This window comes from Atractosteus spatula, chromosome 2, assembly GCF_055471065.1.
Source record: "Atractosteus spatula isolate fAtrSpa1 chromosome 2, fAtrSpa1.hap1, whole genome shotgun sequence".
In the NCBI taxonomy this organism is placed as follows: Eukaryota; Metazoa; Chordata; class Actinopteri; order Semionotiformes; family Lepisosteidae; genus Atractosteus; species Atractosteus spatula.
This window is the reverse complement of record NC_142707.1, coordinates 41,453,426-41,597,604: the sequence shown is the minus strand read 5'-3', so window position 1 is coordinate 41,597,604 and position 144,179 is coordinate 41,453,426. Positions and strand designations below refer to the sequence as shown.

The 144,179-nt window shown below is 36.4% G+C and overlaps 1 protein-coding gene across 1 annotated transcript; it reads right to left on the bottom strand.

The window, feature by feature from the left end:
- Window positions 1-43,237: 43,237 nt before the first annotated feature.
- On the bottom strand, window positions 43,238-134,312 carry cd2ap (CD2 associated protein). Its single transcript, XM_088905539.1, has 19 exons — window positions 134,065-134,312; window positions 122,275-122,435; window positions 101,617-101,773; window positions 98,979-99,079; window positions 97,635-97,755; window positions 92,135-92,328; window positions 89,930-90,017; window positions 88,811-88,899; window positions 86,280-86,378; window positions 85,504-85,554; window positions 72,269-72,305; window positions 71,355-71,417; window positions 64,084-64,243; window positions 60,201-60,310; window positions 56,875-56,990; window positions 55,886-55,969; window positions 49,311-49,489; window positions 48,536-48,599; window positions 43,238-46,084 (listed from the first exon to the last, which is right to left on the bottom strand). Exons 1-19 carry the CDS (start codon window positions 134,066-134,068, stop codon window positions 46,043-46,045), a joined length of 1,920 nt encoding a protein of 639 aa, XP_088761665.1. The 5' UTR covers window positions 134,069-134,312; the 3' UTR covers window positions 43,238-46,042.
- Window positions 134,313-144,179: the final 9,867 nt, after the last annotated feature.

Genomic DNA, 144,179 nt, shown 5'->3' with positions numbered 1-144,179 from the left:
AACCATCTCCTTTTCTCGCCCTGCCTCCTGGTAAAACGACCATCTGCGATCTATAAAGGCAGCCTCCCGCAAACTTGAGCGTAGGTGGCGTCTTTCTGGCCTAAATGTACATTATCAGACTTGGAGAGATTACTTGTCTGAATATAAGGTTACAATAGAGTCTGCTAGATCCACCTACTTCTCTACTCTCACATCATTGAAAATCACCATAACAACCCCAGACATCTTTTCTCCACCATCAACAGCTTATTAAAGCCAAACTGCCCCACCACATTACCTGCCTCATCTCAACTTTGCAACACATTCTTAGATTTCTTTAGCTCCACGATCAACAACATCCGGCATCACATTCTCTCCACTATGCATATCATTTCCAATTTCATTTAATGATGGTGTAACAGCGAGCCAATGTTATTGCCTCTAGTGGGATCTGATACTTTGGTAGTACTTTTTTTAGGCTGCAGTGGTTAAAGTCCCCGGTCACAATAGAAACAGCTTCCGGATGTGTGTTTTCAAATTTTCCAATGATGCTGTACAACTCTCTGAGTACCGACTCAGCATTAGCATGTGGGTGAATGTACCCATGGTCATAGTAACAGCCGTAAATTCCCTCGGTAGGTTAAAAGGACGACATTTAACAGTGAGGTATTCCTGATTAGATAAGGAAGATATGTAGAGAATTTCTACATAAGTGCACCAAAGGTTATTAATCATAAACCATATTCCACTTCCTCTCTTCTTGCAGGTAGAATCAGTTGTGCAGTCTGTTCTATAAAATGAAAATCAAGCGGGTTGTACAGCATCATCAGGAACGTTGAGTTTAAGCCCAGTTTCAATGAAACAGAAGTCACAGCAGTCTCTCAAGTCATGCTGAGTATTAATGCAACAGTGTAGTTTGTCGATCTCACTGTCCAACAATTGCACATTTGCAAGCAAGATGCTGGGGAGCAGGGGGTGACAGGCATGCTGCCAGAGCTACACTAACACGCCACTTCTCTTACCCCTCTTCCTCTTGGGTTTGTGTCCCTGTTTACTCTGTGCTTGAGAAGCAAAGCCATGTACTTTCAATTTACCGAAGTCAGATGCTTGTAATTGGTGGGTGTCACACATATTTGTTGCACAAAAAGAGATACAACACGAACATAAACAACATAAACGAGAGAGCTACATTTGGAATGTCGCCATCTTGTGTATGTGTATGTGTGTATGAGAAGGACTGCATTATGCATGAGAAGCTTGGAAGCATAGTTAAACAGAGGCATGGAGTACACAGGATCGTCAATATCTTACTGGTGGTAGATAACTTTTGAACAGAACTGATCCAATGAGATTGGAATGGGAAAAGAATACATTTTCTGTTGCATCATTCAACCTGCTTGGCAGATTAGGCTCCAGATCCCCCATGACCATGTATTGTATAAAGCAGTTTTGGATATCTATTGGATAAAGCAGAAAATGGATGGAAAGATAATTTCTATTGACTGTACATACATATTTGTACAGCCTATTGCAGTAATTTTACTATTGGGACTGGAAATCTAAAAATGTACTTTAAGGACACATTTATAAGATAAGATCACTTTTTTTTCTTGCATTAGGAATTTATCTTTTTACATACCACAGCTTGCTCTCCATGAGACACACAGGCACACAGACAGGGAGAGAGAAGCTTGGGGTCAGAGCGCAGGGTTTGCCATTATACAGCACCCCTAGAGCAGTTGGGGTTAAGGGCCTTGCTCAGGGGCCCAATGGAGTAGGATTTCTCTGCTGGCCATGGTCTTTGAACTGGCAACCTTCCAGCCACAGGCACAGATCCTTAGCCACAGTGCCACCACTCTGCCCAATAATGTTATTATGAACATACCATAAGAGGGGTATTTTGTAGAGGACCATTAAATGAATAATTTAAAGCAGGAGAGAGAACTTTTTTTTCTGCTATAGGTGATCATAGAATGCATTAATTGCAGTTTTGAAATAACTCTGATTCACTAAAACACACTAGAGACTAAACAAAGTAAAAGAAAAAAATGTTTATATAATAACAGTACTGTAGCACATTTATTTGTAAAATAGGACATATTTCTCCAGGCTTCATTTAGCTCATTTCAAAACATATTATGTGTGCTTGTACTGACTGTCTATACTATTTTTCTATAAATTTTTCCAAAAATTTGCCCAAAGCAATATGGAGAAATGGAGAGAGGAAGAACATGATTTTTTAAATACATTCAGAATGCTTTAATAATTGATGTCAGAAAACTGCATCATAATCAAACACCCTCAGAGTCAGCATAATTAAGTCTTTTCATAACATTATTCCAGTCCATGTACTGTAGCTTTGTAAAACCTTTGTATTACCCCTGCTGCATAAAAAAGATCAAAGCTTAGAAAAAAAATCCAATGGATGCCAGTCCATTGCGGGGCTACAAAGGAACAGACAAGTTAGAGTAGCCAATCAATTCCAGACAACATGTATTTGAGAAGTGAGATGAAACTAGAGCACCCAGCAAAAATTGATGCAAAACAAGGGAAGTAAAATCCTCACAAACAGTTTGTGGTAAGCAGGGGTAAATTAACAGGTATGTGCTTCCTCATTCTGTCTGCCACTGGATCCATGATTTCTTAACCAGCGGGAAACGGCAGAGTGGGTGATCACATTTCGAACCCCGTCCTTCTGAATACTGGCGCTCCACAGAGCTGGTTGCTTTCTACTAAGCTCTACTCACTTTGCACCAATAACTGTCTATCTAACAGCTAATCTGTCAAACTTTTGCAGATGACACTACCCTGGTTGGTCTCATCTCAAATGGTGATGAATCTATAAACCGGAAGGAAATAAGCTGCCCGGTGTCATGGAGTGAAGTTAACAACCTGGAGTTGAACAAAACAAAAAACTGTGGAGATGGTTATTGATTTCAGGAAGAAGCCCGCTCCTCTCCTTCCCTTGGAAGTACATGGCTTCATAGTCAGCAGATTTGTTCAACAATCACTCACCGGGACCTTAAATGGGACAGGAACATTACCACAATTATCAAGAAGGTCCAACAGTGCATGTGCTTTTTGAGACTGCTTAAGAAATTTGGGCTGTCACAAGCGCTGCTGGCCCAATTCTATATAGCCATAATAGAATCAATCATCACATCTTCTATTTCTGTCTGGTTTGGCTCTGCATCATCACACTCAAAGTGGAAATTACAGAGCATTGTGTGATGTGCAGAAAAAAGCATCGGCTTCCAGCTCCCCCCCCCCCTCACAGATTTATATATCCCACTAGGATGAGAAAGAGGACGGGGAAAATTATGGCTGACCCCTCACACCCCGGCCACACTCTCTTCCAATGTTTTCCTTCTCAGTGGGAGACCAACAGTGAGAGCCCTAAAAACTGGGACTAACCAACAACCTGTACAGCCTCTTTCCCCAGGCTATAACTCTCATAAACAAGGACACTTCCTATATTACTTCTCTGTGACTAGTTGTATATTTTTATTTAACAGCACATGCCACTGATATTTTTTGTAAATATATGCAGTATATATATACAGGAAAATTATTTTCTAAAGTGAACCATTAATTTTGTGATGCCACAAGGGGCTGTGTCCTCAAAGGGCATTACTTTCTAAAATGACTCTTCTAAGCTTTCCTCCTATCTAACATTGTGGGCTGGATGCTGGCAATCACGAGAGTAGAATACCGTGCTCCAGGTCATATAAATAGAGCACCAAACCAAGAAGGATTAGAGATGGTTGGGAGAAGAAGTTAATTTCTAAAATGAACCATTAATTTTGTGATGATTCAGACACAACAAAACACAAGACCTGCTGTACACATCAGCCTCTGCCTCTGCACAGGTCAGAACATTGCTGAGTCAGCATCCAGGCTGAAGACTCAAGTTTTGACCATTACAGAATATTCCTCTGGGCTAAAAAGAGGCTTTGCTGCTGACACATCAATAACCTTAACACAGCACAAAGTCTGTTTTACCACTACAGTTCTTTTTTCTTATGGGAGCTTTACAAGTCTACAGGCAGAAGAAAGGCCTTACTGCTGCCACAACAGCCACTTTGAATAACAACTGTTCTGCCACTGCATGAGCCACTCTAAAGCAGCTTGAGGCTGCAGATTCCACAATAAAGTCACTAGGCTGAAAGTTCCAGACCCTCTGCGGTTTCACAAACCTCTGGGATGAAGACTGGTATGGTGCAGACCGCTGGCTTACCAACACAGCCAGAGAGACTTAGACTGCCGTCTCGGGGCAACCAACTCATGCCTCTGCTACTCTCTTGGCCACCTCAGACAAGATATCAACCATCCCTGTTCCTGTGTTGGGCCATATTATACAAAATTCCTGTCAAGCTGTTTAAAGTCAAGACTTATGTATGGGGTATGTATATTATCAGGGCCCCCATGTCCCTGTTGTGAGCTACCCCATGTCGCATCACATTTTGCTTTATGTTTCTTAACTGGATCTAGTAAATAATCTAAATGGGACATTAGTCAGACCAGCAGAACTTACGTAAATATAATAAGAAATTATATATGACTTTTTCTTTAAGAGAACCCATATACTGTAATTCATGATGCATATAATGTGTAAAAAAACATTGAAACAATCAGACTTCTGTTACACTTCAGTGAGAAGCTGCAGAAGACATTTTTTTTCCCACAGACTAATAATAATCAGTATATTTTTAAATTTAATACCTTAAGTGCTAGTATAGGTGCTGATTTATTTTTTAAAATGTCCGTTATCCACTCAAAGCATTCAAGAACATTTAATTTACAAAAAACCTAGAGCTGAGTCAGTTTTATTTATTTTAAAATAAATAAATATGGAAAACAACAGCACTTTACAATTTTACAAATTTTACATAGCAAAAATAATTTTTCCCTACAATTATTTTGTGCTATAGGCACAATCTAGTATTTATAAAAATGCAATGATTTATATTTTATGGCATGTTGATATATGAAGACACTGCAGTTACAACTGTATTGCCCCTATAGGCTGACTAAAGGCCACTGTTTGCTATAAACAGCCACACCAGGTGCACATTTAATTAGTAAATTATGTGATTATTTGTGATGGATGGAGAAATGAACACTCACATGAGAGCAATTAATAAATACTGTGTATAGATCCATGAGACCGTTCACGGTAATGTCTCAATGTGTGGCTTGTATCTAACTTTTTCCTTCCTTTACACACTTGTTCTCTGCATTATTCTTTTCTGGAACAAGTAATAGGTTTATTCCATGCTGAAAAAGAAGAAATTGTTTTGGCTTCTTTCACCCGAAGAAGGCTCCATAGCCAAAACATTGTGTTTGCTTTCTTCTCTTTTCAGCATGAAATAAACCTATTACTTGTTCCTTTGCAGCCTACGCATGCTGACGCATGTTTTGAATTAAATTTGTCTGAAATATTTTATCCCTTTCAATGCACATTTATTTTTGCTTGCTAAATGATTAATTGACAGGTGTTTAAGCAAAGTACATATGACAAAAAACAAATTTCATTGGTACGAAGATTGAAGTTAGTATTGTAACATTTTCAAGTGTTCATAAGGTGTAAAAGATTGTCTGACATCAGAGCAATTTGAAGGCAGAGACACAGAATGGCAGAACTAGTTCACTGACTTGCTTTAGTGCAACTTATTTTCAATTGTATAATATTGTTGCATTTGGAGAGTTTTCTTTCATGGGAATGCCCCAGTTATTACTAAATCTAAATGGCTAAAACAAATTCTATCACTCCAGTTTATCTGATCAGTTGCAATCAGTGTAAAGAATGTTGTTAACCGCATGCAATATTTACACTTTCTTTTTTTAGCCAGGTTCAAATTCAGTTTCACAGGCACCGGAAAACCATACAGTATTTATCAGCACTGGTATTAACAATTGCTATGCCACTATCCTTGTTGCATCAAACATTCAACGCAGCCTCTTCATTGTGTTGGGGAACTCTTTACTGCAACAAGAATAACAAAGGTGTCAAGATCGCAAACCCCTCCTCTTAAGGGCCCTTCCTTGTTTTCTCCCATCACCTGCACCTGTTTCCTATTTCCGTACCCCCTTAAAAGCCAGACGCAGACTTCATTCCTGGTTCCTCATTGAATACTGCTTCATGAGAGCCCAGGGTCCTGCTGTGTCTGGCTCCGTTATGCTTTTAACCTTCGGTTCCTGATTCCCAGCCCCGCTGGTTCCGACCCGGTTTATGGTTTTAATTCCCTGGATGGATACCCTGGCCTTGGACTCTACCTTCTGTCTTGGATACCCGTTTGGATTTACTCATGGATTGTTTGCCCCGGATTCACTCTCCCTGGACACCTGCACCCCTTGGACACGCCCCCTGTCTCCATACCCTCTCCTGCATTACTTTTTCCCCGGTGTTTCTTCACTCCCTTCCGGATCGTGTCGTCTGCATAGGGCCCGGAAAGAACTGTTCTTGACAAAAGGTAGACAAGGTTTTCTCTGATGTAACATTTTCTGTTCACAGACATTAGTGGTTGCTTGTGTTATAGAAGACATTCTTTGGATAGGAAATTTCATTATTTTGCAGGGTGCTTTCTGAAGGGAACATTAAGTATATAGGGTTGTCATAGACAGGATTATGATAGAGGCATCACACTATATTGATGATATTCTGTCATCTGAAGTTATGCTTTTTGTTGTTCAATATCGTCTTGTTTTCCACCATCATGCTAGAGAGCACACACTGGAAAGCTCACCACAGCAATTCTGACACAGACCAATATTCAAAGAATGGAGTGACCCACCTTAAGCCCATATCTAAATCGATTGGAAATTTGTGACAATAAATTGGTTGACAGGGGTACAATACAACCAGTAACCAGAGATCAGTCACATCAATCTGTATTGAACAGTTTCAGCAATGTAAAATGGTCCTTTACACTGTTGTAACAGTATGTCTGTGTGCAGCAGTCCTGGCCTATAGTGGAAGACACGCCAATTATTAATCCATTTTTCAATCTTTGATAACAGAAGTTGGACAGCAGAGGCGCACAGAAGTTTACATTGTTGCCTATCAGTGCTGGGGCCCTGGGTTCAATTGGGAGCCTGGGATGTTGTTGGAGTAGGGTTTGTATATTGTCCTCAACTTCACATGGATATCATTCAGGAGCTTTATTGTCTGCCCACAATCCACATACAAACGGGTAGGTTAATTGGCTCTAGGTGTGAGTCTGTGTGTCTATGTGGGAACAAGTAATAGGTTTATTCCATGCTGAAAAAGAAGAAAGAGAACACAATGTTTCAGCCGTGAGGCCTTCTTCAGGTGTGAGAGAGACAGGGCAGTAGGCAAAGGTAAAGTAGCGGGAGAACAAAGGTTGGGAGGGAGGAGGAGTGAGGGGCGGGAGCAGGGGACAGAAAGAGAGGCCAATCAAGAGGTGTGAAGTCAGAATGGGTGCAGAGAGGTGTGAAATGAAACTTCCAATGAATGGAGAAAATTTAAAAGAACAGTAGTCTGTCGTTATAAGAGAAGGGAGAATGTGTGATCCTAGCTGCAGAATAATTTTAGTTTCGGTGGTCTTTCTGATGTATGAGTTCAGAAAACCGTCTTTGAGAACACAGACGGAGAGATTAGAGTGGTCGTGGCTGTCACAGGTGAAATGAGAAACAATGGGCTTGGAGAGATCTTTAATCTTCACAGCCCTGACGTGTTCTCTGAAGCGGTCTCCGAGTCTCCTTCCTGTTTCTCCAATGTAGATGGCTGGGCATTTACTGCAAGAGATACAGTAAATAAGGTTGCTGGAGGTACAAGATGCTGTCTGGGTGATCCGGAATTGTCCTGAGGGGCCTTGAATGAGTGTGGTGGTGGATGTGTACTTGCAGGTGATACAGCGAGCTCTGTTGCAAGGGAAAGTGCCTGGTGTGGATGGTTGTTGAGGGCGGTCAAGGGAGCTGTGAACAAGGAGGTTACGCAGATTAGGTGGTCAGCGATATGAGATGATAGGGCGATCAGAAAAGAGGGCCCCAATGGAGGGATCATCATGTAGGATGGAAAAGTTGTGGTTAATGGTCCTGGGGATAGGAAGTGTGTTAGGGTGGTAAGGAAGCACCAAAGGAATGCGGTTGTTACGGCGGGAGTTCCTGATCGGGTTGATGGTCCGGGGGGTGTTTTTGGCTCGGGCAAGGGCCCTGTCAATCACACTGCTGGGGTATCCTCTGTTGATGAAAAAGGAGTACATTTCGAGGGCTTGGTTCTCGAAGTCGATGTTGTCGCTGCATAATCGTCGTAGCCTAAGGAACTGTGAAAAAGGAAGAGAGTTTTTAGTGTGGTTGGGGTGAAATGAGCTGTACAGGAGGTAGCTGTGTGAATTCGTGGGTTTGTAATAAACTGAAGTGGACAGTCGGGGGTAGTTGATAGAGAAGTTGATGTCTAGAAACGGAAGAGTAGTGGAAGATATGTTAACCGTATATTTGAGGGACGGGTGGAAGTTGTTGAAATGGTGCAGGAAGAACTCAAGCTGATCGTTGGAGCATGTGGCGGCACCGACGCAGTCATCAATATATCGTTTGTAGAGGTCAGGGACATAGCCAGTGTAGGAAGCGAAGAAGCGTTCTTCTACCCAGCTGACAAAAATATGACATAATATCATCCCTAAAGGATTTCGCCTTAAATTTAATACCTTTTCTTTTGACTCTGATACCACCCAGAGTAACACTCAGAGACTTCTAAAACTATTTTCTAGGAAACTAATGATCTCTACCATTTTCTCCCTCAAAAAACAGATTATCCTTTCTGACAACAACATCAAAGAGGCTAAGGAATTTCTACGGCTGACAGCTCCACATCATCTTCCCTTCATAACTAACCTCATTAGATCTCTCAACTCTAAACTCTACCAGTTTCTCACTACAGAGAAGGACAAAAAACTCAGTCACCTTCTACAGAAGAAAACCATCAACACCCCGAACACCCTCACCAACCCTAACCTTGTTGTCACCATACCTTCTGACCTTTCTCTTTCACAGGATGAGCGATCCCTCCTTAGCAAAGGGCTCAGTTTTGTACCAGTTCCCAGGAAGCTGGACATCCCCCAGACCAATGTCGACCTTAACCGCTTTTACCGCAGGATCCGTCTCAGAGCACATTTTGCTGACAATTCCTCTTCACAGGCAGCTGATAACAACCCGGTTATTGATGTCATTAACAACATTAATCCCAAACAGAGCCGTTGGACTCCCCCCTCTGGCCGTTTTCCATCAGTGGATTATTTCATCAACCAATGCACTAATCAAGCTCCCAAGGCACTCTCTATACCCAGTAAACATAGGTCTAGATAGATAGATAGATAGATAGATAGATAGATAGATAGATACTTTATTGATCCCGTGAGGGAAATTGCAGTGCAACAGCAGCTTAACACACACAACACAGCCACAGTGTAACGAATTATATAATAATAGTACAATACATACAATACAATACAAGAGTTACTCACAGTCCGGACGCACAAGAACAAACTAGAACAGAACAGTACACAGAAAATCGTATCACACTCATATCACACATATGAATATAAATATAGATGTAACTATAGATATAAATATAAATGTATTGCACAGGTCCCTGGCATATATTGCACAAAAAGTGGTTGTAAACGGGAAAAAGAAAAAGAAAAAGAAAGAGAACAGATGTAGCAGTAGATGTGTAGATGCGTTTAGTCCAGAAACAGGTCACTGTCGATGTTGCCTCTGCCAAGACGCAAGGTGGATGCGTTGTACAGTCTTATGGCAGATGGCAAGAATGACCTCCTGTAGCGCTCCCTGTCGCACCGTGGATGAATCAGTCTATTGCTGAACGTGCTCTTCATTCCTGCCAGCCTGTCAAAGAGGGGATGGGAGAAGTTGTCCATGATGGCCTCTAGTTTGGACCTCATTCTCCTCTCAGCCACTACCTCCAAGGAGTCCAGGTCAAACCCAATGACAGAGCTTGCTCTCCTGATGAGCTTGTTCAGCCTTTTGGAATCTACTGCTCTAATCCCAGAGCCCCAGCACACCACTGCGTAGAAAATGGCACTCGCTACCACCGACTGATAGAACATGTGTAGCATCTTACTACACACATTGAAGGACCTGAGCCTCCTCAAGAAGTAGAGTCGGCTCTGTCCCTTCTTATAGATGGCCTCGATGTTCTTAGACCATTCCAGTCTATCGTCGATGTGCACTCTCAGGTACTTGTACGAGTCCACCATCTCCACGCCACTCCCATGGATGTAGACAGGAGTAGGTTTGACCTTTTTCCTCCTGAAATCTACCACCATTTCCTTTGTCTTCGTCACATTCAGTTCCAAGTGGTTCACCCCACACCACTCCACAAAGCTGCTGACCAGTCCTCTGTACTCCTCCTCCTGCTCACCCTTGATACATCCCACAATTGCAGAGTCATCTGAGAACTTCTGCAGGTGGCATGACTTTGAGTTGTACTTAAAGTCCGAAGTATAGAGGGTGAAGAGGAATGGAGAAAGAACTGTCCCTTGAGGTGCCCCTGTGTTACTCACTACCTGTTCAGACACACAGTTCTGAAGTCTCACAGACTGTGGTCTGCCTGTCAGGTAGTCAGTGATCCACGAGGTCGTGGAGGCATCGACTTGCATCTCCTCCAGCTTCCTCCTTAGAAGTAAGGGCTGGATGGTATTGAAGGCACTGGAGAAGTCGAAAAACATGATCCTTACAGTGTTGCCAGCCCTGTCCAGGTGTGAGTAGGCCCTTTGCAGCATGTAGATGATCGCATCCTCCACACCAACACTGGGCTGGTAGGCAAACTGTAGGGTGTCCAGTGATGAGCTGACCAGGGGTCTCAGGTGGGATAAGACCAGCCTCTCCAGTGTCTTCATGATGTGAGAAGTCAGTGCAACTGGTCTGTAGTCGTTGGGGACAGAGGGGCGCCCTTTCTTTGGTTTCTTTGGTCTAACCTCACCCAAGGAGAAAATCAGGCGCTCCAGTCTCTCCGCAACAGGGATGATATCGTCATCAAACCAGCGGACAAAGGAGGCACTGTTGTGGTGTGGCGTAAGGATCTATATATCTTTGAAGCCTCTAGACAACTAACTGACACTTCTGCCTACCTCCCTCTCCAACAGGACCCTACCACTGACTACCAAAAGGAAGTGGTATCCACCATTTCTCTTCTTATCAGCAGTAATGAGCTCCCCCAGGAGGCAAACCGGCTCATCATGGAACATCCGCAAGTATCTCAATTTTACCTCCTCCCCAAAATCCACAAACCCGACACCCCTGGACGCCCCATTGTATCAGCATGTAACTGTCCAACTACTTACATCTCAGCCTTTCTCGACAGCCTCATGAGACCGCTGGTTGAAGATCTTCCCTCATACATCAAAGACACCAACCACGCGCTCCAACTTTTTAATGATTTCCAATTTCAGGGTACCGAATGCTATATTTTTACCATGGACATCACATCTCTGTACACCGTCATTCCCCATAATGACGGCCTTACAGCCCTCAAGCACACGCTGGACAAACGCACAGTGCTTGATCCACCCACCCACACCCTGGTACGCCTTGCAGAATTGGTCCTCACACTGAACGCATTCTCTTTCAATAATCTTTTTTACCAACAGGTCAGTGGAGTTGCCATGGGCACCAGAATGGGACCCAGCTATGCCAATATTTTTGTTGGCTGGGTAGAAGAACGCTTCTTCGCTTCCTACACTGGCTATGTCCCTGACCTCTACAAACGATATATTGATGACTGTGTCGGTGCCGCCACATGCTCCAACGATCAGCTTGAGTTCTTCCTGCACCATTTCAACAACTTCCACCCGTCCCTCAAATATACGGTTAACATATCTTCCACTACTCTTCCGTTTCTAGACATCAACTTCTCTATCAACTACCCCCGACTGTCCACTTCAGTTTATTACAAACCCACGAATTCACACAGCTACCTCCTGTACAGCTCATTTCACCCCAACCACACTAAAAACTCTCTTCCTTTTTCACAGTTCCTTAGGCTACGACGATTATGCAGCGACAACATCGACTTCGAGAACCAAGCCCTCGAAATGTACTCCTTTTTCATCAACAGAGGATACCCCAGCAGTGTGATTGACAGGGCCCTTGCCCGAGCCAAAAACACCCCCCGGACCATCAACCCGATCAGGAACTCCCGCCGTAACAACCGCATTCCTTTGGTGCTTCCTTACCACCCTAACACACTTCCTATCCCCAGGACCATTAACCACAACTTTTCCATCCTACATGATGATCCCTCCATTGGGGCCCTCTTTTCTGATCGCCCTATCATCTCATATCGCTGACCACCTAATCTGCGTAACCTCCTTGTTCACAGCTCCCTTGACCGCCCTCAACAACCATCCACACCAGGCACTTTCCCTTGCAACAGAGCTCGCTGTATCACCTGCAAGTACACATCCACCACCACACTCATTCAAGGCCCCTCAGGACAATTCCGGATCACCCAAACAGCATCTTGTACCTCCAGCAACCTTATTTACTGTATCTCTTGCAGTAAATGCCCAGCCATCTACATTGGAGAAACAGGAAGGAGACTCGGAGACCGCTTCAGAGAACACGTCAGGGCTGTGAAGATTAAAGATCTCTCCAAGCCCATTGTTTCTCATTTCACCTGTGACAGCCACGACCACTCTAATCTCTCCGTCTGTGTTCTCAAAGACGGTTTTCTGAACTCATAAATCAGAAAGACCACCGAAACTAAAATTATTCTGCAGCTAGGATCACACATTCTCCCTTCTCTTATAACGACAGACTACTGTTCTTTTAAATTTTCTCCATTCATTGGAAGTTTCATTTCACACCTCTCTGCACCCATTCTGACTTCACACCTCTTGATTGGCCTCTCTTTCTGTCCCCTGCTCCCGCCTCTCACTCCTCCTCCCTCCCAACCTTTGTTCTCCCGCTACTTTACCTTTGCCTACTGCCCTGTCTCTCTCACACCTGAAGAAGGCCTCACGGCCGAAACATTGTGTTCTCTTTCTTCTTTTTCAGCATGGAATAAACCTATTACTTGTTCCTTTGCAGCCTACGCATGCTGACGCAGCTACCCACCTGAGCTACTGTCTGCCCTGCAATGGACTAGCGTCCTGTCCAGGCTGTACCCTGTCTTGTCCCTGTGGTTTGCCGGGATAGGATGTGGCTCCCAACGACCTTTTAAAAAAGAGTTTAGAAAATGGATGGATATCTATTCAATAAAATGTCATTAAATTTGTTAGAAAGAAAAGACTGTCAATTTCATGATAAGAAATTTTTAAATTTGTTGCAGTTATAAGTGATAGGTTTCCTTACATGCTTAGTATATGCACAGATCCTGATTACTTGGTTTTTAAACATTCCATGGCGCTGTTTGTAAGACCTTAGGTGTTAATCCTGATGTCTGGGCTAAATCCTACTTTGATTTTATTAATTCAATTGGTGATGAAATTTCTCACTTCTCTACCTGGTCTTCTGTGTACTGGAGGGCAGCTGTGTTTCACCCATATGGGTGCTGCATTTCAGTGGTGAAGTGGGTCCGCTTCCATATGGACAGTGGTTTGTAATCTTTTGAGATTAAAATAACTTTATAAATCCAATTGATTATGGTTTCAAGTTCAACTTTATTTGTCATTCCAGCCATATACAAGTATACAGTGGAACAAAATATTGTTCTTCCTGGTCCACGGTGCAAATACAGGAAAGACAGGACACTGACAGACATTGTAGACAGGATACACATAGTGCAAAGTGCAGATAGTGCAAATTAGTAGGGAAATAATACAATATACACAAAACACTGGGGGGATTTAAACCCTGTTTCTGGAATTGGGGCGAGAGCAAGTAGATTCCAGGGTGTTGAGAAGCCTGACAGCCAGTGGGAAGAAGCTGTTACAGAGTCTGGCTGAGCTAGCCCGAACACTGCGATATATTTTCCCAGATGGTAGGAGGGCAAAGAGTTTGTGGGAGGGGTCATCTTCTATACTGGACGCCCTGTGTAAGCAGCGTTTGTGATAGGTGACAGAAATGGAAGGGAGGCAGGCTTCAATGATCTTTTTAACGTTTCCACAATTCGTTGCAGGGTCTTGCGGTCCGAAGCATTGCAATTCCCAAACCAAACAGTGATCCAGCTGGTCAAGGTGCTCTCAATGGTGCTTTTGTAGAAAGTGGTAAGAATGGGCAGGGGAAGGTTTGCCCTCCTCAGTTAATGAAAGAAATAGAGACGCTGCTGTATTTTCTTGGCTAGGGAGGTGGTAGTGAGGGACCAAGTGAGGTCATCTGCAGTGTGTACACCAAGAAACTTGGTGCTTCTAACTGTCTCCACAGGGGAACCATTGATGTACAGTGGGGAAGTAAAAACGTTAAGTAAAGTTTAAATAAAAACCCAATTAAATACTAATATAGTCAACTCCAATAAAATAAGGAAACGTTCAAGTTCACGGTGAATATGAATTCATGTGTATATTGTTTAATACTATATACCGTATATAAAGTGAATTTACAGTTATTGTCTGTGAATTCCTAATTTTCACAGCCATGTGATTGTGTGTTCTTCTGAAGTACAACTGATTCAAACTCATGTGACATCAAATAAAGCCTGAAGTATTTTTAGAAGGAAATTGAATTACTATTATAGAAAAGGCTTAGTTAGATTAAGCCTTTAGGGAAGGAATGTGGCATGAATGTGCCTCTTCTTTGGAGTTTGTAGACTAAATCAGCAAAGGAGCCTATGCTAAAAACAAAATTTTATGCAAAAAAACAAAAGTGTCAGCAGAAAAGTTTCAGGACTTTTTTTGGCCAAACTTGTAGCATCTTGAAAGCCATCAATGTACCCCACAACAGTTAAATAAATATTGCATTCCTTATTTCTGGCAACATGTTACCAAAGAAATATAGAAATATTTAACATTCCAGTTGAGGTAAGAAGCCAAAAATTTTTTTTGTAAAAATACAAAATCACATGTTATAGGACAATTATTTCTTTACTACTAAAACTCAGGATATACAGTAACATTGTTGCATTTGGTTCTTTCTGAGACTTGTTGCTGAAATATTATAAATACACAGAGAACAGAAACCACTTAAGGATTTAATCTTAAACTCTACACCTATAATAATAATTGCTTACATTTATATAGCGCTTTTTCTGGACACTCCACTCAAAGAGCTTTACAGGTAATGGGGACTCTCCTCCACCACCACCAATGTGCAGCATCCACCTGGATGATGCGACGGCAGCCATAGTGCGCCAGAACGTTCACCACACATCAGCTCTCAGTGGGGATGAGAGCAGAGTAATGTAGCCAATTCATAGAGGGGGATTATTAGGAGGCCATGATTGGTAAGGACGCCAGGGTTACACCCCTACACCTGCTACTACCCCTACACCTACACTTGTTGACACCTGTCAACAAGTGTGGACACTGGAGAAAGATCAAGGCCATTGTTTGATAAAAAAAGTTTAAAAAGATATATTGTGTTGGGTAAAAGTGTGATTTAGACTTTTTGTTCTTTTGCTATCATTTTCTAAAAGAGGTGTGTTTAATGGAAAACAAATAACAATATTGATTGATTGTGGCAGTAAATACACATTTACTGTAGGTAACCTCATACAAATTCTATAAAACAACCCTGTTATTTTATTTGGATCAACTGCCATCTGGCTAACTCCAAGTGAACTCCAAGTGAAGAATTGCTGGATTGTTTTTGAAAAACATACTAAAAATTGTTACAAATGAAAGCATTTTCACCACACAGTTAAATACACAGATTTGTTTTAGATGTTTTTATTTTCACATTTTACTAAACATGATTATTGAGCTGTGCTTATTAGTGCTATCTTTGTAATGTGTCACCACTGTTGATAACCTATCACTGCTTATTTTTAGTGAAATAAACCCAAGAGCAGGTGGGTAACATGGGCAAGCAAGTAGTGGTGTGAGCACACAGGCTGTCTCAGTGAAGGCGAGCAAAGGCCAGCTTGGTCCAGGCGCACACAGCCCAGAGCTGTAAACAAGGACAAGTAAAATTCAAAACCAAAAGACACAGTACAAATAATAATAAATAATATTATAATAATAATTACATAATAAATTCTTGATGATACCCCCTAAACTATTTTCACCAATCAGTAATAAGAAATACAGCATAAGAAAACTGAATACAACTAAGTCCTTTTATCAATAAAAAAATAGGAAAAATAGCAGTATGCTTAAGCAACTTTTACTTACAACTTTTGGTGAAGTAAAACAAATTGAATATATGGAACAAGTAATAGGTTTATTCCATGCTGAAAAAAAGAAGAGAGAAAAAACACAACGTTTCGGCCGTGGAGCCTTCTTCAGGTGTGGCACCTGAAGAAGGCTCCACGGCCGAAACGTTGTGTTTTTTCTCTCTTCTTTTTTCAGCATGGAATAAACCTATTACTTGTTCCTTTGCAGCCTACGCATGCTGACGCAGCTACCCATATATACAGTATATTTAGGTCAAATCCATTTTTAATCTTCAATATTGGCAACATTTTGACATTTACAATTTCTACCGTTACTACTTTAAAAATAGGGATTCTATCTCTCAGCTGGCTTGGGAGCACCTGGTTATCCCCAGGAGATGCTGGAATCTGTTGCTGGGGACAGGGAAGTCTGGGCTGATCTACTCGGCTTGCTGCAACCGCGACCCACAGCAGGAAAAGCGGACTGAAAACGGATGGATGGACATCATTAAAAGAAATCAAACAATTCCTGGGATAATTTTTATAACAAAGGGCAATACAGTAAGTGATGTATTACTCAATAATTACATTAGTTTTAAGTGTCACTCTGATTCTCAGCCTCTTCTTTGTCAATGACAAATATTAAAACAGGATTCCCTCACATGACTTTCATAGCAAAGTAACAATTATTCTTAGCATTTCCAAATTAACACCAATTTGATGCAACTGAATTAACCAAAACATGAGATGCTGCAGTTCCTCCTTGGGGAGATGTCAGAATAGAAAATCCATAAACAACTAACACAGATTCAGAGCTCGTAAAATTGATTCATTATGAAATGTGAGATTAGATACAGACCTTACAGAATGAGATTGAGATGTTCAAATTGAAAATATGAATCGTAAAAAAAATGATTAATCAGAACTAAAGTAAATATAAACGGAAAAATAAACAGAAAAATTGCAATAAATCTTTTATGAATGGCCTTGAACGTCTAAGAAAAAAAATAAGATTAATAATAATAATTAATAATTCCTTACACTTATATAACATTTTTCTGGACATGCCACAAAGCACTTTTACAGGTAATGGGGACTTCCCTTCACCACCAGCAATGTGTAGCCCCCACCTAGATGATGCGACGACAGCCATAGTGCGCACAGTACGTTAACCACACCTCAGCTATCAGTGGGGAGAACAGAGTGATGAAGCCAATTCATAGATGGGTATTATTATGAGTCCATGATTGGTAAAGGCCAGTAGGACATTTGGTCAGGAAGCCAGGGTAACACCACTACTCTTTTCGAGAAACATCCTTGGATGTTTAATGACCACAAAGAGTAAGGACCTTGGTTTTATGTCTCATCCGAAGGACGGCGCCTTTTTACAGTATAGTGTCACCATCACTGTACTGGGGTATTAGGACCCACACAGACCACAGGGTGAGCGCCCGTTACTGGCCTTTCTAATACCTCTTTCGGTAGCAACCTTAATTTTTCCCAGGAGGTCTCTCATCCAGGTACTGACCAGGCTCACACCCGCTTAGCTTCAGTGGGCTGCCAGTTGTGAGTTGCAGGGTGATATGGCTGCTAGCTTGAATATCAGAACTGGAACCCCCCCCCCCTTCTTCAACTAAACTATTGTCTTGTACTGTACATGCAATGAAATATGTTTTTTTTATTAGACCAAGAAAAAATGAATTCACCAGATGTGAAGAAAATAAACAAGATCTGAGCAGGATATGATATGATAATGGTTGGATAGGAATAAGCTAGAAATGGTATCCTTGTCTTGTGCACATTAGCCTACCCATTTTCCTTAGCCCATTGTGAGTTAGCACTGATATATACTGATAAAAAAAAGAAATGCAACACCTCCTCCTCCACACTCTGGCCCTCCCGTCTGCATGGAACAGGCTGAAGAGTGACTCATCCATGAAGAGGACCTGATGCCACTGCTGACGAGTCCATCGCAGCCTCTGTTTGGCCCAAGCCAGTCGGGTGTGACATCTAGGAGGTCTGAGCAGAGGGTCTCTGACAGTTTGCCTTGCTCTAAGACCAGCAGCATGGAGCCTCACTGTCCTGTCACTGTTGTGGGCATTGTATCTGCCCGCAGTTTCAGCAGCAGTACGGGTGGCAGATCTGAAACGATCTCTTAGATGGATCAGTCTGATGTGTCGGTCCTACTCTGGTGTGGTCACTCGAGGGCAACCAGATCTTGGACAGTCATATGTCCTGCCAATCTGCTGAAACCTTCTCTGTAGTCGGGACACAGTGGAGCAGCATACTCCATAGTGTCTGGCAACACTGGCACATGACATACCTGCCTGAAACATGCCAATGGCCCTCTCCCTTGCTTCTGGTGACATTCCAGGCATTATGGAATGCACAGAAAATGCACAAGTTTGGCCTTTTTCTTGCAGTGACCTAAGCTTTAAATTAAGGCCTTTTAAAAGGTGACCTGATCAGACATTGTTCCACCTGGACCTCATTGGGTAAAAGTGCACCTAACGAGCTTTTGTGTGATTGGCAAGTTGCAATGCCTCACTGCACAAGCTGTACTGCTGGTCAGAAGGCTTAAAACAAATTGACATTAAAATTTCCATCAATATATATATATAGAACAATTGAAACAATACAATTTTTTACAATGGAAGTCTTTTTAAATGTAATTTAAAACATAATATTGTATATATTTAGATTAATAAATGCCCTACATATTTGGATTTTACAATTATACCTATGTAAAATAAATATTCTCCCTTTATTTTACTTACACTCCCAACTCTGTTTTTACTGGTCCTTTGTTCTGAGAAGAACCTGTAAATGCTACAATATTGTTGTGTGGGACCCAATAAAAAATTGAATATTAATGCCTTTAACTATTTACTTAAGGTTATGACCAAATGAATTAAAGATCTTGCTGACAGGTGTACACTACACCATAGCTTGAAGAGTCTTGGCTCAAATGCTCATCCACTAGCTATGCAAATGCACTATGGGGCTAAAGGGGAAATGTCCAGATGCCATCACCTACTTTCTGGATCTTAAAACAGATCTTCTTTGACTTCTCACTGAGCCACCCTGTCACAGTCCTATCAACATCTTTCGTGTCATTGATTGTTAGATTTTAATAGTCATTGTTTTTACTTTGATGATGTAAACAGTATAGCAAAAAAATGCTCAAACTGCTTTATTGTACTGTTGATGCTCTGCTGGATGTTGCGTCTTGCTCAATACCAGACACTTTATATGACAGTCTTTTACAGCCTAGGCAAAAGTCTTTGCAAAAAAATGTTCTACATAACAGTCCTTATGCTTTTCTGATTTCATTAGCTAGAGGTTTATGGAATGTAATCCATGTTTTGCTTAAGACAGATCAGGCAGTATAGTTACAGTGAGTATCAGTAATCCAGATTACAATCAATTTCTTAATAATAAAATTTCATTAGAACAATGTGTTGCAATTAAAATAATGAAGGGCTTCAGGTATAATTGATCTCACATTTCTAGCCATATGAAATATTCAACAACCACATTTTACACAAAAATGTATTCTTTTTATTTTATTTATTATTAATAATTACAATTATTTTAATTATTCATTCAGAACAAAAACAACAGTAAAATAATAAATGCTTATTTTACATAATACCTTTCCTTTATTTAATACTGTATGTTATGAACCAATTATTTAAATTATGCTTAAATCTTGAAAGCATTAATATTGAATTTAGTGTTAATATGTAGTCTTTTCTTATTCTGGAACTTAATATTTTGATTATTCTCCATAACTACCACAAATAGCACAATATTGTCTATAACTATACAATGGTTTTCTTGTAGAACCCTTCGGGTAAATGTTTTATTGCTTAAAATTGTATTTATACATGTGGAAATTATGTATTTATTGAGATAATAATACATACTACATTCAATACATTATTTATTTTTAACAAAATTGCTCCTCCCAATAAAAGTGTAAATATATTTTATTATGGTGAATATTTAGAAGTAGTAAATGTTTGTTACATCTCTGATAAAAATGTGATTGTCTCTCCTATATATACTTAATTTAAAATAGATTTAATTCTTAAATTGGTCAAGGTTATGTCATAATCACCTTGTTGCTAAAAGCCCTCATTTCTTTCAGAAAAAAATTTATTGCTGTAATACTGCCATTTTTAACTCTTGGAGTAAAGAAAATCTAGTAACAACATAGGTAGATGTAAATGACATGGACATATTTTTCTGATATTTATGAACATATAAATGTGATCTGATGTATGATAAAGCTCTGATGTACCTCCAACATTGTCAAAACTGTTCTGCTAAATGGAATTTATAGTTAAGTTAAATTATATAATGAGCACCATTGTGCCAGGGCTTGAAATAAAAGGTTTAACATAAATTATTGCTATTCTGAAACCAGTACAAGAGGGCCAGGGACAGTTCAATGACCCTTGAATGATTCCTAATGTTTGACAATGTGAGTTAGTGTTAATCAGAAGAGTCATGCAACTCTTGCTGATTATACTACAATGTCACAGATGCCTTGCAAGTCACAGTGCTGCTGTTGAGTAGTGAGTCAAGGATACCCTTACTAACTCATGCTCACCCATGCCACGGGGGACATGCCAGATCCCATATCTCCTTTTATGTTGAGTTACTGACCCTGACTCACCTTTGTTTTAAATATCTTATTTGTACATCAAGAGGAACCAGAGTTGTTCTACATGTTGTATGTTCTATGTACTAAGTGTCCTATGATGTGTTTGTATTGTAAATGTCTGTAGATGTTGTAGTGATTGTATATGTTTTGGCAACCCTATAATATATCGGTCATGCCGATAAAGCTGTCTGAATCTGAGTTTGATTAGGACATGTAAATGCATAGTATAGCAGTCAGTCCGTCTTTGTCTGATTAGTGTACCCTGGTCTGTGTGCTGTTTCACACATTAGGCCTGTCTTTTAAACCTTTTAATGGGGAATGTTCTGGAAAAGTGTAGTATTGGTACTTTTTGGCATATATTTTGTCTTCTTTCATAATCACAAGAACAATAATTGGAAACTTGTTTTGTATTTTATTTTTGTGTCACGTCTACATTTTATGACTCTGCAACCGTCCTTGGACTTATTAACAGGTCATATTGTAATAGGCTCACAGAGTGTATCAAACACTAATGCCTGTGACATAGGTGTTCAACATTCATTGTGAACATCTACTTGATTGTCAGGTTGTAGCGTTGGTACAGGTTAGTGATGATGAAAGGAAGGACCTTAAAATCAAACAAAAAATAACATAGTGTAAATGTAAAATATCTGTACTAAATAAATCTGCATTGTATAATTTAGAATTGGGAGAAAATGCAGTTTTCTTAAGTTTCCAAGTTTTCAAGTGAAAGGAAGAACAGACAAACTCTACCTCATTTAGCAATAGAGATGTATTGCCGGCAGTACAGTTTTTTAGTTTTTTTAGTGTTGAGAAAAACAAGTATTTTTGTACTGGCTTTGCCGGAATTGTAAGCGCTATTTGGAGTTCTTCAAAGGCAATGGAAGCACCACTTTTAAAGATAATGCAAGAAAATCCCGATTAATTTTACAGATGGAGGATGAAAATAATCATTATTTAGCCTTTCATATACACTTGCCTCAAGGCTTTCTATGACTCCCAGTCTCTGTTTCACCCTTGAAATCTAACAACAGTGGATCTTACTTCCACATTCCTGTTCCTTAAAGAGCCGTCTGTTCTAACTACACAGTTATAATTTTGAATTGTTATGGATTTAAAAAATGATGAATACCACTTCTTATATGAAAGATTATTTAGGAAAAAATAATATTTCATTTCTACAGTTTAACCCATGATGGGATTTACAGTATGCATTATTTCATTAACAATACACTTAATGATGCAGACATTTTGATTGTTTGCTATTTAAAATGTTATTTTCTCCACTGAAACATAACTAGGCCCTTGTTCATTTGTTTCTGTTGAACATCTCTAAATAGCTGCAGCTTGAATATCAAATGAAAAAGATTTAAAACTCTAATGAAAATGTGACACATTATACTTAGAACTACTAGTCATTATGGCCCTCACAATAATAGAAATGCATTTGGATTTGCAAGAATGAATCTGATAAGAACATGCCAGTGTTACATTAGGAGACATTTTTTGGGCTGTTGGGGTTTATACTCAATTTTTGCATTTCAACTATAAAACACCTTAGTCTATGCATTGTGAAATGTACTGCTTAATGTGAACAAAACAGGCCAAAACTACATATGAATGTTAAGTAAGCCTCACAGTTACAAATATAGTCCATTTTTAATTATGGAACAAGTAAAGGTTTATTCCACACTGAAAAGAGAAAAAAAGAAACATCATTTCAGCTGCTGAGCCTTCTTCGGGTGTGGCTGTACAGCGGTTGTTGTTCTTCTGTTTTCAGCATAGAATGAACCTGCAGCCTATGCATGCTGACGCAACTAACTAATTGAACCACTTTTTAATTATTCCCATGTGACAATGTGACACTTTTAGCCCTCTAGTAATTAATTACACACTGCACCTCAGGTGAACAGATACACAAACAATAGAACAGCATTAACAGCCTCAAAATGGAGAAATAATGGTGCCCCACGGTCATCTCAGTAGTGGCTCATGTAGCCTCTTTCCTCAGAAACATCATACAGGAAGCTGGTGCACAGCCTAAGAAGGAAGCTAAGGTGCAGCCGTGATGATAGATGACAGCAAGGTGTAGAACTGGCAAAGCTGCAAGTTTTTGAATGCACCTTCAAGCTAAAGGAGCAGTGTGGGGTCCTGCAGGCTACAGAACAAGAAAGGAAGATATTAGAGTCCAAGGTCAAATCAGATAAATCAAATCCAAATCAGCCAACTGCAGTCCAGTAGTACTGAGAGTGATGAAACCCATGAGAAACAGTTAAAAGAGATGAGCAATGTGCTGGAAAAATCATAGAAATGCAATTACAATTACAGTCTTCAAGCAGAGAAAGCCTGCAGCAAGAGTGCACAAAGCTGTCCTGTAGCCAGAGGGGAAAGAGGGAGTTTCAGCTGGCTAGTAAAAAGATCAAAAGGATTCTAAACTCAAAGTCAAAGATGCAGTTTACTCAGCCTGAGAGAAAATGCTCAAAATTAATTGAAGGAGATGGGTGGTGAGCAAAGTCTGAGAGCAGTGACTGTATTTTCCCAGTAGAGATGGAAAAGGCTATGCCAGAGATTGTCACCCTATCTGAGCTCTGATCCAAGATGGCCAGTGTAGAGGTGTAAATAGAAGGACTGGGGTGTCCAGATGAATTTTCTGCAATTCTAGCTAGATTAGACTCAAAACAAGTTGGAGAGGGTTCACTCGACAGGAGCCCTGCTGTAAAATACAGACTAAAACTGAAGTTGGAGAGAGATACTCCAACCAAAAGAGGAAGTTGAACAATAAGAGATAACCATGACTAAGAGGCTGCCACAAGTACATTTATCAAGTCATGGAAATCCTTACTGCCTTTCCAATGGGTAACATTGCAGAAGGACAACACATCCTCATGCTGCTCGTGTAACAACAGTTTTCTAATGAACAACAGTACATTCTAATGAATGTAACAGATGTGCTGTGGATTCCCTGCACATACAGTAGTACTTTATCCCCTTTGAGAATTTAGAGATGGCGTTGTTCTTGTTTTTTTACACAAATCAAGTGTTATTTTCATCAAGGAAAATAATGTAATTTGACACAATCCAACCAGCAATAATAATATGCATCTTTCTGGAAAGGAAAACAATAATTAGTATTTTAGCTGGAGAATGTGGTCAAAGCTTTAACTCTTCTAATTGATTTCCCCTTGACCACCCTCAGCAACCATCCACACCAGGCACTTTCCCTTGCAACAGAGCTCGCTGTATCACCTGCAAGTACACATCTAACACTACACTCTTTCAAGGCCCCTTAGGACAATTCCGGATCACCCAGATGACATCATGTACCTCCAACAACCTTATTTACTGTACCTCTTGCAGTAAATGCCCAGCCATCTACTGTACATTGGAGAAACAGGAAGGAAACTCGGAGACCGCTTCAGAGAACTTGTTAGGGCTGTGAAGATTAAAGATCTCTCTAAGCCCATTGTTTCCCATTTCACCTCTGACAGCCATGACTACTCTAATCTCTCCGTCTGTGTTCTCAAAGATGGTTTTCCGAACTCATACATCAGAAAGACTACAGAAACTAAAATTATCTTGCAGCTAGGATCACACCTTCCCCCTTCTCTTAATGACAGACTACTTTTCTTCTAAATTCTCTCTATTCATTGTAGGTTTCATTTAACACCTCTTGATTGACCTCTCTTTCTGTCCCCTGCTCCTCCTCTCTCCCAGCTTTTGTTCTCCTGCTACATTACCTTTGCTTACTGCCCTGTCTTTCTCACACCTAAAGAAGGCTCCATGGCCGAAACATTGTGTTTTCTTTCTTCTTTTTTTCAGCATGGAATAAACCTATTACTTGTTCCTTTGCAGCCTACGCATGCTGGCGCAGCTACCCACCTGACCCTTCCTATTAGGTAGTCTAATAACCAAATCTTAAATAATTCAGTTGCATATGCTGTAGGTCAATCGGCTCAATAAAGAATACTGACGGGTCTTGGACTCACTGCCACACAGCAGCTCTGTCCCTATGGCATTTCTTCCTCATGTATAATACATCTCCTCCTCGTTATTTTTTTAAAACAGTCATGTTCTTTAAAATAAAAAAAAACTCAGCAAATTATATGGGTGTGAGTATAGAAATATTTTGATTAATTTTACGACTCTTGTACACCACAGTAAATTCGTGTACCATGCAATTATACTTCTTCATCAAGGATTTATGTGGTTTATATTATGCTTTACTTTTAATCCTGTTTTACCACAATTTCAATGTTTTATTATACTCTGCTGTTCTCTTACCAAAATAAGAACTTGCCACCGAGGACTTTACAAATTTTTAAAGCAGTTATATGATCATAACAGTTAATGTTTGGGCACGGGAGAGAGGTGAACAAGAACTCCCAGTGGGAGAAAAACAAACCTTTGGAGGTCTCATCCCCACTACTTGCCACTCACTTTCAGGCAATGGGTTTGTGAAACATTTATTGTATTGAATTGTGAGCAGTTTCTCTTGGCAGATCTCTTGATTTCCTTGGTCTGATGTGGTGCTTTTCTGAGTGAACCATCTGTGGTTTCCTGGGTCTGGTATTCCAGGCATAGGACATGCATGCTCAGTCTCAGATCTCAGCACTGGGATCAAATCCAGATAGCAAGAATATAAAAGATGAGAAAGTGTGTCACGTTAACTGGATGAAAGGTCATGATTTAAGGTGAATTACATTAATTTACAGACTCTGACCATTGTAAGCTCAGTTATAATCATAAGGTAGGAAAAACAGACTAAAAGAATAGGTTTTGATCCTTAATTCTTCAAGGGTAAGACAATTGGGGCATATCTTACGTGTTTTATGAGGTTACTTCACAAATTAGGAGCCCTGTAAATAAAGTCTCTGCTGACAACAGTAATTTTGGAGATTCTTGGGACTACTAAGTAACCATTGTCCTTGGACCGGAGTGCTGTCTGTGGTGTGTATGTTGTTTAATTTTTTCATTTAAATATGAGGAGATTTATAGGTCTGAAGGAGTACTTTAAAATATGTCCTATAACAAACTAGATGCCAGTGAAAATATAATGTACTTTAAAATTGCTAAAGTTTCAATATGATTGTGTTTGTTTTTGTTAAAAAAATTAACAGCATTTTGTATGAACTGAAACATGTAAATATTGCAGCTGGATGCTGCAGTCCATTACAATAGTTTCATCTGGATGTACGAAATGAGTGTATCAGTTCTTCTGTGCCTTGCACTGAAAGAAATTGCTTTATCTTGGAAATTTGAGGTGGAGAAAATGTACCCTAGAAATGTTTTTTTTCATATGAATCAAACAAGAAGAGTTCTTATTCAAGCAGTACACCTCAATTTCTATTTCTAATAGACATATCATAAGCAGGATTATGACAACATTTGAGGCCGAGGTGATGAGAAGCTTGAAGTTATGCCAAAAGCTAATCCTGCATGCACTGCATTGTCCTGGACTCAAAATATTTTTTTATTGTATTTTCTTTACAAACCCCAAACAAAACTATGAGATACCCACATCCTCTAATTCCTTTCCTTCCATGTGGCATTTATCTTCCAGAGTCACTATCACCTTGCCCACCTTTGATTAATTCAGATTGAGGTTAATGAGCATGAAACTACTGGCAATAATAATGTCTATCCATAAATCTTATCATATATTAAAATTTACAATAAAGATGTGCCTGTACATTGCATTTAATTTGTTTAAATATAAATACAAAATGCCCCAAGCTCAAATTCTGATCAAAACATCAAGTTACCGTGTCTCAGATATAACATTTTGGTATGTTTGTAAACAATTATTATGAAATTATGATACATTGGTGTTTGATTGTAATATATTTTTTGTTTTTTTATGTTTTTTTTAACATATAATATGTTTTCCACTATTATAAAAACACAGTAGTTCAGGTGGGTAGCTGCGTCAGCATGCGTAGGCTGCAAAGGAACAAGTAATAGGTTTATTCCATGCTGAAAAAAAGAAGAAAGAGAACACAACGTTTCGGCCGTGGAGCCTTCTTCAGGTGTGAGAGAGACAGGGCAGTAGGCAAAGGTAAAGAAGCGGGAGAACAAAGGTTGGGAGGGAAAAACACTGTATATATACTCAAAATCTTCCTATGAATGTTGCTCTTCTAAAGCTATCACTTAATAGTCTAAAATGTACAAAATATTTGAAAAAGATAAAACTGTTGGTATAGGGCAGGGATAAATACATTGATATTTGTTTCTTGATGTGGTTTATCCATCTAAGACGGATAACCTAAGGTTATTTCACCAAATAGACATGGTTTGTTAACCAGAGATCTAATGACGCAAACATTGATGCACATTAATTTGTTGCTTACATTTCTTCAGAAAGAGCTAATTTATCTTTGAGGGAACAAAAGCTATTTACAAGTGTCTTTTCTGGATAGACTGGAAAAAATAATAAAACAAAGAATGCATTATTCAGGGCTTTTCTCAAATGCAAATACTAGTACTTTGTAGCTACAGAGTTCAAATAGCTTATAATTATATACTTAAACTTAGATACAGCACTACTGTATTCTAAAACTATGAACATAAAATGCATCTAAGGCATTGAAAAAGCTAATAGTGAAACACAAACCAGCAGATATAAGGATATAAATAACTACTGTATATTGAAAATGCTGCATTTCTGTATAGTCATACCTTTAAAAAATAGTATCTAAGTATCTAACTTACTGTATATAGAATTACTTACTTTTCAAATACAATATGATGACGGTTGTACGTTGTGCAGCTCATTTGTTTGGGAAATGAACTGCATGAAGAAACCTGTGCAGGGGAATTTTGAAGTGGGAAAGCCGTACTGGGGCAGTCCCACTCTCTCGCCCTCAGAAGCCTGGAACCAGTAGTACAAGTAGTCGTCACAACTGGAGACTTCCTTGTTTACAGAGGATGGCCATGATGCCTGTCTGTACCTTGTCATGCCCCATCACTATACTGGGACATTAGGACCCACACAAATTCACCCTAGAGTGCCTAGATCACACTGTCCCTACAAACTGAGCAGCCAGGCAAGGAGGAATCTGTTTATGAGTGCGACCGTGAGGCCAATTGCAACTAAGGCTCGTGATTTTCAGTGGCTGAGATGGGGAAAAAATGTCCATGGGTCAACAATATCCCAGTCTCTCCACAAAGAGGGCCTGTGCAGAACTAAAAAACATTTTAAATCTCACTTGAAGTTTGCAACAATGCACCTCATTGACACTTCTAACATGTGGCGAAATGTTTTGTGGTCAGACAAGACAAAATGGGACGTTTTTAGCCTAAATGCAAGGTCCCACATCTGACTCTAACACAGCATAGTGCATAACTCAATCAACACTATCCCTAGTGTTTGTGGTGGCAACATCATTATAGCTTTTCTTCACCATAGAGTGGAAAGTTTCTCAAGAATAATAGGGACAAAGCACTGGCAAATTGTAGAGAAAAACCTGCTTCATACCTAAAACTTGGGCAAAAAAAAAATGAGGACAATGATCCAAAGACCAAACCAAAAGCAACAGCGGAGTGTATTGAGAATTAAACTTCAATGTCCTTCAGTGTCCTGTCAAAGTCCTGACTTGCAATCAGAACCAGTACAAAAATTTGAAAACTGTTGACCAATGGTGATTTCCAGGGAATTTGAGGGAGCTTGAGCAAATCTGCAAAGAATAATGGGCACAAATTGCACAAGGCCTCTCTGCAAACTTTGTAGAGACCTCTCCAGTAAGACATGCTGCTGCAATTGCCGCCAAAGGATGATTCTACCAAATGTTGAATTCATTCAAATGTTTGAATGTTTATACAACTAATATAATTTAGTTTTTGCCGACATTTAATGAAACTTATCTTGCCTACCTTGTGTTCAGTGCTTCAGTGTGAACATCCAGGTCTTAAAAAATGTGTATACATCATTTTTTAATTTTACAAAATGAGACACCATGGGAAGTGTATGAATATTTCAGAAAAGCACACTGCATATGAGACAGACTGTAACCTAAGCACAGCATGCCTTTCAGTCATAAATAGGAAAATAAATAAGAGTTTAATTTGATCCTTCTGACTTACCAAGCTATTTGTAATGAAGTTAGTATAGAATAGTTTCTTGCAAATAAAATGTTTCTTGTACATTTGTAGTGAATCACAAACCACAATGTGGCTTGGTGAATGTCCTTTATACATCAACATCTCTTTGTGAACCAAAGTGCATCAGGAATAAAACAAATTTCTTGCAGTGTTTCTAAGTCTCCTAAAGTTTTAACTATCAATTTTCAGATTGCTGCTAAAAATTATTGACATGAAGTTTTTCATGCATAAGAAACAGGGATTTCAAAGGAATGAATGTGAAAAGCAAACTAAAAGTACCTTTGGGATAACTTAATGATCTTATGACACAAATGACGTCATGACCACTGCTTGTTTTTCACATGATTCGGGGCACTTTACCAGCTGATATCGTGCCAGTTTCTGTCTGTTTAATATTGTTTATTAGTCTCTTTACAAAATGAACTTGTTTTAGATAATGATATAAAACTGATTTTGCCTTGAATATACCTGCAAAACCTTTGGTACATTTGCTGTTTTTAGGCTTTTTTCTGTACTATATATATAAAACATTTTCTTTTTAACTCTGCAAATCATCTCATATTACAACCGTTTCTTAGACTGGAGTTGGGATCATATTGAACCATGTTTTTGCACACGGAAGATAGAAAATGATTAATCATTGAAAGAAAAGGTTGCACAAAACATTTATATTTTTATAATATTGAGAACCTGATTAACATAATGTAAAAAAAGATATGTTGTAAGGTTTTTGTTTTGAAACTGGCAAAATGCTGGGTTCCAATAAAGTATTTTTTATTTATACTGTAATCTCTTAATCAGAGAAGGGCTTAAGTCACAGAGTGAAAAAAATGGTTGTGGGGAAAACAGGTGACAAGCTATATGTCGACTTGAAAATTGCATAGAATGGCCATGAAAGTGGTACATTCATCTTTCCTTGCTCTGGGATTTCCCATTGACCAAAGGTCATTGTGCAGACACTCATTCATTACTATAAAGTTTAGAGGTGATGTGGGAATGCAAAGCAGAACTAACCATACAGTACCTCAGACTGAGGTGGGTTGAGAACAGGGTTTGAATACTCAATACATAATTACACCTGGCCATCTGTATACAGCCAGTTTATCAAGGAGCCCCAGGCCGTTAGCTCTGCTCACACCCAAGAGATCAAAGGAACACCCACCCCAAGAACAAGCCCTGAGCCATGGTTAGGGGCCTTCAAAACCCTCCATGGAAAGAAAGCAGCATAGAGGCACAAAAATAACTGGAGGAAACGCAGTTTGCACCATAGCACCCCACCCAGGTGAGGACTTACAGTAGACATCAGGAACTCTACATGCAACCAAGGAAGGCTCCAGCATCATATTCCTCCTCCTTCTACTCAAAAACTGGACTCACAGACAAACAGGGAAGAGGGTGCATAAGGAACCACACTGTTCAGGATGGCCAGAACTAATTGGGTGCCTAAGACTACATCCCTTCCTAATGTGTGGTTGAAAAGGGCACACCAGGTTACTGATCAGAGCTGGATTTGGGAGAATATTGCTCATGAGGGACTGATTTCTGGTAACTAGGGTCCATGGGGTTCTTATGTGGTCTGTGAGTAAGTGCCTCTTGGGGATAAATTAGGTTATGTGTTCTGTGTTGAATTTTGCCATTGCTTGATAATAAAAAGGGCAATTATGTACAGTGGGTTAAGTATCTGGTCTGTGTGTGCACTTCATAAGTAAGGGAGAGAGAAAGGTTACAGGGATACTGTATATAGCACAAGAAAACAAAGGACAGAGCAAGTGAGAAAAAGTGTATAAATCAAGGGAGATCTGGAGGAAAGGTGTGAAAAGCTGAAATCTGTTAATGAATTCAGAGGTCCTTTAAATAAAAGTCAATGAGTGAAACAAGGGGAAAGTGCAATCCATGTTTAAGAAAAATCTTGGTTCCTGATTCCTTTCTGAAGTAGGAGTATGAGATGACAGGTGAATCAAGGAAAAAAGTTCCAGTTTCCGGATTATCCTCTAAAAAGAATAAATTTTCTTTGATGATTTCAGAATCTGATAGTCCTGGGTAGTTGAAAAGATTATGTTTGAAATTTTAAGAGATTTAAAATGGAAGAGTGTACTAATAGATTTCTGTGTTCACATAGTTACTGTAACTACAGTACATCTCTGTCCAATCCAAACACACTAAAATCTTTTTCCATCAGACTAAGTCTGGATATACAAACTCAGATTCCATAACCAAGCCCTTAAAATGTGTTCATTTTACCACACATTTTTAAGTTGGAGGGAAATACATTTCAAAGAGGTAGTTTCAATATATTAGATAGTTAACATAAATAAACAATTTAAGAGAAAAACCTTTAGACCTCTTTTTTCTTGATTTCTACAAATATCAAGACAAAATCTGAATATACAGTATATATGATATACAATTATAATAGAAACCTATATTTTCAAGACTTTGCTACTAACTTATTAAATGTCCTTCACAATATTTCTGACATCATTCCTCCCCTTTGATTCATTGCTGAGGTTTATTTAATATTTTATTAATAATAGTTTGAAGTGACTTATATATGGAAAAGCCTATACTATATCCAATTATTAGAAGCACAATTAAATTATGAATATCAATTGACTGTAAGTGTAGAATTTTATATACATTGTCTAACCACTTTTTCATATACAGGGTCACAGGGGAATCAGAACCTATCCTGGCGAGCACTGGGCACAAGGCAGGATACACCCTGAATGGGATGTCAGTCCATCGCAGGGCAGAGACTTTTAAGTTATGTAAATTTATTCTAATAGTATTAATACAAATTAATTTAATACTTTTCTAATTGATGCTACTAGTCATGAAAATAGCCAAATAAAAATAATGTTAAGCTTAATAAAAAGAACTCAGATTTTACATAACAAAACCCCATGATGGAAAAAAAAATATTCTGGAATCAAACTGTAGCAGAACAATAAAGACTACAAATGTTTTCAAAATATCAATTTTCTACACTTACTGTAACTATTCAATTTTCTACAATTGCCTAACTAAAATGTGATGTGCAGATACTGCATGGAGATACTGCAACTTTAGAGTCATTCTGTATTATGAATGTTCTAGCTTGTAATGCTCTTACACTAAATAAACAATTTTAGTAGCTGACGATATCCATCAGAAAGACAGTTCTATTACATCCAAATCACTGCAGGTTCATATATCTGCAACAGAGCAAGACATACTGTACATGCATGTCTATAAAGTTAGCTAGGCTATTCAGATGACAACTTCGTGTCATGTGTGCTCTGTTAGAGTAACAGAACTTACATACAAATAGGACCATGGGGAAAACATCTGTGGACAATGACAGCACTCATTGAGTCACTAAATGACTCTATCACCTTGAGTGTCCACCAGGGAGAAAGATGCATTCCTAGGATATATTATATAGCGGACAGTAGCAATAACATCATCCTAGTAATATGCTTCTCTGGTCATATTTGTATATGAGACACATTTCATTCACAACAATACATTACATTTACAGTATATTGTGATTTACATATACTGTCAGGATACTCTTCATCAACCACTAAAGTGCAGTAACCAATAATCATTATGCACCAGCAAACCCACTTCACACCACATAAGGTAGAGAAGTGAGAAATTGCTTAATTAATTGAGTGAAGGGTGACCTTTCGTTGGGCCAAATTGTGCAAGCACAGAATGAAACTAAACCAGGACCCCAGTGTAATAACCAGAATCCTATGGACAGTGCCATGAGATTTTAAATGCCAAAGCGGTTAATCTCATATGGCACCTCCTAAAGCACAGTGTCCCCAGTCACCATACTGGGGCATTAGTATAAAACTTAAAGTGAAAAGAATACCACCCACTTGTCCACAAACACCAGTTACAGCAGCAACCTGGTTTTCTTCTGAGGTCTCCTATCCCAATACCATAGGGCCCAGACTTGGTTAGCTTCTGAGATCTCATTATATTAGGTTGGAGGGTGGTAACATGCTGTATTCAGAGTTGTTTGAATTAAACAGCTAACTTCATAAACAGCATATATAACCTAAAAAGTGCTCTTAAAGCACATCAACATACAAGCATACACACAGAGGCAAATTAATCTGAATTAGTGAGTTGTTGCTGATAAACCACAGGCTAATGTATAGCAGCTCACAATAAACATCTGTGTGCAAACAACAGTGCAAACACTCCCATCTAAAAGCCAAAGGTTTCTGTAAGCATTGCAAAAGCAATCATAAAAAATATGACAAAAAATCCTTTTGACACTTTCCACTTCACACCCAGGGAGTGCTGTTGATGTTGATGAAAATGTTGCACTTTCTGATACACTTCTGGTTTGTATCAAAAGTAGAACCATTGAAAAAACAAGTGATCACCTCTTTTACCACCAGTAGTTTTAGTCTCTAGCCACCACTTATGTCTTGTAATGCATGAAGCAATTATGTAAAAGAATAAATTGGATTTATAGCCTCATACACATTATTTACAGTACTCTCTGTCCTTGACTGATTGTAAATACCTTCCTTCTACAAAAGACTTCTGGCACAAAAAAACCTATAACATGTGAAGGAAGACAATTTGCTGTTGTATTTTATTATGTAAAAATGTGCCTTCCAAGACAGATTAGCATCTATATATATATTACCAGATATTTATAGAATATAAATTGCTTAATGGGGTCATCATAAATTATTTCTGGGGAAGGATATTCATCCTGTTTAAGACTAAGACTGTTGAAAATTTCTTTCATTTTATAATCATTCTGGTCAAACCATGCAACTAAACTATATACACTGTTCTGATATAGGTTGGGTCCATCATTATCATTTATCAGAGAAACCAAGGTGGAATCATCAGAACATTTAATTAGGAATTGGTTTGGATCACTGAAAGCACAATCTTTTGTATAGAGTGAAGAGCAGTCCTGAACTCATGCACCCCTGAGGCACTCCACAGTTATCACCCAAAAAAGAAGTTATAATTTTTCACAATCATTTACATACATTTTCTGAAATTATACTCAGAACTATAAACACAAAAGACAAACCTCACACCCATCTGGGCAAACTGCATAATTCTCAAACAAATGAAAATGAAAAATGAAACATTCTATTCAAAAACATGTTATCTTCCATCTAAGCTTTGTTTTCAAATGGTATACACAAACCATCAAATAAATAGACCCTACAGAGTAATTACTAAATTCTAGCAAGATCAATGAAAACCATCAAAATTAGCTTTTCCAGTATTACCTCTACATATCTTGCTGTTGCAATAGTGCGATACCATATTGATACTCTTGGACAAGCCAGAGGTATTTGTCAACATAACAGGCTATGATTTCCCTTGCCAGGCAGCGAGGGAAATAAACCCTGTTGTGTCTCATCCAGCCCTCCTCCATGGCCTGTAGAAGATATACCTTCCACTGCCATGCCAAGAAAAAAAAAATCCTCTACGGGGTTTTACTAAGGGGGAATATGGGGAAGGAAAAGATTAAAAAACTGGGTTATCAAGAAGCATTTGCGGACAGAAGCAACAAAGTGAAAACTGAAATTGTCCCAGATGACAACATGCATGAGCTGCTCTGGCCTACCTGGATGTTGGAGTTGAGTGTTCCAGAGATTGTCAAGAAAGGCAATTAGATGGGCAGTGTTGTAGGAGCCTAGGGTGGCATGACGTCAGAGGACCCCATGTTGGCCGATTGCTGCACACAGTGTGAAATTTCCCCCATACTGACGAGGAACTTCCACAATGGTGTTCTGGCTTTGTGGAAGTCATAACGCCATGCTTCGAGCATACTGTACATCACCTCCTCACTGCCTGACACCCTAGAACCACTACAATTTGCGTATCACCAGAACAGGTCAACAGAAGATGCTATTGCCACTGCCCTCCATACTGCCCTCTCACACCTGAATAAGAAAGGAACATGTGAGAATGTTGTTTGTTGATTACAGCTCAGCATTTAATACCATAGTGCCCTCAAAGCTTGTCATCAAGCTCCAGGACCTGGGACTGAACACCTCCCTTTTGTGTCGATTGGCGATTGTGTCACCAGGCATAACTCAAACTCCATCATTAAGTTTGCGGATGATACAACAGTCATCGGCCTGATCACAGATGGTGAAGAGTCTGTGTACAGGGAGGGGGCTGAAACCCTGGCAGCATGGTGCCAGGAGAACAACCTCTTTCTGAACATCAGTAAGACTAAGGAGATGATTGTGGATTATAGAAACACCAGGGAGGAGATCACACACCTATTTACATCAATGGGACTGCAGTGGAGAGGGTCTGCAGTCTTAAGTTCCTCGGAGTTAACATCACAGAGTACTTAACCTGGACCCACCACACCAACACGTGGTCAAAACAGCACGGCAGCACCTATTCTTTCTCCACAGGCTAAAGAAGTTTGACATGCCATCACATATCCAGGCCAGCTTCTACAAGTGCACTATTGAGAGTATCCTGACTGGTTGCATCACTGTCTGGTAAGGGATATGCTCTGCCTGGGATCGCAAAGTACTGCAGAGGGTGGTGAAGTCAGCGCAGCTCATTACCAGCTGTGAGCTACAAACATCCAGGATATCTACTCAGCTAGATGTCTTAAGAAGTCCAGGTCCATTCTCAAGGACCCCAGTCATCCCAGTCACAAACTGTTTTCTCTCCTAACGTCTGGTATATGGTATCGAAACATTCAGTCAAAGACTAATAGATTATGGAACAGTTTCTACCTCCAGGCAATAAGACTGCTAAATAGCCAACCTGCAGCTCCTAAGGAAATCACCCATAATGGCTACATGGACATACAGTTTTCATTGTATTCAGCATACTGCACGACTTGGACATAATGTACTGCATACACCCTGGACACATCGCAGCTCTATTTACATTGAGCTCTGTCTGAGTTCACTTTAATCAATTTCTATTGCACTATTATGTATTATTATGTAACCTTATTTTGTAACTTTAATTCGTCATTTTTACCCCCCGGTGAGCGCAGAAAAAAGAAAAGGCTTTTCATTGCCAACAACTACTGCTGCATGCTGTATTGTTGTGCATTTGATAAATAAACTTTGATTGATTGACTTTTCTTCCTCCTCTCCGCCACTTTGTCAAAGGAAGGGTTACAGAAGACTAAAGTGGTAATACAATGCTACTGTATTAAAAAAATACAGTACCATACATGACAGTAAAATAACTTCCAAGGTCATGTGATATATGTACTGTTACACATTGATACTGTAATGCACAGTGTTCCACAATACACTACTTTAATCACTACGTATAGTATTAATATTTTAAGGAGTTTGATTAAGTTTAAATGGGTCACGATCAAGCAATCTAAATATGACTGATATTGATATGGTATGAAAATATGAAAGGGACTGCCTTTTAGTCCTTGAGAAAATTGATCTTGGAGGGGAGGGTTTTAGTTTTGAAGCAAGTGATTGTGTCAATGATACTGTACTTTTATGGGATTTTTCCTCCTGAATGAGTTGTATTATCAAGGATTCAAAGACTTGTTTTTTTCATATATGTTCTTCTTTGCGTTGTTAGGTAAAGCCATTTCTGCTTTACAATTAATTTGAACATTTTACACCTCTGAGTACTGAAGCAACTCTGCACAAGAAGTTTTCCATTTCACCTATGCAGGGAAGACGTTTGAAGTAGGAACGGGAGGAACAACACATTTAGATAAGATCAATAATTATGTCTTGAATTAAATAGGGTTTAAACACATTTCTATATTTTTTTTGCATTTTAATTTTTATACCCAATTTAATCTGGAAATATGTTCACTTTATAAAAAGCTAATATAATGAAAAAATCTACTAAGCATTCATAATTTAAAAAAAATACAAATCCTACTTAAAGCACTTTAATCAACAGCTTAAAGCAGAATTTTAAAACCTCTCAGTCCCTAGACAACACGTACCAACATTAAAGGATGAAAAGCTCAAAAAACAATCTGTTCTGAATCACTCCTATGATCCTTATTCTCATAGATGTAGGGAAGCTTAAAGAGGGGTTTTAAAATGTCATATTTAGATTGTTTTTAATTTGATTTTTTTTTCCAATTTCACACAAAAGGCTTAGAAAAAACCCATTATAATAATTAAAGTGTCAACTAATTGCATTCATTATTAATTACAAATTAAATTCTGCTTTATTCCAATTTTCAGCAACAGAAATGTGATAACATTTCTCCCTTCTTAAACAAAGTATGTGTTAAAAACACAAAGAGATGAAAAGCTCAATAAACAATTTCCATAGAATTGGCCATAATTCTCAGACTTAAACTAAAAGTTGTGGTGCCGATATTTTAAATAATAAAATCAAACGTAAACAAACTTTGAAAAAAATTAACACTTACGAAAAGTGATGAGAGAGCTGTGCAAATGAACTTTCAAGCACAAAGAAATAATAACAACTGAGGCAACATCGTTATCTGATTCTGTGTACTTTGTTAAGTGCTTTAACGGACAATATCCTAATGTTCCGATGTTGGTAAAGTTTTACTAATAAGTACGAGACTGTGAAACTCAGAAATGAGAAAATCATTGCACAGGAAGAAACTGTCAGATTGGTAAAAGCATTTATAAATCAATTGGTAAATTCATTTATAAATCAATTGGTAAAATCAATCACAGCAAACTTGAGCAAACATATTCAAGAATTATGTTACCCTTCCTCTACACTTTTGGAAAATCAAGTCCTAAATGTACATTCTGAAAAGTGAAAATTTACACTATTGATACACTTGATGCTTTGGAATTCTTTCACAAATATGAAAGGAAACAAGGAAATTTCAATATCATGATCATAATTTAGACAATTAAATGCAAATATTATTGCATTGTCTTCTCAAGAATTTAAGAACACATAACCATAATCTTAATTCCAGAATTATTGATTTACAAAGAGTCATTATCCTTTCTAAAGCTACTGTACATATTTTTGCTAACTTTAATAAACATTTAACACTGTCTGACAAACCCATGCAGACGCTGTCCTTTAAAGACTCACAGCACCACTGGACAGGTGTACAGAGTAGTGGATTCCTGTATTAGATTATTCATAAAAAATAAAAACACTGTGACGCAGTGCTTGCTCTCCATCATACTGCGGTGTCTATTGCTATATACCCACTGACACCTCACACATTCTGGATGGCTGCATCTGTAGACAGCTTAGATGGTTACCTTACACAGTTAGGGTAAGACTTTCAGAATAAAACGTTAACCCATTGTTAATTTGGCATAATTAATTATGTACGTCATGTTTGTTCAATAAAACTTTGTGAATTAATTGTATTTGATTGTGTGGCTATTGATGCACATTATATTGTTCCCAGACCCCACAAACATGGCATTGCTCTCAGATTGCTTTACAATTTCGGGAAGGAAGATTATGAAGGAATTATGCATTTTAAGCATTATTAATCCTTAAATAATTGTGTAAATTAAAGACTAGAAAAGTGGCTTTCCCAAAGATTTTAATAAATCAGTTATGAAAAACATTAAATAAAAAAGAAAGCACCCAATAAAAAAGAATGAATTGCATGCAGAGGTGACAAGGATTTTAGTGAAAAACATTGAAATTGAGATTAATAGATTTTTACAGGTTTACAATGGCAAATAATACAAGAGTGATGTGAGGGTTTTAATTTACTGTAACAATCAGAAATTGAAACAGTAAAATGCAGCAGTACTTGACAACTTTCAGAAAATAAACAATAAACAGTCACACACAGATTCCTAAATTTGCATTTAATTGATATAACCAAAAACATACATAACAACAACAAATGTAATAGAATATTTTGTGCAACGATCTGCTGTGATATGAAAAGATGATCATTCATTCAGCATTTACAGAGGGAAGAGTTAACTGTAGAGTTAAAATATTTAGACTATAACATGTTATGGTCTACCTCATAGGTTTTATCAGTCTCATAAGATTACATTACATTCATATTCTCAGATATGCATTTACTATTGTCAACCAAACATTGAGTACTTTTTACTGACTCACTTTCTTGGCCTGGTGTTGTGAAATGGCCAAGTTAAGTGACTTGGACTGCTTGCAGTCACGTGGCTGGAAAAGTCAGATTGCTCATTAAGTCAGAGAGGGAAGGAGTCAGTGAGTTAACCAGCCTAATTGACTTGGGTGCTAGCTTTTAAGGCACGAAATCACAGCTGGTGATTGGTCAGGATGCCATCGTGTATAGTACCCGTATCCACCCTATAGATCCCCAAACTGGTGAATCATCCTTTGGGTGATGAACAGTGACCTTGGACTGGTAGTCTTGGGAGGAAACAGATGAGTTGATGGAACCTACAGTATCTACGCTATATTTCATTATGTGTTTCAGCGATGGTCATAGCTTTATGATGTCTCTTATCGGAGGGGCCAATTAGCCACATTCCTCTTCACTTACAGAGAAGTACCAAGCTGCTTGCTTGGTCAAGGCAACACCAATAGTATTAGAAAATTTTAATAACACTAAGTGTAATAATAGACCTTGCCGCTACAGGAGGATATCAAGTTTCTCTGAGATAAGTTACCATAATTATCTAAAATTAAATGATGAAAGAGAAATGGCTAATATGTTACAAGTAATATTTCATTTAGCTATTTACCATGTACAAAAAGACAATATATTATACATCAGAGTGAGTAAAAATGTTCAACTAAAATAGAACTAATCTAGACATGTTAAAGATAATAGAGACACTTCACATAAACATGTCATGAACGCTATTCTAAGAATTGCACTTTTTATTCTTTTACTTAGTCAGAAAACTTACGTTGAAAACCTGGAGCTCTACACTTTATACCATAGCACACTGACAGAAGAATTAAGAGTAAAGTACATATCCATGTGTAAAATACCAGCATCCCACCTGTGAGTCCATATCCCTCCCTTTGGAAGTACAGTACCCTAATTGCTCCATGCTGCTGTCATTCAGTGAAAAAATGTTTTCTGAAGACTGTTAAGTAGACAAGATAGGGATAATACACATTGATTAGTCTAATTTTTCATCAGAACTAATAATGTATACGGTAACAAAATGGTAACAAATGGATGTAGAAAAGGCAAGTCATACTTTACTAAGCTGTAAACAGTTGTTAGCATAAAGTATACAAGCAGATAAGAATGTATGAGATAGATTTTCAGACTGTGCTTGATAAGGCTCTGCACGCAAGATTTTTAAATTTTAGGTTTTCATGGATATGCTTACATGCTGATTGAGAAGGGGTTAGTGGATAGAAAAGAGTCAAGTATGAGGTGAAACATACAGTGGTGTGGAAAAGTGTTTGCCCCCTTCCTGATTTCTTATTTTTTTGCATGTTTGTCACACTGAAATGTTTCAGATCATCAAACAAATTGAAATATTAGACAAAGATAACACACGTAAACACAAAATGCAGTTTTAAAATGAAGGTTTTTATTATTAAGGGAAAAAAAAAATCCAAACCTACATGGCCCTGTGTGAAAAAGTGATTGCCCCCCCCTGTTAAAACATAAATCAACTGTGGTTTATCACATCTTTGGAAAGCTGAGTTCAATTTCTCTAGCCACACCCAAGCATGATTACTGCCACACCTGTTCTCAATCAAGAAATCACTTAAATAGGACCTGCCTGACAAAGTGAAGTAGACCAAAAGATCCTCAAAAGCTAGACATCATGCTGCGATCCAAAGAAATTCAGGAACAAATGAGAAACAGAGTAATTGAGATTTATCAGTCTGGAAAAGGTTATAAAGCCATTTCTAAAGCTTTGGGACTCCAGCAAACCACAGTGAGAGCCATTATCCACAAATGGCAAAAACATGGAACAGTGGTGAACCTTCCCAGGAGTGGCCGGCCGACCAAAATTACCCCAAGAGCGCAGCGACGACTCATCCAAGAGGTCACAAAAAACCCCACAACAACATCCAAAGAACTGCAGGCTTCACTTGCCTCAGTTAAGGTCAGTGTTCATGACTCCACCATAAGAAAGAGACTGGGCAAAAATGGCCTGCATGGCAGAGTTCCAAGACGAAAACCACTGCTGAACAAAAGGAACATAAAGGCTCGTCTCAGTTTTGCCAGAAAGCATCTTGATGATCCCCAAGACTTTTGGGAAAATACTCTGTGGACTGACGAGACAAAAGTTGAACTTTTTGGAAGGTGTGTGTCCCATTACATCTGGCGTAAAAGTAACACAGCATTTCAGAAAAGGAACATCATACCAACAGTAAAATATGGTGGTGGTAGTGTGATGGTCTGGGGCTGTTTTGCTGCTTCAGGACCTGGAAGACTTGCTGTGGTAAATGGAACCATGAATTCTGCTGTCTACCAAAAAATCCTGAAGGAGAATGTCCGGCCATCTGTTCGTGACCTCAAGCTGAAGCGCACTTGGGTTCTGCAGCAGGACAATGATCCAAAACACACCAGCAAGTCCACCTCTGAATGGCTTAAGAAAAACAAAATGAAGACTTTGGAGTGGCCTAGTCAAAGTCCTGACCTGAATCCGATTGAGATGTTGTGGCATGACCTTAAAAAAGCGGTTAAGGCTCGAAAACCCTCCAATGTGGCTGAATTACAACACTTCTGCAAAGATGAGTGGGCCAAAATTCCTCCACAGAGCTGTAAAAGACTCATTGCCAGTTATTGCAAACACTTGATTGCAGTTGTTGCTGCTAAGGGTGGCCCAACCAGTTATTAGGTTTAGGGGGCAATCACTTTTTCACACAGGGCCATGTAGGTTTGGATTTTTTTTTTTCCCTTAATAATAAAAACCTTTATTTAAAAACTGCATTTTGTGTTTACTTGTGTTATCTTTGTCTAATATTTCAATTTGTTTGATGATCTGAAACATTTCAGTGTGACAAACATGCAAAAAAATAAGAAATCAGGAAGGGGGCAAACACTTTTTCACACCACTGTATTTTCTCATTTAATCCAGGAAAAAAAAGCTTTAGCCTTCGAATTGAAAAAGTCTAATTGCAGTGAACTTTTCTTTACTACCTCTGTCTGACACCTCTTGTTTCTATACCCAGCAGTAGAGTCTGTCACCATGAGCTCCTCTTTTCCTGGAAAAGGACCACAAGTACTCTTCTTATAATTTCACAATATTAATAGTTTTAATTTCATGGAATACTAAATTTACTGTTTGATTTTAATGACTCTTTAGAAAATCATTAACTAAGACACAGGTTTCTTACAATATTTTTTGAATGACTGAATGTTTTTAGTGCTGAACAGAGAAGACTACCAGGTGAACTAATTTAAGTACAACCATACCTCTTCTGACGAATGTAATCTGTTCCCAGATACCTGCTTATCTAGCGAAAATTCACAAAAAGAAAAATCTCTTTATGGTGAAAAATAACAATCCATTCCAGACCCCAAATTGTTTTAGTTATAAAAAACATTGCCTGCCTAGTTAGACATCATTCATCATACCCAAGTACAGTACTGTACAGTAACATCTTCATTTGCTTTTTGTGTGATTACACACACACTCCCCAATTTTCATTTTCTTAACACCTTTATGGTCCATTATAAAGTCTAAATCACAAATTTTCTTACACGAGAAGTAAGGGTGCATACAATAGTAAACAACAAATGAAGCAAGACATGGTGAACTATGTGACATCTCTCCAGCCACTCTTACCAATATCTAGTTAGCGGAATATGATGCGTACATTTGATATGAAACAAGCCTTATAACGCCTTCCTCTTTACTCTCTACATTTGCTAGAGGTTTTGAACTTTTTTTGGCATCACTTCTTCATAGTTTCGAAGTTGGCTTTCGTTATTTCAAATGTGGGTAACAATTCACATGCTTTGTAGTACTGAATTTTCATAAAAAGATCATTTGTAAAAAGAGGTATTTCAAGACCTCAAATGTACCAATAATCATTCAAGTATTTTAGAGCATTGAAAGTTAACCAAATAATTATTCAGAATTTACACTGAAACAGAAACTATAGGACACAAGTGAAATATGTGAAGTGCAGAAACAACAAAAATACGGAGGCATTTTTTCACACAAAAGTTGTGGGAATCTGGAACATGTTTCCTTGCCATGATACTGAAGCTCAAAATCTGAAGAGATTCTTAGATTTCGCTACTAGCAAGCATGCATATTGGATGACATGAATGTCCTCTTGGGGTTTGGAGCCTTTACTATGTTTTAAGTTTCACAAATATTCAAAATAAAAAAGGGCACTCTAGATTCAACAGAAATATTCAAGACTTAGAAAGCTATATTTATTTTGTGTTTGAAAACAATCTCAGTAATTCATGCAATTTTATAACATTTAACAATCATTGGGAATGGACAATACACATAATGAGTAAGTTCTGCCACTTCTCTTTTAAATGGAATGTTTCCAGCCCATCATTTAAAAAAAAAAGAGCTATTAGAGAAATATGTTAATTTTACATGATATGTGGGCAAAACATTTGCTGAAGCTGAAATGTGAGCACTTCACATTATGATTAGGCAACTGGTATAGCATCCAACTGTTGCCAACAAAAGGCTAGATAGCTTTGAACTTTATGTACTTCTAACTTCTGCAAGGCAGCATTTCACTTACTCAAAACCACTTGAGCATTTAAAAAAAGTATACATTTTTGAAGACTGATAAATGCAGTATGAGACAAAAAAATTGGATTCATTCTATAAAACAGCATATTTTATAATTTCACATTTCTACATACTGTATTTAGAATGAGTTATTATTCGATAATACAATAAAACACATTCTATATTGAAGCAGTTTGCTTCTCCTCGCATTGCATGAAGAAAATGTAATTTAAGTAGAGTGACTGAGGGGTGATTAAGTAGGAAGGGTAAGACAGCGGAAATCTTAGATGGGAATCTTCAGTTAAGCAGAGAGCCAAGTGAGTGTAGATCTGTAGGAACGTAAGGTCTGTGTGTGAACAGGTTTGCTGGAGAAGAAAAGACTGCATGGGGAACTTAGCCTGTGTTTTTTAGTGTATACCACTCTTGCCAGAAGTCATCATTTGTAGTGCTGTTAATGTTTGTTTTGCAGTATGAGGTTTCTAGTTAGGTTTAAAAAGAAAAAATGAAGTATTGCAAATAAGTCATTAAATTTTTATGTTCATATGAACTCAGATACTCCTAAACCTTTATGTTGTTTCAGCTTCTCCACAAGGTTTTGAATCAAGCAGAAACCTTTTGATAAAGGGATAATTATAATCAAATGGGAGGTGCCTTTTCGATCTCAGAAAAAAAAAGATCCTTGTGCACTATTTTGAGATCAAAAGTTCAAAAGCATTTCTAATACACCCAGAGAATAGAGGCTTACAATCAGCACTTTGCATGCTTTCCAGAAAAAAAAATCCCTGGTCATCAGAATAAAAGAGCTCTCGATGGGGGTTAATTTACTGTTTCTTTCCTTGATCGATTTTGCCTTAAAGGTGGAATCTGGCATTTCAAAAAAGAAATTATAGAAAAAAAACAATTTGTGATATTTAGAAAACACATGTTTAAAAATGAAAAGGGCAAGGGCATACAATAAGCTGTGGAGTGAAGTTTTAAGCAAAAGAAGAAACACTTCTATCTAGAACATGAGTATATTTTGAATGTAGAGATTCAGCATCTAATTGCACCAAAATGTAACAATCAGCAAATTTGCTTGAAATCTTATACCAGTGATTAGTCAAATCACAGCATTATTAAGTCATTTATTTTAAACAATTTCTTTGAGCAATCATTCTAAGGACTTTAAGACTTCCCTTTTATGACATTTTCCTGATAATACTAGCCATTACAACTCAAAATTGCACAGAAAAATATTTTTCCTTGTGGTTATCTACACTGTTACCTGCTTTAGCACAAGCTACTAAAATCCATTTTTCAGTCTCATTCATAGAATAACCACTGACAAGGATCATCTTAATAGTAACTGAGGCTTACATTTCCTTTAAATTAAATGAATTTCCAAAAATTATATAAAGATGGGTATTTCCTTAGGCTTTTGTAAATGTTGCATTTTTTCCCAATATCATAATAAATTTCAGTTTCTTTATAAAAATTATCTTCAAATACACAATAATCCTCTTAAAAGCTACATTCTAAATGAGCCAACAGAACAGCCACTGATCAGTTTAAGAAAAAGGATGCTTCATTCTTCAGAGAACATTATATTTGAAGTAACTGAGATGCACAAGGCATATCAGAACTGCTATCACAGTTATTGTACTGAAACGCTAACTGAGGAAAAACTGTTTCTTCAAAGCAGCTATTCTTCAATGAAACTCAAGTGTGTACAAACCATTTTTGGTGTTGGCTGTATATATATACATATCCTGGACAGAACAGAATATTTTCTTCTTTTACATGAAAGAACTATATAAAATTGAGGGAAAAAAGTATTTCTTTTATTTCTACTAATAAGAATATCAGTAGATAATAAAAAATACCTGAAGCTTTCATTCGAAATCTTTCTGATATATGCCCATGCTAACCTATACTACATGATTTATACAGGCACAATAGTGTTACCCTGGACAGGAATGTTAGAATACAAAATTATACTTCCCTTTAGACAGAGCAATTGATTCGTCACTGATACAGCTACAAGGGTATATTACCTTCTTTTAATATATTTTTATAAGCTAACATACTTTATAACTGCAATTATAGCACATATGCATTTTAAAATCTACTGACAGCATTTCATAATAATAAAAAACTAAGAACCCCTATCCCTTTATACAGATTCAGTAGTATTGAAAGCAAACCTCATCCATCAATCAATGAATGTGAAGATTGCAAGTCCAGCACAGTAGCTAGTAAGGCCTCAATTAATATTATGGCAAAAAAAGAACATTTACATCCACAACTGAACTGCATTTTTCTATAACTAGAAAATCGCTATTATGTGCAAAAAAATGACATTTTCTTAGAAGTGTAGAGTACGGTAATGATTATTAAAAGAATTAGGCAAATATTTTCTTCCTAGTTGTAATTAGTGCCTTCCTCTGTTGTCACAGTGGCATTGTTTTTAACGGCGGCTTATTGTGTCAGTCCTCATGTTGATTGAACCATCTTCTTTAATCTTTCTATCTCCATCTGTAAGGGAGGTAAGGAAGGAAGAAAAAAAAATCTGATTTATAATAATAATAATAATAATAATTGCTTACACTTATATAGCGCTTTTTCTGGACACTCCACTCAAAGCGCTTTACAGGTAATGGGGACTCCCCTCCACCACCACCAATGTGCAGCATCCACCTGGATGATGCGACGGCAGCCATAGTGCGCCAGAACGCTCACCACACACCAGCTATCAGTGGGGAGGAGAGCAGAGTAATGAAACCAATTTATAGATAGGGATTATTAGGAGGCCATGATTGGTAAGGGCGAATGGGAAATTTGGCCAGGACGCCGGGGTTACACCCCTACTCTTTTCGAGAAACGCCCTGGGATTATTAATGACCACAGATAGTCAGGACCTCGGTTTTACGTCTCATCCGGAGGACGGCGCCTGTTTACAGTATAGTGTCCCCGTCACTATACTAGGGCATTAGGACTCACATGGACCGCAGGGTGAGCACCCCCTGCTGGCCCCACTAACACCTCTTCTAGCAGCAACCTTAGTTTTTCACAGGAGGTCTCCCATCCAGGTACTGAACAGGCTCACACCTGCTTAACTTCAGTGGGCTGTCAGTTGTGAGTTGCAGGATGATATGGCTGCTGGCCTATTATTTCCATAATAAAACCCTAATAGTATATTGAGTTCCGCATTTATTAAACAAAGTACTGTAGAGATTAATAACTTTTAAAGAAGGCTGCCTACATTATTCAGATATATTAATGAATTATTTATGCATCTTTATGAAACTGAAAACACAATACATTGTTTTTATTAAAAGGGTGACCTTGTAACGGTTTGCAACACACATAAAGGACAACTGTGTTCAATCAAAGGAAAATCAATACCAAAATATAAGAAGTGTTTAGCTCCCACTGTCTGATATGAAACATTTTCCTGCACATGCACCATGTTTCATAACCTTATTTATTGGGAGTGGTGTGTGTAGCAAGATCATGAGCAAACCATCCTAAATTTCACTGACACTGCTTAGGTAAGATTTTATTTTGACAGGGACACTTATCAGATCAACAAGTTCCACAATTTTAGATATTTGTTTTAATTTCAGAAATGTATTGGATACAAATATACATTTTGCATTAGACCTTGCAATGATTTGAAAAACATTTTCATTTTTTTTCCATTTAATCTCAGGCCTAAATAACGTAAACCAATTGAACTGAACAAATTAAGTGGATAACTCAAACTAGCTGTTTTTCCATGTCTTTATCTGGTGCATTTAAAATTCCAGACACCAAGCAATCAAGGACCATTGCTGCCCAATCCAGATTTTTGTGAACAGAATTCTGAAAAATATTTAATGGGACTACTCTCGGGTGGGAGGAGAGGTTGTGTGAGAGATTTCACATTTCCTCTGCTTTTTCTGAAGAAAAAAAGTTTACTACATTTTAATACTACTGCCTAAGAAAGAGATCGGGAGAGGAAGTTGGATTTTGAACAAAATTAAAAACAAAACTTACTGGGATTTAGTTTTAGTGATAAAAAGTTGTCATTGCACTGCAATATTAAGACATTATTTTGCCAAAATGATATGTGGACAAAAAAGGGTTCAAAAGTAAAAGCTTGATTAGATATGCTCCTATATCCCATAATTAGTTTTCTTTTTAAGAAGACTAATATAGAGACTTACATACAGTGCAGTCCATAAGTAGACAACAGCGACAGACTCCCGATGCAAATGCAAATGCCACATCTAGAATCAACTCTAGACTTTTTGTTTGCTCTCTTGTGCATGAACTAATGATGAAACAACACACAGCTGGCCAAGACACAACTGAGCAGCCAATTGTCCAATTACTTTTGGGGGGACTATGTATAAAAAGGGCTGTGATTCCTATATGGTTAACCCAATATAGACGTAAATACCCTCGAATTAAAGCTGACATTCTGCACTTTAACCTCATAGCCATTGTTTTTTTTTCAAATCCAATGTGCTGGAGTACAGAGCCAAAACAGCAGGAATTGTGTCACTGTCCAAATACTTATGGACTGCACTGTATATTAGTATTTATATACCTAATCTATTTTTCACTTAAGAGCTGAAGGCAATGTGGAAAACATATAATTAGCAGATTTAAAATTCATAGACCCTATGTGTCTCTATAGATTTAATACACCCAAACAAAATGTTCAACCACAAAAGGAGAACAGGATTACATTTAGCTGACCTCTGTGTGGGAGGCAAAAAAAATTCTGTCTTGGTTTTCCATTTCAATCCCAGAGAGAGCGCTGTACATGTAAGTGCTCGTTGCGGGCCTTTCAGTCAAAACTAGCAGCTCAGTTGGGGAGTGAAAACCCCTGAACAAAACTGCCTTTGCTGTGCTTTTGTCACTTCTTAATCTTCTGATCAATATGACAAACTTAGTGTGACATGGAACTTCCAGACTATCAAAATCAGCATTTTTTACCTGTAAGGCCTTTCGTTTGGACTTTTCTTCATCCAAATCATTTCTCAGGTCAGCAATTTCTTTCCTGAAGTCAAAAGAGCATTTTTTTTCTTTACAACTTGGTAGAGAATTCATGATCGACAATTAAAATGGTCCCAAAGTAAAACAATAAAAGACAGTCAGGTATTGCCAAATCACTTTTTTAAAATTTGGAACTTTTTTGACAAATCTGTTTCCTACCACTGAATAAACAATGTAGTCCTGCTTTACTTTGGAATAAAACATGATTTAGGTGAAAAAAGAAGATATAAAACTATACATTATACATAAATGTAAAATGTAACTAGACCTTCAGTATAAAAGTCTAGCTACTTACACATGGAAATTTGAAATGAATTTCACATTGACAGTTTAAGAGTAGAAAGTGAGGGATTGAGTAATACAATAATCTTAAATCCTAACAACTAATCAAAGCTAATCACAGCAAATCAAAGTACTTATAATTTGCAAAAAAATACCTAAGAAACATGACTTTGAACACCTTCAAGGGATTCAGCAACTATCAATGACATTTGGTTACTGTCTTCAGTATTTTCAGACAAATTACTATATTATTTGTCATTGAAAATTCCAAAGATTATTTTTTGAGCATGTTGTTAGTTTTAACAACATAAGAAAAGTTGCAAACGAGGAGGCCATTCAGTCTATCTGGTCTATTTGGTAGCAGGTTTAGTGATTGAGCTTTAATTAAATTTGAAGAAGGTGAACAGCTAAGTATTTGAAAGATCACACTTACATCTGTTGCTCTTTGAGCAATTCTACTGTGTGAAGTAGCTCCATTATTTGTGCTTTGAGGTCTTCTACTTCAGATTTACTCTCTTCTTCCACCTCCGCTTTGGGTTTGGGGTTTACCGTGGTAACAACAGCAGAGGCTGGTTTTGAGGGCAAGGCAGCAGTTGGATTCAACAGTGATGGCTGAATGGAGAAAAACAGCACACATATGACATTATAATGGGATCACTTACTCCCCCCCCCCACCACAAATGCAAATTAAAGGTCCATTAGTTATATATTTCAATATGGATTTGGCCTCTAAAATGTACTTTAAGATATTCACTTATGCAATCTTTCTTTAATATTTGGTCCAGTATATATCTAGGCTACTGTGCTGCTCAAAGCAATTCTGACGTTATTGCCTTTGTGTTTAAAAGGCACTACTTTATTACTACAGACAACTCAAACGTTGAAGTCACCCAAAGTTCACATCCCCTGTTGCCAGATGCATAATGAAAATTAATATTGCAATTACAAATGTCTTTACCCTCAGCAATAAAGGATGAAATGATGCACAAATATGTATATGTTCATCCATCTTCTAACCACTTTATCTAATCCATGGTCACTGGGGAGCCAAAGGCTATCCTGGCAAGCAACAGGCTCAAGGCAGAATACACCCTGGATGGGATGCCAGTCCATCACAGGGCAGACAGACACAAACATACAATGGTGTGAAAAAGTACACCCCATGAAAAGGTTTGTCTTTTTTACATTTTTGGACAAAAGGATATTTGATCGTCATTTCAACACCGTTAGATAAAGGTGATCTAATTTTAAAAAATAACATTGAAAAATCACATTTTGCACTCATTTGTACTATTTAAATCAACAGAAATGCAATTTCCTTGTGTGGAAAAAGTTAGTACACCCCTACCTTTATTATTGCATCAAATGCCTAAAATTAGATTGAGGTTAGATTAGAATTAGAACACCAAAACAGGTGCAAATGATTAGAACATCATTAGAGAGTAACTTGGAGGGCATTGCCTTATATAAACACCAGAAACCTGTGGTCTGGTTTGGTCTAATTGATGTGCGTGGCTTCATCATGCCAAGATCAAAAGAGCTCTCGGAAATCCTCAGAAGAACAATTGTTGATGCCTATGTGTCTGCAAAGGGTTTTAAAGCCATTTCTAAGTAATTTGTAGTCAATCACTCCACTGTTCTAAAGATCATCTACAAAAGGAGAATATTTCAAACCACTTGCAATCTATCTAGACGAGGTCTTCCCACCAAATTCTGCCCAAGAGCTGATCGAAAGATGTTGCAGGAAGTCTCCAAGAATCCCAGGATAACAACAAGTGATTTACAGGCAAGTCTTGCCTTAGTCAGTGTCAAAGCGCATGAGCCAACCATCCGAAAGAGACTGCACAACTTTGCCCTACATGCAAGGTCAGCAAGGAAGAAGCCTCTGCTCTGAAAGAAGAATATAGATGCACGACTGAAGTTGTTGGAACAATGTGCTCTGGACGGATGAGACAAAGGTAGAGCTGTTTGGCCACAATGCCAGACACCATGTATGGCGAAAAACAAAAATTTCCTTTGACCAAAAGAACCTCATGCCAACTGTAAAGCATGGTGGTAGAAGCAATATGGTTTGGGGCTGCTTTTCTGCCTCAGGGCCTGGCCAGCTTGCCATCAGAGTCAACCATGAGTTCTACATTGTATCAGAGAGTACTTGAGGAGAATGTGAGAACATCTGTCAGAATTGCAGGGAATGCATCAGCCTGAACCAAAGAGGGTTTCCATGACTGGCAATGTAACGGCAATGCCTCTGGTCTGCCAAGACACTGTGTGCCTGCATCAAGAATTACATTGAGAACATTGAGAAGTAGTTGCTAAATGCTGGAAGACACTGCAGAACTGTGTAATATGTTAAAAAGTCGATCGGTCAAAACTGTGACCTCCACATCAATGCATATGGCGACAAATTCAATTTCAGTTCCAAAATTTAGACATAAAATTCAAATATAAACCTGGCAAGTTACATGAAAGGAGAAGCATGAAGTCAACTTCCCTTAAAAGTAAAGGTCTAAAATGTGGGAAGATCACCACATTATCCATATGTATATAGTGCCTTCTTAGGAACTGTATGGCATAAGAACAAAAGAACATAAGATAGCCAGCTCTGTTGAGATTATGGTGATGTTTCAGTTATCCTCTAGTTTGAAATAGAAGACGAAACCAGATTTTCTTTATTTTTTATTGTAAAGATATGCACATTAACACTTGAAAAAAATGCTACAGCCCTATGCTGTTTTTGCAATATTATCTTCTTCCATACTTTCCATATTGCATTATAATTTAAGAAAATAACATTGGTTGGATTTATACATTTACTATGCTCAAATCTAACTGATGGACAAAATCAATATTCAAAAATAGGAAATAAGTGCTGCCACTGATTGTTACCTCCTAAATTCACAGAATACAGAGAAAGACACATCACAGAATGGTTACATTTGGAAAGATATTTACAGGTCAGTGAGTAATCAGAACCCCCCTTCTACATAGAAATCCCAGAATACTATCCTTATAACCAGACCCTAAAAACTTTTTTCAAGACAAAGAGAACTTGTTTCATAATAAAAAAAACATGGATCTAAGCAGGATGAATTTGACTCTACAAATGAATGATCAAAAATGAATGAAAATCAGTTTCTCTGTTCTAATTAATCATTACTCAGGAGAGATGATTTAGCCTATGGATTCTACAACACAAGAAATCAGAATTTCCTAATAAACTCTTTAAAGATTTTTTATTTAATAAACGTCAGAGTCCAGTGCTCTTTTGGTGTTCATATTCCCAGGACACAATCTAGTTACAACTTTGATTCAAAGAAGTACTTCTCCTTTTGATGATTGTTTTTTTTCCTGTCTCAGACTATAGGAATGCTTTGACTGGGTGATGCTGTGTTTTGCACCAGCTATCATCTTCTGCAGTTACGCCAAAAATGTCAAGTTTTACCATGTTTTACCACAACTCCATGTGGGATTTGAGATGGATTTGCAAATCAGCATAACCGGGATATTTTTGAATCAGGGACATTTTCAGTCATCTCAGCCATTGTTTTTCACCTGTTTCTTCTTTGCTTGACTGCTCAGTTGGGAGCGATAGCCTGATCTAGACATCATCAGGGTTGTATGAAGCACCTTCAATTTCTTGATGATTGAGTAGATTGTGTATACAGAGATTAGGACCACTATTATTGCACACAACGGCCAGTCAATTAATTGTACAGCTCGCTAAGGTAGTTTAGTACACCAAAATTAATTTATGAGTTTGAATACTTACACAATTATAATTAATTTACTTCTATTTTTATTTTCCTTGACTGTGTGGAATATTTTCTATATATAACATTAATTGCTATTGTGAACTTTGAGCTAACAAAATGTGAAAACTGCACAAGGCTCTTCATATTTTTGCAAGGAACTGTATTCATGCAAGCTACTTAGAATTCAGTTTAGTATTTTCCATTTACATAGCTGTACTACATAGCATATCTTAGCTACTGTATATTATGTAATTGGTTTTCGTAGGATTTCTATGCTCCTTCACTTCAACTTTATTATAACTATCTTTAAAGAATGATAAATGCAGATTAACAGAAGTCGCTGACTTTGCAACAAAGCATATCAATATTGGTGGTCCGTGGTAGCCTTCCTTTTCATCCTCATAAAACACTAAATGTTTTTTTTTTAAACTACAGTAATAGTATCTTTAACTAAATATCTGAAACAATGCCTGCCCCTGAAAACCATCTCTTAGCCCACTGAGCATTACCCTGGTACAATTTGATAATATTTCTAGTGTTGAAGCTTAAGAGTGGATCATCTTGCCTGTTGCCCATGCTGACCAGGGGTCAAATGGGACAAATTCCTAACAGTTAGCTAGGGGAAACTCCAAGCAGGACAGCTGAAGTAATTGATCAGACTGATTTAATCTCTGTAGTCATTTGGGCCACACTTTTATTCATCTCCACTTTCAGATGAGTGCTATGGAAAGATTCTGTTGTCTTGACAGGAAGCCTTTAAATGTGCTAATGCCTTCAGTTCTCTTGGGTCAGCTATTGCAAACGTGTATGAGCTGGAACATGGCTGAAGGTCCAATTCTACAATGTTATTTTTTAAAGAAAAATGATAATTCCCTTTTTAAAAAAAAAGAAAATCTGTATTTCTATAGCAGCATAATGTTTATAGAACATTATATATTATAATATTTACAAGGATTTTAGGACATATGTGAATATATTTGTTTTCAAATTAAAATTGGAAAACAAAGAACAGTAATGTTTTCTTTAGTCAAAAGAAATACCTGAGAAATACAGAAATTTGTAATTGTAAAAACGTATAAAAATGACAGATTTTCTTTAACAAGGAATATAATTTTAATTAAATTCCATGTTCATACTTTGAAGCCAGTTCTGGTATAGTGTGTGAAACAACTGCTGTTGATGAAAGAAAAACCCCAGTGTTAAATTACCATTAACTCTCCTAAATTATAATGAAATTTCATGTTCTGCTTATGATCATTACATAAAACCAATAATAAAATGAAAAAGTTATAACCCCCATTTCCCAATTAGGATACAAATTTTAAAAGCTAACAAGACTAAAAAACAGAGGTGCATACAAATTAGTCCCTTAACCAAGCAAAAATAAAAATACTGTGAAAGGTTTCAGATGGTTTCAAGAAATTTTGTACGAGGTTTCATAGCTGTGCACACGTCTACTTGGAGACGTCTAGATAAACAAATATTTTACAGACAGGTATAGACAGAAAGATGAATAGGAGATAGATACAGGCAGACAAAGTCTGAAAGACAATGTAACTTTCACAACAACTTAAAATGAAAATTTAGGCCAACTGAGTCAGCAATGTTTCAATTATGTCATGATTGAAGGAAGGCCACAGGAATACTGTATGTGGCTCCTGGTGACCACAGCAGGACTACATTGCTTTCATGATGCATAAATCTGTTCCTGTCTCATGTCAACCCAGCACAGGGTGTGAAAGCACTGGGGCCTTTCAAAGGTGTTAGTAATAACACAGATAAGTGTTTGTCTTTATTTTTAGGTGCAGAAGTGGTAATCGCAGCAACTCATAGAAAATGGACTGCTATTTCCAGCAAGCAAAATCACAGTAAGGTCCAAATTTACAAATATGTTGTTGCAAAATATTGTTTGTAATGCTTCATATAACATTTAAAGTGCTCACAGATGTACATAATCCTTTATTATTTGAGATCCATCAAGCTTTAGGAAAGCCTTATCATGTCAAGGCTGAATCAGAGGTATTAACAGTATTAATAATAACATTACATAACCCTGTGGGTGTAAATGAGATTCTTTTTTAGATCCACTAGTTCCTGTAATAATATTTCCTTGCTTAGCTTAAAGTTAAAGAATAAAAAAGGCTAGGGTGAAACTCAAAAGAAGTTTGTACCACAAAACAGAAAATGTTCTCCAGATGGATTTAATATATTTAAATAATAGTCAAAAACTGTTGAGGATATCCGAGGAAAAAGAAGAAAAAGGACTAAATACTGATTTTACCCCATTTAACATTAACCAAGACCATTTTATAAATGGCAACATGATACTGAAATGTTCAGAAAAGGAGGTCATTCAACACTACTTCAAATGCTGCAATTGCTCAACCAAAATCTATTAGTTGTAGAATTTATTTCTGTAAGATTTCATCTGGTCAGTGTAAGTAATCTTTATTCAAGATCATTCAAGATTTTATCATCCTACACTATTTTGCATTTTTACTTTGGTGCCGTCTCCCTTTCCCCTGAAACATTTAATCCTACATTGTCCACTCCCTTGCTGACCACATCATAGAAATGCATATTAATATAACTGATATGAAAAGCAAAGAACCCTTTTCCATTTAACATTCAGTAGTTGTTTTCTTCAAATTTCTCACATTGTACATGCTATCACGCTACTTTTGTGATTTTCTGATGTTGACCTTTAAACCTAATTTGCTATGTAACCTGTTACAGTAAAAACACATTTAGGTAATCAGAGCATTCTGAGGAATTTATGTATATATTTACATAAATCTATAAGGCCAATGAAAAATGTTGTGATTGATCAAAGAAAACTGTCATATAAATAAGCATTGCCCATGAACAAATTCAACTGTTTCACATTCACAATTGCAGAAAAATCAAATGCTCAAAGTAAAAAAAAATACTGCACATTGAATGTTCTCAGGAATTTAGCTATACTTTAAAATGTGCACATTCCACATTCCAATTATCTCTGAAGTGTTTTTGTTCACATTTAAGAGCATTTCATAGTATTTTCTTTTAGTCTATGAAGAAAATCAGTTTTACATAATGCAATACAATAACCACTAAACTATGATTTGTTGTCTGTAATGAAATGCATACTTGTTTTCACTATTAGATCTAACTTCAGTTCTCCTCCCTCATTTTCTATTGATATGTCTTAAAATACTGTCCATCCACTGTGAATAAAAGCCTTATATAATTTGGTATCAACAGTGCTAGAATCTACCTTTTTGAAGTCTGATAACTTTGGCTTGGTCATTTCTTCTTCTTCCATCTTCTGATTTTTTTCTGCAATAATCTCTTTATTTGTCTGAAAACAGAAAAAAAAATTGACCTAAACATTGAAAGTTATAGTGATAGCTGTAATAGTAACAAAGAAAAAGGTGGAACAAAATTTCACATATTAAGTTTGAGCTATAGGCCATTGTAACTAGCTGAAACACGCAAGATCAGAAGAACTAGATTATGAAACTGTCTCGGGTTGCTTTACAGGTAAAAAAGTGTATAGAATTTGAGATGACAGCATCTGCTTCAGTATCCTTGAGTCAATCATCTTATTCTCTGTACAGCTCTATCTTTAGTTAAAAACGTGTGTCCTTTACATTTTTAGCATCTTGTTCTAGATTTGCAGTATAGTTTGGGGGGGCGCTGAAGCCCATGAAATTAAGAAGAGTTCACTGTACACTATGACATTGACTTAGTTGGAAAGGGAGTGCATCATCGCCAAATTGCTTTTAGAAGTTTAGACTGGCTCCTATCTTAATCTTGAATAAGGCTTAGGCTAAGAGGAATGCACCTTTGATTGTGATTCTCTACTCATGTGACAAATTTTCCATTTAATTTTCTCAATAGCACAACTTCTTTTTTTTTCAGCAAACCATGGAATTACAGAGCAGAAGTTGCACGTTCATGTAAACAAAATCATGCAAACACTGAAAAAGTGACTCACTGTAGTCAGCAGTCTTAAACCTCATTACTCAGCTACACTAATGAGTGAGCATCAGTTCATTGTCTTATATTTTGAGCTTGTTCATCCATTCCACCATGTGGAATTCTTAGTATTTCTTACAGGAACCAATTGGTATGCTCTTTGTATGTATGGATCTCAATCCTTTGTACCTCAATGACAGAGTAAAATACTACAAAAAATATTACAGGTAAACAACACAGAACTTTCTTTTGCTGTGTAGTTGTCAGACACAGAAAGACACTCACTGAATGGCCCCCTGCAAACTGTGTGGGCAGCCTCCTTCCAGGCATTTTTGGTCTACTTGTTGTCGGGTGGGAGAGCTTTCCTGAGGTAGAATTGAGCTCATCAAAACTTATAAGATCTGTAGAAATAAAAGAACACATTTGCAAAAACACAGCATTCTTTACGTGTATTGTAACTACAAATGTTTTCATTCAAACCTAATATGCACAAAAACCAAATTAAAGAATAGATTTGAACACTAGGTCCTGTTTTTTTCCCTAACAACTCAAACATGCATGCTATAACAACTAAATATTGTCTTCAGCACAAGGAAACCCCATTCATTCCATATGCATTCATAACTTCACCACTACAGTGAACAATAATAAGCTTTTCTGCTTTTAGCTGCACTTTTATGGCACTTGGATTCAGGTCAGGTTATTTATAAGCAGAAGCATGCACTATAAATGCACAAAGGGGACTGCAGCACATAAATCTGCAAAACCTTAGAATAACTGTCACTTCCTTGCAATTTTATCAAAGATGGTTACAATAACTTTCTCAGCATATTAGGTAAACATATTCAAGAAGTAATGCAACATCATACACTGTATAAAGGAAAGGCTATCTCCTATTATTATGGAATATACATGGCCCTTCTATGCATTTAAATAAGTGCTCTAATAGTTATATACATTTTCCCAGACTACATTTTGACAACATCTTCAAAACTGAAATTGTACAGTTTGAAGTTTGGAATTACACTCCTTTAATGTACAGGATAGATTTATCTACTGAATGAGAAAAACAATATTCATAAAAACAAATGCTACAACTGATTCATAATTTGAAATGCACTGTTAACGAAACAATAAATATGCAATTGTTACACATATCACTGGCAAACAGAACTCAGGGTCAAATGAACTACAGCTTACTAAGAAAACACTCAACATGGCAAATACCCAAACACTAGCAAGGATAATACCTTTCGACATTCCTCAACCTTAATACTACGAAATGTTAAAAAATAATAAAACTTTATCACTAAGTTGACTGAGGTTAAAAAATAAAGACTCTTATGAAAAATGTTTCAGAGAAGTGATTCATTGGGGGCATGAACTCTTTCTTGGAAAATGGAAACCTTTTAGTGGCTCTTTGATGTAGCATGGCTTTTAGCAAAACGTTAATGCTACCTCAAAAGACAATTGAAAAAAAAATCTAGATACTTCAGTTTCACAAAATGCCCCTTAGAGATCAAGTTCACAAAACATTTCTTAGATTATTAACACATCTTCACAGTACACCATTCTTCCATTTCCTCATTGTATCATTGGTCTTGATAAGAAATAAAAGGCAATACAAACAGGTTTCACAGAATTTCAAAATATATACTTAAACCATCTGCAGGAAGACAAAAAGTCTCATATTTTTAAAAATAAATTAATAATGAAGGGGTTAGAGTGTAAGAAGTAATAATAATACAATTCAAACTAATTTGTCTGATCATTTGCATGACAAATAGAACTATTTTCCAGTTTTCTGGTGAACCTGCACGTGGACCATTTTTGAAGCATTTTTACACATCTGATATTTTTTGCTGGTTATGTACAAAGAATACAATACAAGCTAAATAACAGAAATAATAAAATTACTTGGGTGCATCACCGACATGATTGTTCAGTGAGTTTGTCACAATTTCCCAACGAAAAAGCACCAAATGAGATGCAGGGGATGCCACAAATGCATGAAAAGAAAAGTGAGATTAAGTGCAAAATGGAGCCCTAGAGAAAGCTGATATGTTTAACAATATGCGCTAGTTATCCACGGAAGGAACTTGCTCTTTTAGCATATAAAGGAAACTATTTTAACTGAGGAGAAAGTGGAATGCGTAGCAGATATTTATCATACCTTCTCAATACAGTGTACTGATGGCTCAGCCCTCCAAAACAAAATCATAGGATACTTGCAGGGTGCTGGCCTGATGCCCACAGTTTCTCGAACTTTGTCAAGCAAAATGGAGGAGTAGAAGTAAACAAAAGTTTGGTTCAAGTTTCAATCCAGAGATGAATGGTGTAAAATGTACTGTGGAGGTGGGAAAATAGCTTTATGACCACACCAGTCCCTAATGTGGTGTATCATTTATTCTAGCATTACAGGAGAACAGTGTGAGCATTTAATAAATGTCATGACGGCAAATCAATAAAATTAAAACTTCATTCATTAAATGATATAATTTGTTATTCATATTTACTGAATATGTTGTTTGGTTATACAGGTTTGTCAGTGATGGTGGTATGTTACTATATTACTAGTATTATTTCACAACAGAAAGAAGATAAATTGGGTAAATCACCAGCTGCTTGAAAACATTAAAAAAGCACAACGGACATAAGTTGGAAGCTTAGTAGATTCAGTTTAGGGTATTGCCTTCCTAGTGTGTCATCAGTTTTTTTTAAATTACATGTAAAATAAAGAGAAAATACTGACCACAACCATTCTTCTGTATTGGAGACATTTTCATTTATACACTTTAAGGGGCTACATTTTCTATTAAGGGTGACAACAAATTGTAACTGAATCCTCTGAACCACACAGCATGACGTATATTATTGATCCAAACTGTATAAAAAGTACTCAAGAATCATCTCTTAATTTACATCTCTAAGCTTCTTGTAAGAAATTGAGAAATCACAGCTCCTGTTAGGTAAAGACTGCCAGGCAAAAATAATACAAATAACTGATCACAAAGGACAACGTTATAGAAATTAATCTTAAGAAAACCTGTGAGGCTTTAATTGTTTCTATTTCTGCATCTAGTTTTCATTTCTTGCTCTAATTATTGTGATTGTGTTTTTTTTTGTACCGACAATGAGGCAATGTTTAAAGAGGCCTGGGACTTCAAGATGATCAAGGGTCACACAGCACTGGCAAAGATAGCTCTTAAGAAATACAAAAGTAGTGGTTCTAAAAGTGTTACTCACAATATTAACCCCTGACCTTCAGATCTCTATGTTGTATTTCTCATAAAGTACTGTATGTTACTTTAAAAAAAGTATTTTGTATATTTTTTTCCAAAAATAAAAAATTGGTTGAAAATCTCTTTTGATGTTCAACTAATTATGCAGTATTTTCCCTGTGCAGATTTCTAGTTATGTTATGAAGTCAATATTAATCTATTCTCATTTAAGTGTCACATTAGCAACAATCAGCTATATTGTCATTGCCAAAAACACAGAAAACAGTTATAAAAAGCAGCCACAAAGGTTACATAATAGAAATTAGACAACAAAATCTTGATCTGAAATCAAAAGATCTTACGATTTTCACCCTTTAATTTGTCACATACCTATTTCAACTGCTTTATCACCCCAGTCACCAGACAATGTCTTTGGTTTGCTAGGAGGTGTTGGTTCAAATTCAGACTTTGGCCGTATAGAAGGCACCTCTCCATTTGGCCTACAAAACAGAAAAAAACACTTTAAGCGACTACTTTTGAAAAACAGAAGCACAACGGATGTTTATATTTAAAAACAAGTCATTTATTATACCACCGACCAGGCTACTGTTACAATGCATATGATTGTCACCTACTGACTGCAGTTCATGTTTCATTTACTCCAAAGCTTTACAGTTAATTCAAATTACTTGCCTAACACAAGAAAAGGATACATAAAGGAAAAAAATAAAAAGCCAAAAGGTTTTAGAAAAAGATTAAGTAGAAGTGCTGTTCTTTAAGAGAACAAACTAGACTAAAAGAATGGAGGGACCACAGACAAGGTTTCTGAAATGGTTACTCTGCTTTGTAGTATCTGTGTTGAATTTTCTTCTCTCCGAAAGTTGGTTTAATCATACTTTAATTAAAAGCACATTGTATCATCGAGAACGTAAGATGTTTCTTATAGAAACAGGAAACAAAAGACCAAGGTGGATAAGGAATAACATATTGATAAAAAACACCGTATTAGCAATACAACAATCAAAGCCATAATAACAAATACCTTTGCTGGGGGTACTACAAATAATGGCATTATGTAACATTTCCCCTAAAATGAAATTATTGGAAATTATTACCTTTTAATTTCTAATTTTTACATGCATATATGTTTGATATACAGTACATAGCTGCAATTGAAACAAATGTGATTTATCACTATCAAAAAAGTACCAATGCATTTATTATTGAATATATTTGTCCCTCTATGATAACATATAGACCCAATGCATTCATATAACCTTAATAACATTTGAAAATAAAGTGTTGGCAGTTAAATGTTTACAATTATAAAACACATGACATTTAAATAATTGTGGTGCAATGGGGAGCACAGCTGCTTTGCAGCACTGGGGCCTTGGGTTCATTTGCTGCGCTGCTATCTGCATGGAGTTTTTAACCGAATGTCCTCTCCACAATGAACAAAACCTTTATTTTAAATTCAACTGTTTAAACTCATTTATTTTTTAACTGTAATGTAATTTGTTTTATGTAAATATGCAATAAAACTGCAGACAAATTAGAAAAAAGTCACACCAATTTAGAAAAAAAGACTAGGAGACTACAATGCCTCTAACGTCTACAGCTATTGCACCTACAGTACTTCAAAAATCAGTATTTCAAAAATCTTAGCAAGTCTTAATTATGATGTATATATACCAAAAGTTGTTCTGCACTTTGTAGTTCAACAAGGAAATTTAAAATGGTGTTGATTTTGCTCTACTGTGAGAGAGTGAAGCCTTGGTTATGTTCTTGCCACAACTATGGGAACTTTTCCCTAATAAAAAGTACCAACAGCAACAGGAGAATGACCCAAAGCACACGGCAAAAACTATCAAGGAATAGCTTGTAAAAAAGAAGGTTAGTATTCTGCAATGGCCCAGCCAGAGCCCAGACTTGAATGCAATTGAAAATCTGTAGTATGACCTGAAAACTGCTGTTGGAGTAAATTTGCATTGAAGAATGGACAAAAATTCCACAATCTAAATGTGCAAAGTTCATACAGACATACCCAAGAAAACGCACGGCTGTAATTGCTGCTAAGAGGAATGGGTACTAAGTTTTGATTCGGGGAGCGGATGGTGAATATTTTTGTAAATGAGAAATATAAATCTTTTATTTTGGAGAAACAAATGTTCTTAAATAAAATTTTTGATTCATAAATGAGTTGATTTTTTTGTGTTATTGAAAGGAGAAAAAATTATTCCAATGTTATAAAATTTGGAGGTGATACAGGAACAAAAAGCAAAAAAAAATCAAGGGGGTGAATACCTTCTGAGGCTCTGTAGCCGTATCTTTTGAACTGAGAGTTCAACCAGCATTCTTCTGCTCATGTAGCTCAATAACCAGACCAAAAATATCAGCAAAAGTCCTATAATACTTGTATAACCACTGCATGAAACAATGTTTTCATTTCAAAGTGACAATGTTCAAGAGACTTAAATAATGTATCTATCACTTTTGGTATTTTATAATTTATATTCAACATTATACAAAAGAATCACAACAGATTTTGTAAGCATCTGGTTTCTTCCATTATCTAACTCTTAGTTGCACTGGGCTAAAGGTAAGGTGTTAGTTATTTTTTTGTGATTTTGGAATACTTTCAATCAATACCTTCCATTTTCTTAAAGCACCTAGATTCACAGCATACACACCTAGTATTCCCTTTTATGCTGCTATAAAACACAATAGCTATTTAAAATCCTGTAAATCAGCGAAGGTAACAGATTTAGCCAATTTTGTAAAACTAATTTTATTACTGCAATTTCAGTGCTCGCTAAGGTATTATTTACTATGGATTTACAAATGCACAAGCTTTAATTATATTGTTATGATGAAATCTAGTTAGCAATTAATGTAGAAGAAATAGAGGACTTTGGCTGAATACTTACGGAGCAAGCAATCATTACTGTATAATTGACACTGAAAGATGAAGTGCAATTTTCTCTCTCCGTGTATAACGAAATGCTGTGCTTGGTGCAGTTTTACAAATGAACTTGAATTCCTAGGAGCTTAATATAAAACTGCAGTTTTCAGCTGTTGTTCAGGTCAACAGCTGCCTTCACAAAGGAAACTGAAGAAAACAGTCAATTTTGGTGTGATTAAAGATACGGAGGCCCTTCTTAATGCATAATGTTTCCGAAATCTGCTTAGGAAATTCCTAAACTTTGAAAATTAAAGTTTACAAATAGGCGTTCTCAAAATTTGGATAAAGTCATGTCTGAACCACATACATAAAAAAGATAATTAAAACATGTTTTGGCATGTCAACATAACTGTTGTGCTAGTGCATTGCTCCCCAGGAGAGTCACTGTAAACAGAATATACAAAACTCCATTCATGACAACATCTTATTTACACTACAGTAGCTTCATCACCCTGCAGCACATAACTGGCAACCCACTGAAGTTCAGCAAGTGTGAGCCTGGTCAGTACCTGGATGGGAGACCTCTTGGGGAAAAATTAAGGTTGCCGCTGGAAGTGGTGTTAGTGGGGCCAGCAGGGGGCGCTCACCCTGCAGTCTGTGTGGATCCTTATGCCTCAGTAAAGTGATGGGGACACTATACTGTAAAAACAGGTGCCGTCTTTCGGATGAGACATAAAACAGAGGTCCTGACTCTCTGTGGTCATTAAAAATCCCAGGGTGTTTCTCGAAAACAGTAGGGGTGTTACTTCGGTGTCCTGGCCAAACGTCCCATCAGCCCTTACCAATCATGGCCTCCTAATAATCCCCATCTATGAATTGGCTTCATCACTCTGTTCTCCTCCCCACTGATAGCTGATGTGTGGTGAGCATACTGATGCACTATGGCTGCCATTGCATCATCCAGGTGGATACTGCACATTGGTGGTAATGGATAGGAGTCCCCATTACCAGTAAAGTGTTTTGAGCGGAGTGTCCAGAAAAGCACTATATAAGTGTAAGCAGTTATTAATTATTATTATTAATAGTTTCACTGTCATTGTTATATGGATTTTTAGAGGATGAACTACTGAGGAACGGTCTTCACTGCAGTTTTAGCAAAATGGTGATGATTGTGCCATTTTTTATGGAATTTTAAAGGAATTTAAAAGTTGTTTAATTAAAAAACTGGTTCAAAAAACACTGAAAATAATAAATAAGAACGGCTTATTCTTCCAAGGACTAAGGCCTGAGTAAAGCACAGTACCTCTTAGACAGCACGTTACACTTAGAATTGACTAAGTGATTGAGAAGGAACAGGAAGTCACTCACTTGGGTCCAGGTGGAGGTAACTGTGGCTTGTCAGGCCGTTTAGGAGGTACAGTTCCAGTTCTAAGCAGAACGCTTCCCTTTCCTGGAGGGACAGCTGGCTTTTTGGGTGGAACTATAGGAGCAGCCGGTTTTGCAGGTTTGTCTGGCACTGGTTTGTCTCCTGTGAAGTTAAAAAAATCAGACATTAGCATGCTTTCAGTTTTACATTGAACATCCCTCTGATTATTCTATTTTCCTGTTTTAGTTTGCATTTGTTTTGAGTTTGTAACTGTTTACTCCACTGGTACAAAGCAAATTAAATCAGAAAATAAAATAAGTACTGTATAAAGATTCTTTGTCACATGTGTTACCATGCAGGTAATCCTGAGGGTTTAAAAAATATTAAACTTATTTAAAAAGTCTAGCTATATCCTATATCTGAAATGATACACCTTTTACAATCATGAGTATAAACTTTTTCTACATACCCAGTTTAACTAAAACCTACATGTAGGGGTCAAAAACAAATGATCAAACCCTGTTGATTGATTTTTCTGCATTTTGATGCAGATGATGGTAGTGATGTCATATCTTATTCTTAAGCAACTTCATATCAAAGACTGAGAAGAAGCCCATAATTCTAATATATAACCTCTAAAATATTTTGAAAGATTTATTTTTCAAATATTCTACCTAATTCTACCTAAATATAATATATTGCATATGTATAATTATTTTACTACTTCGAAGGATTAGTGAAAAACTCATTTTAAAAAAATGATCAGGTTCAGGTGCAATACAGTTCAGGTGCAATACAGTTCAGGTGCAATACAGTTCTTCCATGCTTAATAAATCTAATAAATCTAGATACTAAACATGTGTGCAAGAGTCAGTTCACCTTCAAAAGTGCACCTGAAAACATTTTTCATCACCAAATTCTGTCTTTCTGTGTAACTAGAGGAAAATAATGAATTGGAACGCTCAAGTTATTTGCATAATACCCAATGATTTGCTTTTAAGATTGAATTCCATTTTTATGACAACACTTCATTTAAAACCCTCCAAGAGAATACAAACATTAATTTAAGTTAATTTAATTAATTTCAGTTAATTAATTAATCTGCAAAAATTCTGTGCATAAAGACCTTTTCCCATTCCGTTTGGGGCTAGTTGACATTTCTAATTATGATATCGTTATGACTGGGGGGTTTCACAATGTGTACCAACATTACATTATTCAGAATGTTTGGAACAATGGTTAATGGTTTGGCAGTATTTACCTGTCCTGGGATTAGGAAGCAAGTCAACAAAGGGGAAAACATGATCAAAGGGTGTTCACTGTACTGTATGTCATTAGGACTTGCATTAAAGAATAAACATTCAACAATAACAGACCATTCCAAGGAAAGTCATTAAGACAACCTCCAATGGAATGGACCACAGCATAAAAACAGGAACAGAGGAAGGGAAGAACACAGAAAACAGAAAAGAAGAGAAAGGGAGAACAGAGAGCATCGTTATTAAAATTCATCATCTCCAGAACTGTGACTGGGAAAGCTCCTTTTTCTAACCAGCCCTGGAACCAGATTATGTTTAGGTAATTAACTGTTTTTAGAAGAGAGCTTGTTGTCTTATTTATTTCAGGAAAATCTGATTTTCTATATTGTGGGATAAAATGTTCTCTATTATTTTAGTGACACTTTTTTTAGAATAAGGAAACCTTTCCATTCACCTGTGGGCATCTGTGTGTTAGAGATGACATTTAGTCCTGGGGAAGATACATTTTTCTTAGATTTTCTTTATTCTGCATTTTATGCATTTTGTAGTGTTTAGATTACAGGGACAGAATTCAATAATTCTTTACATCTGTAGAGTAGGAACACATTCGTTTCACATATTTGTCTATAGTATGTCATATAGTTGTGTTATTATTAATATTTATTTTCTCCAAATTTGAACTTAATTATTTACTCCATTAAAACTGTTCTGGAGACTAAAGGAACACAGTGTAACTATTGGTTATTTCCTGCCCCCTATTTTGTTATAATATTCAAACTATCAAACTGCTAATTTCCCAACAAATGCCATTTTAAAATCTCTTACTGTTAACCTTTGAAAAAAGAAAATAGCTTTTTATAAGACCTCATAATTCTGCAGATCACAGAAAGAAAAACGTGCTAGCAATTATACTTACAATAAATACCTTAAAAAGATTAATCATTTCAGAGATTTCTGCTACTACCAGGAAAGGCACAGGAAGGTTAGTTAAAAATAATAGCAGTCACCAAATTGTGGAGAATGAAAGAAGAGTATTTTGATAAAATCTAAATCTTATATTCCAAGACTGGCTACATTTAAGCTAAAGTAAAACATTTTCCACAGAAACTACTAAATATTTATTAAATTAAATTATTTTAAAAAATAGAACAATGTCATTCCTTCTTATGTAAAACAGAGAAGCTTTGTGCAAGACAAATATACATGGACATGACTATTAAGAGAATATGTCTGTGTGTCTGGTTGAATACTAGGAGATTGTTCCGATTAACTGAAAGCTCTCAAAAGTGAAAAGGTCAAATGCTAAAAGTGATAGAAGCCTAGAGGTTTAATCAGCAAAGGTTTCTGCATTATTTCACTTGTCACATTAGCTGAGAATTGAAAAAATGAACAGACAGCTTGAGTCAAGTCAGACTGAAACAGTTATGAAGACAGAATTTCACACTTCTGCAGGACTGTCTTTTCCAAGTATAATTTCTGTGCACCATTCTTTTGTTCTCATTTCCAGCAACAGCAAAATGGAAATGTAAAATATTGCATTTCACTTTAAATGTATATCACATATTCCAGACCATCCTGGTAAGGAACAGTGTGAGCATGTGTGTGAGCACACAGATAAATATAATATATTGCATATGTATAATTATTTTACTACTTCGAAGGATTAGTGAAAAACTCATTTTAAAAAAATCCAATAACTAATGGTTAGAACAGATAATTTGGGGATGATAAGCCCTTTGTGTTTCGGCTGGATCAGAGTTCACTTTCTGGCTTACAATGCCACAGAATTCAAAGCATCATGCTAACACTTGCATATTCACGTAGTGGTTTTTGCAGTAACATGCTATGCACTTCAATGCTGATTGCGTGGGTACAAAAGAACAAATAGGCCTGCAAGTTATGAACGTAGGTACTTTTTCTGTGGTGATCAAACAACAGCTAAGTGAAAACAAAAGGTGGCAAGATATTGAAATAATAAAGGAAAGGACATGTTTATAAACGCACAACTGAAAAAGGTTCAAGTCCAAGTCACAGTTATTTGCTCTTTGTAATCTCACTCAGATTCACCAGAAAATCTGCTGACTAAAGGAAATCCCCAACAAACTGAGGTCTCTTGGTCAGCAGAGTGCCTCAGATAGGCGCCAGCTCAGTGAATACATTTTGAGTTTCGGCACCTTCAAAATATAAATGATCAGATGAATAATTTAAGTAGGGAAACATATTCTGAATTTAGACAGAATAGCTTAGTATAGTATTAATAGTAGAGCAACAGAGAAAGTTTCTGATTGCATAAAGGAAAAGATTGCATGCCCATAGAGGTGTTATGGTAATTGTCTAGAATGAAAATGAATCTGAAAATACTTTCTTAAACTTCTACATTACTTATTACTTACAGTATTACATTTTATAGGATTATTTATTTACAATATAAAAATGTTTCTTAAACGCAAACATAAGTAAACATAAAACAGTAAAGGTTTGTGTGATCATGTGTGCAGTTTGTGAAACAATGACCCATTAGCCACTATGAATACAAAAAGTAGACAAATGTAACTGCCAAAATGTTTAACTGCTTCAAAACTAAACCCGTAGGGGGTCTGAGTAGGCACTGTCAATAGCTGACTAAGACAGAGATTTTCCAAGCTGCACAGAACAACTGTGCCAAGAACTACAGGGGGGCAAGTGTGGGAGTCATGGTATGCCATGCCAAAGCAGTCACTGAAACTTACAGGGTGCACATGAGTTTTCAGTGTTATCAGTGATAGCTTCATTACTTCTCCAATCAATATCAAATGTCCCGATTGTAGGATCACTAAAAGAGAGCTTGTAAGCACCAAAACATTTCAAATTTCTAATAAAAAAAGCAATGATACAAGTAATGCACCCTACAGAGAATTACAAATTACGAAGAATTACAAAACTTACATTTTACATATTTCTAGCACAAGATGATCACAAAACCATGAAAAAAATGAGGTCATATCAGTGTTAAAATTGTATTAAATATACAATTGCAGTACACATAACAGACTGCTAAGAAGAACACAGTACAAAGTCAGCATTTTCAGTTATCCAAGCAAGATACATTATATGTATATGTGCAATTACAAAATATAAAATGATAGGAATTAAAAACCCAACAAATGAACTGGTTCATTGTTGCATTCTATTGACTCTCAGTATGTAGACTTCTGTATACAAAGAAAAGTAGTAATTCACATTCTTACATAAATTAAGTTTATTCCTAATATTTGTACAGAATCACATAAAAGTGATGCATGTTTTAATGAACCTTTGAAAGCAGGCAGACATCAATAAATTGACCTGAAGCAAGTTTTAGATGAAGTTAATAATAAATTCTTGTTGATTCGTCTTACAGGAAATAAACATGCAAGTACCAGGTACACAGTGATTAGCATTGTTGCCTCTCAACGCTGGCCCTGTGCTCAATACTGGATCTCTGGTGCTATCTGCGTGGAGCTTGCTCCGATTGCTCGGTTTCCTCCCACAGTGCCAAAACATACTGGTAGATTAACTAGCTTCTGGAAGAAATTGGCCCTGGTGTGAGTGTGTGCATGTGCTGCGATAGATTGACCAGTAAAGAACGTCCAGGATATACCCAGCCTTGCACACATTGTTTGCTGGGGTAGGCTCCAGCTCCCCTGTGACCCTGAAGTTGATGAAGCACTTTGAAGATGAACAGATGGATGGTTTGTGTGTAGCAAAACAAAGTATCAAGAAAGGAATCCTGTGCCCCCTCCCCTCTCTTTAAATTAGTAAAGGGCATCACTTGTTATACTGATAACTACTTATCAGGAAAGTTGCTTTTTTCAGTGATAACTCTGATGGGACACCAGAGGCCTACAAAGAATATAGAAAAGGCAGTTAAGCCTAGTCATTCTGTCTTAGGGAGCAGAAGGAAACTTGAGCACCAGAAGAAAACCCATTTACACTATAAACAGATACCTGAGGCAGAAATCGAACCCAGATCTACAAACCCGTGAGGCAGCACAGCTAACTCCACTGTTACTGTGTTGCCCATTACAGGAAAAAAATATTTTGCATTCTTATCTGTTCCTGCCTAAGGAAATTAATTCGCCCCCTGTGAGCAAGAAACTCCAAGGCACAGCAGAACATATTATGCGGAAGTGATCACCGTAATGCTCCACACAATAGTCAGGTATATAAAACTATCACGAAACAGAGTCCAGCCAATATCCAATTTGTTTTTATGTACACCTCTTTTTCAGAATACACATTTTGGGTGATTACGATGACAGAAAAGGCTGAGGACAGGCAACATCCCATTGGGTATGATGGAAATTTTGCACATCATTTCAAATTTCAAGCAATTCCTTTTCTTTTAACTGCAAAAGACTGTGCTATATTTCTAAAGCTACTATGTGCATTTTATAATCCAAAAACATGTATCCAGATTGTAATTGTGGCACTAAATCTGGAAAGGCAGTCCACCCTTCAAATGCCACCAATGTGGACTGTGTAGCAGAGCTAGTCTGCCTTCACCGACCAGATCTACCAGTGTGTAGATTTTAAGACCTTCCAGGTTAGTTTGAGCTGCAGTGGCGGATAAAGAAGCTACAAGTGCAAACTGGGTCACTACTGAGTGAAAAAACTGTAGGTTTTCTAAAGTAAACTGTATAGTGGGAATGGATATGAACTTTATGAAACAATACAGCAGTATCTTCAGGTTTATAAGTAAAAAACAAAAGCAGTCTTTATACTCAATGGTCAGATAATGAGGACGCTATACAAGAAGCATACAAAATAATGCATTGTTACTAGAAAAATAGGTCAACACAAACCCTTACAGGATGCTCGAGAAACGCTAACCCTTTCCTGTGCCTCCATAAAAAAAAACCCACTTCAATACACAGATTACATAATTTCTTAAACTAATTTCTTCAATATTTTAATTAAAATTTTCCAGCTTCTCCAGGTGAAATATACCTGGTTTATATATTTTTTCTTATAGTTTTTAAATTTAAAGTCAAAAAGAGAGATGAAACTAATCGAAATCTTCACAACATTTTCACATTTCTTTGTGCCCTCCCACAAATCATCAGCTTCTTCCCTGAAGTCATCCACACCGTTAGTACATTTTCATCCCCCACCCCCCCCAAGTCCACCCAATTATCCACCTTAAAACTAAAATGCAGCTATTACCGATGAAATAGCACATTTAAAAACATCTGCTAGCAGAATGTGGTTTTCCAAATAAGTTTCTTAGTGCAGGTAACACGAAGACCTGTTTTCCTGCAACTCTAAACAGAGCTTGTCCAAGCACACCTTTAATGCAGAGACCTCAATGCAAGGTGAGGTGAGTGGGTAAAATGAGCTTGTTGCTCAAAAAATACAAGGGGGTAGTAAAATAACTGATCGCAGTTTGCCAGGAGAATATTTCAGTATAGGTGTGATGAAATAGAACTACTTTTTCTGAAAGAGAAGTTAGTGCAGCCCTTCATATTTTTGATTCATTAAATGGATTTGATACAAGACACAGTGTAAAAGGCACTTCACTATTTTGCCTACATAGGTTGTAATTCACAAAAACAAAAATCAAGATGCTTAAAAGAAAGATGAACCTCACACCCAACTTGTATTACTCAGGTCTAATGCTCAGTTGTTCTCATTACATACATTTTTGACATCTGAAGATGGATTGTCTGGAATCTCATGTTTAGGGCCACTGTAATGATTGCGATTTTTTTGTCAATATCACTAAAGCTTTTTGTAGCAGCTCTTAGCACCTTAACTTTTCAGACAAAAACTGGTGTCCTCAAAAAAATATTTTTGTTTTTAAATATAAATACATTCATCCCATTGAACATATTTGATCTGACTTTGCATTTTTAGGTAATCTTTCCTTAAAAGCAGCAGCTTCCAAGTTTAGCCCTCTAAAATGTGATGACGGCTTAGTACATCCCAGATATTTTCTAGTTTCATTACCATTCACAGATTTGTACATCTAATAAAACTGGCAAAACAGTCTTTACCTTTTTCCTCAAGCTTGGCTTGAAGAGGCTTCTTGTCAACACTTGGAACTTCAGGCTTTGGAGCTGAAAATCGAAACATTCCCTTAATTATGTTGTTTTTTCTCACCCCTTGATTCCTGTCAGAGCTGCAACACGCAACTCAAGCAAAAGTAATTAACGTTTATCTGTGAATCTTAAGTGTGGTATGTAAGCTCCTGTGCTTACTTCCTGTGTGAGCATAAAAGAAAGAAAAGGTACAGACACTACTCGACAAACTCAGTCAATTATTTGATGAGTAAAAAACATTGAAGTGTAGGTATAAACTAAAATTAAATGACACTAAACAGGAAAGGGGGATTTTTCTACAGGACATAGAAGGCAACCCACAAAAATGGCATTTAATTGAAGTAATTAAAAAAGACAACTGATTTGTACTGTAAGCATTGGTAAACTGCTAGAGCAGAAGAAGAAACCATGCAATGGGGATCTAGATTTCAAAATGTTGACACTCCCTTCATTATGTAGGGAGACATCTGATTACATTCTTTACATACTGGTAGTTCCAACAGCAAACAAAACAATAACAGAAAAAAAAAGTTATTGACTATAAACACGAGTTGTAAATTCCAAATCCAGTATAAATGCAATACTTGAGCAAAGAAGGGTTTTCCAAGACAGGCGAGATATTTTTAATGAATAATGACAATACATTTGGAATCTGTAATTCATAAGCAGGTTAAAATTTAATTTATTCTGGACCTTCTTGTGTTTATTTAGGCAGTTTCAAGTCAAAGGGACATATTTACAGCATGCATAAGAACTAATCTTTTTATTGGATTAACATAAGAAGTGCAAAATATATAACTTTGAGAAAATATGTTGTAATTACAATTTGTTTTCCATCTGTGTAGATCAAGGCTTATAATCTGATTTACCTGAGCTTTTTGCTGGTGGAGGTGGCTTTTTTGGTTTCTGAAAAACAAAAAGAGGGCAACATCATAAGCACAACAAACACCACTACATCAGGACAGTGCATAGCAATGAATTCTATACAGAAGTGTTGCTCTTTAGTTACAGATTTCAAAATGTCTTATGAATACCAACATTTTTTGGATCAGGTAAACTTTAAGGCACAGCAACCAAAGTACAGTAACCTGCAGGTTTGGAAAATAGCTTGAAGAAAACTTTTATATTCTAGCAAAGTACAGGGTAAGTCCAGTTTGTATATCTGGATTTCTGAAGATGGATCTTCAAATAAATTACTTAGAAAGGCGAATAATAATACCCTCTGTTACAAAATGATTTTCAAAATAAAAAAGTAAAAAAAAATCAGAAACATTTATGAAGAAAAAAAGTTTAAGCAAAGTAACAGAAATATAGCAGAAAGATCATAGAGCAATGCTGTAGGGAATCTACCATTACACTTCAAAGCACAAGGGATCAAAAATAATAATTCTACAAAGTACCTTTCTTTAATTAAAGGATTTAAGATACTTCTACAATTTTGTTGTCATCAAACATGTACACATGCAACACTGCTGCTGTTCAGCACAAAGACAGAACACTACAAGTCCCCCAAAACTCCTTTCTTCAACTTGAGAACTGGCAAGGGCATCCAGGGTGACGTGTGGCAATCTAACAGACTATAAATTCATGAACCAGTGGAGCTTTTCTTTAGACCAGCAGTTGCTATCCAGGGACTCCCCCAACCTCAGAATATTCAAGGGATCTTTAGAAACAAATGGGAATTTCTTATTCAAAATGTAGCCTTTATTTACATTTACTATCCCATAAGCCACCAAAATGAATTGCCACATTTCTGAAAATAAACTTTTTAGTATACTTAAGTACAGTAACATTTTGGCATTTTAAGATTTGGCTATGTATCTCAACAACTCACTTGCTTGATGTATAATACTAGCATGTTAAGTGGAACTGTTCTGCAAGAAGCCTGAAGTGCTCCAGTTCAAACTGCATTTAATACGTTAACCAAACCTGGGAATTAAAATGTGAAAAGTCTAAGCATAAATTGTGCACTGAATGAGGTAGATCACATTTTATTAGTTATAAAGTTAATAGAAAACACTACATGGGGCCTGATATACATCTTTAACAAATTTGCTGTTTACATTACGTTTCATCAATGTTGTAAGTGATCATCATGAGTCATATAATCATGAAAAATGCCTTATTTGTTGTATTTCTCCTGTTGGTAATAAAAAAAAGTGTGTGTGGAACTCTCTAGGAATACAGGCTCAACTCAGACTGCAAGACGCAACATCAAAAATGACTAAAGTAATAATATCCCTGCTAGTTTTTACTTTAAATATCTAGTAATCAAGTAATTGAGCTTCTTAAAATTTCCCCTCTTTTGTATTTGTTTTCTTCACACAGCAATAAAGAGGACCTCAAATGACCTTTCATCATTTTACATAAGTTTACAGTCAGAAAGTAGCAGGCGCAGCAAAACAAGACCTTGCATGTGCTTGTTTGTAAAAACCTTTCGTAATTGTATGCAGTTGGTATCCTGAATAGGAAAGTGTTACATAAAACTAAAGTCAGTCAGCTTGTCAACAACAAAGTCTTCTTTGTATTCTTAAACTTGAAAGAAAATAAATTGAAGATGATAATTCTTCTAATGAAAGTTAAGTTCCATCTGTATAAGCAATCATAAAGGTAGCCATCGACAACAAAAAGGATGATTTTCAAAATGTAAAAAAAATGCGAGATTGAAATAGTTTGAATGGAAATTGCTGAGGATTTGAAAGAAAGCAATAAATATAGCTAGTCAATTGTACAGTCATCAAGACTTTTAAGTGGTTTTACTTAAAGCTGTGCTTTTCTATTGAATATTGAATATTTTTTAACTTTGAAACAACATAATCAGAGTTCTTATACTCTTCAAAACATTTATTGAGCCCCTTTAACGGGTTGATTTGTTGATATTTTGTTTGGGTTTTTAAACTACACAAATGTAATCTAGTTATGTTCCTTTTCCCTATTTCTACAGTTGCCATCACAGGCAAGCAACCAGGCAGTGCCAGCAGTCGCAGAACTCATCACTATAGACACATCGCTATGGTGGAGACAAATTTCTCTATATCAGAATCCAAGTAGCCCTATATATCCCTGAACCACCTGAAGCAGGCAAGCTAGTATATTGCCTCCAGGTAATCCAGGTCTCCTATGGATTGGTGTCCATGGCAACCAGCACCAAGTGACAGGTGTGACCACCTGCCACGCCAGGGCAAGACTAACACAAATTTGTGAAACATCAGGATACACCTCGGTACCCAAGTAAAGAAAAACTTGAAGAGCACAGCTATATACAAAGATCAGGTGGAAGAGAAGTTGCTGTAAGAGTCAAGTGCCCTGTATGAGCTGGGATATCACTGACCCAGTTTGTACATATGGAGTTCTATTATTACATAGAGAGCAGATTATAATGATAAAGAGCCAAAACAAATATGTTGTAGAATATTCCATAGATAGTTTTATTTAAGGTGTTAAAACGTCTTTTTTGCCCCCCTCAAGTGACAACTCACCACCAATAAACGATGAACATTGATTTCAAGACTACTGTTGAAGTCTATAGAAATGCAATACCATTTCTGAAAGCTTTTCAAAAAATGAAATGAAAAAGCACAGTAAATCAAGACAACTAGGAGAAGAATAATAAAACCTAAAGTAATAAGGTCATTTTGTAAGTTAACAGTTGTTTAATCTCTAATAGATTTGTGCAATGGGTGCCACAGAAATGATACTTACCCACTGTGTGGAACTGGGTCTTCAGCCAAGTAAGAAGGCATGAATCAACAATTTCTAAAATTAAATTTTAATTTTCTAAAATTACTTATGCAATAAGGCCGATTACCCTGAGTTACCCATTCAGCACCTTATACATGAGCTGGAAAAACTTAAACTCCACTAGTAATTAAGACATTACAGCATTCTGATCTTAATGCAGAAAGGCACGTATTCTTATTTCAACATAAGGCGAAGTAAGGTCTTAAACCAAGTACTTAATGTTACACAGAATAATAATCCCACATTGACTTTTTTAATAAGATCTTGAAATTACACCAGTACATCTAATATTAACCAAACATAAACTAAACCAAATAAAGAAAATACCACTAATCCCTAGATAATTTTCTATGCACTCTAGTTCATTGCCATGATTTACTAGCACGTAAGACTAGAAGGGCAAAAAAATTGAATAACTCAGACTCAGAAGCCTGTCAAGTACTTTCAATTCCCAGGGCAGTTTAACATGGGTGTCATAGCAGTAGTCTAAGGTACAAGACCAGATTTCAGGACTCATGAGCAACAAATGGACAATGAGCAGAGAATTTAGATTTTAGCAGGGGAATGTGAATAGAATCCAACATATAGTCAGTAAATCTAATTTACACAAGGACCTCCACCAGTAGTAAAATGCCTCAAACCTGCAAAAGCAAGCATAACTGTACTTGTCATGAGAGATCAGCAACTGGATATTATAGTAAAACCTCAATATTTCCATGTTCTATTTTTGCAGTTTCATGTATTTGTACAAAATTTTAGTGACCTCTTTTTCCAGATGCTCAGACCAAATTTGCCTTTTTGTAGACAATGTTTTGACACTTCAATTATAATTACAAATTATGCCCGAACATCTTTCCACCACACAATACACTGCTTATCCAACCAATGGATTAAGGTTTGATCGTTAGTTTAAAATGCATGAACTGTGTGTGCAAATAAATTGTAACCTGAAGCAACAAATGACTTTGTTGGTTTTGGCGAGACTGCAATTCGAAAGGAGCTGGTAATGCTATTTAGCTTTACTGTTTCTTATGGATTATTGCTACATTAATTGAAAAAACCCTTGTCTGAACTGTATGTTGGGAAAACATTTCAAGCTAATTACATTATTCCTTATGGCTATTAACTCCCCCAAGATACTAAGCTGTAAATTGCACTATTTAGGAACGTAACCTGGACTTATAACGGGGCCCTCTTACTATATTTAGATAGCACCAAGTGAAACACCGTCACATTTACGGTCCCAAACGCCAGTTTGTACTTTTTTTTTTACTGGTAAAGTAGTTTTTCACTGTTACTAATAAAATAAGTTTTAATTTTCACATGCAGGAGTATGCATTTTTCCCCATAAAAAATTGACAAAATTCTAACAAGACTGATCATGCTCTTTAATAAACGTATATGTGGTACCAAGTACGTGCAGTAGTAGCACAACGTGTAAATGTGTCAGTATGACTATGACTGCAACAAAAATATCCAAAATGACCACTAATTCTTCACCAAATAAAAAATTGTCTTGCAAGAGATTCTTAGCTAAAAACATTTTACAGTCTGTGACCCACATAGCTTATGTTTAAATTGCACCAAAATTTACCAGTACAGACTGTACCTTTACTAATGAAAAAACAAACACCATGTAAAAATGGCTTTCTAAAAAAATAATATTATGCAACACATTACATAAGCATTGTGATGATCTTTTGATTTTTGCTTAATGTTTAAATTAATAATAAATGCAAGACTTCCAAATGCCAAACCAAAAGACTAAATTGTACACTAAGAAACCAGGACTATGAAAAAATATCAGAAAAGGTACATTTAATTTCGGTAATACTAAATGCTAAAACCTAGCAGATATTTGTTGAGAGTAAAGTTCTTATGTATTCATGGCTGCCCTCTGCTGGAGACACTGCAAATGAGTTTTTTTTTTCCAAATGTCTGATCAAAATCTAAATGGTGTAACAAAGGAATTGCTTTATCACATTTTCTATGATTTATCAAAATAAAAAAAAATAGGTTTTGTTTAAAAAACTTGAATCTTACTACTGTACACACTACATGAAGCTCTTTTTCAACATGCCTACAAAAAATATAATCTTTCCTTTAGAACACAGACATAACACTGTTTTGTAAGACCTATAAAGATTTAAAGGAACAAGTAATAGGTTTATTCCATGCAGGTTTATTCCACGTTTTGGCTGTGTTCTTTGAACGGAAGAACCCACCTGAACTACTTATAAAGATTTATAGTTATATAAAGCATTTACTGTCCTAGTGTGAATTTAAAATATTTGTGGCTTATGTTGGTCTATTATAATGGTGTCTCATAAGAAAACGTGGTAATGTTTTACATGTTTGAGGTTTAACATCATCACTATCCATTCATAAACACTAAATATGCATAATCATTTGACACTATTCTTGCAAATTATATTGCAGGCACACAATTATTCATTATAACCTCATACCAAAAACGTATTTACATATTTACTGTCAAAACATTAAAAAAATTACTTTCTGAGACAAGGCAAATAATTCACAATAGCCTTGCCTCCGACAAATTCTTAGTATCACCAATTGTTAAACTGTCATTAATTCAGACACTGTAACATTTATGAATGTGAATGTTCAACTTTAGGTGCATTAACGAACTGCAGTTAACACTCACAGACAAGGCATCTGCTACATTAGAAGGTACAAACATATTTAGACCTGTTCTACCTTCACAGGCTCACAAGGTGGGGGTAATGTACTTAATACTCAATACAAATTAAGAGATTCCTGAAGTTTTAGAAAATCAGTGGATCTTAACCTCTCAATTTCATGAGATTTCATTTAATCTGTAGTTCCTGCCTGGGTTATGTCAATAACTATCTGTGACAGAAAGTGAGCCAAAGCAACGGTGCAAATTTGTCAGAGTGCTCTGTAAGTCATACTTTCTGTTACTGTGGTATGTGTTGTAGTAGAAAGTCATATTATTATACTTAGAATTCAGTGAAATTAAAGATGTCTTATAATCTTTCTGTTGCCTTGACAAAGCAGTTTCGGCCTCTATGTAACAACAGTGGAAAGCAGCTACAAGAGTCCCATCTAAAAAACATCTTCCAAGGTTGGAACACAGACCAGGTAATTGTAACCCCATGTCCCTTCTGAAACACTACAACGATACATAGTGTAGTCTGGTTCCCCTCACTCATATATTCCCCTTCTGGTCAGAACAATGTTTCAGAGGTCACTGTCCATCACCCAAAGGATGATTATCCAATGAGGGATATATAGGTCGGATACCAGGACTATACCTGATAACATCCTAACCAATCATCAACTGTGATTTCATACCATAAATGTCTGCAAAAACTCATTTTCTTGGTTAACTCACTGGCTCCTCTTCTTTATCCAACTACCTTGGCACTCTGACAATAACTTTCCAAACTATTGTGATTGCAAGTAGTCTAAGTTGGAACTTAAATGTGATTTAGAAAAACAGAATTTTGCTCAATATCTTTTCTTCAACAGAAGAAATCTTGTGTTTCACAAACCAATTGTTATTTTCGCCTGATGAAGGAAACTAAGGCTAGATTATTTTTGTCAACATTCTGCATATTCAAGAATATTAAGTAAATATAGCCGGAATTAACCAAGTTTCTCCCACACATCTTACTTGTAGCCAGACCCAAGAAGATGACATTGTGCTCAGTTTTTAAAGACTAATGTTCAGATCTTTCTGATCTTTGTTGATCTATTCTCAGTAAAGATCTCTTCTCTCTGCAGCAGGATAATCCCAGCACTGAGTTAGCAGCTGACAAGTCGGACCATGGACCAACTGAGCCCAGTTCCGTTCAAAAGTTTAAACTCATCAAGAAATGCATGTCTGACAGATCTTTGAATACAAAACTTCTTTATTCATAATTCTTGAATAATAATTCTTCTACGATAGTTAATGCATATTTACTTTTATGTGAGAATATAAATGTGATTAAACTACATGAGACTAATATTACCTAAGAGGTCGACAATAACATGTTATAGATAGCATATTTTAGCTTTAATGTTATTACCTCTTATCTCTTAACACAATGTACCTTAAGTGAATAAAGAGCCTTTCGTATCATAGCAGATAAGATTCACAACTATATTCTATTGGTTTTGTTGTTATACATGTTTTGATGTTCTATCAATAAGCTGTAGTTTGTACTGTTAGGTATCAAACATAATAATTTACTGTTATCAAACCATCTCATAATTCACCGTTCCAATTTCTAATTGTTACAGGTAATTAAAAACTCGCACATAGCTACTGCGTAGTCATTTCTTGCTAACAAACCGGTCTGCATACTTCCCCAACTTAGGAGATATCCCTGAATAATGGGGGATCCGCTCTCCCTGTGGTTCCAAGATTCTATGGAGTATGAGCATTCCTCTCCAGAAAAGATAAAGAGTTCTTTATAAAACCACTCTGCCATGTAGGAATGTGAATTAAGCATGGCAATTCTCAGGACAGGGAGAAGAGAATCTCTGCTCCACAGACAGGATCATAAAATTGGGGGTGTAAAATTGATAAACTAATAGAATTCAAACCAGATAGATCTTAGAATACAGAGTGATCCCTTTAGTGGTAAGATGAGAAACACCTCCTACTAACTTGAATAGCAAATTAGAATTTAGAACCAATAAAAAAGCATCCGTCATTCTTCATTGGTAAACGACTGCAAGAAGTACTGGATGTGTGGCAATGTGGCAATGTCACTTATTTGAGTCCCTTAAAAAAGGGAAAACTCAAAATATTAAAATATCATACCTATTCAAGGACAAACTGCTATGCCTGTTGAGGGTCAAAAGGGAAACGAGGAAAACACAAGAAGTTCAGAAATTAAAATATCAAACCTGTGAGAATCACACAGGAAAAAACAGAAGTTTTAAAGAAATCCAGAACATTTTGCCAAGATCTTCTGAAGGAGGAAATAAAAAAAATGATAAAAATGAGAAATATGCATATCTCAAATCTGAATTGTCCAACCAGAATCCTGACGTATGCTGGGCATACATTCGAGGTCAAATTCTTCCACGAGGGTGGGTACCTTCAAAGCGGAGGTGATGGCACCGAAAATTTTTGGCGCGCCCTCTCTTTTAAAGCCCTGGCCAAATACGAAGACAGTATTTACAGTTATAATTCAAACTGAATTAAAAACTACACATCCCAGTTAACATGGCGGTGCTTGTGATCCTTAAGTTTAACCAATGAAAAAGGGTGAAAAATCAGTCACATGACTTCCGGGGTGAGTTGGGCTACCTCAAACTGTCAGTTACACAACTGTGTATGACGCTGAAGCCACTCATATTTGGCTTTTTAGTTATGGAGGTGGGAAGATGACCCCCCTCCATCTGGGTGCCCAACTTGTCGCCATCTTTAACCGTTCTGTGTCTGAATCGCAGTAGGGAGAGACACGTACCAAAAAAAGTTAATCGCAGCTACAATACAAATATATTTTGGTGGTAAGGGAGAGCAAAACATCAGTATTCACTGCTAGTAATCAGTGTAAGATTTATAGTTGTAATCTGAGCCCAAATCTAAAGTTAAAATCTCAACAAACAAAGTAATGTAGGAAATGCGCATTTTTTTCTGCAACAGAAATAAACATAGAAAATAAATCCTTTCTGACATCTCAAATCAGTTTCGATCAAGGTCTCCAAAATGAAAAAGAAAAAGAGCAATTACGTTGTGTTTATGTAGAATAAGTGATTAGATTTATGAGCAATCTAATTTCTTATTCCTTTAAACTGACATTTCAGCTGCAAAAGATCACACCAGAGACAGCACTATCTCTGCATGTCATAGACGTTCAGGAAAGGGTGAAATAAAGAAGTCATGTCAAGTGCAATAATTTGGTGATCAATAATAACAGTTTAATAGCAGTTGTAGGAAAAGAAACAAAAGATAGAGAAAACAAGGTTTTTATGGCTAAAACTAAAATTCAGTCTGCAAATGAAAATTAAGGACGTTAAAGTGCTAGAGACGAAAATAAATGTAAAAATACAAAAATGCACATGAGCAAAAAGTTTTAGAAATGGAGAAGGTGTTACTTTGAAATTAGCAAACAGAAAAAAGCCATGACCAGACAGTGCAGAAGAGGGATGCAGGAACACTTGCAAAAGCTTAAATATACAAAAAAAATCACAGAAAGTTACAAAAGAACAAGCAAACATTAAATAGATTTGGCTTGAATAATCAGGTGCATTTCTGGCAGGGAGAATATGAAGGTTTGATGGGACAGAGAGTCAGAAAATTCGCACAAATAAAAAACAGCAATTCTGTCAGAGAGCCTTATATGAATTAATAATAATTAATAATAATAATTGCTTACACTTATATAGCGCTTTTCTGGACACTCCACTCAAAGCGCTTTACAGGTAATGGGGACTCCCCTCCACCACCACCAATGTGCAGCATCCACCTGGATGATGCGACAGCAGCCATAGTATGCCAGAATGCTCACCACACACCAGCTATCAGTGGGGAGGAGAGCAGAGTAATGAAGCCAATTCATAGATGGGGATTATTAGGAGGCCATGATTGGTAAGGGCCAATGGGAAATTTGGCCAGGACACCAGGGTTACACCCCTACTCTTTTCGAGAAACACCCTGGGATTTTTAATGACCACAGAGAGTCAGGACCTCGGTTTTACGTCTCATCTGAAGGACCGAAATAGCAAACATGGTTTCAGGGAGGGCTTCTAAAACAGTTGGACATTCAGGTAGATTGCCAGGTGAAAGGATTTGTAAATATATTTTGTTAAAGCAAGTCAGTTTTTTACACCACATAAAAGACATTTTTCCAAGAAAGTAATTTAGCCTTTCTCACTAATGAAACCACTAAATAAAGACATAAATATAGAAATCTAAAGATTTTTTAATTCACTGTTGGTAGCAGGATGAACTGTCAGGTTGAGCTAAGTGTATATTTTGTGGCAGAGTTGCTGCAAGAAGTTTAACAGTGAAAACAGGTTTTTAGAAATGAGTCATTTCAAGACTATTTTCAGAAAACTTATAAATCTAGCAGGATAGAGAAAGCACAGAAATAGGCAGTTTGATTAGTATGCAAAGCCATTTAGCAAAGAGGGTGTGAGAAGAGTCACAAACTAGTATACTTCAGATATGTTTTTCTGAACTAGGGAAAATCTGATCAAGTTTCTCTATAACAATAATATAAAACTTTAGCAAAAGTAGCAAGTAGTAGGACCACAGACTATAAAGTAAATACATACTGTATAAGAAAGACAAGCAGTTAGAAGTGCTACCGAAATAAGAAAATGAAGCAGATACAGACACTAAATAAGTTTTCTGAAAAGAAAGGTTTTGAGGTTAGATTTAAAGGCACTCAGGGTAGGTGGCTCTGATATCACTGGAGATACAAATCCAGAGCTCTGCGGTGCAGCTAGAGAAGGTCCTGTCACCCACAGAATGTAGATGTTCTTGAGGACAGCTTGAAGACCAGAGTCAGGTGGCCACAGGTTGCAAAGTGGGGAGTAGACAGATAGGTACTGAATGAGGATGAGGATTTTGAAGTTGACTCGAAAACTGATAGGAAGCCAGTGCAAGAACTTGAAGACAGGCGTAATGCAACCCGGTCATTCTGGTTGTCAAATTCTGAACATATTGGAGATTGCTCAGTGTGGATTTAATTTCCCCAGTGAACAGGATGTGCATTTATTAATTCTAGAAAAAAAGCCTTTCTTGATTTCTCTAGTTCCCTTTAAAAGAAACTAGTACTACAGAGTACTACATTGCCAGAATTTACATATGATATTTGTGACTAAAGCAAATTAACATAAGCAGTTTTTGAGGATTTAAGTTTTGGCTGAGTTATTGCAGGGTGTAAGACTATAGATGTAGGTAGGAAAAAGATAATTTTGGGAAAGTTAAGGAATACACTGATAACAAGAACACTTCCTAAAAGGGTTAGGCATACTTTTGACAAAATGACAGGAGACGTTATAGACTGCAGAGGAAGATGATGAAGTTAACAGACTACATGTTTACATTGATACTGAAATGAGGATTGTATTTTAGACTTTGTGTAGTTGCTAGCATTGAACTGTGTGTTGGATGCACATAAATTGAAGGATTGGGCAAACATAGCTGATGCTGATTTTATATTAAGATTATTGATTGCTTAATATTATTAATTATTAACATTATTGATTTTAAATGTAATATTATTGATTACTAATAGTTTATGCTAAGACCCAACGTATTTAGATGTATTTAAAACAATGAACTAATTTTGACATAACAATTCAGAAATACAATCAAGAATAGTTTTGTGGTGTTTTTATAGATGAAATCTTTCTAAAATGTATAACAAAATTAAAGAAGATTAAAATCTGTAATCTTTCCACGTGTAATGTCATTAGAAAGTACAATAAGTTCCTGCTTTGTCTAACGATGGTATCAAAAAATAATCTAAGTGGTGAGAAAGCTGTGCTTAATGATAATTAAGGGACTTAGAAGTCAAAGAAAATGATTTACGTTGTTTAATTTTAAACACTAAGTTATTGCAGACGCAATTGGTGCCATTCGCACCCCGCTCTATGGAATGCTCATTGTGCAATACTGAGCTCCATGCCTCCTCCCTGTCTCGATGCCGCCTCCCCCTCTGACAGAGCGCAGTGGGCGGTATGCTATTTTCAGAGCCTCTGATTGGGGGGGAAAAAAGACCTGCTGATCTGTCCTACATAACAGGACGTTTAATTAAACATTTAATTAAGAAGTAAAAATCTTACAGTGTACACAAAGATTCTTAGCTGATCACGAGGAAGAAAAATCACCCGTTTTTCTAATAACCACATAAAAAGTGGTTATTAACTATTTCAACCTGTTTTTTATAGCTTTTTATAGTCATGCGATGTCTAAGTTAAGCAGGAATACATCATTGCTTCTTGTTGTAGATTTCTTTTTTAAAATTTAAAAAAATCGTTTGCCAAGCCTCCATGACAGATGTGAATAATTTCAGGTTCAGAAGTCAGATCGCAGGAACTCAGAAACAGGGGAAGTCAGTATGCCCGGAAGGAGAAGTAGTGGCAAAAACCTCCATTGTAACGGAATCAAAGTTTGAAACGCTGCCCGACCTCTCCTGTCTGCAACAGATCTACTTGTGGGACACAGCGCTGCCAGATCAGCTCCAAAGCCAGGTCACATTGCACCATTCATTGAAGAATTCTTAAGGATGCCTACTTCCCCACCATCAAGTGATAGGAACACACCAAGCCTCTCTAATTAGCACTCTTCCCAAGGGAGTAATTCATTTTTGTGCTTGGATTTTATGCGAGATAGCGACATCTTAATTTTTTCATATTAAGTAATATAGTATCACCTCAATTTAAAATTATTTTTAAACATTTATCTGTTCTATATCTGAGGTTAGAAAAGTGAAAGTTACTTTCTTTTTCAACCATTACCTCAATTTGTGCCACATGTCTTTTGTTTGTATTATTTTTATTCATAGCGAGATAATCTATTTTAATAACATTTTAATAAAATAATAAAATAAAGCAGTTCTGAACTTAAATCATGGAGATTAACCTCACTACTTTCTCGAATTCAGGTTGTTAGGCACTGTGTCTATTATCACATTAACCTGATTTGCAGAGATCATATAAAGGTTGGTTTGGTAATTATCTCTAAATCACAAGACCTGTCTCTCTGTCTACCTCTGTTTCAATAACATCTAGGACACACAGTATAGGTCTTGCATCAGAAAGTGCTTGCAACGGGGTCCAAGGTTTAGTCACAAGTGCTGTTCTCCTAGAATACATACACGATTGACTGGAGGTTCAAACAACACTCCTAAAACCATCTGATCCTCATCCCTTCCAAGGCAGAGCTCAAATTAACTGCTTAGGTATCTCTCGGCTTTCCAGCTAACAGCAACTCCTGTGACTTGCAGCACATTTGCATGATTGTAGTAATTTCAACAAGACACACACTGCTCCTCCAGTCAGTGCTAAATGTTCTGTGAGGGACAACTTGTCAAAAGACAATCTGCAGGTGAGCAAATAGGAGGAACACATCTACATGTCTCATTTTCTTTCAAGGAGATACAGGAATCACCATCACAGAACTGAAGCTTAAACAAACAACTGGTAATTCTAAATTGCATGACTATAGAGTAAAAAAAATCCACATTTTTAGAAGGTTTTCCATTATACAGGTTTTGAATCTGTATACAAAAAACAAAACACCTTCTGATCAGCTCTGCATAAAATGTTTGTCCAAAGAGGGAAAAAAAAGACCTTAAATGCAAACGTTTTTAATGTTCTGTCTCATACAGAGTAAAATTTAAAAGGAAGATTAAAAAGTACATACATCGTCATCTTGACTGGGGGATAATTTGGAAGGAACTTTTGATGTTGCTGCCTGAAAAAATAAATAAAACATCAATTTAGACATTAGAAGTTCAAGAAGAACAAACCAAATGGCAAACGACAACAAAAGATATAAAAGACTAAGTAAGTTACACACCCATGTAAACAAGTGCATAAAATAAGCCCATACAGAAAAAAAACAGTGACATCCACAGAGAGAATAAAGCAATTGAGTAAACAGAATTTGGTTGCCTGTAGTTGTGTAACATATACTGTTATGTAAAGTAAACTAAACAATAATAAATAAACTTGCATTCTGTTGGATTATATACAGTGACTATAGAATATCTACACAATATACTGTAGATAGAATACCAAAAAGATTTTGTGGCCTAAGAGCCTTAAATCAAGACACAATAAATCAGAATTCGTTTTACGTTTATTTAAACATTGTAACATAAAAGATATGTCACATAAGTGAAAAGCATTAACCCAGACATTCCGAAAAAAAATTACAATTGAAAACCTAGAAAAAATGGTTTGGGTAAGAGTGGAGAGGGTGTATTGATAAAGCCCAAAAAAATATCCTTGTTTCTATGTACTGGGGAGACAGATTCTTACAAAGAGGCATACAACAAAACCAGAACTTTATCTTAAATTAATATTTTCCTGAAACACTCCTATCTGTTTCTGTGGGTCTCGTTGTATAGCTGGGTCATTTTTTTCAGATGCATGAATGAACTGTAAGAACAAAGAACAAGATACGTGTAGTCTTACATCTTTTTCAGCCTCTGAAATCACAGCCACAAAGTTGTCAGGGAAGACACCCTCTCTACCATGGAGCTCTCCTTTCCACCAACCTGGCTCTCCTGTGCTCTAGAAAAACAAAAAACGACCAAAACAAACATTCAGGTTACAAATTGGGAGAAAATCACTTAAAGTGAAAAATCACTTAAAACCAAAGTTCTCTGATTTGTTTGACAGATGATCTTGAAGAAGCTCATTCGGTTGGCATTATCAATACAGTACCTTTAAACATTTTGAATAACTGAATCAGGTTCCCTTAATTGTCCCTTTTCAAAAATTCAAAAAACTCCTCTGCAAAAATCCCATTAAGTATATGATGCTCCTTTAAGCAATTCAATTTTCAAAATTATATTAACCGTTGATACAAATACATTTGAACAAATGCCACTCTGTTGATTTGTAAATATTTGTGACATTGCAAAAAAATAAAATATTCCACAATGGGTGTGTTGCAGAAATCTGCAAAGTTTGTGTATCTCATGCTATAAGTGGAGTTATATTCCAGAGATATGACATGGGGGGCCATATTTAGTCTGGAAAGCATTGATGAGAACTACGTCACGTTTTCTTGCTAATATGGAAATATTATGTGTAGTGCAAATAGAATGAAAATGTTGGGAAATACAAGATAATTTTTGCTAGCCAAATGCTAAACTTGTAATTTACAATTTATGCTGAATGTCAAAGCAAAATAGCAACTGCAACTGTACCATGGGATAAAAGAGTTCCTTTAAACTACACAAAAACATGTTTTAGAAGATACGGTTCAGCTATTATTCTGAAATAAACATTTAATCAACCCAGAGGGATGGCAACTGATATCAAAGGGAACTAAGAATGTTTTAAACAAATATGTAGTCTAAAATAGAATCTTAAGAAGAATAATGATTTTGTTCAATAAATCTGCTCCTAGATTTATTTAGATTACATGCATTTATGTAAATAACAGTCCTTGGTCAAACAGCTCAGGCATAATAGATAACATAAAATAGTTATTTTATTATATCAGTTGAACTGTGCAGCAATGTTGAAAGTCACTTTTAAAATGCATCAATTAGAAGCTTCACCATGGATTGTTACTCTTGGTAACTATTTCATCAGAAAACAAGAAATAACCTAAAAAGTCCACAAGGACAGGAGTTTCACTTTACTGTCAACTAATAATAGTTGGTATTTTTGTCTGAGGTTAAAAAGTTGTTTTCTGCATTGCTGTACAAAAGTATCTAGTTCTAAATACTTTATGTATGATTGTAATCTTTAACAGTGATTTGTGTTCGTCAAAAGTATTCCTGTGAAAACTACTGCAACAAACTAAGATCAATGGTGTGAGAACTGCACAACACAATGCCCAGCTACACAAAGTAGAAAAACAATCACAACAGGGATTAGCAGGAAGGTACTAAACAATAAGCAAATCATGTCAACAGGAAGCATCCACAGGTGAAAGTTATTTACAGGAAACTTTGCTGTAAGAAACCTAAGCAGAAATGGATTGAGATTTGATAGTTTGTGCTACAATAGAAGATGTATACAAAGTTCATCATGCAAAGATGATTTAAAAATTATACATTTCCAAACTGTATTAAATCTCAATGGATATATATATTTGGCAATGAAGTGAACCAAAACAACCTGCGACAGTCAAAGGCCAGACAAAAGTGCACAGTTCATATTCAGTACTTCAGACAAGTCACTGAGCAGATGTACTACCGATCTGATTTTAACAGCCTGTTGAATCTCATGAACATAATTCTGTAATTACCTGGCTTGTAACGAAATATGATGGATAACCATTAAGATTAAAAAACTAACTTGACAAAAATGTTACAATATGCTGTGTATGATTATCACAATACTTATCAGAGCAGATAACAGCGCAGCTACAGAAAATACAGCTTATTGTTTTAATAATGATCCAATCGAAGAATTTGATGCTAAAGATTCAGTAGGTAGGTTTTTTACTTATGACTGAAGAATAAAGTGGTTCAAGATGATTAATATGTTTGAAGTGCACCACTACTTACTCTCTATGTGAAACATACATTAGGGAACAACATTCAACTGGCTATTCAAAACCTATGTGAAAGTACATAATACTGGAACCCAGGTGAAACTATCTTTTTAATGTTTAACATTTTTGTTCATTTCATTGTGGTATGTGTTGATATTTTAGCACCCATTTTGCTACAGAATCTGTAGAATAGCTGATGAAGACAGATTACTGTATCACTTCTTCAAAGGAGAAACTAAAAATAATCTAACCCAAAAAGCATTTAGGTTATTTTTTGTGTAATAGCCACATAGCATTTCACGGAAATGTTAGGTAAAATACGACGTACATAATTCAAAATAACATGTTCCTGTTCACTTTCGAGACTCTTATCAAGGTAGCTGATGCTCAATTTCTAGAACAAGACAAAGCACTGAAATTTCAGAAACCAGACATTCATGAGTAAATGTGGTACTCTGCAAAAACATAATAACGAGGTGCGTGGCCTTACCTTGTTCAGTATCAGTATAATGTCACCCTCTTTTAGGCTCAGTTCATCTTCATTTGTTGAATCAAAAGGAAATAAGACCTTGCAATATTCTTTTAAAAAAGAAAGAAAAACTGTGGGTTTTCAGCTGAAAGATCATAAAAATTAAAACAAACATCCTTCACAGACTTTAAAGATGCAGTTTATTACATTTTATTCTATTTACACATTAATGAAACAAGCATAGGGTTTATGCTTTATGTTCCATCTTGTCTATGATAAACTGTGAAGACATACTGTAAATGCCATTCTCCATCATATCACTGTCCTTGAAATGTACTGTACACGGAGGACCCATATCAGAATCTTCACAGAAGAAATCTGGTAGACTAAAAGGAACTCTAAAAGCAAAAGGCCTTCAGGAGAAGAAAGTAAAATTTAAATGATTTTTAAAACCTATGTCAATGACATAAAATTGTGATGATAATTTTTATTATTTGAATATTATTAGATTTAATTGGTTACATTTTCATATATACAAACAAGCTGCAGCTGGCTTTTCAGACCTGCTAGATATTTTTAGGAATATAATGAAGGATGAAAATCCATGCATCTTGTTAATGACTAAGATAAAGGACACAGGATTTTTTTCATACTGCTATTTCTTGTCAATCAACATTATTCTACTGACTGGTTTCAATCAAGCCTAGTATTACAAATCATCTTCTAGAAACGCCTTTATAGCAATTTCATATGTTTTGCTTCAGCAACTGCAGACCATAACATCTCTAGATGGCTCTTCTACTTTAACATAAATAAGTATGGAAAATTCAGAGAATTTTACTACTATGCATATAGCTTCCTTTGACAATGAAGTATGACTTTGCCACACTGGAAGTAATGCATGCAATGCAGGGCATAGCAGACATGAAGTAAAGTGTACTGCTAATGTCTCTAAGTAGCAGTAGCTGATGTCTAGGACTGCTTAGTAAGAAACACAGATGCATACAGAAAAAGCTTAGCAATAGATCAGTGATAAGATATTTAAACCAAGAACCAAATCCAACAGCTTCATACAGATTTTCAAATCAATCTAAAAAGGTTAGTAAGACCAAGTTAAACTTCCTCACATACTACACTTACCTTTAATTTTGTTATCCCCTTCTACTTTAACTGACTCTGTCATACTCAAATGGGCAGGCTTTGCAGCAGATGGCAATGATGGGAGTGGCTACAATGAAGCAAATCACAGGTGGATTTACTAACACAACAAAACCATGCCACATTAATACTGGTATAGCTTGTATGGAATCGAATTTAAAATTTCCACCAAGGCAAAAAAAAGAAACAAGATGGAAAAACAGGATGCCACATCAGGTGAAGGTGAAAAATAATCAATGACTGATACACTATTCTTCACATGCTAATAATACTCAGAGCTATTTCACTATAATCACAATTTGTTAAAGCCATGGAAGAATATGTTATGGAACAGAGTTGCTGGTAACTGTCAGTAAGTCATTTTGGGCAAAAAGCAAAAAGGAGCCAAGTGTAGTGAGTGAAAAGACATGTTACATGCTGAGGCTGTCAAAAAACAATTTAGATTTTCAATCTGAAACCAATTCACAAGTTTTGCACTAGTCTAAAAAAAATCAGGCAGCTGAGCGACAAACTGCCTCATGCGTTTAGAGTTCTTCTAAAACTGAAGGGTTTTTTTAGCTTCTTGGGTTCTCTGATAAGAAAAGAGCACTTGCAATCTGAATGAACAACGATGTACACATAGAAACAAAGACCACATTCATTTTATTAATAATAAAATGTGCCAAATAAACCAATACATCACTATATAATTAAAAGTTTCAGAGTAGAACCAGCTATATTCAAATCAAAGCTTGACTTTGTACCAAGAAGATGTCTTGTTGGGGGCAGGATGAGAGAAGTATGTAGTGTGCACGCAAGTGTCAGGAACATGACCACAAGTGACAGTTAGATGGTTAGAAATGTGAAAATCTCTTCACCTGCTTTCTGTGGCTGCTGTGCCGAATATTTTTTGGCAAAAAAAAATCAAATTTTGTCACAGAACTTGTCATTTCTGAGAAAACCGCAGGTAGAATTTTGGTTTATGTAGGTCTCGCAGATGCTTTCGGTTAAGTTTGGTTTGGACAAGCGGTGGTCACAGTCACACGATTAGGTCACTGCCTTGTTCCCAGGGTCTTGGTAAGCATTACAAATGCAATGTCAGCAACTTTTAAGTCATATTTCCAGGACATTTGAAGGTGACTATTGGTCATGATTTCATCAGGTGTAGCAGGTATCCTCACATGACATATTCCTCATTGGTAGTTTATACTTGAACAATTACAATGTAGATCATTTCTTTTAAATACATACTCATGACTGAAAGTTTGGTACACATCTTTGAGAAGGCAAAGACTACTTTTCATAGGAAGTTCTGTTACACTTCCATAATAGAAACAAAACCAACATTAAAAAATAAGGCTCTAAAGTAAGTAAAGCAGAAAAGCCCAATAATAAACAATTCCTTCTAAAAATAAAATGGAATTGCCTAAGACAGGGCAAAACAGGACAGTTAAAGTTTGTCTCCCCGCACTGCCTAAACACATAATGAAATGGTGTTCTTTAAATGTACTAAACCTATAATTATTATGCATCATACTGTTTTAGAACGAATATATGACTCAGCCTGTATTTGCAGCGCAACAGATTTTCTGAGCAGAAAACCGAACAACAGAAATATTTAAGCATAATTAGTAACATAAGACAGCTACTTAAGCAAGATTTGGATCCTGTCTTGTGTGGCTCCAGGGCTTTCACTGTTTTATTTTAACTATATATGGGACATCTGTATAACTAGGTGCAGTGAATTAGATAATTGCATTGCTATTTTGACAAAATCAGCTCTGGTAAACTTTTAATTCTACTCTATTCAGTTTCCACTCAAATGTGAACAGAGCTTTTAAAAGTGACAAAAAGTACACATTATGTACACTGGTTACTCTTAATTTATGTACTAATTAATTCATTAAGTAGCAAAATGGTGCAAATGTGATACTCCACAGAACATATATAGAATAAATTATCAGTGTGCCTTACATCCGTAGTAACCATTAAAATACAGTATATAAGAAATACAAAACTGTATTTCTGCTTAAATCACATTAAAAAATCTCTATAGAAAAAACATTTTCAGCCCACAACACTGTTAATTTTATAACTGAAGAATAAACAAAAACAGGTCGAATGAAAGTTAAATAAAGTAGTCTACTCACAAAGTTCTCATTTGTCAGACTTTTTCAGCTTAACTCAATGCACTTTTTGTTCACTTACCTTTTCTGACTTCTTTTCTTCAGACTCAGAGCTGGGCAATCGGACTTTTAGTTTCACCGACCCCTCTTTGAATATATCTCCAAAACCTACTCCTCTGACTTTTTTGGGCTGCGCTACAACTCCATTATCAGACACCGGAGAGGCAAGTGGAGAGACTGGGGTGCCAGCTACGAGGCTGTCTTTACTGGTGTTCTCTGCAGAGACACAGTAAGACAACACTGATTAAAAAGTCAAACTTATAGCATTACATGTCTAACCACATACCACATCTGACGAGAGAGGCTTCAGAGGAAGTAAAAAAAAATAATGTGAGCAGTCTTTAAGCAGAGCCATGATCACAGCATTCCTGCTTAAGGCAAAAGGGAAGAGTTTATTTCATAACTACAATTATCACATTTGTCATGACGTGTCTTGTAATGTTTTCCAGGGAAAAATCCACAGGACAACAGGTGCTGGACCAAAAAATGGAAACATTTGGGTATATGAGGGATACCAGGTATATTGGAAGCAAAAGCTTCCATACTGTCCTGTCTCACAGGATAATTAAATAACACTCTAGTATGGTCCAGGTCAGATAGTGGGCAGGCTTGGTTCCTGACAATAATGGCTAGCATGGTGCCAGGAGGAGATCCCCCTGTAATGCAAGACATCTATATAATTAATTTAAACTGCAAACCAAAACAGCAAGCCACTGTTTATCAACTGACTGAAAAGTTCTACTTTGGGTACCAGCATTCATTAAAAATAATGAGCTGAGAACGCCACAGATTAGCATACAATAGTCAAGCTGCTGCACACAAACTGCACATCACACATGGCAATGCACACTTGCAAGTCTACTGGTACAAAAAGCACAAATTACCAAGCAGTGGAGAAATGGTCAGGTGAATCATTCTTCACCATGTTCCTCATAAACAGATGAGTATACATACAACACTGTTCTCTACAGCCCTAAGTGCTCAATTTCCAACAGTGAAGGGCTCTGGTGTTGCTGTAATGCTGTGGGGTGCATTTTCCCAGCACAATTTGGGTTTCACTCATTAGATAGCAAAGTTAATGCTAATCATAACTTAATGGAAGAAGCTGACTGTCTTCACCCCATGCTGCACTACCTCTTTCCTGCCAGGAGGGGTGTCTTCCAGGGTGTCTCCCTGCCCCCACCCACAAAGCAAGTATGGCTGTCAAATGATTTCATGAGCATGACACTGATGTTATCCTTATGTCATGGCCTTTTCGATCACTAGATGTAACCCAGTCGAGTTCTTATGGGAGATTCTAGAATGACATCCTGAGACAACATTTTCTACCTCCATTAACGAGGTGCAAGATGACTTTCTCATGGAAAGAATGGTTTCACATCCCTCCATCAGAATTTCAGATGCTGGCAGAACAGCTGGTAGACTCTATATTCTATAGAGCATATATACACATGTACTGGCTGCAATTGGTGGCCTAAAGTCCTATTAATTGACTTTACATTGGCATTTCAATTTTTGCATGTCCATCTTTATTTGTTAAAAATTCTTATGCTGTTTTGCAAGCACTGCAACAATGTACATTTTGAAAATGGGTCATCTTATAGCAGTAGTAACAGTGTGAACTTGATTAAGCCCTTAACATTAAGACATGTCAAGTAACTCTTTACCAGTCCCACTTCATTGAAAGTTTTTAATTTGTGTTTTTCAGCCTTAAAAAGATTCCAATTAGGGAGCTCTAGGTAGATGTGAATTATGACTAATTTATTACACATTTCCAAAGCTATTGATCAGGCACCATATATCATAACATTAAACTAATCTTGGGAACTTTATCAAATAAGTAGAACCAGAAGATAAATCTCATTACTCTCCAGAATATTTCTATAAAAATGGAAGAATTCTTTAAAAAAAAACTTTTAAAAACACATTTTAAAAAATTTCAAAGTAAAATCACACTTGCAAATGTTTAGGGTGGCTTGATGTCCCATATTTTGAATTCCAAATAATATATATCTCATTACAAAGATTAATATTAATCAAAACTTGAATATTAAAACTGGACACTTATGGATGAAAGACATTAAATATCTGAAAAAACACCAAAGAAAAATTAAAAACTATAGTATATGTATAAAAAAGTAACATTCAATAGGAACAGGAAACCTAAACCATCTGTATGCAATAATATTGGTTCACATACTTACAGAATTAATACACCTGTCTCTTTAAGATACCGCAGTTTGAATTTTAAGTAAACATTCAACTATGAAACCAAGAAGTTTTCTAAACAACTCAGTGATAAAATTATAGAATAGTGCAGATCAGGAGAAGGGTATAAAAACAAATCAATGGAATGTCTTCCATTTGAGTGCGGTTTTAATCACTGAGTGGAAGCTGTACTGTACCACCCAAACACTGCAAAGATTAGGTCTTCAAACTGAGCAGCCAGGCAAGTCATAGCAAGAGTAGCAAGAAGAAAAACTTCACACAGTCTGCAGTCTGTGTGCGTCCTAATGCCCCAGTATAGTGTTGGGGACACTATACTGCAAAAAGGGTGCCATCCTTTGGCTGAGACCTAAAACCGAGATCCTGAATTTCCATTGTCATTAAAAATCCCAGGGCATTAATCAAAAAGAGCAGTGGTGTTAACCCCATTGTCCTGCCCAAATTTCCCCTTGTCCATTACTTGAGCTTTGAGTGGAGTGTCTAGAAACGTGCTATATAAGGATTATTATAAATTTACAGGAAATTGACACTTCAAATACTCTGTAACACAATTAAGTGATACTGCAGATGTGACAAAAGGTCTTCCGATCAGACAAGACAAAATTGCAATTTTCTGGTTCAAAGATTTATGCCTGGCACATCAATCAATGCCATCACTGCTGTCAGGCATGGCAGATGCAGCATTGTTACTGGGTTACTTCTCATCAGTAGGGACTGGTATGCTAAGGTCTAAAATGTTTGAAAATACAATTTTCATCAGGACAATGACCCAAAGCAAAAGGCCAAACTTACAATGGAGTGCCTTACAAAAAAGAAGTAAATGCTGTTAAATAGCACATTATAAGTACTGACTTGAACGCGACAGAAAATCTGCGGTATGATGTAAACACTGTTGCCCACCAATGATACCCAACCAACATGAAAGAGCTTTGAGACTCCAAAGCAAAATGGGAGAAATGCACTGGTGTGCAAAGTTGACAAAGACTTTTCCAAAAAGAGTCGCAGCTCTAAATGCTGCTGAAGGTGATTCCACCATATACTGACTCAGGGAAGTGAACACTTATAAAATCAAATGTGACAAAATTTAAGGCATGTAATGCAGAAAGGTAAGACTCTCAAGAAAAAAATACAATACTGATCAACCGCATTTGAGGAGATTTTAAAAATTAAAAAACAGCAGTTTAGAATAAGCTTAGAATTGGCAGCTTCATACTTCTTGTGAGGAAGAACAGCAACATATTTATTCTGAGCTAGGCTCAGAGTGAAATAGGAGCAAAACGTTAGCCCTTGTGTATTTGATATGAGTCTGTGTATTAACAGCAGAGGGTGTGTAATGCTGCCAGGGTCTGCACAGTGAAAGAGCAGGCACAGTGCTTTAAGCGAGCTACTTCATATGTGTGAGTACAGCAAATGCATTAACAACAGCAGGCAAGCAGCTGTATTTTGTGTAAGGCAAGTTTCGTCACTCTTAGTATTTGTAAAGTTGCAGGTGCCCTGTGAAGGAAGAGTAACAGCAGGAATCTCAGAAGACATGGGTTGAAGAAATGGTCATGTTCTTATTTGAACGAACTCCCGAAGGAGTAAAAGAACAGTAAAATAACATCTCATATTTAAAGAGGCAGCCCATTTCAAAGTAAGAGAACAAGTATGCATGCAGTGAAGACGGTGAGATCTGGACACCGGTGGAAAAGCATTCGCCTGGATACTAGCCTCTGGCAGTGAGTGGTCCAGAGAACAGGGATATCAGAGTGGGACCCTCACTATATAAATGCAAAACACGAAGTGGCAAGTTGCACTAGTAAAAACTGAACGAGACAGCGAAGACCGGGAGAGAAATGCATCAGAAGCTATGAGTAATGCTAGTTGTGTGTAGAGGCAGTGGTGGCAGGGCACGACAGAGGTGCATTAGCAGCTGCCAGTGTATAGCCTAGGGTACGAGGTTGAGTTTTTATGTGAGTGTTGTAAGTCTAGGGCATAGAACTGAGGTGCTGGAGACTGAGTGTGTTGTGAGTGTGAGACCCAGCCTGTTGACAGAGAGTGGAGACATCAGCCTTGGAAACTGACCTGGAAGTCCGAATGCTGACTGGTTGAGAGTGAGAGAACCGGTAGCCACTGCTGAGTGAGACTTACAGCATGGAGAGGTAGGATCCGAATAAGAGAGGGAGCAGGAGGCTCCATATGTGGTGTTTAGGAGTGGTAAAGGCTCCTAGAGGAAAATGCGCGTATGAGTAGAAGACTCTGAGCCTGAAAGTTTGCAAGCCAAGAACTCAGAGAAACTTAGTGCTTATATGCCTTTTGTCCTGGTTATTCCGATGAGGGGGCATTTGTGATCACCACTCTCATTCTCACTAAAGGAAAAGTGGTGAAAAAGTTTTATTAATTTGCTGTGCTGGGTGTGTTATACATTCAGGACCATACCTGATCCATGCATACATAAAATAAAGCATAATAAAAGATCCCATTAGAACACATCAGACAAGGTGTCACACAACATAGGTATTTGATTTTTCTTTGCAAATTTGCAGGACATTTAATTTTTTCACTCAAAGTTTCAACACTCAAGTTTGATTTAAAAAATACTCACTTTAAATATTATATTTACATAATTAGAAACTTACAGAAATGTTAACATTACTGTAATTCAATAAAATGGCATATTATATTAAGGGGGTTAATAAGTCAGCAAAGCACTGTACATGTTCTTCATGATTATAAACCTTCCATTTATTTTTTTTAAATTTATAAATCCACTCTTCATATCCTTCTTTTGTGCTGATTTGCCATAATTGGTAAGTCTTATTTCAGTGTCGTTCAGTTTATTTTCAATGCACATGCTTCATATTGTGTGAGTGCCCCTGTACATCACCAAATTAGCTGGGAACAAAAAATGCTATCTAGATTAAACACTTTTACTTTCCAAAGCATCACAGCAATACATGACCAACTGTAATATCAGTCCATTTTCTAACCACTCTATCTAATACAGAGTCAAAGGAAAGCAAGCAACATGTGCAAGGCAGGATACACCTTGGATGAGACGCCAGTCTATCGTAGGGCATACACAAATACAAGCATGCAAACACTCTCACCAGGGACAGTTTTCCCAGAACGCAATTAACCTATCAGTATGCCAATGGACTGTGGGGAAAAAAACAACACAAATGTAGAAAGAGCACATAAACTCCACACAGACAGCACCCCAGGTCCGGAACTGAACCCAGGGCCATAATAATAATAATTATGATAACATATTAAAGACTACATGTTTGTTAATGTAACAGAAAATACATGCGTACCTGACTCATCTGAAACATCATTCATCTCATTATCTTCGGCTGGTTCTATTTCTTTCACAAAATTAGATGGAAACAATCCTGATTTTCCATTCATTGTTCCACTCCACCAGCCCTCTTCAACCTGAAAAAAAGTTTTTATAGAACCATATATAATCCACACTCAAGGCAATATTACCACTCTTGTTTCTAAAACACGATTGGTAACTCTTATTGGTAAAAATCTTTAGAAATATATCGAATTACGTTTAGTAGCTTAACTAAAAATATAGGATATTGCCCCAGCAATCCACAGAGTTTGCGGTAACATGACATTTCTCTGGTACTGCTTGCAAAAAGCTCATAAATGACTGTTTTGAACTTAGAAGGTCTGCTAAGTGGAATACCATAGTGAGGATGACTTTGAAGGCAAAACATTAGAAATATTTTTACAATAAGCAGATATAAGAACAAAAACTATCACAAGTAACTTCTGCTTTAAACACGATCAGTCAGACCTTTACTGATGGTCTCAAAATTGTAACCAAGGCAACAGTTGTGCTATTTTTCTTTTTTCTCAAGTAGAAAAGAACAGGACTCTGTATGACAGTCTTCATTTACAATTAAGTAATGCTGAGCTTATTGTTCTGTTGACAATTGCCCTTGCGTTCCATTTTTTAAAAAAGTTAAAGAACAAGTACTTCAAAAAAAGCTTGTGTACAATTATCATAGTATTTCAGAATCAAACTTTTCCATTTTTATTACCAACAGGGTTATTATCCTCAAAATTAAATATTGAAAAATTTACAGAATGGTATATGTTTGTGTAAAAACAAATATTAAACCTGGAAGTTTGAAATATATTAGCTTCATGGTATGTGCTTCATTTACTATGAAGAGCTGTATATGAGAAACTGATTATTACACTCTGAAATAAATCTTACATTACATTGTATTACAAAACATACTACTGATTAATAGTTAAGTTAACAGTAATAGTGGTAAAATCGCAAAATATTCCATCTTAGTATATTTATTTTGGTCTTCTTCCTCAGTTACAACACAGAACCTGGGACACTAGCCTGTACCTCTACCCAGTCACCTTTATCATTATACTTACAAGATAACTGTTGTTCTTTCAGTAGTATATCTTAAGGTACAGCACTTCATCCTGTGACTAAACTACCTTCACATTAAGGACATTCATTTTTGTATTCTAGAAAAATAAAATGCACCCGTGAATAATTTTAAATGTAAAAAACTCGGTACACTTTAAAACAAATTCACAAGAGCACTGAATAAACTAGTGCACAACAACAAACAGATGTGTCACAAGGCCACTTGAGACTAACTCATAAAAAAAGATACCTCTTCATTTATATCAATGACGTCTCCCATTTTCAGTTCTAGCTCATCTTCATTCTGAGGAAAGTACTCAAAAAGAGCTCTGCATTGTCGCTTCTTTGATTCTGTAAATAAAAAAAAATGAGTGAATACTACTAATAATAATTGCTTACACTTATATAGTGCTTTTCTGGACACTCCACTCAAAGCGCTTTACAGGTAATGGGGACTCCCCTCCACCACCACCAATGTGCAGCATCCACCTGGCTGATGCGACAGCAGCCATAGTGCGCCAGAACGCTCCCCACACATCAGCTATCAGTTTAGCTTAGTTTTTCCCAGGAGGGCTCCCATCCAGGTACTGACCAGGCTCACACCTGCTTAGCTTCAGTGGGTTGCCAGTTGTGAGTTGCAGAGTGATATGGCTGCTGAATACTAGATCACCCAGTCCTTGCAGAACTAATTCCAATATACAACAGTAATGTCAAAGTCTGTTACACCTATTGGTATTGTTTAGAACTACTTGTAAAACATACCTTCCAGGAAATGCACACCCAAAACAATTCTTAAGCTGACAAACTATTAATTCTCAGTCCATAAGCCACTGGCCGCAAGAGTTGACATTTCAGCAAGGCAGTCCACACCTCTTTAATCAAACACAGCTGTACAGTACATGAACACTGGGAACGTCTAGCACACAGAATAGAAAATGTTGCTAAACTTGACTCATACTCAGAACTAAACTGCAGGCACTGTGGCTTAAGTTTTAAACTTTACAAAGCCTGTGCATATATTATTTATATTTTAGCATGTCGGATTTCTTAAGGTTCTCTGTTTTATTTTCATGCAAGCAAAATGTTAGGTCAGAGTCTGAATTTCATGAATTCAAACAAACTTACAAACTGAAGTAAGGTTTTATTAATGTAAAGTTATTGAAGTTACATTAATGTTTTTTGATTTCAGTTAAGAACAATAATTTCAATAAATTACAGAAACCTTAACATTATTCAGGAAGAAGGAAATGACTGATCACCTTAAGAACATACATTTATAAGAATGTCGTATTCTTATATACATAATCAGGACTATAAATATACCAAAGTTTTGTATAATAAAATTTCAGTACATTGAAAAAATATTTTTTTTCAACAATCATTTGCATTCTTTTAATTTTTTTATATCAAAACCAAAAATCAAAAATATTTTAGGATAAAAAAGCCATTGAATTCAAGCTTAAACTACACTTTAGGTTTGTAAAACAAACTTTGAAACATTTTACTTTAACAAACTTTAACACAAAAAATGTTTTCCATAAGTTGTGTTGTAGCTAAATACATTAGCAGCCTATGAACATACAGAATAAAAAAGTAAATATACAGCACAACAATAAGAATTACTAGCATATATAAAATTTAAATCAAACTATTTCCACAATTATGAAAATTCAATCTATTTCCATATCTTCTGTGGTCATTATTTCAGTGTTAGTAAGATTTCTCACATAGCACTTCCTTGTCTTTAGTTTAACTCTTCAAATAAAAATTAATAATGGTTATTTATCTTTTAACGTGCGCCTCCTTTTTAAACACAAATGTCTTTTTTGCTCTATTACTATGGTGCAATATCTGCATTATTTTCTGAACTTTATTTTGTCCTTTGTGTCAGAATTAACCTTTTTGAAATGAAGCGATGTACACCAGGAAACACTTTTACATGACATATACTCTACCGGTTAAAATCAGATACAGTAGAAAGATCTCAACTTTTCACTAAAGAAAGTATTGACGACAGTCACAAAGATCTACACAGTTCATACATTTGTCCAAAAATCACAGATTTTCGTCATCTTTAAGGCAGTGGAGCATAATTTAATTCCCAAAGTAAAATACTGGGAGGAGTGATGATAAGCTTTTGACAGGAAAACATGAAAATGTTTAGAAGTGTCAATGATGCAAAAACCAATGTTAATGTCTTAAGGAAGTAGAAGTCTTACTTTCAAAGGGGAAAAGGGAAGCAAATCTATAAAGAGATGCACAACTTGCTGCAATGTCATTTTCTGCTTTGCTGTTCCTGTTTTTGCTACTGCAAGTCAACTGCAAGGTTTAGAAATGTACTTTTCCTTGTAGCTTTCAATTTCTTGATCAGACAGGCTAGACCTCTGTTCAGACACTTTCCTGACTTGCCTATAAAAAGAAGCTGCTTTCAAATATTTTCTTTTTTCTATGTAGAAGTGATGAATAAATGGCTGAAGCACTGACTTATAGCCCCAGCAACAATTGCTACTAATCCATGTTAAAACTCATCTTGGATATCTTAGCTCTCAGTATTTGCACTTGATTTAATCCATGATGTTTGATGAGTTTATCACAGTTTATTTTCATCTCCCTTCCTGCTGCTCCTGTTTGCTTCCTCATACTTTTGTATAATCTGCAAATTTAACTACATACACAACTACATCAGAGTCTCAATCAATGGCACTGATAAATTGTATCGTAATCAAGGATTACTGGCAATCGGACTATGACAGAAGTATAAATTTATCATAGCTTAAAATGCAAATGTATCTGTTTTTATCTGTAGCTGATCAACATTAGCTAAGAAATAAAAATGTCACCCTTTAAAGAACAGATTTTGTTGAAAACTGTCAGCTGTAGTTACTTACTCCTTCTGAAACTCCTGGGGTTTGACTGTGGTTGGAATCCACCCGCTGGAAAACCATAAGTGCTCATCCTCTGTACAAGACTGGCCACATTGCCTGACGATCTCTCTCTCCTAACTGGCCTCAATTCATCTTTCGATTCTGTCTCTTTCTTTATCTCCTTTAAGAAAACAAAGGAACAAAAACATACAGTCTTGAATCTGTTCAAGAAATATCTAAATGCCAATTTACAATATTATACAGACACACACTTTCTTTCACAAATTGAATATGTGCCACATACTCCATCTAAACCAGGCTCAAGATAAAAGAGAAATCTTTTTTATATCTACCAAAGAGAACTTTTCTATTCTTACAAGACTATATCTGTAAAATGGCAGGTGCCACTACTTTAAAGCTTTCTTTTTAGAGTGTATTATAAAACTTTGAAAACAACTTTCTGTTGTGATCACTGAACAGAATTGTTTTAGATGTTTCAGAATCAAAGGTCTTATTAATAAGCTAAAGACTTGACAATTACCAAAAAGCTGTTTTAAGATTTAAAGGGATCAGCTTGTTATACTTCAGGGTTTTCAATGCACAGTATTTTGTTTTCCACTTTTGTTACTGTCGACATGGGATCAATTGCACAGTGACAGACAGTCATACCCTCAACAGAAAATATGTAAATCAGCTAAAAAAATTAAAATTAAATCAAAATAAAAACATACACTTGTAATCCAATACATATACAGGGCGTTAAGTTTTGTAATGCTTTGTTTTTTGGAAAGTTGTTTTATTTTTTTCTTTCATCACATTTTCAACAATATTTATACATGAGAACCTCTGAGAAAAGACAGCAAATTTTATCATGTGTTTGAATTCTGTTATATTTAATTTCAAACACGTTCATCTAGTGGAATGTCTATCCTTAATTCATCTATTTTCTGTTAGGAACTACAGGCGGTGGACAAAATAAAGTAAACGCCTAATGAAAAGGGACAAGTATTTTGAAGTACATCACAATTAAAAAGGATTCTACACTTATATTTCACATTGATTTCAATACTAATCATCAATATGTTTCCATTATAAAATCTCTTAAAACTAACAACTAACAAGTTTCTAATGCAACAAATCTAAGTTATGAAAGAGGTCAAGTAGTTGGTGCCTGAATTGTAGGTGAGTCTGTAAAAGAAACAGCAAAATTATTTAATGTGTAATAGGGAACAGTGTCATAAATCATGACAACATATACCAAACAAGGGAAAACGGCATCAGGAAAGAGGAACAGTGGCCGCAAGTCGAAGCTCACCAACAAGGTCAGACTGTCACTTAATAGGATAGTTGCTAAAAACCACAAACCAACAGACTCAAAAATTACCACAGAACTGAATCTACACATCCTGACAGTCTCAACAAAAACTATGTGGTAAGCTTCAAAAAGCTGATATTTGTGATAGGGACGTTCAAGCAGTAGGAGAAAGTAATATGGCCTGATGAGTTGTCTTTTACTCTTTTTTATACATCTGGATGGGTTTAAGTTTGGAGAAAGCCAAAGGAAGTCCATACGTATTATTCCGCATGGTAGAATTATGGCCAAGGAATACAAAAACATTTTAGGTGACCAAGTGCACCCTATGATGCAAACATTTCCTCAGGATATCCAAGAAGATAACACTCTCATACACACTGATGCTCACCAGTGTGTCACTATGCCGCCCTTATGTATGTATGGTTTTAGAAAAATAAACCATCAAGATTTTGGAAGATAATTATGTTTAGTCATAATTAATTAATTGATCATTCTTGAGAGATTGCAATACATGCATGTAGTGCCGAGTGCTACATACACTAGACCACCAACTGACTGAGGTTATGGGACATAGGTGAACTGGAGATATAGTCTGTTGAATATTATCCCTGCTACAAAACTGCAAAACTCCTTTATGCACTGTTTACTGTAAGATATACCTGTAATATCTTACAGTAAAATGTTGCCCTTTCTACCTACCTAGAGAATTTTCATCTATCATTATGCCTATGGTGTATATTACACCCTGGTGGATGACTGTTTCCTCACAAAAACAGTTAGCTTTTTCCCCAACCAGAAACCATGGTTTAACATCGATATCCGAAGTAAATTCTGGGCACGATCTAAGGCCTTTAAATCTGGCAATCTGGACCTTTATAAGAAAGCGAGGTATGACCTACGGAGAGCTATCAGGCACACTAAAAGGCAATACCCTAACAAGATAGAAATACAAGCTGCCTCTGCCGATGTGAGCCAAATGTAGTGGGGTATTCAGACAACAACAAACCATAAAGCTAAAATAAGCAGTGTTACAGATGCAGCCATTCAAAATGCGCGGGCGATACCGCATTATTTTGCGGTACGCTGTACGCAGTCTACCGCAAGCTACCGGTAAATACCGCGAGTTACCGTAAATTCTCCTATAATACGACAAGCAAAATAATAGTATCCGGAATTTCCGCAAGGTGGAGCTAATAAAGCTCAACCTCTCATGTTTGAGCTGTGGCCATCAAAGTCTTTAACGAAGATATTACTAATAGTATTAATAATGAATGACCTTGGACAAGCTGTAAGTGTAAACTCAAAGTATTGCCCTGGTCAACATTCTTTTTTTCATTGACCGTCTTTGTAAAAGTAACACCACAGCATTTCGCAATCACGCATTTGTTTCCAATCATGCAAAGTACAGTGATTCACCATGCCTTTCACATGCTCATAAAAGAGATTGATTTAGGAACATAAACATATTACCGTATGCAAACTGTACTGTATACAGTATGTATATGTATATTTAATGTCTTAACTGTGCCCGTTTAAGTATTGACTATTCATATCTAATTTTACCACTGAAGGGAAATCTTAGTAGCTGAGCATAAAAAGAATAGGAGCATACTGCAACGCGTGTGAAGGCCATAAACGATATTAATTTTGGAACATAAACATACAGTATATGGCTGGTCTCGGTACTTTAAAGAAAACATACACGAAACATGGTTTCATTATGACCAGAATCTGTCTTGAGATATTTTTAACTTGATTTACAGTATTTGAGAGGTATGTCTTAACACCGATACTACAGTGCTTAAGTACTGCTCACGTATATGTTTCTAGGTTTATATTATGCATTTCATAAGGTCAAATTACTTTTGAGCAACTAATAAGAAGCGCGAAACGGTATGCGTTTTAGTTTCGTTTCGTGCTGGGACCCGTGGATTGATTAGAGATATCAAGTACATACAAGTCATTTTTTAAATGTTGTAGTTCGTTTTGAAAAAATGTTACGAGTACATCATCTATCAACAATTACACAGGTTCTGTTTCCATATTGCGGATTTTGGTTACGTAATATTATTTTCTAGATTTCACGTTGTGAATATATGATTTGGGCAAACAGAGCCGCAAAGAAGTACATTATGGGTTGTTGTTTTTTTTATGCAGTTTTATCTAGAACAAGCGATGCTTAAACCTTTGTCTGATTCTTGTGAAACTATCCACACGACAGTTACAGTACCTAGGAGTTGACTTCAGTGATGTCACTGATGGGATGTTTATAAAAATCCATCCTCTGTAAAACGTCTTCTCTAGTTGTCCTGCATATGTATTCGCTAATGAAGCTGTGTGTTCTGAGCCTGGATCTCTACATTTCTGTATGAACCAGCTTAGAGGGCTAAAGACAGCTTGTGTTTAAATTGAGTGTAAGGCAATTTATGCTTCTAAAGTCATGGTCAGCATTTATTATTGAACTGTGCTGTAAACTTGTTCTGTGCCAAGTCACATTATTTTATAGCGTTTTTATAGCGTTATCAAATCCGGTGGAGTTTCCTGACTCCCATGTCACATGGTCTGTGATTGAAACTTGTAAAACCGGTTTAATTCGTCACAGCCAGCACTCCGGTTGTAAAGTAGAAGCAGGCGAGATTTCCAGCGAAAAACACCTCCCCCTTCTTCAGGTGTGAGGGTCTTCTGCTCAGAATGAAACGCTAAAATGTAATGTAGGCTCTGAATGGGTTCAATTGTGATTTGGGCTTGATTAAGGTCGCTGCCTTTCATCTAAAACCCTACTTGAATCCTTCTAAACTAAAAATCAGTGTCTGTGAGTTCTAAATAAAGAGGTATCCAGGTAACAGTGAAACGGGCGGACAGTCTGGGGAGATCGCCCGTTTTCCATGTAAATAGTTCCCTGGTTCCGCACCCCTTGGTGTTTCTCTCGCTCTCTCTCGGGTCACCTGATCATTAGCTCGAAAGATTTGAGTGCTTTGTGTATATTCTAATGGTAGTGGGGGCAGGGTGTGTGGGAACAGGTTTGGTTGAAATTGCATTGGAGATCTATGTTCTTCACACCTGAAACATTTTCTCTGAAAGCATTTTCTTCGCAGTTTAACCGATCTTGTTACAGCATGTTACAGTTTACTATTATTAACCATATTAATTTTAAGTGCTTAATGTAAAATCTTGTAAAAATATATTTTCATTGTTCAAATATACATTAAGTCTGACTATCATATAATAAGTTAAATACAAAACTAAAGAAAAAATAGGGTTAAATATAATTCAAAATATTTTGCTAACAATGTTAACTGTTTATGAATAATAAAATGTATTAGCTAAGGAGTAGGATGGCACAGTTGTTAGTATGTTTTTTGTTTTGTTTCTTTTTCATAAATACAACAGTAGTACCTGATGTCTCAGTGGCTTTCAAAATTAAATTATGCATGCAAACCTGTGAACTAGAAAGATAACTAAGATATCCATCCATTTATAATGGTGGCAAAGTGGTTAGCATTGCTATCTTGCAGCACTGGGGTCCTAGGTTCAATTCCTGCCATCCTGTGTGTGTGGGGTTTACATGTTCTCTCTGGGTTACATGGTTTTTCTCCATATGTGTGATATGACTCCCTCTTGCACTCCAAAACATACTGGTAAGTTAATTGGTTTATGGGAAAACTGGCCCTGGTGTGTGTGTGTTTGTGTCTGTCTGTCCTGTGATGGACTGGCGCTATGTCCAGGGTGTATTCTGCCTTGTGTCCGTTGCTTCCTTAAAATCTAAAATATGAGCTCTACTTGCCACTTACAGTACCAACAGTACCAGCTAACTTTAGTAGTGACATTTTCATGGATCTTTTTAACAATAAAATTTACAACATCAGACTTCAGACACAATTAAACAGGCCTCAAAAAAGTCTGGTACAAACATTTTCAGCACGGAATAAACCGTTACTTTAATGATATAAACCTTAAATGGATTCATATTCTCAATACGATTTGGTGCTCAGTAACATGACTTAGAAAATGACAGAAGACATACGTATCATGCTTATCCTTCTATTTTTCATAATCGTAAACTCCTTAAGGCAGTTACATTTTCTCTGTTCTGACCTGGAGTTACAGAGAAATTTAAATTCTAATAAGAGATTTGTAATGAGGAAAGTCATACCAATCACTCATACAGTACCAGGATTTGCAATTACAATACAAATACTTTCTTTCTGTATGTGTTTATTTTGCAGTTTGAGTCTATGGCATTTCTTTTGGGGGTCTATACTCCAAGGCATGACTTTTTTATGTATAAACATCAGTATTTACTGCTATTAATTACTGTACGATTTATAGTTGAAATCTGAGCCTAGATATAAAGTTAGATATAAAGTTAAAATCTCGACAAAGCAATGTAGGAAATACAGAGAAAATAAATCCTTTCTGACATCTAAAATCAGTTTCGATCAAGGTCTCTAAAACGAACAAGAAAAAGAAGATTTTCGGAGGGCAATTACGCTGTGTTTATATAGAATAAGTGATTTATGAGCAATCTAATTTCTTGTTCGTTTAAAACAGTGAAATGTCAGCTGTAAAAGATCGCACCAGAAACAGCACTCTCTCTGCCTGTCATAGACGTTCAGGAAAGGCTGAATGAAGTCATGTCAAGTACAATAATTCGGAGATCAATAATATTAAACAGTTGTAGGACAGTATATAAGGAGGATAAGGATTTTGAAGTTGACTCGAAATCTGATAGGTAACCAGTGCAAGGACTTGAAAACAGGTGTAATGCATCCCTGATAGGATTCTTGCTGTCATATTCTGAACATATTGAAGATTGCTCAGTGTGGATTTAATTTCCTCAGTGAACAGGATGTGCATTTATTAATTCTAGAAAAAAACTAGATTTCTCTAGTTCTTAGTTTCTCTAGTTCCCTTTAAAATAAACTATTATTCCACAATGCAGAGTATTACATGGCCAGTATTTACACATGATATTTGTGATTTAAAGAAATTAACACAAGCAGCTTTTGGAGATTTAAGTGTTGGCTGATTTATTGCAGGATAAAAGACTAGAGATGTTGGCAAGAAGAAGATAGTTTGGGGAAAGCTGAGGAATACACTTATAACAAGAACACTTCCTAATGGGGTTAGGCATACTTTTGATGAAGATGATGAAGTTAACAGACTATATGTTTACATAGATACTGAAATAAGGATTGTATTTTAGATTATGTGTAGTTGCTGGCATTGAACTGTGTTGGATGCACATGAATTGAAGGAATGGGCAAACATAGCTGATGCGGATCCACAGAGCCAGCATATTAAGATGTTTATAATTAGAGGCAATTTGTTTAAATAACTAGGTATGGATACTGATGTGCAAGAGAGGTGGAAAGGCTGTTTCCTTAAGATATAAAATATTTTAATAAAATAATAAAATGTTTTATTCTCAGTGAGATGCTGCCATTTCATAGTGGGTTTCTAACACTGTGTATAGTTCCATCCACACAGTGCCTTTACTTCCATCCATTTCTAATCTCTTTATCCAGTACAGAGGATTTGGAGCCTATCCCAGTAAGCGACGGACACAAGGCAGAATACACCCTGGACATAGCGCCAGTCCATCACAGGACAGACAGACACAAACACACACACACCAAGGCCAGTTTAAATCTAACCTCAGAACCTTTCTTTTCAGAAGACTTAGTGTCTGTATCTGCTTCATTTTCTAATTTTGGAAGCACCTCTAACTGCTTGTCTTTCTTATATGCATTTACTTTGTAATCTGCGGTCCTTTCATCTGTTTTTACATCTACTGTATTGCTTTGAGATGCCACCTTTAATGGTGATATATCAAATAAAGTTTTTTATTATTGTTATAGGGAAACATGATCAGATTGTCCCTGGTTCAGAAAAAAAGATCTAAAGTATACTAGTTTGTCACTCTTCTAATTCCCTTTGCTAAATGACTTTTCATACTAATCTGATCAATCTAACTGCCAGTTTTCTGTGCTTTCTCTATCCTGCTAGATTTGCAATTATTCTGAAAATTTTCATCTTGAAATAACTCATTTCTAAATACCTTTTTCACTGTTAACATCTTGCAGCAACTCTGCGACAAAATATACACTCTGACAGTTCATCCTGCTACCAACATTAAATAGAACAAATCTTAAGATTTCTATATTTATGTCTTTATTTAGTGATTTCATTAGTGACAAAGGCTAAACTTTCTTGGAAAAATGTCTTTTATGTGTTGCGGAAAAAACTGACTTGCTTTAACAAAATATGTTTACAAATCCTTTCACCTGGCATTTTCGTAGTTAGAAATTATGGAACGCTCTGTTAAAAGCAAGGGAGTTTTTATGTCCGTTGCAGTTCTTTTGCAACATGAATATAATTATATCGTTATTAATTTCTTGAGATACGCGATTCCATATTATATTCCCTTTTAATCAAATTCTAAAAGTATGCTTGTTGACTCCGGTATCACGTTAGTTAAAGACTTCGATGCTTAAAATGTTTAGGGAGAAATGGAATACTGGTGTGTATTTTTTTCTTTAAAGTACCAAGACCAGCCATATACTGTATGTTTATGTTCCAAAATTAATATCGTTTATGGCCTTCACACGCGTTGCAGTATGCTCCTATTCTTTTTATGCTCAGGCACTAAGTAAAAGGAGATGCTTCATATTGCTTGACTAATTTTAAAAACTAAGTTAGAAATGCAGACGCTCCCTCGGTGCGCTGCTCTGGTGCGCCGGCTCTTACACAGTGCCTGTCTGCCGTAAGCGTTACAATATACATACCCAACACTGCTTGTACCCATCTGTCATGCAAATAAAACACCTTGAATTGAATTGAATTGAGGGGAGAAGGGGGGGATACTAAAGCCAATACTGGCTCAATGGGCTTTGACGTGCTAATGCGTTGGTTTAACAGTCCGGGTGTGGCAGGCTTCCAATGTCAACTCGACTCGATTGGAAGACAATGAACGTATTTTAGCCCTAAATGAATTAATAGCAAACATGGTTTACATAAAATACATTTTTCCAAGAAAGTTTATAATAATACGATCTATAGTTGAAATCTGAGCCTACTTTAAAAATAAAGGAAAAGCATTTTCAGAGAGCAATCACGCTGTGTTTATGTAGAAAAAGCGATTAGGTTTATGAGCAATCTAATTACCTAATCGCTTAAAACGCTATATAAAATAAAGTTTATTTAGAGATGAATGATCAATGTGGTAGTTTAAATAATGTGAGTCAGGAAACTAACACAGCGCCACCGGATTTAATAACGCAATAAAAACGCTATAAAATAATGTGACACAGTACAGCACAGTACAATAATACTGACCATGACTTTAGAAGCATAAATTACCTTACACTCGATTTAAACACAAGCTGTCTTTCTGTATGAACCTCTAAGCTGGTTCATACAGAAAATGTAGAAATGCATTAGCCTGATTATGATTAAAAACACATATAATTAAACACGCGTTTGCGATTTAAATCAGAACACGATTTAAATCAATATAAATGTTTATATTGTAACGCATACTGTCCAGCCTCCATTTCTCTATAAAAATTTACTGTTGCACACACACACACAATAGAAGCGGGAACCGCTGTCAGAAGGGAAGATATGTTCAAAATATCGCAAATATCGATCATGTTGCGATATTTTGAAATATAAAAGTCAACTGATTGTCCATAATATCGCTTACCTATTTTTTCGAAGAAATGTTTGTTAAAATAAAAGTTCAGCACCAGCTGGATTCGAACACACAACTTACTAGTTGGTAGTCACGCACCTAGACCAGTAGGCTACAAGAGAGCTCGCATGATCAGGCAGGCGAAACAGCCCTACACAGCCCTGCCGCAGTACACGGATATAATCATACCGTTATTAAATTCTTTAGATACGCGATTCCATATTATATTCCCTTTTAATCAAATTCTAAAAGTATGCTTGTTGACTCCGGTATCACGTTAGTTAAAGACTTCGAAGCTTACAATGTTTAGGGAGAAATGGAATAACGGTGTGTATTTTTTTCTTTAAAGTACCAAGACCAGCTATATACTGTATGTTTACGTTCCAAAATTAATATCGTTTATGGCCTTCACACGCGTTACAGTATGCTCCTATTCTTTTTATGCTCAGCTACTAAGATTTCCCTTCAGTGGTAAAATTCAATATCTACAACGGGCACAGTAAAGACGTTTACAGTAAGTCTTTCTACGACAGACCAACGAACCACGAGTGCCCCTGTCGGTCAACCAATCACGCACCGCGGTATGCCGTGTCATCATACCTGCGGTATCTGTACCGCGGTGTCTGTGCCGCGCACTTTGAATGGCTGCATCTGTACATCCCCCCTGATTTCTCTCTCCTGGATGAGCTGAACGCCTATTACCCTTGGTTTGAGAAGGGAATCACGGAACCGCTGGCGGCGGTGCTCCCAGCCACTGACGATACAGCTGTGTCTGTCGCGGAAAGTTTCAGACGGGTGAACACACAGAAGGCGACTGGCCCAGACGGCGTTGCTGGACGGGTCCTTAACTCCTGTGCAGACCAGTTGGCTGCAGTTTTTAAGGATATTTTTATTCTTTCACTTTTACAACATTTCGTTCCCGGGTTTTTTAAGAAAACTACCATAATTCCAGTGTGAAAGAAAAATACTGCGACCTGTTTTAATGATTACAGATTGGTCGCACTCACATCCTCCATAATGAAATGCTTTGAAAGGCTGGTCATGAGGCCCATTAACACAATGGAGTGCCCAGCCCATCATTGGAGTACAGCTTCCCTCAGCTTTTCATTTCAGACATTTTTACTTTGATCTCTCTGTCTCTGTTCTCAAAGGATTTCTCAACTCCCACAGCAGAAAGACAACAGAAACTAAACTCATCCTGAAACTAGGTTCACACCTTTCCCCTTCTCTCAATGACAGGCTTATTTTCATGTCATCTTCTCTCTCTTCTCTGTCATCTATCTTCTCATGTCATCTTCTCTCCACTTTGTACTTCCTGAGTGGCCTCTCTGCCTCTCCCCTCTCCCTCCTCCTCCACTTTTCCAATTTTTGTTCTTCTGTGCTATTTAATCTTTGCTGTCTACCCTGTCTTTCTCACACCTGAAGAAGGCTCCACAGCCGAAACACTGGGTTTCCTTTCTTTTCAGTATGGAATAAACCCGTTACCTGTTCCTTTGCAGCCTACCCATCCTGACGCAGCTACCTACATGAACTATTTTAACTACTCGCGGTCTCAGAAAGGCCGGAAGTATCGCTAAGGATATCAGTCATCCTGGTTTCTCATTTTTCTCCCCCCTTCCCTCTGGTAAGCGTTATAGGAGCATAAAGGCACGAACATCCAGATTCAGAAACAGTTTCTTCCCACAAGCCATCAGATTACTGAACTCTACCCCTACCACTGGTTCACACTGATGTTTTTTTTTCTAAGATGCATGTTATTTATCTTGTTTTTGTTGCTGCCGCTGTTCTGTGTTTGTTTTTGGTGTTTCCTTAATGTCTTTTAATTGGAGCATTTATGCAAATAAGCATTTCACTGCACTTGTGCATACAGTATGACAATAAACTGAACTGCCTATCAAGAGTGCAAACTTCATGCCATCAATGTTAGATACTGCACAAAATCATTGCACAGTCTTTCGCTTTCTGGGGATGAGCAGTTAATAGTAAGTGCTCAAAATATATTTTTTTAATGTATTATGCTAAACACAGCACAATACATAATAACACTGGTATTAATAACAGACATTACTCTTCTTTCTGTGCAAATGCTCTTTGTTAAAACAATGTATGCATTAAAATGTGTACATAAGAAAACAATCGATAGTTTGGCACAGAAAGAAAAACAAAATCCTATTAAATCTTATGCTGGAGTTAACAACAGCACAGATGTTTTAGGAATTCTTAAATTTAAAGAGCACCGAAATCTGCCTAAGGTATTTCCAAAACAAAAGCAACAAAACAAGCAAGGCAATAAAATAGTTTTACATCACAAGAATGCCATCTTGTGGCTAAAAGACTTCTAAATCTTATGCAGACAAAAACAGATATCTGTAAAGACATTAATATGGAAATGTTTTTGCCAGAGGGAAGATGCATCAGGGCATCAACAGAAAATAAAAAAACAGACATATACAGTGGGTATAGAAAGTCACCACCCCCTTTCAAAATGTGTACCTTTTGTTGTATTAAACTCTGAAAAGAAAAACAAATTAAATTAGGCTTTTTTATTTTTATTCCATTTTTACTTACACACAGTAACTCACATTAGCCAAGTGAAAATACAATTCTAAAACATTCTGAAAATTAATTAATATTACAACAGTAAAATACCTTATTTGGATAAGTGAACATCCCCCCTTACAATTGCATTTGTAAATCACCTTACAGATCACAAAACAAACTAATTGGCTCCCACCTGTGATCAACTGCGGTTATTTTGATTAGTTCAGAATAAAAACATCTGTTTCTAGACAATTCCACAGCTTGGAAGTGCATTTCAAAGAAAAGAATCCACTATGGGCGGAAAAGTGCTTTCAAAAGAACTTCAAGATAAAGTTGTGGAAAGGAGACGGTATAAAGTCAGGAGATGGGTATCCCATGGAGCACAGTCAAGACCGTTATTAAGAAGTGGAAGGCGTATGGCAGACCTTGCCTAGATCAGGCCGTCCCTCCAAACTGGATGACTGAGCAAGGAGACTGATCAGAGAGGCAACCAAGAGGCCGACGGCAACGAGCTACAGGCCTTTATGGCAAAGACTGGTCATTATGTGCATACTGTATGACAACAAAATCACAAGCGCTCTCCAAATTTGGCCTGTATGGGAGGGTGGCAAGAAAAAAGCCACTCCTTAAAAAAAGCCACATCGAGTCTCATTTATGTTTTGCTAAAAATCACCTTAAAGACTCTGTGGCCAAGTTGCAAAAGGTGCTGTGGTCAGATGAGACCAAAATTGAACTTTTTGGCCAGAATTCAAAATGGTACGCCTGGCAAAAACTGAATACATCTTACCATCCAAAGAACACCATGCCTACAGTAAAGCATGGTGGTAGCAGCACCCTGTTGTGGGGGTATTTCTCTTCAGCTGGGACTGGGGCACTTGTCAGGATAGAAGGGAAGATGGATGGTACAAAATACAGGCAAATTATTGAAAAATAACCTGCAGCCCTCAGCCAGGAAGTTGAAAATGGGACAATGGTTCACCTTTCAACATGACAATGACCCAAAGCACACCGCCAAAGCAACCATACAGTAGCTGAAGGTGAATGTCCTTGAGTGGCCTACTTAGAGCCCCGGCCTAAATCCCATCGAAATCTTTGGAATGACTTGAAGAAAGCAGTCCATCAACAGTCACCATGCAGTTTGACTAAGCTTAAACAATTCTGTAAGGAGGAATGGGCACATATTCCTCCCTCTAGATGCGCAAAGGTGGTAGAGATGCATCTAAACAGACTCAAGGCTGTAATTCAAGCAAAAGGTCTTCCCAATAAGTATTAACTCAGGTGGGTGTTCTCTTATCCAACCCAGTTATTCTACTTTTTTTTTAAAATTTTTTTTCCAGAAATGTTGCTTTCTTTTTTCACTTGGATGTTCCAAGGTACAATTTGTAAATAAAACTAAAAAAGGTCTGATTTTATTTGTCTTTTTGGGCGTTAGGTGAACATTTTGAAAGGGGGTGGTGACTTTCTATACCCACTGTAATTGCTCTAAAATATACACCTGTCAAAGCATACATTACAATTCATTTCCTAAACAATTATTCCATTTCCCTGCCTTTTAAGAGATCACCTACTACAAAATACAAAACTGACATTCACAAAAAAACTCTGATAATCCAACAGATATACTGTTGGAGAGAATTTCTGCTTGGTTTACTTATTCCTTGCTGCATTTCTGTATTACGCACAGAAACTGTCCCTGAAGAACAAAAGTCAGTACTCCACTTTGTAATTTCATATTGTAACCTGTGTTTCTCTCTGCCAACTCATCAGCCACAGCAGCCAGGGCAAGAAGCCAGAACTTCTGGAGCAGGAGGAAAGCCAGGCTGATTTCACTTGACAAGAATCTCACAAGAATGTACAAAAAGGAGCTTGGAATTTAATACAGTGCCAGGTCTAATACAAACAAAGCTGCAGTGCATTGCATAGAAGCTAACACAATTAAATCTGATATTGAAATTGGGTCAAGAACCAAATCAATAACAATTTATTCTAATTATGATCAATCATAAAAGTGTAAACTGTGTAAAACTGTCAATCCCCCCCCCCCATTACTTAGCAATAAATAATTGCTTCACCAAAAATAATTTATTTTAAAACAAAATTGCTTGAAAAAAGAAAAAAACATTAGAAGTACATTACAGTTGACTACTAATCAACAGATAAATAAACTAGATATGTAGTCATATCTACATATCTAGCTTTGGATCTACAGTCATAGCTCTAGATACAGAAAAACACAAACAGAATGAATACCCAGTGTCCTAAAAAAAATCTATAAGGGATTTTATTCTTCCATTAAAAAGATTGTTTAATTAAAGTCCATACATTTATATTTATATCTCCGAATACATCTGGACGATAAAAACATGTGTTTAGGTCATTCATATGTTTTATTTTCTACATATATTATGCGTGTTCATTTTGGCCCAAAGCAACTGATGTTCTGTACAAGTGTGCCAAGTCCAGATGGTTATGCTTTTAAAAATTAACAGTCTTTTATTTTCCCAACAATTCAAATCATGTGCTTAATATATAGTGGAAATTTACACCACACATTACAACTCCTTTCCTGTTGAATTGCTGAAAATGCTTTTTGTTAACAGCCTAATACTGTGCACTTTATGCAAAACAGACTTTGCTTAGGGAATTAAGGAACTGGATGAATTTACTTTAAAATTATTTTAAAAGAAATACTTCAGCTTTAGGAAACCCATATATAGGTAAGAGAATAAAACTAATGATCACAAATGGAGACTAGCCCATAACTTTGCATTTATTTTTACTATCAACCAATATTGCACTGTACTCAATGGTGGCAGTCCATTGGCAGTGGTAACCCTCTTACTAATCAATAATGCCTCCCGTGCATGCCATTTACCACTTTGGACATTGTTTTCACTGTTCTGCACTGCACAGACACTGTACCATGTGCCCTTCTTGCTGTTTATTTGATTTTTTTCTATTTTATTTGAATGATTTCTTTTGGTATTTCTGTTATGTACTGTTTGGTAAGATGCCCCAGATAAGAGTACCTATTAAGCCAACCAATAATAATGCGCATGTTTTCTACTGGAAATGGAGAAACATACAAAACAAATATTACAGTAAAATATACTGAAAAATATCTAATTACCTAACAATACATGTTTTAAATTCCGAACAGCCAGTACACACTCATTACACAGTACCTACTCACATCAGGAAGACAGAAATTACAAAAAAAATCAAATGAGAATGTGTTAAAATCAAGTCTCACTAAATCCTTTTACCCTCTCAGGACTACCAGTCATCATGACACATTGACATGTCGTGAGGTCATGACATGAGTCATGATGCAGATTCTGTGTGCTACAACACAACTAATGTTAAACTAACGACTGAAGTGGTGTATATGTGTGTTAGTTTCCTCTCTCTTGCACATCCTCTTACAGTACAGTATGTGCACTTCATGCTTACTTTTTCCCCTTTAGATAAGGAATTGACTCTGAGCTTATCATACTGTAGATGACTGTTGCCGGAAAACATAATATAGGAAAAAATGACTGCAAGATAATATTGCCAAAAACAACCATCTCTTGTATAAGGACTTCTGAAATCTGAAAAATGCTTTTTAAAGGATATGTGAGACCCATGAAATGTAGTACTTTCAGCAGTAACCAAACAATCAAAGGGAACAAATAAAGACATTAAAGAGGTCAGAAATTAAGTAAATGATATACAGATACATATCTAGGTTTTAAAGTTAGATTTCTATGTATTTACTTAAATAAACAGGTATTTTGCAAAACCATTTGATTCACTTTGTTATATTACATACACAGGATTCATGCTATTTTATAAGTAACCTAAGGCACAAAATAAATAGAGATATACAATTGTATAAAAATATATTCATTTCTAAAACATTTATTTAAAAACATTAAAAAGATAAGATTATTAGATCGACTCTGATTAGGAAACAGACCACTCTGGCCTGAAGTAGTTACTGAATAGGTTCTGGATAGGACGCTTTCCCCCTGACTAAGGAGAAATGGGGGGAAACATTATTTAGGGGCAAATATAATCCCATTATTACAAATGGAATAGTAAGGTTAATGTCATGTCATTTACCAAACGGCTTTATACCATACGGTGTCACGGGAAGCTGGAGCCTAACCAGCAAGCAACGAGCGCAAGGCAGGGTACACCAGTCCATCGCAGGGCAAGGTAAAGGCCAAGGGGGGAAATTTGGCCCGGACATCGGGATAGCCCAGGGCACCGGGATCTTTTAGTGACCACAGACTCAGGACTAAGGTTAATGTAATACACTCAAATTTTCAAAACAGCCATCTATTGTTTCAGGTAAGGGTCACAGTAACCTGCGACCTATCCCAGATGACTAGGGAGCAAGACAGGATGCCAGTCTGTCACAGGGCACACAGGATAACACAAGGACAATTCAGAGACACCCCTTAACCTTTCCAGCAGTCTTTGGAAGGTGAGTGGAAAACGGAGCGTATGGCAAGAGCCCACATTAACACAGTAAGAACATAAATACTCCCCAGAGACGGTGCCCCCCTGTCCTTCACTGAACCCAGGCATTGTAAGGCAGCAGCAATTCAAGATATTTTAGTTCTAATTTTCTTGCTTTATATTACAATATACTGACTAAAGCCCTATCAAAACAGTCTCCCAGATTCCAGCAGAAAAGGAATAACAGACTGGATTGAAGCTAAAATCCCTTAAGAACATAGATGTTAAGATTTTTTTTTTCATTTGTTTAAAGTATGTAATACTGTATATGTCAACTCAGTCAACCTTTTCCTAAAATATTGGATTAATAAATTAAATGGATACAATTTAAGGCTTTTCCTTACAAACTGAAAGCCAGATCATAGTTTCTCTAACAAGCTACTAGAAACATCTTTCTAACAGCTAAAGGCAAAAAAATAAGATTAAAAGACATTTAGATTGCTCACTGACAATTTTTTCAATCAAGACAGTAGTGAAACTCAATATTTCCCCATTCTTTCAAATTAACACTATCCATTGAAGTGTAACATGTTGCTCACATAAAAACAATTTAGAGATTTAAATATTTTAGCCCACTATAACATACATTCTTTTAAAATAGTGATATTTTTTTCCTTATGACACTATTAAAAATCTAAGATTTTTTAACACATTTACACTGCAGTGAATATAACTATTCTAAGTTTCTAGTCTCTATCGCTTATAAAACTATGCCATAGGCCATATTCCATACTCATACCAGATGTTAGTCCAATACACTGTTGCAAATCTGTTTTGCATAAATATACAAGGATTCTCCATTTCCCTTACATCAGTGCTACATTGTACTCCAGATAGTTCACACACCACCTGATTGTCTGCAGACAGAAGGAATTCAAGTACTCAATCATGTTTTAAAATGTGTATGGTTCAATTTACAGAATTCAGAAACTTTTGATCTCAATGCCCGCAGTCAAGAAGTGCCAGCATCTTTAAAAAATATCAAAATAAGCCAATTGCTTCCACGAAAAAAAAAAAAGATTTGAATTAAGTCATCAGTTTAACCTAAACAAACCTTAACCTAACCTGACAAAAAGATTAATGGAGATTAATAAAATGTTAGTTAATTCATTCCAAGACAGTTAAATCTTTCATATGTAATCTAGAAGATTTATACAAAAGCAACAAAAACTCAAAAGATATAGATTTCCAACATCAGAAGAGTAAAAATCTAAGCATTAAGTTCCACTTACCAAGTCCTCAGACATTTTTTTCTGAGAACACACCCTGCCATAAGTTAAAAAACCACAAACACAGAGACCAAAGTTCAGAATGAGCTCCAATTTGCCTTCAGGCACCTTAGGATAAACCAATCACGTTACTCCAGATTACAGTACTACGCAACAGTTCAACATTATAAAAATCCTTTCCTTAAAGAAAAAAAAAACAGATAAAGATCTAAAAGTCAAAAGTAAATATTAAGGCTCATTTGCTCACTTCTAGTCAAAAAAATCATTAGTTGAAAACTTACTGACTTCCTAGATGTATGAATTAAACCCAAAAGACACTAGCAAAATGCCACTGTTGGCAAGTCCATTGTCAAGGAAAAAAACACACATAAAATTGTCTTCTGTAAAAATTGGCCCTGTGAGTATGTGCATGTTTGTCTGCCCTGCAATGGAATGGCATCCCATTCAGGGTGTATCCTGCCTTGCACCTGTTGCTTGCCAGCATAGGCTCCAGTTCCCCCGCAGCCCTGTACTAGATAAAGTGGTAAGAAAATGGATGGATGGGAAAGCATAAAATCCCTTCAATTTACACAATTTACAAAGAATAAAAGGAAAATTGTTACTGTAACAAGTTGGGGGATTAACAATTAACCCAAGCGGACAATCTTTTTTTAAAAAAAAATGTTACTCTCTTCACATCACAGCATAAGGCAGTTGCCTCCAAAATAAATAATTTATTAAGCACAGGTAGAACTGTGTGACAAGCCAAAACCTAGCAGTTAATATCTCATGCACAAGACATTACTGGATGATATAAAAGGGAGACAACAGTAACAAAGACCTTCCCTCTTAATAAAACTGCCAAACAGTTGGTCTAGGTGTCTGGTCAGTAGGCATGAGTGCTATCAAAAACAAATTTTCTACAAAGAGGTTTACCCAAATTTTTCTAACATTTTCAGTAATTGAGAACACATCTAGGTATAGAGAGAGTATACTAAAGCAATATATTCACAGAAAAGAAAGCAGTCCAAGGAAAGCTTAAGCAAACTAAGATCATAATTTACTTAATGACATGTAACAGTCCAGACAGGGTATGGAAATTGGGTAGCTCATATTGCAAAAGAAAAAAATACCATACTGGTATTTGTCCATTTTACACTGTTTGACATAATTATTCACCTGGTGAACTAAACCAATAGTTTAAAAGATCAAAAATTAGTGCAACAGTTATTTCATGAATAATTAAAGTAGTTAAACTCAACCTCTGAGTAAATGAATCATTCAGCACTGAATTTCAAGTCTCAACTCAAAATCAACGATGAAGACAAAGGGGCTTTCAAACAAGTGAGGAATGAAGTGGTAGAGAGATCAGAAAAAAGTTACTTATCACTTTAAGTACAGTGAAGTCAATTATTAAGAAGTGGAATACAGTGTCTATGGAAAGTCTACACCGCCTTTCCAAAATAACATTTTGTGGCCTAAGTATAAGTATACCCTCAAGAGACATCTAGTTCTGTCTCTTATGTCTAGTTTTGTTTTTTTTTTAGTGTCTTATGTGCAACAGTGATTCTGGTCTCTGGAAAAACATAAAAAACACTGTTGGTGATACAAAACTTTACTTGTAATATTAATTTGCAATAAAGATAACAGCAATGAGTTCAGAGCACAAGCCGTAAAGTTCATTAAATGACAATGCGAACATTAAAATGCGAGTCCACCTTGGTTGACTGAACTCAGGCTCACCATCCATTAAATGAGCATTCATCAAATGGGCTTCCAATCCTCCCATTTGTCCACGAACTTCCCACAGTTGAGTTCATTGTGCAAACTTGCACTTCAGGTTTATCGGTTTAGGTTTTTCACTGAAGTGGGCAGTAAGCTGGCACACAAAGTTTGTTCTGGGATATTTCACAGCATAACAGACTTTTGGTTCCACACTCACATTAGCCACTTAAATACTTTTTTAATTCAATGGTCGGCAATTCCACTGCCTGTGGCAGCTGGAAAACACAAAGAGGAATGTTCATTACAGGAACCTTCCAAATTTCCCACATGCAGGCACCGAGCTCTGGTCCTGCCCACACGTTGGCTAAAACTGCACGAAAAGTTCAGCTCTTTGGAAACGGTTCAAATTTCAAATAAGATTTCCCACAGTGGATGATGGTGCACTTGGCAAGATGGTTAGGGTGCAGGAAGCTAAAAAGAAAAGCCAAAGAGTAAAGCTCACAGTGGAATCTTGTTTTTTTAGGGAGGATATCACGTTGATTGGGTCTTTCGGGCTGGAGGTCATCATGATCCACAGTTGGGTAGATGTTTTCGATTGGTACAGTCTGGTCTGGATCAATTGATTGGGTCTGAATGATGGATTTATGAGACTTGCTGATGTGACTTTCTTGTCAGATCTGTTTGATTTTTGTCTTCCAGGCTATTAACAGACTGGTGCCCGTAATGAACTCAGCATCCTTATCGTATACACTTACTTGATTAGATTTAGATATCAACAGAACTACAGAGTATATTCCCCATTTGTATACCAATGGGTACAGTGACAAACATTCCTCAAAGATACATACTTCCTCACTCTTAAGATGCAAGGTAAAAAAATCCAGAAGGTTAAGTCTTATAGTGAAACATTCAAAACAGCCACTAGCAAAACTCATGAAAATGCAACATACGGTAGGATTTGAGTACATTTCTGCTCTAAATCCAAATAAACACAAGAAAAAAGGATAAAAGAAAAGCACAGGGAATCAGAAAAATCTTTAAAAAGTGGTTAGCTAAATTACTTTACTTAAAGTAACCACAACTTCTCTTTACTGCACAAACGTGACACTTCAGTCCATGTCGGAACAGTGTGCATAACCGGCAAGCACATAGAAAGGAAATTGACACGCTTAACGAGAAACCTCAAATTCAAGAGATGCCATCAGGTTGTAAGAATTGCAACACAATATATTTAAATAAATCGACTAGATGAGAAGGAGCAGCACAACACTAGTTTCAGGTGCAGAATGTAATGCACTTTTTCAGAGAGACACATTTCTGCTTAGAAATGAGTCAAAGCCAGATGTTCAGTTGCCTTGCATACGGTATGGTTAACAAACGTCAAAGCTTTCATTTGTCTATTTCTCTTTCCCTCTTTGCATGGTTGATAGCGTTCACTAATTCCTTACATAAAAAGGGGGTAATTTTTTATGATAGTCTGCTTTTAGTCATCACACTGCTGTACAAAGCAGTATGAAATCTACTAAATTGCTGAAGCTGAATTTAAGTTTCTAACACAGCAATATAATAGCTGATGTTTCATAACTAGCAAGGACTCTGAAATTGACACATTAAGAAATTTAATTTAACAAAAATTACCAAATGATAATGGAGGGCTGCACAATCTTCTCTCGATGTGTGATGCTTACCTTTACAAAATTGTCGGGAAAAACACCCCTCCTCCCATTTAAGTCTCCTTCCAGCCACCCCTCTTCCTCCAGTTTCCTCACATTTTTAATTACATCTCCCAGTCGAATAGTCAGCTCATCTTCATGGAGGGCTTCATAGTCATACTCCACTACAACTTCCACTGTAAGAAAAAGAGCATAATTTAAATACATACTCTAGATCAAGTGCACAACAAAGAAACAAAAAAACATTTTTCTGGGACACTAGGACAGGCTAGATCTTTATTATTTACAATGTGTAAGGTAGTAATGATTTACTTATCTTTCACATCACAAACATTTTATTGTTTGTGATGTGAAAGATAAGTAGATCAAACTACCCTTTAATACTTAATATGCTATGTGCTGTGAGAAGGAAAGTATTTATGAAAACCAATTATCCGTGCATGAATTTTACATCTTTAAAGACTTTAAAGACTTTTTGATAACTAACACGACATTAACAGTCATGAAAGTCTGTTGTGAATTGTTCACAATTCAAACAGCAAAGAAACCACGCGATACAAACTTACGTCAACTGTATAAGTAAAAGCCAAGCACTATTTTAAGTAGAAAGATGTGAGCAAAGTATTAACAACCTCCTAATATTACAGAATATTGTACTTTGCACCCGATTTCACATTTCATAGAGAAACCAGGCTTGATAACTGCTTACTAAGTCTTTTTTTCCTCCAGACTTAGTCCTAAATTTATCCTTCCCTTAATTCATAACCTCCTTCCCACGCTCCCTCATTGTGTGACATAAGGAAAGGGAATAACTGACACATCAAGCAAGTCAGACTACTTTTGTCAATGTGACTTCCTAGCAGACTGACATGAATACAAGTAACAGCTACTCTAGTGAGGAATAGTGCAACACAAGCTTAGTAAGAAATGTAACTCCAATGTAATAACCTTTATGTGCTACAGTTGCAACATTAGATTGTTGTTGTGTACGCATGTTGCACCACAACAGCATTTGTGGTCAATTACAGTAGTTATGGACTAAGGCTACAATTAAACATTTTCATCTTGTCTAGTAGCAGAGACATCCCAAAAAGTTAAATATGATTTTCTTAGATACATCTAATCATACAATATCTGAAAGAAACAAATACCCATTTAGAATTATACCTACAAAATTTGGAGTTGATTGGCCAATTTAAGTTCAATTGGAACTAAATTAAAGGTTTCAAAACAGAATATGACGCATTAAGAGTTTAAAAAGGATCTAAGCAACTTTTCAGAAACAACTGCGACAAAACAATTGGTGGTTAATGAAATCCAACAAATTTTGATTCATTAAGTTCTGAAGTTCAGAAGACTATGAAAGTGTGAGACCGCAATCCAATCTCTTGCTCAACATCCACTTGGAGTTAGAGTAGTCTCTTTCTTGCAGGTCATGGGATTCCAAAGTGACTTTAACCAAGCACCTTTTCAGGAGTTGTTGGCATAGTGATGGAGTGAAATCTCACAGCCCAAAATCACACTATCCACAGCATGGGTGCTCAAATAGCTGACCAAGACTATGACTCCACTTAATGAGGCAATGAAGATAATATAACAGTGTATTATTGTCTCAATGTCAGAAGTAAAGATGAGAGAAAAGTCTATTGCTTGCGTCAACACACTGAAAGCAGAAATGTATCGGGCAAAACAAACATTAATCACAGTCTACAAAGAGGAAGCAAATTTCAGGAGATGAATGGTCTTGATGTTACTGTAACATCCTATCTGAAAGGCTGGAAGGTAAAAATCCCTCCCACCACCTGTAAAAAATGCTTTCTTTGCTGGATTTCTGCTAATTGATTACAACTGAGATTAACAGATTTCAGTACAAAGTGGCTATCAAAAGGAGCTGAACATTCCTGTTCACCAACAGTCCTCATCCAACCTGAGGGGGCTTTAACAATTTTGCACAAAAAAAAGAATAGGCACAAATTGCAGTTTGCAGATGTGCAAAGCTGGTAGACACTTATCCAAGTAGACTCACGGCTATAATGCCTGCCAAAGGTCTCTCTACCAAATATTGACTCAAGGGGGGTGAATATGTAACAATCAGTTATTTTCTATTTTATAATTTAGGATATTGATCATTTAGAATGATCTTTAGAATTTAGTTTTTATTTTGATGTTATAGAGGGTCCTGTGTTGATCACTGGCAAAAAATCCCAAATTAAGGCATTATGATTCCATATTGTAATGATAAAATGTGAAAAAATGCAAGAATACTTTTGATAGCCACTAGATCTATGGCGGCTCTTCAATTAGATCTAATAAGCCCCACATGCTTGATCTTCAAGCTTCTTTGCTACAAACAAAGACCGGTCGTAGTATAAGATTCATCGTCATGTCCTTGCTCCTTTTTTGAAAAATGACAAATAGCCTGAGAACAGAGAATGCAAGCAGAGAAACAGCTTATTGTGAAGATGAATACAAACCTATTTAAGTAAGGAAAATACAGCATTCCCATTACCTTTACCAAAACTGCACTTTAAACTGAAACCACCTGTTTACCATTTTGATCTATTTAGTTCTGCTACACTGTTGCTGCAAACTTTTTCTAACATACCTTTGCTCAAGTTCTCTCTTCACCACAAATTCAACAGACTGCTTCTTCCTGTGTTCTCTCACAGCTGTGGTCATTTGCAAGCATATGCACACAGATGGTGAGAGTCCTAACAAGGTTCTTTTTGGAACAAAGTACATTATGGGATTAAACAGACTGCTAGGTTAATAAAGCCAGATAACTGTCTCCTGCGTAAAATAAACATGGCAATGATCAATACAGAATGTCAAACTATCAGACAGGAATAAACCAATGAATCAAACATCTTTTCGACCATTAAAACAAAAAAGGAGTGTCTGCACTCATTCTGTATAGATTAATTTATCACTTTAACATCTGATACAAAGCATGGCACTGAACTATTCCCTACAATGTACAGCATGGTGCTTTACTCATAGTAAATATTGAAGTAGGAGATACATGTAACTTAGGTAAGATCCTTGGTTACCGCTAACATTCTATGCTTACTCTTGATTATAAAAAAATTGGGAAGTTCATATGGTTTTGTGTCACTTCTATGAAAGGGGTCCGAGGTTCAATACATGTCTGGATCCAGCTGAGGAAGGGTTTCTGGCTCTGTGCCAAATCGGCCCCAACTGGAGGGGGCTCTGGTTCCTTTGTATTCTGTGTTCAGATTCTAATATCTTGACCTATTACAATGCTCTTTCAAAGAGCACAAAAATCCCTAATAACAACACAATTCATAATTATTTCAAAATAAGTACTTCCTGTATAGCAAGATGAACATTTCTGAGGCCAAATACCTTGCATTTATCACTTATCTGGTAGTAACCTGGGAGCAGTGTTTGCCATGCCCATACAAGAAAGAGGTATTGCAACTTTTGTGATGCTAGAATTTCCACCCACATTCCTCACAGATTCCAGTGGGCCAACAACAAAACAAATACAATTCAAGTGAATACAGAATCAACAAACTCAGAAATGAAAACACATTGGAAGACATTTTGCAAACCTTTCAGTACAACAACTGAGTCACATACACTAAATTAAGCGCCAGGTAGTTGATTCCTACAAACAAGGTGCACCTCTGGACTGCACATCACTGAAAGCTGGAAGTATGTGACTGCAGTTTCATGCCCAAACTAAAACAATGTTATGGTTTTGCAACTGCAGAATATAATTACATTAAGGAAAAAAGACATAACTGTAGCATGAGGAATACACAGCAGGTGGGTAAGGGGCCACAGGCTATAAATGGAGAGGGACCTTTAATGATAAAAAGGATTATAGGGTTCATGACATTAACTCACTTTAGACCATCTGCAATTGATTGTTTTACTTCCCCTCTTTAAGGAGACGCCAGAAAACCACATTTGCGACAGCTTGCTGTCGAAACCTGTTTTTTTACATGACTTCCGAGAAGTGATAAAATGTCCACAAGAAGTAGGCCACTAGCTTTTAATTGTGTTAATATACATGACTCTCCAAACCAGGCACCCCCAGATTTGATGACCATACTATGCTATTAATCTTAATTAGATTTTCAAAAGTAGAATAGAGTAGGAGTTCAATATTTGAGAGTGCTATAAGTCCTCGTATTTGAAAGTAAAGATATTTGCAAGAGATGTGAAAAGAAAAAATATACACACAACATTGAGAATTAATTTACAAGAGCTATGCTATGTGACAGCAGAACACATTCACTCACGTAGCCAGATAGTTCTATGGGGATAGCAGATTTGTAGTTTAGAAAAATTAGGCCCTTAAAATAATTCACACTTCAACATTGATTAGCCCCAGAGTTGTGAAATTAAACAAAACCACATTTAATTAAAATTGTCCAGTGTTATTTTAAAAACTGCATTTCAACAGGCAACTGCCCTCTTGTTAATTGCTGAAGTAAATAAGACTGAGGTTTTGTGATGTCAGATCAGATTTGTTTTCCTTCACATAACACAGACATCTCCATCCTCCTGTAGCTACAGTTAAACGTTTAGAGCACTTAACCTTTCCAGTCTCAAAGAAAGGATGAAGAGATGTCACGATATAATTATTTTACGTTTTTTAATGTACTGACAAAATGAATCCAACCTCCATGAACATCAATGAAACAATGGACTCAATGACCTATATACAAATTAAAAAGAAATGTATTTAGGACCAAGGATAAGAAGCACGTCTTTTTAAAAAAAAGTAGATAGGTGATTAGAAGAAATTGCACAACTCAGAGCAATTCAATTATATCTTATGAAATGGTTGGAGGGGTTGCTTGGATAAGTCTGCAGCAACTAATCAATCAAGCAAGATATATCTTGAAAATGAGGCTATATAGCCGTTTTATGTTTTCTTTTACATCCAGTTCAACGTTCACACCACCAATCATACATCTCAATGATGGACATAAATTAGTCACAATGGGTCACAAAACATTACATAGTTACTGAAAACATACATTTTTTGCAGTATTAATTATCTTTACAAAAAAACATACATAAATTTTGGGAACACAAGCTGAAAGATAAAAGATACAAAATATATTTGCCATAGTAAATAGGTATCAACAGTATAGGCTTGTTTTGTTATGCTCCTATATTTTCAAACTTGTCAAATTACAATTTAATTTTCACCCACTAAAAACTAACAATACCATCACAATAGGTTTACAACCTGCAGATTAACAACAACAGGAGTTTAAATTTAAATTTCTGAAGTGAGTATAAACAATTATGCAAAAGAGGCATACTTCTGCCAAACTGGACTTAAGTAAGTGATGTTGCAATAAGGATAGAGTAGCTTGAGGATTGCTTAAAAAAAGACCTGCTTTCTAGAAAATGAAATGTAAAAGTAAATGAGATACAGTGAATTGACCTAAAACAACTTAATTGTCAGGAATTCAAAATAGGTAGAGAACTTTAAAAAAAAGTCATGTTTTAAAATGGCAGAAACAAGCACCTACAACAATTAACATGTTTTGTTCCCAGGTCTCATCAGAAAATATTGATCTAGTTCTGCCATTTTAAAATGTGACCTTTACTTAACAAAAACCAAGACGTATTGAAAGCTTTCCTTTTTGAGTGTAAACATCTTCAAAGTTTAGGGTTGAAAATTTCAGTTAGAGGAACAAATTGACCTATAGAAAATTCCAAATTGTGTTTAATACGCTAAATTACCTACCAATCAACCTGTATAATTAACAGCTGCCAGTACTAAAGGTCATTCCATATGAAATCAACAAAAAATGGACTTTTCCAACTTGTGTCCTTTGATTTTAATGAAGATTACCATAAGTACCTACCTATGGGAGAAATGGGCCTCAATGACTACTTAAGCACTCAAAGATGACCCCCACAACCTACCAGAAGATATCCATATTCTCATCACTAACAAACACAAAACACAGAAGGGTGGGTTTTAAACCTTATAATCTGGGTTGTCTATTTCTATTTTTTTTTTAAGGAATTGCAAAAACACAGTTTGACCTTTGACATCAAATCTCTTAAAACACAAATGTAGAATTTTTTCTAATTAATTCTATCTATTGCCCGATTAATGTATTTATTGTTAATGTTCAGCAGGATGGAACACTCAGAAATTACTTCAGTTTTCCCATTTGTTAACTTGAACCTATAACTATAATGCCAAAGATTAATTAAATTATACAATAAGCATTTGCAAGGACAACCGTAAACAAGTGTAAACCTGTTTTTATTCCAAATTTAGGAGACAGAACATCTTTACTCATTTACAATTTTAGAGTTGAATCACTTGTTCCTTGTTTCAAATCTTCTGCTAACGCCATGCTTTGTTGAATGCCTTGAGACACTGAAGATGAAAATATTACATGAACAACTGGAATCCATATAGATCAACTTTCATTAGGGCTACAGATTTCAATGTATGCTATGAATCATTAGCAAGTCAGACAGTTGCCCAATGGCTTGCTGAGAACAAGTCTTTCCAGTTGCAATTCAGTCAGGCAAGAGCTGTGCCTGGCGCATGGAGTCTTCATTGCTTTCAACCCATTTCCATAACAAATGTCATAGTGCGCCGGTTCTTCTGCTCAACAATTCAAATTGAAGAACTGATCACACTCGAAGAGTTCAACGATGGTACCCTGACCTTTGACCAAATTAAAAAGTCTATATCACAGCTGTGAATGCCAAGGACTGATGGCTTGAGGTCGGTGGTAGCTGCTGATCTGAGGCAGCGTGAAGAAGAGGTGAACTTCCTTTTACGCAAAGGAACCTTTGAGATCATGTACTTTCCCTCGCTGTCCTGATCAAATTACTGTAAATTTGAGAAATGTGCTGAAAACCGTGGAGCCACCACACAATGAGTACCCTGAAGCAAAGAGGGAAAAGCTCTGGAACAGTGGCTACGAAGCAAAAGGAAAAGTTAAACAGTAAGCCTCATAGTCACATGGCTTTGCTTGGCTCAAAGACACACCTAACCAGTGCAGTGTAAGAAGTCTCCAAAGTAACCAATGGCAGGCAAGGCCCAAGAACATATGTGGGTTCCAAAATTGGTTATTCGGGTCTATAAATCATCCGATCATGTCTTATTATAGTTGATCTTTTTTAATTAATACCCCATTATACATGCCGTTATTATTAATAGATAAAAATTACCCCAAACTGACTGGTTTAACACTGAATTAACCAATTACACCTTTATGCATTTTGTCATATGATTACCAAAATATTACCACCCTTGACAAAAAGATATTAAATTGGTCAAATTTTAACTCATATCAATAACTTGAAAAGATTTGGGACCTTTTAAGTATCAGTAAAGTATTTTACTCTCCCCCCCCCCCACACACACACTCCCATTTACCACAGTACAAGAGTATCTAATTAATCAACGAATCAATCAACATAAGAGAGTACGAATGCTCCTCACCATATTCAAAGAACTACTGGAATAGGAGGGCTTAAACTATAAATGTGATTCAAAGAAACTTAAATAGAGGCTGAGAAGAAGCTGCAGAGAAACAACAATCGATCATTGCTTAGGATACACACCTCCCAGCAGGTGTTGTATGAAACTTGTCATTATCTAACAGAATAACAGCAGCAATCACTACAAAAGGGAAGGACCCTGAGCCACAAAGTTATTAAGGCTAACAATTTTCTTTCCAACAGTGTAATCCAGTCAGTGTATAGCAAGTTTATTTAGTAAAGAAAGCTTTCAGTGTAATCGTAGTGAAAAGAAATCAATTTAGATATGTACTATTAAACTAAAAATCGTATGTGATGTACAGTAACTAGCTGCAATCCTTACGTTTATCCCTTCCACATTATAAATGACATTTTTTAAGCGCAATAAGTTGCTTGTATTCAAATGTATAAATGTGCAGTTTAGCAAAGCATATGATGGTGTTTGTAGACTGCCTTTGAGGAGTAAGGTAGCATTTTACATACATGCAGAGCAAAGAGAAGAAAACCACAACAGCTGTGAGGACTCTTAAGTAACTGACAGGTCTCCAGAGAAACTCAGTTTCCAGAACTACAATATCATATGTGAGAATCATCCGAGTGCAGACTTTTGTTTTTCTTCTATTATTTTTTTTCTGCCAAAGTTCAAACTGAATCCTAAATGCATAAATGCATCACCAAGTCAAAAACATTTACTAAAAAAGGAAAGCATGCAGACCTGTACAACAATGTTATAATCATGAGCAGAGAAGGCACACAGTACTGTAATCTATTTCAAATCTGACCACAAACCACAACTAAAATTCAGGCTGTGCACTTTAACACATTGAAATAAAATATGCAAAACTACATTGTGAACTTTGGCAATAGCTGTAGCATATACTACAGCACATCCAAGTCAAGAACCAAAATAAAAGCGTTGTCAGAAGTACTGCAAAACTGACTACTTGTATTGCAAATATTGGAATAAAATCAAACCCAAAAACTTTTTTTGCTAGCAAATTGTAGAGAAGAGAATAATAATACATTATACAATCAAAATCCTTTAGAAAATCTCTTCATCCTCAAATTGCTTGAAGTATGCACTTGAGGACATGAATGTATTCGGATTATGAACTGTTAATGAATATAAAACAGAATTAAACTAGAGTTACATGCTTTATATGCTCAAACACGAGTGATATCATTGATAAAAAGGGATCAGTACTAGAACCAATATTCTTCGTAATTTATATAAATATAACATACCAAAACAGGACAATCATCAAACAAGATAGAAGCTGCAAAGACAGTTACATATATATACTATTCAAGTAAAGCATGGCAGCTGATGTTTTATGTACCAAGTGTCATACAACTGGTAAAAACTATAAAGTAAATATAAAAAAAGAAGTACTGAACTCGAAAAGGCAACTTGTAAAAAAGATTGTCAACATAAACTCTTACGTTTATGTGGGGAAGCAAAAATACATTTGAATATAGTTTAAAACATAGTATTAAAATCAATGGATGTTATTTTAAAGTTGTACAATATAATAGTAAGACCTCATTTTGACTATTATGTACAATTTTGCTCACCACAAAACAAAAAAAAAAGCATTGCTGAGCTGGAATCAGCCCGAGTCAGAGCAACCAGGCACATTCCTGTGCACAAAAGGACTGAATCTTTCTAGTTCTGAAAATGAGGAGATGTGATTCAAGCGTTTAAAATCTTCAAAGGCTTTAACGTAGTCAACCTTATGGACTTCTTCAGAATCAAAAGGCAAGAGGCTAGAGGACACAAATGGAAACGAAGGCAAAATGCTTTTAAAACCCTGTAAAGGGGAACTTACAGTATTTACTCAGCAGAGGGATGGCTTTATTACATTCTTATAAACTAGTTTTTTTCTTTCACTCTTAGTTTTCATCTTTGAGTATTAATATTGCTATAATTTAACTGCATACAAAAAAGATAATTACTTGGCACCGATATTACTTTGAGCTACCTCATTCTTTGACTTAATTAAACAGTACTAAACAGTTCCAATATGCAATTAAAAAACACCAGGAAAAATGTGACTGAAGCAAAATCAACAAAAACAGGAACACAAATTCAAAAAGCATTAAATACTCCCATATTTATCAGAAACTGCTTATTCTTGGCAGGGATGCTTGTCATTCAGAGGGTACATCTCACACAAGCATACTGGTACAGTTTGGAGACATCACTAAACCAGTCTCCTTTTAAAGGAATCATCTAGCCCTTTCAAATTGATAGTAGTTTAATTAGTTGCGAGCAATCCCAATAGATTTTGTATGATTTGTTCTTTTAACAAAAATAAGCATTCTGGAGAGTGACTGTAAATGATTTCTGAATATAAGACAGGAACGACAGGTGCCTGTCATTCCCGGAGTTCAGAGACTCTAGACCAGAAGCCTCAAAATCAGTTCCCAAAATGTCCAGTATCCACTGTTTTTGTTGCACCTTTTTTTTCGGGTTTTTTTTGGTTTTCAGCTACTTAGTTTTTGGCTACTTAGTTGGACAAATTATTAAACTACAGAATATTAATACTTCTACTAAATTTATTAGGTCTTTTATAGATAATTGTACTTTCAATTAAGTAAATTCTTTCAATAATTCACTATAAACAAACTTAAAAATATGTCTAAGTAAGCAAACAATTGTATTAATTGCTTAATTAACTGCTAAAGAACAAACACCAGAAGACACCAGGTCACCAATGAATCTTGAAAGGACCAAAGTGTCAATTTACAAACTTGCATTTATTCAGTTCAAATTCCTATTAGTCGTATCACGCGTCATGTCATTAGTACAATTCCTTTTATAACTGCTTTTCCTCAGGTAAAAAATAAACTTAGGCCTGGAAAATAAAATGTTAGTCCTTTCAGTGAAATCTTCCATCTAGCACGTAATTGTAAATACCGTGTGTATTATTAAAAGGTATTTTACTTGTAGTGATAAGATTTTTATCTCATGATGAACTTAGCAAAATGTCTTTATGTAATTGATTTGCCAAGCTCTACATGTATTACTTACTATCAGACTGAGAGTCAGGTACTGCCTTAAGTTAAAAAAAAAGTTGATGGATCACAGAAAAAACACATATAGCAAATTGCGCATATGAGCAGATAAAGTGAGTCAGTGTCAATCCCACAATATGGGATTAAACTAGCTTTAGCTAATCTATTTTAAGGCAATGGGAAAAAATTCAAATGTCCCCTACTGATGAGTGTTATTGTTTGACACTTTAAGGCACTTGGACAACTTTATATTTTGTCATTTAGACTGGACAATGCAGTGGCCTCTCCATACCATTCCAAGTCTGGTGTTAACAGCATTTACTTTCTTTGGGCTGCGTTGAACATGTAGCCTGGGTATTTTTATCGAAAGATTTTCATCTTGGACCATGAAAAGCCCAGAAATAAAATGAAAAAACACCACCAACCAATAAGAGTGCACAAACTGAACAAAAAATGCTCAAGAAAGGAATGAACCTTTTTTGTCCGACACAAAGCTTGTTGTAACTGATGGAAGTACAATTGTATATTTTTCTTTTCTTTTCCATTAAGAGTATAATTTCAGGCCTAGATGAACTCAGAAAACAAAATAAAATACTAAAAAAAACATGCCTGGCACATTCAGAAACTTAAAAGGTACAGCTTGAAAGGAATTACCTAAAAACTGCATAGCTGTGCTATGAAAGCTATTGAGAAGTTTTTGCATTTGCAATTTCAAAACGACCTTACAACCTAACCTGTAACAATATCTATCCCATGATGGTGAACTGGCAAAATACTGTTCAGTAAATAATATGAACCCGCCCAATTAAACCCTTCCTTTCAAAGTAGATTCGTCAATACAAGACAGGGACTATTTAACTTTTTATCAGAGGGAAATAAGTAAAAGGATTGGGAGATGTGTTTCACAACGACAAATTCGGTAAAGCAATCAATATTCAGAAAAGGTGTGCCATTCAATTCAGTTTCCCTCGTACTTGGGTTACATGTACAAAGAGATATCCAACTCCAGTCCACGAGTTTCAGAACCCCTCAGGAAACAAGAACAACTGGATTGTTTTGGAATACAATGTCGCCAGATGTCAAGAGAATAATTTACCTGCAGAACCTCAGTGGTTTCAGGAATTCCACAGCGTGGGTCTTATTCCCCCGGTGGCAGTGACTGTATTTTCAAAGCTGAACCCCCCTTCCTCCACTGATCTGTGAGCTATGTTGTCTAACTTCCTAGTACTGCCATTACATTTCTTCCATGGTATATAGCTACAGCAATATAAACACGAAACTTACCCATACTGTCCTTTAGCGCAGGACTTCCTCGCTTTCCCTGATGTTCGCAATCCCCGCTACGTATGTATTTCACTATTTTAGAATAAACCCGTTAATTTTTGTTCGCTTGTTGTATGTCGCAACGCAAACCCATTCGTCTTTAAGGTAATGGAAGTAAGACACAAGAACCGAGGCAGGTTTTTTTTTTAAGAAATTACAATGGAAGTCATTCCCAAGTCTCCACCTTCCTAGACTTGCCTTTAAACTCTTATTGTCACACATATACAAAACAGGAGAAAACTCCGCGAGATTTGAAAGCGAGAATCCCGCGAGAGGTCCACACTGGAATGCAGCCCGTGGAGCTGCTCCAGCGGGAGAAGGAAGAAGGATGTTCTCAGGCGAGTCGAGCGCCGTTCGACTCCTCCTGCGCAGCCTAAGTTGCGCTGACAACTCATGCTGCTTACTTAAAAGACGTCATACGGCTTACCGTGGCAGGAACAGGAAAAATTCCCTGTATCTGCCATTGTAAAAGGACACAGCTTTGACAAATGCGTTTCTTGGAGGTTAAAACAAAAATACTGTAGCAAATATAACACTGACAACACAACATCTGCAATTCCAAACTGTTGAAAAAAACGTGTTTAATGATTTCGGTCCAGAAATCCTGCTGGGTTTCTTTTTTTTTTAGTGTATTATACAGAATTGTTTTGATTCAACTAGTCAGGTGGGTTTTATAGTATTAATCTAGAGAACTGAATTCTGGACAAATGCAATCTTTTAGCTAACGAGAAATCGTTATATACGTATTTATTTGGGAAGAAAACAGGGATAAAATAAGTTACAAAGTTTAAATGATAGGGTATTACATGAAAAACGTTTTGTACTATTACATATTGCAATTTTTTTCTTTGTGTTTTGAAATAAGCTATAGTGAAGTTGAGTTATTTTAAGACGACCCACCACTTTGCATCTGGGAATTTTGACTTGTAAAATGGTGTTTCACAAGAAGTAGTAATAAACTTTACATTTTTCTGAGATTAATTTTCTGAATAAGAATTTCTTAATAATAGGTTAATAAGGTTATCTTTGCCTGTTACAAATATACACTAACCAGCAACTGATCCAGTCATCTTACTGTAAATATAATAAGTTTTTATTTAAAAGGTTACAACAATGGGGCAGGAAAAGAAGAGACAAATAGGCTGTCTCAGAGACTGTCACTTACAAAATGAACATGTAGGTTTGAATAGTAAAATTTTGCAAAGAAAACTCTTAAGAGAGAACTGGATATATTATAGATACATTTGAATTGAGTTTTGCTTTGTTTGGGATGCAGAATTTACAAGGGGTTAAGTATGCTTCATACTCATTTACTGTATGTCCTAGTCAGGAGTTATGTTTCTACTGTATTACAGTGTTAATGATGTAAGGGTCCATTCATGAAAATTGATTATAGGGGAGGGAGCAGGCAAATAAATGTAACAGTTACTAATTGCTGTTTAACAATTTCTGCACCTCTGATGTTATACAACATGTGATTATAGTTCTCATTAAAATACGATTATCTCAAATTAATTATTGATGTGTTTTGTTCTGGTTAATTTAAGAATCTTTTTCTAAATTCAAGATTCTAATCTTGATGCAATCTGACGATTTATCAAACAGAATTGTCAAGACATTAAGTATAAAATACACTTTTGCATTTTTAGATTCTCTCTCTTAAAATGCATTTGTATATACTGTAGTTTGGGTAGGTACAATCTATGAAGGGCATTAAACAGTATGAGAATATTAAGTGAATATAGGTCTTGCAGACCAGACCTTTAATCTTGTTTGGAATTCTAATACTATGAATAATAAAATCACAAAGGATTTTTTAACTGTCACTGTCAAAAGTTTTTAAAGTTACCAGTAACTTGGTAAAATTTGTGTAATAGCTGGACTTAAGCATTTACTGTTACATTTTCTAGGTAATGTGCCTTCATTTCAGTAGTCCTTTATGTAGATTTAAAGTTATGTGATTCAATCTGCAGTGGTTCAGATTTTACCAAAATATTAACATCTGAAATTTTGTATTTTTATGTATCAAATACAGACGAGATGAAACAGTCAGCCTTGGCATCATCAGTTAGGTCTATCCGTCTCAAGTTTTGTCCCCTAACCCAGTACTTCTTCAGGATAGAGGGACAGCAGTGATAATCGGTCACTACTTGCCTGTGGCAACCATACTGGTTCATCCCATGTACCAGAGCCAGCATGAGGCTTTTTCTGCTGCTTCTATCATCTGTTGCACCACAGACTTTTCTTTTCCACTGATCCCCAGCTCTCCTCACATTCTCCAAAGTGACTGGGCTAGGAAACCACAGCATCCTACCTCAACTAGAAATGACCAGACTTTCCACCCTTTGCTTCTGATGTTGTCCACAAGCTCAGCATACCTGGGTTTTTTTCTCTCAAAAGCTTCTTGGTCTCCTATCTTCCCAAGCAACTGTCAGTTCAATGAGGATTATAACCTTTCTCTGGTAGGATGACATGACTACATCTGGTCGCAAGTTTGTCTTGACTATGTCTGGAAATACATGTCGCTTGTCTAATCGACCTCCATTGACCAATCACTGCTGTGTCTTTGAAGGATGCCGGCAGGTCTAGTTCCAGCAAGTGCTGTGTTCTTTTCTCCAGCCTTGATAAAGCTAATGTTGGATCGTGCTGATTGAGGTTTCATACCTTTTCTAAATATATCCAAATTCAAGGCTAGTGCCCTGAGTACCTTATCGTGATGCCACCGATACCTGCCTTCCCCTAGTGCCACACTGCAAGCTGATAACACATGTTCAAGATTGCCTGTTCTTCCACACAGTGTGCAGCTGGGGCTTTCAGTTAGCCCCCATCTATGGAGAGTACTTGGAGTGGGTGAGACATCATAGACTGAGCGCAATAGAAATTGAATCCACAAAGGCTCAAGTTTCCAAATGTCCTTCCATGCTAGCTTTCTATCTGTTGTTTTCCATCTTGTCCATGCTCCCTGTTTCCCCAACTGTATCGCTTTTGAACTGCGAACCTCTTCTTCCTTCTTTCTTATCTCTTCTTGAATTAAGCTGCTCTCCCTGATTTTCTTTTTGTACTTACTTGCAAAGCCCAGACCTTGACAGCCGACAGTTGGCTGTACAATAATTTTTTTTATATTTAAATTATCAGTAAATTATATTCCAGGATAATCAACGATTCCTAATATCCAGGATAAGATTATGGATTCTATAGCACTGCTTTCTTAACAATACAAAGGTAAATTTACATAAAGTTTTGCTTTTGCTGTTTTAACAAGTTTATGACAACTTTTACCAAACAGCTAATTTTTACTAAACAGGAAACAGTTTCTGATTAAATGTGCTGTATTGTCTAAATTATATTTGCTTCATTTTTATGAAGAAATTTAAACTGGTTTGCAGCAAAGAACACTAGGTATTGGCTTCTTGTTTATGATACAATGTTCTCCATTAGTAAGTGTAATAAATATTGTACATTTCAGAGCAAACATTCATCCTGCTAATCCCTGCAAGTAGTTAGCAGGTTCTCATCTGAAAGAAACCATGAAGTTTGACAATACAGAAATCTACAGCTCTAGACACCTGTAGTATAGGTATATTATCTTAAATTAGTGAATTCAACTTGCAAGAATATTCCAGAGTCTTAAAATAATTATTAAACAAAGGTAGTTTAACAAGCTATTGCATAATACATTTGTCAATAACCTTTTTGAAGTTTCTGTATTGTTACAGACAAGGGGGGAGAGGAAATAAAATAATTAAACCCAAGTGGTATGTGCTGTAACATAACAACATGTGAGACAGGAGTTTTGGCACGTTAGTTCTTTATTTCTGGCACAGCTCTGGTGAAAGAGTAATACATTCAGTCAAACTTGATAGACAGGACAGAGCAACAAAACAACTACTCAACTGACAAAACCTTAAACAACATTTAATATTATGTACTACAGATCCAGAAATCCAGAATGGTAGCACTATACCCTGAAATCCTATACAATACCTTGCCAAAAAGAGAAATACTCTTTGTACTAAAAAAAAAATACGATACAAGACTAAATCTCCCTATAGCATGGATGCCCAAAAGTGAATGGGAATCTCTCTCACTATTCTAAAAATGGATAATGAAACTAACCCATCGTTTTCAGACTGTTTAGGCCTTGAGTAGTTCAATAAAAATGTGAAGTGTAAACTATAGATTTTATGACCTATTAAGCTGTAAAAGTATCAGTAAAAGTATCAGTGCTTTCATTTAATACTGTATGTGCTCAAACAAAATTGCTCCATTTTATTTGGCATATCTTAATGGAGGTTAGTTCATAATTTTGTATAGTTATAGTTCAGTTTGTTCTGAAGTCAAGTGGGCAGTTGTTAGTGAATTCACTTTTTTCACAAAAGAGTCCTAAATCACTTCCCAGTTCCAAGAAGGTGAAGGAGTCTCTTTTCTTTGTAACATTGCTTTTATCTGTGTATAAACACTTTTTTTTCTTTTCCAGCTTTGATTACTGTATTGCATTGTTTGCTGATAGACCAAAAATGTTCTTAACAAGCAGCAGCATGTTCAGAACTAAGCTGCTGGGATCTTAACTAGAATAAAATGCATGAGCCTACAGTATATGCCCAGGCTCCCTTTGGATTTCAGAATATAGTTCAAAATACTGTGGCTTCTGACTATATCAATGAACTGTGAACTCCCTATTCACAGACGCATCCTTTTGATTCTTGGGATTCTGAACATTTATCAAAATTTCCCAAAATAAAGCTCCAAACCCCGGCTGACAATGCTTTCTGTTCTGTTGCTCCAAGACTATGGAATGCCCATATTAGATAAAGATTTTATTTTTATTCAAGTTTATTTGTATAAACTATCTGTTTCTAATTGTACTGTTTTAATGTATTCCTTTCTGTATTATTTTCCCTCTTGTTCTGTTGTAAAGCACAATAAGATGATATGTCATGAAAGTTGCTATATAAAATAAAGAATATTATTTTATATTTTTAAGCTCAAATTCCATGAAAGTCTAAACTTTTTCTTTCTTTAAACGAGGGACTCTTCCATGAAGTCTAAACATTGTGCAGGTAAAAATCATCTTTAAAATTGTCTTCCCTGTGAAAGTGAGCATTGTTCTCTGCCACCAGAAATTATAGGTAGGTTCAATTAATAAAATATTATTTAAAGATTAATGTAGGAAATACATTTACCCTATAAATATTTTGTTAGAGTTCATTATGGTACTTTAAAACACATATTTGGCTGTTAGCCAATGCAATTTGGCTGTCACAGCATATTTCAAAATATTTTTTTTGAGGATTTGTGCCAGTTTGATTGTTCTCCATTCCATTAAGGACCTTGTCTAATACTTTTGAATATGGAATCAAAAAGATTTTTGGAATTTAAAAGGTATCCAAACAACTGGGCATTTGTTTAAAATGATTTATGTCATTTACACAGCTAGACTCCCTTTTCCAGCTCCCTGGGGCACACATTTTGAAACATCTCCTGGCTAGACACCACATTATTACACAACAAGAAAGGCATCTCTTACCTATCACACCACTACCAGCAGATAAGAAAAAAAGGATTTGTTTCTTCTGGAAATTGGAATTGAGGAACAATTAGTGAGGGACAATCTCAGGTGGGAGGATGATGTAGTTTGTACATGTGTAAGAATGCGGGAAGAGATACAGTATGTAGAGGATGATATCGCCAACCCCAATCCTCTACTGTCTAGAGAGTGGGATGATGTGACTCATAAGGTGAAAGTGCCTTTGAGCTTTTATTCAAATCCCGGTAAGAGTAGAGTCAAACTTGTCACAGGCGCTCAGACATTTTCATTTGATAACTGACATAGATTATTACAGTTCAGCATGATTAACAAAGTATGTTCCCTCTCAAAACTGTAACACATTGTCAGTACCACTCACAGATTGTCGTAATCACAGACGTAAAGTGCAAAGTTTTACATTTTTTAAATATATTTAAGATTATTTTCTTATTTTCTTAAATTATTATTTGTTTTTTTTTCTTTTAAGGTGTAATACGGTGGGGTGGGATGGTGGTGCAATGGTAAGTGTGGGTATTCACCAGGTGCTCAGGTTTCCTCCCACAGTCCAAAGACATACTGGTAATTGGCTTCGGGTTACAGGTTAGTTGGAAACTAACTGGAAAAAGTGCCCCTGGTGTGATTGTGTGTCTGTTTTTGTGTTTGTCAGTCCTGCGGTGGACTAGCATCCCATCCTGGATGTACCCTGCTGTTGCTTGCCGGAATAGGCTCTGGCTCCCCAGCAATCCTGAATTGGATGAAGTGGTTAGAAAATGGATGGATAGACGTAATATGGTTATACTTCAAAAGAGAGAAAACAGAAAGATACAAAAAGGAAGTCTGCACTGTTATGCCTTCCTTTTAGTTATCCAGCAATTACATTCTGCTGTTTTAGTACTGAAAAAATTAAGCCTGAAAGCAATAACAAAAACATAAATTGATTTCAATTATTAAAATTTGCATGACTTCTTTATTATTTCCACCATGTAAGTTAGAAAATTCAGCAGTCTATTACACATCTTGTTATTTGCTCTTGAACTTGATGCACCACTTAGGTTCAGCAGTGCAGAGGAGATCTTGTACTGCCAAGTTATAGTGAAACTGTATAATACTATTTATACCACATTTGCATGAGTTCCGCATACAGTCCTGGTCACTTTGCAAAAGTCGCCATAAAGTTTGAGATGGAGTCCAGAGCTCAGCAAAAGCCATGCCAGGACTGAAGGGGATGTTACAGTATGGTAACAGTTCAAAGGAAATTAATCTTTTCCGTCTCAAAACATCTGAGAGGAAACCTGGTCTTAAGAATTTTAAATGGAATCAATAAGATCACTAAATATTTGAGGTCTCAAATTCTATTTGAATAATGCTGTTGTACACTTGAGCAAGCTGCTTTATTTACTGTAAGTTGCACCAGTAAATATCTTCTGTATAAATGGGTACTCTCCAAGTAGTTGTAGTAAATGAGAATTAGTATTTAACTGGATTATCTAGTTTAAAAGTATTATTTATGAGCCATCTTAATGCCAATACTTGAAAAAAAATTTTGGACAGAGAGCTGAATGTATGGAATGTTGTGGAAGCAGAGGTATTGGGAACTTTCAAGTCAAGACTTGAAGCTGTGATAGAAACACACTGGGGGGCTTTATGGCCTTTTTAAAATTAGCTTTTCTGATGTTCTTCATCTGACATTTGTTCTCCGATTGGCTTAGTTTCTATTGCCTTCTGGTGTACCAATGACCTATTTCCTGAACAACATACAGTAGGCCTTTACAGTACTTGACTTCAACACTTTCTACATTTATCATAATCGTATATATCATATATATAATAAGTATATCATTAAACATATATATACAGTATAATACATATTTCAATGTCTGCAATACTTACTTCATCCATTCTAATTTCTGGCTACATTGAAATATTAAATATTTGGCACTAAAAAACAGATACAAAATATCAAAGAAACAGCTCACCCAGTAGCTCCTTAGATCATTTATCTTATGAGCTTGCCAAAACCATGAGTTTAAGTTTTTTTTCAAGTAATTGTCTTATCACAACTAACCCTATCATTAGCCACCATGCTTCTGAATTGTATGTTACAATCAATTGATTTATTAATGACCAGTTTAGTCTGGATAATAAAAAATCTGATTCAATTCAAAATACAACTGAGAAACATCAGGAGTAACATCTTTCATTTATTATAAATCTAAAATGGACTAGTCACAGATGAATGGACAGATGAAGAGTTTAATGTTAAGGAAACACAACACTGTTTCTTACATTTCCAGGAGCTGTATGGACAGATTCAAAAAAGAAAACCTTATGTTTGATTTCTGACACAAAGAGCTTCTCTCACAATGACTGCAAAACAAGGGAATCTCCGCTGTTACATTAAAGATTACAGTGGACTTTGGGTACATATGAAAAGAGCCCATTACCCATTGCACATCGAGTTTCAGTGTTAATTGACACTAATTTCCTCTTTGATAATGCAGACACAGACCATGCACAAAAAAGCCTCAATTACTAGAATAGTGCAGAATGACTTGTTGAGCTATGCCTTCAACAGGTAGTTAGGTGATTCCTTCTATTTTATTTAATCTTTTTTCAACAATTAGGTGGCAGTGTGGAATAGTGGTAAGAGCTCTTGGTTCCTCGCTAGAGTCATTGCTTCAGGATCCCAGATAGGGACACTGGTAATATACTTTTGAAAAAGATAATTTACCAATCAAGAAACCCAGCTGTATAAATTATTGCCAGACTTTTCATAGGAATAAGGTAATTGCAACATTGTGATTTAAGATAAAAGTGTTGGTCAAATTAATAAATTATAATAACGCTCTTTCCTCTTCTTCTACTTACAGTTACAGACAATACTATAAAGCACATAAAAAATAAAAATAAATTGATTAAATAAGAACATAAAACAATAAAGAAGAGGAGAGTTATGCATTTTTGTTTACCATTTTTGTGAACTTATTTGTTTACTTCTTGTTCTCCACTACTGGATGTTCATGTAACTGTATTTCACTGTATTTAATTCTAAAGGCAATGGATAAAAAGTGACCCATATTATACAGTACATAGAAAGTCTTCCCAACTGCAGCTTTTTTTCTGTGCTTCACATACAGGTAAAAGGAGTTCTTAAAACGGCTACAATGTGTTGGCTATTTTGTTACTAAACAACTGGTTTTGTTACCAATAATTATTAAGGTAGGAAAGAAACCTCTTTTGTTAAATCTGCAGTAGAAAATGGAATAAAGGATGAAGCTAGTGTAAAAAAAATTAAAGGTATTGAATGAAACTGAATTGAATTCAGTGAAGTTGAATTTCTGCCTTGTGACATTTAGGAATGACAAATACAAATATGTTGGAAACTACTTAATCGGAATTGTAAGTTTAACTGTGACAATATTTAGTATACATGTAAGATGTGATATACTGTATAATTTTGTTTAGTTTAAAAGAATAATTCTGTTGTGTTCAGGAGCCACCTAGTGGAGAAATCTTGTACTGCATCTGGCACTGCAAGACGATTGTTCAGCAAACAATGTAATGGAGCAAAATATTCACAGAACTTCCTTAGCAATTATTAACTAAATGTATTAGTTGATAAAACATTAACTAAATTAATGTTTTAGTTGATTTAATGCAATGTAATTTTCATGCTTCAATAAATTACTTTTAATTCCTGCCTGAAACATTACATTCAGAAATGTTTTCGTGATTTGTTTTTATTTTCTATTTCTACTTTTCTTGGCTCTGTAATTTTAACATTATTTTCTGAAAAGTGACTTTTATGGATTGTGAAAATATATATTTAAGTGCTTGGATATTATTATTTTAAAAGTCAATTTAAAGAGTTTTATTATTGTAATTATGCTGAGTTTTGATATGTATTCAGACTTTTGTTAAACATCTATTTCTACATCAAGCTTAATTGGTCACATCTAAGTTGATCCAAATTTCCATTGACCTTTTAATGGTTAACACTATTAAATACTTAATCACACACTGTTGCACGACAGTTTTTTGTTCCTAACAGGTTTATTCAATGGTCCTTGTGGTAATTTCTTCAACTTCTATGTAACACTAAACTGCTTTTGTTACCTTGTTAGGGAGATAGCACAATATATAAGCCTTTACCAATACTGGCAAGTTTTTGTAGGTCTTTCTTTACACTTAAATACAGTTTGGTGGTAATTTTATATTTACCACCAGGCAGTGTAAGGTAAAAAGCAGCACACTCAGCTTGTAAGCCAGTGGGAGCTAGTTGTGTTCCATCATGACTCATTACATGTTTCTAAGAAATCTTGAGAATTCCTGTAAAGCAAGCAGATGAAGGTACAGGAAAGGGCTATAGACTGCAGACTCCAGACTGCAACCTTGTTATGGTTTTGTTAGGGGAGCTGAGACAGCATTTGTGTCACTTCCTTCCTTAAAGCAGGCCATCAGATTCAAAGCAGTTCTAAATGTTTGTTTTCTTACAAGTGACAGTCAAACTGAATGCATTCCAATCTATATGATGTGCAAGCTATCAAAT

What these genes read in the sequence shown, in the direction of transcription:
- cd2ap (XM_088905539.1), bottom strand. An exon ending in CCCCCAGTCAAGATGACGAT is followed by an intron (nt 72,306 to 85,503) that starts GTATGTACTTTT and finishes TTTGTTTTTCAG; the next exon opens with AAACCAAAAAAGCCACCTCC. An exon ending in TTGCTCAAAGAGCAACAGAT is followed by an intron (nt 48,600 to 49,310) that starts GTAAGTGTGATC and finishes TTTTGACTTCAG; the next exon opens with GAAAGAAATTGCTGACCTGA.